Here is a 121896-nt window from a genome sequence, read left to right as displayed (position 1 = left end):
GTCCTGGTTTTTTCTCCCTTTTTGTCTGTGGTTCTGTTTTTTCCCTGGTTTTCTCTGTTCTCTGCCTGCCTCCCCTGTGTGTGCTCTCTCTCTCTCTCCCTCCGCTCCCCAGCCCAGCCAACGACCCGCACCTGCACCTCATCAGCCATCTCCTCTGCCTGCCACACCTGCCAGCAATCAGCCTCATCTCCAACCGTTCTTCTACCCCAGTTCTCCAGTCAACCCCTGCTTGATTGTCGTTGCTCCCAACCTGGTGCCAACCTCTCAAACTCAGGTTTAAATAATCTTTGTTTTCCAGCCCCCAGTTATTTCTCGCACTAACCCTGTCTTTCTGTCTGTTTCCCTCCCAGGTTCACTCACCCTCGTCCTCCGTTCTGTCGGCTGGGCTCATCCTCCGGTCCTCTCCTCTTCAGACTTCCCCCACGGCATCCTCCCAGTTCTCCCTTGCCTCCTCCCTTCCTCGGCCCCAGTGTCCCCCGGCTCTCTGGTTTCAGTACTCGGTTCCCCGTGCCTGTGTTTCCCTGGCTTCCACCTCTCCCTCCAATCTGGTCCGTCAACCCCTTTTTCCCTCAATAAACCTCCTTTCTTCTGAGCGTTGCATTTGGGTCCTCTCTGCCCCCACACCACCCCACCCATAACACATGGCTGTAGATTCCTAGTCTTGCAAACACAGATATCTGGTCCTTCTGAAATATGACTTGTATCAGCAACAAGATAATAAACAAAAGGATAACCAGACTGTTTCAACAGTTAAGCTTTTAGTAGACCAGAATCAACAAGCCAAAATTAGTTAGTAACTTACTTACCATAACAGCAGTTGTGAGATGTAGGCTACGCGGATCTCCCCATTGAATATGTAATGGTTGGTGGATGGTTTCACCACAAATACCTGCATCGATCACAGTTTGAGACACAAATCTCGGCTTTGCTGCCCAGCTGCAGTCTTTATCCGAGCTTCATGCTTTCACAGAGGTCAGGTCAGTTCAAACTGACAATCTCTAGGACTATAAATTAATTACATGCACATTTTCAAAACCCTGCTCTCTCTAGTTTCCCTGTTTTGTTTTCTGTTAGTGTGTCATCTGGGAGGCCAGGAACTGACAGTGGTTCTCTTATCCTCAGTTGTTACTGTTGGATAATTTAGTTGCTACCAAGTGTCGTGACCTTTTAGGATTAAATATGTGTTCTGTCTGCACAACAGGGAAATGTGAGATATTAGCAATAGGTTAGGATTTGAGGTGATGGAAGCACAAAGACGCTAACACAATCCTGTCCCTTCTAGGCTTGATAAACAGCTTTGACAAATTTTGCAACTCCCTCGCATGCCACCAACTCTGCTCCATTAACAATTTCCAAAATGAGGGTGACAGACATTGAGTGACAGAGAAAAGAAAAGATGGGAGGCACAAGATGAGCAAGAACAGAGGAAGAGTACTTTTGTTACCTGTGAAACCCACGTTTTTGTGATTAGATGGCGACGCAGAGAAGCAACAGTGCTGCTGGCAAAAAGAAGGCATTATGGGTTATTTTCCCATCTTGCTCAATCTACTCCTGGCTCTGTCTGAACCCCACTGCGGCAGTCGGTCTATTACAGCAGCCACATTTGATGCAGCCAACAAAAGAATGTAATTGCACTCCCATGCCCGTGCTTGCCTTGCCGTTGCCGCCGCCGCCGCTCATTACAGCATACGGCAGATACTGTATGACACCACACTTGAAGGTGTAATGTCACCTGGGAAAAACTTTCATCAGGAGTCACCTTGTTGTATGAATGTTTCATTACCACAGTAAAAGGACAAGATATTCAGTTTTCACAATGACAGCAGGCACAGCAGTAACTCAGTCACAGAATTTTAAAAAAACAAATTCATTGTGAATAAAATGAAAAGCATGTTTTCTTTTATCCCACTCTTTTAGTGGTTGGATTTATGAAAAGATAAATTTTTACATCTAACTAGCAAAACTGCTGTATTATCCTGCCATGTTATTCTGCAGAATGTATACTGTTTATTGTGTACTTCTTATAGTCAGTAGTGTGCTATAAACAAAGAAATTAATATTAAATATAACATGAAAAACACAAGTGCAAAGGTGATTAGGTAATTTCATTAGAAATAATATCAAATCCCCAAAACACAAGTATTCATAGGTGTTGAGGTCATCCGGACCTATAAATACTTGTGTAAATAATTTGAATTTAATAAAAATAGAGATGTAATTGTGCAGCTTCTCCTCTGCCTACAAAAACATGATCCCTTTGGAGTATATAAGGTCGAGAATTGACGCTGTCACTTGCTGGTTTACATCCCTTTATTAAAAGGACAAGAATCAATTGCAAGGTGTCGTTAACTTCAGCTCTGAAATGATGTTCTGAACTCTGAGCTCCCTGGCACAGCTTAATAATGAATAGTTCATCAAAAAGGTAGACAATAAAGTCTACCCACACTTGTCCTTTATGATTAATTTAAGCTATTGCCATCAAGAATGCATTTTAGATTGCCTATATACTATATGTGATACAAATAAGAAGAGATTTGGATTTATTCTTGAGACCTTAAAACTTAAGACAGCGGAAGTAAAATTGAGTGTCTGTTCATTTTGTGTATAATTGGATAAATGCACTTTATGCTTTTTCGTGGTGCCAACACTGTTTGCCAGTTTAGGCCACAGCAATTAAAGTCTTTCAGTTTTCTTTTTTCATTTCTTTTCTACTTTGTATTTTTGTATTTTTAGATGAGTGAATGTTTTGTGTGTTTCTGTGTTTGCAAACCCACTTGCCTCGAATTGCCCCTTGAGGAACAAAGAAAGTATTTTGAATACAAACAAATTAGTTTGTTGAAATTTTCTGGTTGACTTAATGCAGGGAGGGAACATTCAGAATAATGAGATATAATTTAAAGAAAGAATGACAGTTTTATTTGACCACAAAATGTGTTTTATTTATGCCTACTTAAAATCATTCAAAATCACTTTATGGTCTTATATTGCTCTCAATGTACATACACAGAACAAACATAAACGAAAAGGACAACAAGCTCAGCAAAAACAGATACAAACTACAGAGCACATTGCACATATGCACACACAACGATAACCAAAACAAAAACATTTGTAGACAGCAAGACAATAGTGTAATGGAGCAGAGTGCAATTATATTTGTTTTATTAGGTGCATGAGGTAGGTGGATATGATATATACAGTATATCCAATACTACCAGCCACTGAATTGCCATAATGATGAATAAATAGTAAACAGGTACCTTGATAAGGTATAATATAATGCTAATACTAATAATAATAAATTGTATTTATACATGCTTGTAGAAGCAGTAGAGGTTGATAAGCTTATGAGCAAGGATAAGCAACATAATATCGCAAACTCTTACATATTTCCAATTAATCACCGCATCATTTCTTTGTTTTGTGTACGCAATTTGTGAAATGCATACAGAAATTAATAAGGAATAAGTCAGCATGTCTTCCAAACCTCAGGCATGATAAAGCATTAAAGTCTTTCAGGGTGATGCAATGCTTGGGATGGTAAGAAAATGACACTTTCTGTGTGCAGAATAACAGGAATCTCAGTACATGGATTAAGCTCAGCGTCAGTTCAAATCAGTTTGCTAATCATTGCTAGGATACGTCTGAAATGTACGTGTGCAACGAGTTGCGATCAGCTCCCAACTACTTTTTGCTCCTTGTTGTGAACAAGGAGGCATAAAGGTATGAAGGCGACGTGGCTTGCAAAGTAATCACACATTCATCATCTAGAAGCTCAAACTTCCTCCTTGCTCAGACAAAATATCACCCAGACACATCCTGTCTGGAAAGCTAGTTCTCTCCATATACTATAACCAAGTGTTAGTAAACAACTACTGCAAACAGATGGTTATGTTTTGTCAGAACAGAGAATCTCAACAATTTGAATTTGTAGCACAAATGAAAACTCACCAGCTGAAGATGCAGTGTGGAAGGAAGACTGAAGGAAGGACTGGAGATGGAGTTTGATGGGAGAACGTAATATCATTTAGAATATATTCAGAATATTGTTTAAAGATGATGAACATTAATACTGAGCTTTCTGGAGGTGTCACAAGCCCAGCGGTGTGAAGGAAGAAGGGACATCAATGCACCATAAAGGAGATTATCAGAAATCTGCATTGCTTTGGGAAAATGTCAACTTCTCCTTAGCTAAGAAACATAGCTGTGTTTTTTTAGTTGATCAAGCGGGTTTTTAAGTATTTCATTTAGCTTAAGGGGGAACTCCACCCATTTTAAACATCAAAGTATGTTTATAGGTCTTGGGGAGTGCTACTGCATAGAAAAAAAGTTGTATTAAGCCTTTTGTGGCTCCAGAGGACGCTGTGCGAATTCTGATAAATTACCTCTTGTATATATCCCTGAAATGTTGAGATAGATACAGGTTGACAGCTATATGTGCATGCTGGGATGGACCATACTCAACCCTTTTTGTCCAGTTTTCTTTTGAAATCTACACTCAATCAAGAATAAAGCTTAAATCAGATTCCTGCTTTTGCGTATTGACTTATTGACTACATGTTGCTGTATTTTCTCTGCTCAGGTGGAGGACTCGTGGCTGCATATAGAAGCACTTTCTGTATGCTTCAGAAGTGCATGTACTGCTCTCTAATATGTCAGAAATTGACTGCTCTCACAAAAGTCGACCATTTGCCCCACAGCCTGGTCGGACTGAATAGGGAACTCTCCATTTGGAGCACTTTACTTTCCTTTCATGTGACTTTTAAGCTATTTCATTTGAAGCTGCTGCAAGTCTGTCAGCAATGTTTGAGTGCATGTCTGCTTTACCTGGTCATGCTGGAAAACGAGATTGCTGATTTCACCTGGGCAGCCATGTTGAAACACCTTAATAGTTAAAAATGATAAATAATTTTACACAGTATAGTTCATATGACATTTGTTTGGAGGTTAGTGTCCACATTATGCCTTGTCTCTGTAACACTTCATACCTACTGCTTCATACATACCACCTTTTATTGCAAAGATTTTTTAAAAGAATTGTGTCAAAACAATTTCTCTCTGTATTGGAAAATAACAAAATATTTAAAAAGTTTCAATCTGGATTCAGGAAGTACCACAGCCCTGAGACTGCCCTGCTTAAAGTTACCAATGACCTTTTAAAATGACCTTTTAATGTCTGCTGATGAAGGCATGTGCTCAGTCCTCGTACTCCTGGACCTTAGCGCTGCTTTTGACACCATTGATCACAACATCATGTTAGACAGACTGAGGCACTTGGTGGGGATCTCTGGTACTGCCCTAGAATTTCTTGTTATATTTCTGACCTTTTAGTCCCATACGCACCAGCACGTACCTTGAGATCCTCGGGCAGAGGTCTGTTGTCTGTTCCAGAGTCTCGACTGAAAACTAAAGGGGACAAAGCGTTTGCTGTCAGGGCCCCGAGGCTCTGGAACAGCCTGCCCGATACAGTCAGTGAACTCTTTTAAGTCCCTTCTTAAAATAACTTTTATAGGAGAGCCTTTCCAGATTTTATTTGACTTTATTTCCATTTCTGTTTTATTTTATTTATTCTATTCTATATATATTTTATATTTATTTTAAATGTGTATTTCAGTCTCTTAAGTGTTTTCTTGCTTTTATCATGTATTTGTGTCACATTCTGCCTGTCAGCTATATTTAAGTTTAGCACTCTGTGAGTTTTGGTCAGTTAGGTATCTGTTATATAGTCTGTTGGGTTTTGGTTTTCAATCCTGTCTGTCTGTGGTCTTGTATCCAGTCTTCTTGGTGTATGTTTGCCTTTAGATTTGGTCCTGTCTGTTTATATCTTGTGGAGTTGGTCTATGTTGTTCTGTCTTCTGCTAGTTCTGTGTGGTTGTTCTGGTCCGATCTGTTCTGTAGTTCTTGTTCAGTTCTGTTCCTGTCTCATGTATTATTTTCTGTACCATCATACTGGAGTTCATGTCTTAGTGTTTACTTCTGGTCTGTGTACTTGTTTTTACTTGAGTTCTGTTTAATCCCAGTTTCAGTCTGTTTTCCCTGTTGGTTGTGGTTATTGGTGATCTGTTTGCTTCTGTCTGTATTAGTTTGTCATTTATATATGTTTAGTGTCCAGTAGCGTGTGTTGTCTGTTTCCACCCAGTAATCTGCCTGCCTGCCAGTCTCTCTGTTTTCCCCTGCTGTCTCTCTGCCTGCCTGTCTCGTTAGTCCTGATACCTGTCACCTGTGTTGCTCCCGCCCTGCTTGTTAGTCCCTGTGTATAAATGTTTGGTGTTTCTACTCATTCCCTGTCTGGTCATTGTAGTGTGTATACGCTCTGTTTTGTGTTGTAGGAAGAGTGTTCTGCCTTTTTCTGTGCTGTTGATTTTGGGTGTTGCCAGTCCCTGCACTTTGTAAGCCTTGTTTTGCCTTTTCCATGATTAAAGTCCCTGAACAGTATCTCCGCTCCTGAGTCTTGCATTTGGGATCTCACCTGTTTTGCGCTCACCCTCAACCCTGACAATTTGTTTGTATGTGTTTTATTGTTTTTACACTTGTTAAAGCACTTTGTAACTTGTTTTTGAAAAGTGCTCTACAAATAAAGGTTATTATTGTTATTATTGAAAAGCAGACCGAGTTGATGACAAGGGCCTACATAGATGTAGGGGGGGATTAATGACATAAACAACAAATGGACTGGAAAACCAGCATCTGTTATTAAAGTGATCCTTTTAGCCAAGCACAATGGTTGGATGATTGGATAAAGGCTTTCTCTATAGGATGACCCTCAGAAAAGGTGTGACTGCCAGGATATTGATGTGAATGTCTGGGCACTCTGACCGGTCCTTTGTGTTGCAAAGAAAGAAGACATTATGTACGCTCACTGGTAAACTCTTCATATCACATTATAGTGTTGCATTGCTAGATCCTCAGACAAATTTATTTGGTCTGGTTATATATTTAATACATTTTTAAATGCACCTTATTAGTGAAGTTTAGCATTGGATAATGAATATTGAAGCTCTTTATTCTTTGCCACTGTTTTTGTATTTCAAAAAGATTGCTCCAAAATGAAATGCATGTATGTGATCGAACCTACAATGGTAGGAAATGAAAAAATATATAAATAAATAAAAATAGAAACCTTAGTAAAGGAATAACACTTACACGTTTTGGATATTTCTTGTAGGCCTTATTGTGAAATCTGATTAGGCTCTTGGTTTTTTGTTTAGTATAGATACAAAAATGACTTCAGTCACCAGTAGCCTGCACTTCCAGCGTATCATGGGAAGTTGTTGACAACATGTTGAGGATGATCCAACAACATGCAACGACAGAGTAAGGTAAAACTAAGATGCGCTTTAAAAAACAAAAAACAAAAAAAAACATAGGCCTACGTGAATTCATGGAGAGATTTCAAAATATTAAAACTCAACAGCCTACAAAGATACAGAAAATATGTAGCCCCTAAGAAAAACAGCGACTTTTGAATGAATTTTACATGATCCACAAACATACAAACACATACTTTAAAGTTGGGTAGTCATGCGTTATTACAAGAATGAGTTTATCAGTTTAATTTTGCTTTAAATGCCTAGACAGTGTCGACACAAAACAGCAGTGCAGACGCGTGCTGGTTTTTGCAGAATGCGACAAGCGTGTACAGCCTCCAAGGTGGGTTTGAGTTTGAACTAATACAGACTGGAGCTCGTCTGCCTTCGCTGACTTGGCACCAGCGGAGCGCAGACAGAACTAACAAGTTGCGCATCGCTGCCTTGACAGGAACATCGAGGAAAGCGGTTGCAATTCACTTTCAATGGCATTTGCTGCAGGGCTGAAAAAAGGCGACGTCTTGCCTTTTTTAATTGACTATCATAAAAGAAGTAGAAGAGGCTGTTGACTTATGGCGAGTGTGAGAGAAGACCAAACCTGAGGTAAGGAGCTCTGAGAATGTGGCACATTTTTCATTCTAAGATGATATTTGATTGATTTTTGATAAAAGTAGCGGTCAGATTTATGCTCCAAAAATAATTCTTGGAAATGTAAATGTAAGCTATTATCGCTGTTTTAGTCATTGTTGAGACATCGATTGAGCTGTCAAAAAGAGTTCCAAAATTAAAGGTGGGCCGACGTCCGCGGAGTTACCTTCTTAAGTGTAATAAGCCTACACGTGTGCATTCAGTCTACATCAGATTAACAACTAAAAATGCTACACTTTCTGAAATGGTTCGTCCATGTCCTGTCTGACCCAGATGTTTGTTATATGTTCATCTGTCATATGTTTTAACAACGTGTAATTTGCAAGATGATACTAAACAATCGTGCAACAACTCTGTCATTGCCATCAATGCATAAACCTTTTTCACATTGTTAAGACGCCTCCCTCACCCTGATCCCCTTTAAAATCAGTCCCAATTGATCCAAATATTGTTCTACGACGTCTTTATGGACGTCCATAAAACCTCTACAACTCTATAAAAACGATGTATCCTTTGAACCTGGAACAAAATTAATATTGGAATCATGAAACAAAAACATTAATACTGACTTTTGGACAATACATTTTATTTTTAATACAAACTTGCCAACAACAGCAACAACTATGAACACAGTACCAAAATATAAATTAAATAAATCCTGACCAGTGTTGAACATGCTTTCTCAAATATATAAAGTTCACATTGTTTTTTACAAACTCCTTTTATTCCAACCACACCAAGCTCTTCCTGGAGTGTGTTTTAGGGGTTCTTCAATGACTGCATCTATGTCATGCTCTGTAGCACTGGAGCTACACCTCTTCAACACATGGAGAGAAAATAAACATCTTAATACAGAACAAAAGTGAAAAATGAAAAAATAAATAAATAAATAAAATATCAGAAAAACTGTTGATGACGCATTTGCCTGCAAGCCAACATTTGCCAAATTGAAATCCATGTTAAGCTGCAGCTCTGGCATGTTCATCAAAAAGAGAAATGCAGTTTAAAAACTTGTGACATTATACGAGTGTAAAGTCTATGGGGCCAGCGGGAGAAACATTACTGCAGACTTTCAGTGGGCGCATAGCCCCGGAAGTAAACCTGGAAGCTAGAAACTGTTTTGGCATATGCTTCAGGTGTGCAATTCTTATTGGACTGAATAGGCACCTTTTGGGTGTGATATCCATGGGTCTAATTACTGGATGTGGAAACAACACTTGGCCTTCCACCTCATGACAATATTCTGGTTCTTGGAGTCCCACCAGAACCATTTTTTTCCCAAGGACACAACGTCAATGTTTGCTGGGGTGCTATGTTACAAGGGAAGTTTACTTATAGTCACACCCAAAACAGCATGTAAGCTGAATGGTAAAATGTTGTATTATAATGTTAATGTTATGTCATCAGTTCCGGGAAAATATAAATATTTGTATAATTTCAAGTAAATCTCTCAAGCCATATTTTTGCCTCTGTTGTTTCATTCCATGCAAACCATCTACCGTTTATCCTCTCCTTCAGATTTCCTTCTACTATGTCAGCCAATGGGAGTTCAGAGACAGGTTGCAGGTCAGAGGTCAGACCAAGCAACAACACCTGCAGCCAGAAGGACCTTTCGATCACCGCCTCCGTCATCTCCATGACAGTGGGCATCTTCTCCAACAGCATCGCCCTTTTCATCCTCGTCAAATCCTACAACAGCATCCGGATCAAGTCCAAGGCGTCCTTCCTGCTGTTTGCCAGCAGCCTGGTGGTCACAGACCTGCTGGGTCACCTCATCAATGGCTCCCTGGTGCTTTTTGTCTACAGCTCCCACAAGACATGGGAGAAGTTTGACCCTCACCGCATCATGTGCAACGTCTTCGGGGCGTGCATGGTGTTCTTTGGCCTGAGCCCTTTGCTCCTGGGGAGTGTCATGGCGGTGGAGCGCTGCATTGGAATCACCCGGCCTATCTTCCACTCCACAGCATTGGCTTCCCACCACATGAAAAGGCTGCTGGGACTCACATGGCTGCTGGCCGCTATGGTGGCTGTGCTGCCGGTGCTGCTGTGGAGGCCCTACAGGGTGCAGAGCTCCAGAAGTTGGTGCTTCTTCCATATGGAGGGCCCCAGAGACTGGCTGGATGTGCTCCTGCCTCTCCTTTTCTCTATGCTTGGGCTGCTGGCCCTACTGCTCTCCATTGTGTGCAATACTCTGACAAGCTGTGTTCTCCTACAGGCCAGACTGCGCCGCAAGCATCACTGCAGAAGCACGTCTTACCACATAGAGATGATCTGCCAGCTGCTGGCTATCATGTTAGTGTCCTGTGTGTGCTGGGGCCCATTACTGGTAAGAATTTCTCCTCAGTTGAACTTTACAGTTAGCAGGTCGACACTGCAGGAGAGGTGTTTAGTGTCAGCTAAAAGTCTCCCATTCCCTGCTACATGAAGCCCTGAGAATGAGTTGGAAGTCCTCGTTAATCAAGGTTTATAATAAATGACTGATTGATTAGTTTTAATGTGTTAGTAATCATCAATCTATCCTCACATTCACATTCCCACATACCATAGTTCTTCTGATCTTCAGACCACATCTGCTTTTTACCAGTGTGTCTGTCATGGATTTGGAACATTGGTAAGTACAAAGTGATTCTCAGAGACTCCGAAACCAAAACTAGGTTTATTATTCAAAGTGTTTTATGAAAATAGAAGTCCAGAAAAGTTTTTAAGATTTTCATACTACTGTTTTTCATTTTCAGTCTGTCCATCCCGATTACTGTTTACGTCACACCGTTTACTGTATGACCTTTGCTCTAAACTCCTAAAAATAAACTGCAGTGTGTCCCGACACACACCCCTGTCCTTCAAAATATCCACCTGCTCCTGCACCTACTGCTGCTCCAAAAGTACACTGGGATCTACACAATCAGCTCAGTTAAACTCTTCATCCACTGCAGTCACAGGGCAAAACACTGATCATATATTTTTTATGGTACTCTTAACTGTAAAGGTGTGCTGAGATTTTCTTTGGGTTATTTTAAAACAGTGCTGTTTGTTTGATGACCAATTTGCACCAAACATGATATAGCACGTATAGAGGGGCTTGAGAAACACTTGACTATAAAAAAAAAAATCAGGATTGGCCGCTGTGAGTGAACTTTGCAATGGGTGTGTGACATAGAACATACTTTGTCATAATGGAAGTCCAATGAAAACAAATCTCGGTGTGTTGTTGAAACAACAGGATTGAGTGAGATAGAAGTTCTATTTTAAAACAGGCAGAAGCTGAGGCTCAGGGTTGTTGAGTAGGTACAGATTTTCACACTTTTTGATAATTTTATTCTGACTGTAACAGTGGATTGTAGCAAAAATCAACTAGGCTTTTTTTCAGTTTAGTCAGTAACTAGTAATTTATGAGTTTCTGAGTACAATCTTGCAAATGCTCGTGTAGTGAATCAATGTATTTGTGGAAGATAAATGAGTGTGCCACTCAGGAGAAGGCACCCAGTGATAGACGCCATCGCTCAACGTAATTGCAGCTTTACAGACTCTTTTGTGTAACACTGAATATAAATTATTATTCAAGTAAAGCATCTTACAAAAAGAAGCGAGTGCAATGGAATTTTCCCCCAAACTGCCATCACATGCCTCCTCTTCATAGACAATTTTAACTGAACCAGTTGTTTTTGTGGCTTCTGTAAGTTTTTCTGTCACTTTCCATTATTTTATGACCACTTCACCAGATCCGTGTCATCGTCCTGAGCACCAGCACCAAAGGCGAGCCTGCGTCCTTCAGTCTCCTGATGGTGGTACGCATGGCCACGTGGAACCAGATCCTGGACCCCTGGGTCTACATCCTACTGAGAAAGGCTGTTCTGAGGAAAATCTTCATGTTGTTCCACAGCTTCTGCGGCCCAAAGTCTCACAGTCAACACGCCTGGCAGAGCAGTACGCTCCGCAGCTCTGTCGAGACCAGTAGCTCAGGTGCTGGCATGTCTGACTGCCACTGCCTCGGTAGATTACCTCTGCCAGACACTGTAATCAAATACATCACCTGAACCCTGGTCACTGTGTTTTGATCTGAGACCATCTGTAATTAAAACAGGAAGAAGTTGTGAAGCTTTGGAGAACTTTGTTAATGTACCCATCACAATTATTTGGAATCTTACATAAACTAACATTATAAAGTTGGTTTCATGCTCTCTTTGGAGTCGTAAAATGATCATCATGAATTGGCAGTATTGTGGTCTATTGTATTGTGCAGGATTAACTTTTTGTTCTCAACGTTCAGCTTTTTTATGAAACTTATAACCACACTTACTGTATGTTGGTTCTGTCATTCCTTTTACTGCACCCTGTCTTTTGGAAAAAATTCTGTCTGTGTTCTTCATGCTGCTGAAATTTCCATATGGCACCTCCGTCCTGCACACTTAACCTCATGTAAGGATCTTTACTGAATGTGTCTGAATTTGTCTGAATTTCATTTATTTTGTTATTGCTGGTACTGGCAGTAGCCCTGACACGTGAATGGTCAGGTGATGTGAATTCATGGTTATCTCATCAATCAACTAATACAGGCTAACTGTGAGGTCTCATCATTGCTCTGGATTACAATGTGAACAGATTAACAGGTTAATGTAGTTTATGTAGGTTGAGCAGAACTCAAATTTCTACAGCAGAATGTGCAAAATGATGTAAGATAACTGAGCTCATCAACAGTTTTGATCCAGTCTACAGAAAGATTGAAGCATAATATACAAAGCAATGTTTAAATAATTGTAGCATGCAGATAACAGAACCACCACATCTGCTTATAAGCATCTAGCTCAGTACATACTGCTGTCTTTCCATAGAAGAGCATGCTCCATTGTTTCCAGACATTTTTATACAACCATGACAGAATGAAATAAGACACAACAGGGCCTGTCAGTCAGTCAGTGTGCTTGTGGTTAATTATTGTTCTGCAGAAGTGTGTTTATAGCATATCTGTCCCTCATGAAACCTTTTTAATTTCTATCTTCTGTGTAATAAAGGTGATAATGGAAAAACAAATCCAAAACATAACAGAGCAAATCTCTTTAAAATGTTCCATTCTAATGGGTCAGGTTATTGTGTGTTAGGAGGGTTTTTTTCTCAAAAGCATCTTTTGTCTTAATGGAGTCAATTATATTAATTATAATAAATCATGGTGAGGTGGAGTATAATAGGTAGACACAGAAATGTGAAAAAATATTAAATATTAAAATATAGTGAATAAGAATCATTACTTAACAATACAAATGTAAAGTCTGTTTTTACAAAAATTTTTTGTGGGTTTTAAAATCTAAGGTAATTTAATAGCTTTTTAAAATGCATTCATTGTTGTCATTTCAGAGGCACACGTCTGACACTCTTATTTATAGAGGAATAAAATGCAGACATTTCTTTGGACTTTTAATTACTTTCCCCCATTTTAACATGAAACTATTAACGTATTACAGACGTCTACACAGGGTAAATGTCTGACGCTCGAAGGGGAGCTCTTGGGTGCGGCGGAGTAGCGTTTGTTAGTGTAATCTATAAAGTGTCCTGTAGGGGGCAGCCGGACGCCCAAATCCCATCAGCTGGTCGGAAACGACGACGAAGAAAAATCCGTGTGGTTTGTGACGTAATCCCTTCCTCATAACCTCCATCTTTCAGTAGCGCATGCCTCTGTGGATATTTGAGCAGGTTTGGGATGATACATGTTGATTTGTTTGTGTGATGTGCGGTGTTTGTGGTCGGAGCAGAGCTGCCGGACTGAGCGGAGCAGTGTTCAGTCTGCAGGCCCCGTGCTGTGTTTCCATCTCTGCAGCTGCTACTAACCACACACAGCAGACTGTCTGCTGACAAGTTGGAGCTAGTCTCAGTTATTATTGCATCAGCGGGATCCAATGTGTCTCGTTGACGTCTTTTTTATTGGTGCGCCTTGTTGGTAAAACACGCCTTACCCGTTTCTGTGTTCGTAATCAGCTACATCTTCGGAAACTGGACTCTTTCTGTCTCCAGCTCATGTTGTTGTTCCTGCTAATGTTGCAGCACAATAGTCGACAGGGAAAGCAAGCGGCATGCTAGTGTTTAGCTAGTTGCACATAAACGTTCATTTGTTTTCAATATTATCTACAATTTGCTCATATTGAAGGTGACAACATGAATCAAGAAAAATTGGCAAAACTTCAAGCCCAGGTCCGGATAGGAGGAAAGGTAAGCCGACACCCAGGAAGTGATCTGTTGTTTTGATTGGAGATGTGCAAGGTTAGAGTGAGAGAGAGAGAGAGAGAGAGAGAGGGAGACTTAACATGCTCCTTTTCATTATGTCAAATAAACTGCTAAACCTACAATACATGCATAAAAAGTGGTATTTTACTTAAACTTTGCTTTTTATTTACAAGTCGGGTTTTACAGTGTTAATATTTCCCAAAACATTTTTTTTAGACTAAACAGTAATTCAAGAAAATAATCAGGTGGCTAATGTGCTGCACAAATTATTATTGCTGACTTTCAGATTTATTAAAAGGAATGAAGGGCCCAGCAGTGTAACACAAAATGAAAATAGCTGAAGGATTTAACAAAAGATAGTTGTTGACAAAAACAGGAGATGTCAGCTCACTTTGAAGACTTAAGTAGATCTCGACCATTGACTCTGACAGGTCACCTTGTCGATGATGCGATGCAAAAAAGCGAAAGATATGTTTAAGGTAGTTTTGAAACTGCAACACTATCGTATAGTTTGTCGACCAGACACCATGGACAAGTTTACTTTTTGAACTGCAAAATGTCCCGATCAGTACACATCTTGGTCTCAACTCTTTAAGAAACAGGTGTGAGGGATCTTTATTAACACTGAATTATGTTTAGACATAACCCTCAAATGTCTGCATCCAGATCAGCTTTAAAACTGTTATAAAAATGTTTTGATGTTTGATTCATATGTGTATTGATTTGACCATTATATGAACTACTGTAATACAACAAATTGTTATGTTTTTTTTTTACAGCAATGCTTTCAGTCTTGTATTTCATAGCTAGCTTCAAGTCGCTGTCATTTAGGAGTCATATGTGTATTTTGGTTGCAGGGATCTGCACGCAGGAAGAAGAAGGTTGTACACAGAACTGCCACAGCTGATGACAAAAAGCTTCAGAGTTCACTAAAGAAGTTGGCTGTCAACAATATTGCTGGAATTGAGGAGGTAAATTTGACTGGATCTTCTGATTGAGGAAACCCTGAATGTTATCTCGCCTTCACATTAATGTGATTGTGTTAATCTGGTTGGATAATCTTCTTACACATACTTTTGCTTAGAGTAGCATTTCACCATAACTGTAAAAACTGAGTGGTCTTTGTTTCTCAGGTGAACATGATCAAGGATGATGGGACTGTGATCCACTTCAACAACCCCAAAGTTCAGGCCTCTCTGTCCGCCAACACCTTCGCCATCACGGGCCACGCTGAGACCAAGCAGCTGACAGAGATGCTGCCCGGCATCCTCAGTCAGCTGGGAGCAGACAGCCTCAGCAGCCTGCGCAAACTGGCAGAACAGTTCCCTCGGCAAGGTGGGTGCGCCTGGACCTCTTACACCTGTGACAGGTCACAGTTTTTATATTTTGCCTTTAGTTAAGGTCAGTCTGTTCCTGTGAAGGATAAAGCATCTGAACTGACAACACAGTTTTATTACAATTTTGTTCCATGGAAAGATACGTTCTTTTGATACCATGTGATGGAATAATTTGGGCTGAAGCCATTTATGTGTAAAAACATTTAATCCAAGTCCTTTTTTTGAAGGAGAAGATAGGAGCAGGTGTTGCGGGTAATGAAACATTGGGCTTTAAACGTGTAGCAACGAGCCAGTGACCTACGATTAGTTATTGTGGTGCCTCAGATAACATGGAATCCCTCCTCTGTTGCTTTTCCCAAAGTCTCTCCCTTTTTCCATGACAGTGTTTTTCTTATTTTGTATTCTTATTTTATTTTTATTTTTTTTTAATTGAGGGTCTAATGATAGAATGTGTTTTATGTTGGATGTTATGTAAAATCCAATGAGTCGAATTTGTGATTTCAGGCTTCAGAAATAAATGACTTGACTATGGGTTGTTTTATTGTATTTTACCGTAAGCTTAGGAAAAGCTGTAATTGATGGTCACTGACTAATAGAGAGGCGAAGTTTAGCATCAGTGTGTGAGTATGTTACAGATGAAGAGTTTATGCTTCATTAGGGACAATATTTTCTTTGTACATGAAAAGATCGGGCTGGTGATATTGTGTATGTTTTTTGCTGCCAAGAAATCCCATGAAAAGACCATAACTAGCATTGTGTTTCTCAATACTTTCCCAGCCTCTCAGTGTTTCTCAAACACAACGCATTCATTCTTACTGAAGAACTGTATAGTAAATGTTTGTCACATAAGGTCACAATTATATAGTTACATTTTTTACATTATAATGTCCTAAAACAGCTGGGCACTGTAGTTTTTAGCCAACTTTACTCAGACAGAAGTAAGGAGTGTATTTCCTGGGGACTATTTTCACCGCTCAAGTGAGTATTTACAGCAGCAGGATGTGTATGTGGGATTGACTTAAACTACAAGGCCCATGTTCATGACAATGAAGCAGCATGGCACTCAGTGTAAATGTGCTTTTAATATTTTTTCACAACTTTAGAGCTCTGTGACACAGCGGAGTAAGCTTAAATGAGGTTTTGACCACACTGAAAACATTTGTTAGTTTTGGTTTTGCTCTTTTTTTGGTGGCATTTGTTGACAAGAAGCATATAGAATTTCACCATCACTTAACCTTTATGAAAATATTACACATTTGGTTACGATCATTTAATAGCTCAAGCTATAATATGTGTTTTTCGTTTGTGCATGTCATCCTAGCTCTCGACAGCAAGGCTCCTAAAGCAGAGGACATTGAGGAAGAGGATGATGACGTTCCAGGTATGAACCATTAGATGTATAAACGTCACAGTTAAATGTTTTACTTACTTACTCTCTCTTACTCTAAAATGTACAAAATCCTATAAGTGATATTCTCTCTACTGCAATCCTTGAAAACAATAAGAATATCACATTATTTTATAAATTGATCACACAGAGATTAGTGGAGTGCTGCAGAACTGTTTTCTTACTGTGTAATAATTCACAATGTGGTGTTCTGCAGATCTGGTGGAGAACTTCGATGAAGCATCAAAGAACGAGGCAAACTGACGCACATGAAGTTCTTGTACACACGGATTGGACTGCTGTGAAGCGAGAAACCTTCGCCGGTGTTTTTAGTCTAGTCATCCAGATACATCAGACACTATCCCCTACAAACCAGAGACTTTTCTATTTTATGATGGCCCATGGATGTCCGAGTCAGACTGGCTTGTGCACTTATAAAAATAAAAACTCCCTTCTGTTAAACCCCTTCACCACTTTGTCAGTCATGGTCAGGATTACAGTGGTCATTAAAGCTAGTCTTAAGACTTTTTGTTTATGAAACAAAATAAAGGTGATTAACATTTTTTAGATGGTGCTGTGGTCATTGCCAAGATTTTGTAAATATTGCTGCTTCTCATCCAAACTGAACCTGTAGTTCTGCATGGAAGTGATCTGCTTATTAAATGATGCTGACTTTCTGAAACCTGTGATATTTCCTACAGTGTGACAGTCTGTGCGTGCAGGCAGGCTTTTCCTATCTGGCATCACATCTCTGTTGTGTTGGCCTTTCCGCTGTCCTGCCGGCTGTGTAGACGGCAAACTGGGGAGGGACATTTCTGCACACCTCTTGAGTTTCTTCAAAGAGCTGCAGAGAGACACAGGGGAGGAGGGAGATCACAGAGAGGGGGGTAGAGAGGCGAAATCATCCCATCCTCCGCTTGTGAGCAAGGCACTGCTGCTGGAATATACGTTTCCCTTTGCACTCCGATGTAAAAGGATAAAATGCTGAAGTTCTTCTCTGCGCGGGATGATGAGAATGAAAGCCTTTTGGGAGCAATAACTGAGGGTAAGACGTGCGTTGATTGCGATGGGGTGGGGATGCTTTACTGCCCATTCATTGCATTTGCGTTACAGGGTGATGATAATGCGCGTATGTGTATGTCACAGGAAACTGCTGATAAAGCATTTCGCAGCGCGCATAGTCCGCATCATCTGAAACGCGTGTGTGTGCGGGTGTATGCGGTGCGCACATTCCCGTGTAAAGACAGTACATACACGCGCTGTCCTGCAGACTCCTCAGATGCCTCAGTAAACAGCACCTCAGACGGTGAAGGGTCCTGCTTGATTTAATGTAACGGGATGCGGGGTGAGTGTCGCATTGCCGCCGGCCTCGGTGCCTGCGAGCGGATTAAACATTTGCACGTGTGTTGAGTGCGTCACTGTCCCGGGAAGCGATTGCTCCACTCAGCCGGATCGGTGTCGCCCCGCCGCTGTTTTTCTTCACCCTGTAGCCCGCAGCAGGAGCGACACGGCCCGCCTTTCTGGCTTCTGTGAAGGGGCTGCAATGCAGTTTAACCTGTAGAATTATTTCACCTATTTCTTTTTTGTTTTTATTTTTTTTTTACAGACGGCACTAGATCATTTCCATCAAATATTCTTTTGCATGTTTGCGCCACACCACATAGCCTGTAGGTGTGCAGCAAAATAGTATAAACTGAACAGCCTACGATCACTGGGTGTTACAGTTCAATGAAACATACTAACTCAATTTGGAATGGTAAGTTTACAGTAATGGTTATTACGTGACAACAACCATATGTTTGAGAGGTGCTGAAACAATAACTGGCTGTAATCAGACGTAATTGTATGTAGAATCTCATGTTGAGACTGAGTCATGTAAGAAGCAAATGCCTCATCTATGTTTACAGTGAAACGCACACATTTAGCCTACAGGAGGCTCAGTTTAACATGATGTGCACATTCAAGTGATCATAGGAAAAACTTGGATCCAAAACAATAAATACAAAGAAGCCATCTATGTGGGCACCCAGAATGAGATGCTATATGAGCTAATAAAACAAACAAACTGTTGGTTTTATGTCAACATTTTTTAAATTCTCAATTCTCTTTTCTTAACCATTCTGCTCTGATCAGCTCAGACACACCTCAAGGGCAACTGAGTGCTAACGCTGCCTGTAGTGATGATTGAAAGCTATAAGGGATGCTTAGGGTCATGAAATAAATGATAACATCCTGCCAAATGACCACTTTGCACATGTGAACACAGCTTTTCCACCTGGTCATCATTAATGAGCGTGTGTGTGTGCGTGCGTGCGTGCGTGCGTGCGTGTGTGCGTGCGTGTGTGCATGCTTGACAGAAAAAGGGATAGAGACATGTGACAGTGTTGATGATATCATCATGCTCCCCCTCAAAACAGATGAAGGAGACAGTCAGTCTCTTCAGGACACCAAGCACCACTGGCTGAACAGACCCTGCCTGTTGGTGCTCAAAGATGGGGATGTGTCAAAACCAGGACTGGGATGCGGCCAAATACGAGCAGAATCTCCGTCCAAGACCTCCTCAGACGCGACCGTCAGGAGCAGCTTTGGGCCATGTGAGCAGATGCCATCTGAACATCCTGCCAACGCTGCTTCACCCTCCCAGCTGGAGGAAGGCAGCTGCACTGTGACTGCCATCTCCACATGGGGTGACAGTTGTTTTGGAGAATCTTCCAGCTCCTTGGTGCTGAGCCCCGCTGAGGCTGCGTGGCCAGAAGAGGAGGATGAGTCAGCGGAGGAGAAGAAAGCCGTCCCTTCAAAGGAAGACTCTGTAATTGAGGAGAAGGAGCTGGAGGAGAGCAGGCTCGAGCAGCAAGAGCAGTCCTGCAGCTCAGAGGCGGCTGCAGCACCCTCTACTCTCTCACATGAGGAGACATGCGGCAAGGGGTTCAGAAAGCTCGAGGGCCGGTTTAAGATGGTCAGGTCGAGTGGAGAAGATGAGACAGACAGCAGCAAGGCCCAGGCAGCCAGTGGGGAGGGAGCGATGGGCGACTCTGCAGCTTCCCCAGTGGATCCTGATAATGACTCCCAGCTGAGCCCTGTTGGTATTCTGTCTAAGGATCGAGGCACTGTCCTCGGTGAGGTAGCTCCAGTGTGGGTCCCTGATGCTCAGGCGCAGGTCTGCATGAAGTGTGGGGTCAAGTTTACGTTTACTAAGAGGAGGCACCACTGCCGTGCTTGCGGGAAGGTGAGCACAAATGTAAAGCTTGAATATTGTCAGCATAAAAAATATGATTTAATTAGATGTTCTAATTGACTTGAAAACAAGTGTGAAATGAATGTGCGTGTCTGTCCTTCTGTGGTGTGTGCATGTGTGTATCAGGTTTTTTGTGGACTCTGCTCCAATCTGAAATTCAGACTCACGCATCTGGATGGTAAGGAGGGACGAGTTTGTGTTTCCTGTCATTCAACGCTCATCCAAAGTGAGCACAGATTTTTCTTTTTCTTTTTGTTAAAGCTCAAAGTTTTGAATGAAAATTGGCATAACTAATTCTTACTTCTTCTCCTCAGGGACGCCTCCAAGGGGAAAAAGGAGGGTGTGGTTTGCAGATGAGATCCTCAATAAGCAGTCAGCGTCTGCGCCGACCACACCAGTCAGAGGGCCTACATTCTCACCGCTGATGAAACGAGCGCTGGGCGGGCTGGTTAAAAGTCCTGTGGGTTCACCACAGATCAGGAGAGCCTTGCGGCCACATGGGACGAATATCAATGTAGGACCACCCAAAACATACCACAGAAGATATTTGTTGTGCTATGATTTTGAGGAGAATGAAGTCAGATTGTTTGTACAGCATAGATTGGGCAGAAAAGTGGGCCCACTCCTCTGCCTCCCTCTTCCTCTAGGAGGCCTGTGGTCCTTATGGCTGGGGTACCACAGCTTTAGTGAGCAACTCTGCCAACCTCATACCCCTTGTGGGCCTGCCACCCATCCTCACCTCCACGGGAGTCAAAGGAGGTAAGACAGATTCCTTTCTAATTTGGAGGTGAAGGTCAAAGATTTAGCAAAAGGACTTTGTAGATTATTTGTTTTGTATTTTCCTGACCTTGAAATGTGCTTCGGCTGGCGCAGTGTGCATGGTGCAAGAAAGGAGATGGGAAGAGAGGCACAAAGAGTTCCATCCAGATCAGGCAGCACAAAGCGAGGTGCAAGGATGGTCTCTGATGCTGAGGAGTTGACCATTTGGTGATGACAGAAGGAAGAAAACTGAAGTCTCAAAATGCAGCAGCAGTTACCGAAGAATATTGAACAACCTGTATATTATAAAAGTGTTTCTTCACAGGTACCTGATAACATTATGCACACCAGGCTGGTGCAAAAGAATCCCACAAATGTATATGCTTCTGTCCACATCACATGGGTGGGTTGTAACTTCCTCCCAGATTTATATTCAACATCATCCAACTATGACTTACAAAGTAGAGCCTGTGCCAGGAAGAGAATCAGCTCAAATAAAATAAGCAGAACATCCACCCCTCAGTCACAGTGCCACTGAGCAAGGTAAAGCCAGGCAGCTGCCAGGTGTGCATGTTTTAATGTTTTGATTCCTCCCACTTAAAAGTCATCACTACTCCCCGGTGCTTCTACTGTAAATAATAATGTCGACCCTGTCTTGCATGGTTGAAAAGGGGCGTTTAAAAATAATAGCATTAATAAAAGCTACCTACCCGTACATATTTTTTTAAGGGCCAGGCTTAGACAATTGGTCATTAATCCTTACACAGCTATGAGTTCATTTTCAAACGCGGACCATTAAGTTCTTTTATTTAGTTACAGTGAATAAAAGTGCAAAGTCAGAAGAATACTTTGTGATTTGTGAGTGTCTCACTGTGTTTTCAGATTACACCGTGGAGGAGCAGCCCTCTGAGATGTTGCTTATCCAGGAGTTAGAGAGTGGCAGGCCCAAGCCCCTGGTGTTTGTCCTCAACGCCAACCTGCTTGCTATGGTCAAGCTGGTCAACTGTGCGTTTCCTTTTTCTTTCTATTGTGCATGTTAAAATGCATGGAGAACAGTTTGGCAACATATTGTACACAGATACAATCAAGTATAGTTCGATAAGTAAATTCATGCTGCATTATTATAAAAGCATTACTTTTATACTTTTTATAGCTCATACATCCACATATTCTACACTGTACTAACTTTATTTTGGAAATCCTATTCTCCAACTGAATTTAATTTCCTTTATTAGTCTACTACTGCTAACATATCTTCTCTGTAAATAACTTGTCCTGTTTTCTCCTTTGAGAACACTGGACAAGACTTCCAGATGGCCACCCATAGTTATGCATGAATTAGACAGAATACTGCTAGGTATTGGTCTACATAGATTTTTTGATACAGCCAATTAAATCTTACATAAAGCAGCAAAGTGATTATTTTAAGCCTCCCTTCTTACCAAACTTAGAAAAATGAACACACAGGCTACTGTAGGCTATCTGCAGATACTGGTGTGGTCCTTATTCTTCAATATCACTACCAACAAACTGTCTGCTCATGACATGTCAGCCACACTGCAAGTTTGTTTACTTTGTCTTTTGTTCCGTGTTTTCGATCTCTTTTCTTCCTTTTAATAATAAAAACTTGTAACCATACATTGACATTGTTTTTGACCACAACCAGGAATGACTAAATCGATTTCATGTGGTCTTGAAAAACGGACCCTGTAGAGCCCTGAGATTGTGCCTTGATTGTGTGACAGATGTTAACAGAAAGTGCTGGTGCGTAACGACAAAGGGAATGCATGCTGTGGGCCAGGTGGAGGTGGTGGTGCTGCTGCAGTGCCTGCCTGAAGAGAAAAGCTTCCCCAAAGACATTTTCAGTCACTTCATCCAGCTGTACAGGGACACCCTCACAGGTCAGAGCCACTCACACCTAAATTCGGTTACCTGCAGTCATTTTTAACTAGTTAAATTTTTGTCCCTCTCTCAGTGTTTTCTTTCCTGCTATTTAACTACACGTTCTTCTCTGTATTTCTATAGGAAAGGTTGTGAAACACCTGTCGCTGTCCTTGTTCGGCAGTACTTTCCTGGGCACTGAGGATCATGCGGGCTTCTTGTACATTCGTTCCACTCTCCAGTCCCTTCAAGGTCTACCTCTGCCAAACCAGCCCTACCTCTTTGGCCTGCTGGTCCACAGAGCAGAGGTGGCCTGGGCCAAAGCCTTTCCCTTGCGTCTCATGCTGCGACTGGGGGCCGAATACAGATGTGAGCCAGGCCCTCATATGAAATGTTGCATCTATCCTGCCACATGTTTCCTTTTCATTTACTGATTTTGTGTTTTGTTCCAGTTTACCCGTGCCCTCTGTACAGCGTGCGCTTTAGGAAGCCCTTGTTTGGGGAAATAGGCCACACCATAATGAGACTGCTAGTAGTGAGTATGGCGTTTTGTTTGGTGCTGTTACAAAACCAGATGTCCAATCAAACAGGAAGTTTTGTGTAACTTTTACCAAATGTCCCATAGTTGATATTGACCTTTTCCTCCCATGCTGTTTTAGGACTTTAGGAATTACCGCTACAGCCTACCAATGGTGCCAGGGCTCACTGTGGATCTAGAGGCTCAGAGAACCTGCATAAAGATACCAACCACTGGGTATAATGAAGTAAGACTAAGCCTTTAAATGCCTCGCGGAGTCAATGTTAATCTTTATGCATGTCCCATCAATCGTCATCCTTCCCTCTCTGCTCACTTGTCTCATGTTAGCTAATGACGGCTCTGAATAAGTCCAATGAGCATGTGCTGGCCATTGGGGCGTGCTTCAATGAGACGGCAGACTCCCACCTCATCTGTGTGCAAGGAGATGATGGCCAGTACCAGACGCAAGCCATCAGTATCCACAATCAGCCACGCAAAGGTGGGCCATAAAAGCAGAGGTGTGGACTCGAGTCACAAATATGATGACTTTAGACTTAGCTTGACAAAATCAAAAAAGACTTGCAACTTGACTTTCACTTATATACCAGTGTCTTGCGTCTTCACTTGGACTTGAGTGTTTTGACTCTCCCCAAGCCCAAAATTAAATTATGATATTAAAAACCACTGTTTGCAGTGCACTTACATTTCATTTAATTCATGAAGTGATATGACATTTGTTTTGTGAAACTGTGCCACGACCCTATTTCTGAACAGGTTAACGCTTTTTTTCAATTAAGTTTTTTTTATTTTTAACTCTTGTTAAAAATAGGAAAAGGTATTTCATTTGAGCACATTATGACATGTTAGGACTCTAAACTGAGTTTAGGACTTGAGATTTGACTCAGACTTGCCTGTCCCGACTTGGGACTTGAGTGCCAAGACTTGAGACTTACTTGTAACTTGTAAAACAGTGACTCGGTCCCACCGCTGCATAACACTGTGAGGGACATATCAGATGGAGATCTCAGAGTCTGGGCTTAATGTTGTAACGTAACATAATCAAGTAGTTGTTGAGGACATTTGGTGCAATCAGAAATTTGGATTGCAACAAGTGGGTAGTGCTGATTGACTGATAAAATAGTTTATCTGTTGTTCAGGGAAACTTTGACAGCTACTTGATTCAATTGGTGCACTCAGATCTGTATGAGAGCTATATTCAGTGTGATATTTAATATGTATAATTTCATTTTAAATAAGTTAATAAACCCATGAAATTTTATTGTAAATCTCAATGTTCCCAAAGATTAAATATTTGATTCTGTAGTACTAGGAATAACAAATGTACAAATGTTAGTGATAACTTTCCATTTAATGGAAACGTGCAGCGATACAATATTAAACATTTCACTCAATTACATTTGACATGGATTTAATTGTATTGGTAGGAGCAGCTACAGAATGTAGATTGAATATTGTTTAATGGCATTTAACTTTGAAACTGCCCAAAGGGGAATTTAAAGAAGCAAAGCAGTAAGGGCTCAAGTGGCCCACTGGACCAAAGAAGTTTTCCATTACATAACACTAGATGGCACCACATGATAAACCATACACTAAAAAGACTGATTGTAACAGGACTGAAGCCACAGAGTTTATCTTTAATGGTGTTTTTTCTTTCTTTTTCTTGCAGTAACTGGATCATGCTTTTTTATATTCAGTAGTGCACTGAAATCGTCTGCAGGATACCTCGCCAAGTCCAGCATCGTAGAAGGTAGGATGTTGACTCACAGAGGGGTCAGGTTCACTTTGATTTTTACCTACTCTTCTTGCAGGAAATCCAGTCTTTGCGCTTACATAGGTTTTAAGTAGTGCATTTAACACCCCTGCTTCAAAACCGGTTTATTCAGAATGTGCTGATCTTTGTATGTGTGTGTCTGTGTACATTTAAACAGACTGTTTGTCTAGGCTTGTGTGCATGTTGACGCATGTGAGTGTGTGTGTGTGTGTGTCTCCCGTTGGCGTCTGTTTGTGTGTTTCTCCTGTATCGCTGTCCCCTCTCCCCAGATGGGTTAATGGTGCAGATCACTGTGGAAACCATGGCGGAGCTTCGCCGGTCGCTACGGGAGATGAAAGACTACACCGTCACCTGTGGACGGCTTGACCAATCAGACAGCCAGGAGCTTGTTTGTGTACAATGGGTGGAGGAGAAATGCACTATGAATAAGGGGTGAGTGTGTTTGAAGATCATGTGGCAGCCTCAGAAAGAAGCTTTTGTGCTCGAAGAGAACAACATATCATGCTTAAAAATATAGTAGATAGACAAAATGCAAAATGTGTAGGGAGGGGTTATCAAGTCTCTCCAAGGCAGTGGTGTGCAGATCTGTATGCAGGCTTTAAAACCAAACAACCAAACACTTTACCAACTGAATTTTAGTTTCTAGTCTGTGTTGTAAATTACTGGTACATGTAATGTGTGTTTGTGTCCCCCAGAGTTATAAGCCCCATCGATGGGAAATCCATGGAGTCCATCAGCAGTCTGAAAATGTTCCAGAAGTCAGAATACAAAGAAAATGGGAAGATTATCCGCTGGACAGAGGTGCATATGATGTTTTATACAGTCTATGATGGTGATCAGCTTAAAAATATCAACATAAGTCCATCTGAAACGGTCTCCTTTCTTTACATGTATGTATGTGTTTTGTGCAGGTGTTCTTCCTGCAGAGGGGGGATCATGCCAAAGGAGGAGTGAGTGACTCTGCTGAACACAACCGGTTAACGGAGCGGATCGCCCGGACGTTTTGCTTGGCACTGTGTCCACACCTCAAACTGTTGAAAGAGGACGGGATGGCCAAACTGGGGCTGCGAGTCGCTTTTGACTCTCAAGAGGTCAGAAAGGATGTTTGGTATCAGCGAGCCAAATCACAACATCATATTGTTAGTGATACGCCAGGCTGCAGTAGGCCTTGTAAGCATCAGATGTCATGCATCTGCCTCCCATAAGAAGTTTGCTTAATGAATACTGCCCTACAAAGCCATAATGCAATAACTACATGCTTGTTCAGAATTTAAAAACAGACATGAAAATGATTATGCTATAGAAAGTTCTGTAAAAACAGCATAAAACATTTGCTGTAATAACAAAAAAGAGCACATTAACTGCACATTGGCTGTGATCTAGTGAGGTTAAGTTACCTCTAAATTACATATTCAAATGTATAATATGGTAAAGTAATTTATTATAATGATTTCAACATGGAAATGATTAGCAGACAGACACATAGCAAAACAGAGGGACAGTTTATACATATATACAACGGACTGCAAATAATCAAAATTAACTTTATATTGTTAAACAAACTAGGTGAAATGCACGGGATAGCTAAAAGAGAACATTTTGTTTGTTGATTGGAGGTTCAAGGCTCAGATTTATTGCTGTTATACAATAAAGGACTGCACAATGAAATGCAGCTGTAGCCCCCTCTATGCTACATACACAGAAAAACTGACTAATGACTTAATATTCAACTATTTTAAATTAGAACATAATTAAAAAATAAAATAAGCAATAAAATAGAACTAAATAAAATATACAACAGTTTAAGTAAAAGAATAAATAAAACAAATGACATTATATTTACAATCAAGATCCACAGTCACATTAATACATATGCATATAAATACTTTAAAAAAATGTTTCATTAAGAAACACTTTAGGTTTTATATAGGTCTATGGAAATAACGTTTTAGGTAATTTCAATTATTCAAATTATTTTCAATAAATCTTTGTCACCAGAGGGCAATGCTGGTAATCACAGAAGATAAAATAACCACCTGAGGCGCCTGAAGAAGGTGGACTATAGTTCATGTTCAGTCAGTAATTACCTTAGGGATGAAGGAGCCTTGAGCTCTGGAGCTCCTGAGCCTAGGGACCCTATACCTCCACTTAAAGGGCAGACGTTCAAACTTCTGTTACAGGGGGTGGGAGGGGTTGGCCAAGATGAAGGTGGCCTTCCTGACTAGTTGTCTGTTGTACAGAGCGGGGAGACCCCTGTAATCTTAGAGCAAGTGTTCACCACTCTCTGTAGCTTTGTCTTACTCCTCTTCTTAAGATTCCCAAGCCAGCAGATCAGGACTAAAGTTAAAATTCAATCAGTAAAGGATCTATAAAAGTCGGTTTTGACCACATTAAAAGAAAGAATCATTGAAAAATAATCTGGGATCTTTTCACAGTAAAATTCATATTGGTCTCACTTTGGTGAGCTGAACATATAACATATGACTTGCGTAATGCATAGTTGTAAAGTTTATAACACAAGCTCCTGGGTGTGACTATTTTAAAACTAATTAGTGGTTTGTTTTGTAATTTCAGGTGGGATATGTGGCCGGGAGCAATGGGCAGCCCCTCCCAGCTCAGTACCTCAACACCCTGGACAGCACGCTGATCCCCGTCATTCACAGCAGGGGGCGCAAGAGAGACGATGAGCCTATAGTGATGGAGCTCATCTTTTACATCCTGGAGAACATCACTTAGAGTGCACATACCCCACCGTTTCATCTTTTTAACCCCGACCACAACTCTTTCTCCGGCACTTCTCATCAGTGCTGCCATCGGTTTCAGGGCAATAGAAGCATTCAAAGGGCAAACCAGACCACATCCAAGGTCTGCATCCATCGCATCCACTCACGAGTAGAGAGAAGTGGTTTGACTCTTAGTGGTTTACTGATCTCACCCTGCCCTGCAGCAGACAATCTGGGTACGCATGAAACCTAGGATGGACCATCAGATCAGGGTGCAGCACTGCACTGTACAGTAATAGCAACTTCATAGCTTGATATCATTCATGTCACAGTCTTCAATGCAAAATCCTATCTGAAGAATAACCTTTAAAGTGGGAGCTGAATTTAGGCCCACAAACTTAAAGCAGAGAGAAAAAGAGTGAAGTCTTCGAGGTACTGTATGTAGTAGATCTTTAGCAATTTGATGCAGACTGAATGAATGCCTAAAGAATGTTTTCATACTGGATGTATTTTAATGCTCATGAAATGTAATGTCAGCCTGGAAATAAACTTGCAACAATGACTGAGTTACTATCCGTTCATCCAGGAGCCTCTTCTCAAAACTCAAGTACAATTTTATGTCCTCGTACTTTTATGCCCTTTACTTGAGTATTTAGATTACACTTCACTACATTTTAGAGGGAAGTATTGTACTTCTCCACTAAGTTTTGTTTAACAACTATAAATACATCCCTCTTTGCAGATTAAGATTTTGCACACAAAACATACACTCAGTATATTGCAGACGATTACAGCACCGCTGCAAACTACAACCTCTGTAACAAAAATAGTTAAAGTAATACTTCTGACAGTGTTGTTGAAATGATATTGTTGTGAGCCAGGTTCAGGTATGAAGAAGTTTCAGATACTGATGAAGACTTAACATAGCATGGCCGAGGAGACACAGTGCCAGCATACAACATGTGAACACGTCAAATGCCAACACCAAATCTGAAGGAGAACATCTTGTGGTCCCTTTTATGTTTCTGTCTTCCCCCTAGTGCCTGTAGGTTTCTCTATTAGTTCACCTTCACCTAGAACAACTATCTATCTGATGATTTGATTCCAATGCTTCGTCATATTGGAATCTCTCCCTATCCAAGAGTTGTACTCTAATCTGTGGAGCCAGTTAGTTCTTGTAAACATTGTTGTATGGTTCAACCTTGTAAGATTCCCAGAGAACACTGATATCTGCCAGCCCGACGTCTGAGCTACTGTCTCTAACTAATCAGTCTATTGTTGTCTTCCGGACGAGGACAAGTACGTGTGAGAAATACCTAAAGCTATAATGTCAAACACTTATGGGGTCAGCTACATTACTCTAAGCTAGACCTGTCTTACCTTTCCCTGTTACATCAATTAAGACACCTAAGAAATATTCTCAACAAGTGTCAGTCAAAGCTAAACATTATCTTTGTAAAGGAGTAATTTATTGCTGAACTGTTGTATTGGACTGCATTAGATTTTACTGGGGTACCTGATAAAGTGGCCAGGGAGTATATGATTAGTGTTATGAAATTTTATGTCATTGTTGATTTGTCCCGATAAGGCAAAACAATATATTAGTGTGGTGTGTATTAACATACAGTACAAGTGACTTTCTCTTCTCAGATTGTTGAATGTAAATGAATGAATGCATGCATAAAACAATCCAGGATTTTTTAGATATTAGCAATAATTTTATTGTAATTGAACCCACAGGTTGGGATCACTGGTAAAAACTAAACTACCGAAGTAGTTCAATTTAGTTCTGCCTCGACCAGCAACATTAATAAAATGCTGTTTACATGTTAGTCAATCAGTAATAACTGTTAACAGGGCATCTGACAGGGCTGCATGATAAATCCTTTTACGGTCAATATGTACAGTACATTTAGCTGATAATACTTCTGTTTTTAAGAGTTGAATGCAGGAGTTGTACTTGTAGAGTTAGTATTAGACTGCTGGAAGTACTTTTACTTGTGGATATAAATACTTCTGCCCTTGGTTAAAACTCATTTTGAATACAATCATTTCCTGCTCACAAGATCAGTTTCATAAAGCAACTTTAAAGAAGGGCTAATTTACAGCTGTGACCAAAGGAGTGGTCGCCATTTTATCTACTGGATGAGTGCTTTATTTATCTTGTACCCATTTGCAGACTGAATGGAACTAAAAAAACAAACCATCTTCACTGAGTTTTAATGAAAATATGATCCCATTTCTGACCCTGATGAACCAGCTGGTGGTCGAGTCGTGTGGGTGTAGATCCGGTCTGCATGATGCTTTCTCTCTGTCTCTTACCATGACACAAAGCAGAATGGGGCTTTTGTTTACCTCCTACTTGCTCCACATACTTGGGATGGCCAAGACAAGAGGCACAAGCAAGCAATGCACAATGTCAGTCTTCCCCCAAAGACCTGAAAACTATGACTGAAACCCTTTACAGCAAACGCCTATTTTGCTAGAGAAAACTGACACAAAATGTACAAGATAATTTAAATTGAATTTATTGGCATTTAAATTTTAAATACATAATGTATAACAAAATTTTGTCTAAAGCATACCAATACAATTAGTTGTTTTTTTTGGTGTTGTAAAACTATTTACAAAAAGTATTTTCAAGTTTGATAGAAACTGTACAGTCATCTGTCCACAGGGGGTCAGGAGGACATGGGGGTCAGATAAGTAGCAAAGGCAAGCGGGGTGGTGGGATACTGAACAAGGAGGTTGTTTGAACGTCAGTGAAGATAACATTTAGGTCATAACATCTTCTCTTCATACATTGTGTTCCATAAATGGATTTCCAACTCAAAGAAACGAACGAACAAACCAACAAAATGTGCAACCCCTACTGTGGAAATCATTGACCACGTCGTTTCCCCATGTTTTGCATAAAAAAATAAAAACAGGAAAAGAAACACAGCCAAAATTATCTTTGGAATCCGCAGTAGTTCTGGGTTGTACTTCTTTGGCGTTTCCTTCTAGAGATACTAGGCCTTCTTCATCTTGCCCACGTGAGAGCTGCCGTTTTCGTGGGGAGCAGAGCCGTTGCTGGCCCCGTGCTTGATGCTGTTGCCGTTTTCGTGGTGTTTGCCGTTGGTGTAGACAGCCGTGCCGTTCTGACACTGCTTAATGTCCTGTTTCGGCAACCGCTTACCCTTCACGTATGCCTGGACCCAGAAGTTGGAGAAGAGCACGAAGAAGAAGGTTCCATACATCCAGATGAGGTGAACGATCATAGGGAACTGGTAGTCGCAGCTGTCCATGAAGTAATACTGGGTAGCATGGAGAGATACCAGGACAAACTGGGTCTGTTGGGAAGAAGTCAAGGGTCAACTAAGCACTTGCTATAAATAAATGTTGAGGAATTTGTCTTGGTGCCTTTGGAGCAGAGGCATTAACTTGTGTACTAGTGTAGTTGACGCTTTTATCCAAAGCAACTTACAATTGCTATACATGTCAGAGGTCGCAAGTCTCTGGAGCAATTAGGTCAGTGTCTTGCTCAGGGACACAATGGTGGATGGGTCACAGTGGGGGATTTAACCCGGGTCTCTCACACCAAAGGCATGTGTCTTATCCATTGTGCCACCACCACCACCACCACCACCCCTTTAAGCTTTTCATGCTGTTTTAGAGATAATCCCTGAAGTGGCAAAATTATCATTAATAATAAAATGAACGTGAAGGAATTTAGGGGTACGATGACACAGGTTTCCCCAGGTCATGATAGGGTCAATTGCTGAGCTAAAGTAAGCAAAAGTGACAGCCAGGGACTCCAAAACAGTAGGTCATACTCTGTCTCCTCTCTGCCTGCTTGTCGACTGACTGACGCTGCTACCTTGTTAATGATGAACCATTATCCGTTTATTAGGTAACCCAAGGTCGAGATTATCTTTTATTTTGTTTTATTACAGACAGACAGGCTCTATGTGTCTTACATGTGGATTTAATGACATGCAACGTGTCTTGATTTGAACCAATATCCAACTGAATCTTTCCATGTGTATAGAGGGGTGAGAAATAGCGTTATTTGGACAATTAATGAAGCTCTGTAGTTCTAGGTAGGATAAATATCCCCCAGACAGGAAGTTTTCATCAGATTTGGTGTTGCTATTTGATTTGTTCACATGCGGGCACTGTATCTCCTCTGCCGGGCTCCATAAACATTTCTATGCAAGTCTTTATCAGTTTCCAAAACTTCTTCATCACACCTGAACCTGGCTCTTTTTATTTTCTTAACAACAAACACAGAAAAATACATACGGTGTACGTACCAGCTGAATGGCAGTCATGTATTTTTTCCACCACAAAAACTTCTGGAAGCGTGGTCCAGCAGCAGCAAGGCCGTAGTAGAAATACATGATGACGTGGACGGAAGAATTCACCATGGCATGGAAAGATCCCATTCCACCTGGGGGAATATCATAAATAACATTAGGCCGGCTCAGACCAGGGGCCTGAACTACGAAGCAGGATTTGATATTAGTTATATTATGAGTAGGGCTTGGGCGATTCATTGACGTTAACGATTATGTAAATAGTCGACTCGCATTACGTGCATCGAAGTGTCGCTGCATCGCTGCATCCGGTGTTAGTGGGATTCCCGGACAAGCTCCAGCTACAAGACCTCGCCTTCGACCGAAGTTTGGGAGTATTTTAGACAGATACTCAACAATGTGATGCTCCATGAGCTCTCTGTGAATTGGAAATAGCTTCGCTGCAGCATAACTCCTGCCCACGAATACGTGAAGCAGCATGAACACATGAAGTGAAAGCAACCCGGAGCACTTTGTCTAGATGGCAGCACCGCAAATCCTGTGTCTTCACACAAGAATGGCACATTATCAGCATGAGGACACGTAGTCCAATAAAATGTATTTATACACAAATGTAATTATTGTCAGATCTACTTTCATAATCTAATGATTGGGTAGTGATATTATAAGCCTGTTAACTTACACATTCACACCGTCTGCAATTGGCAAATGCAGCTGTGGTGCTTTTAGCCTGGATTGTGGCTTTAACTCCTTACCATTTGTCTATTATATTTTGGTCTTCGTTTTATGAAATATGCCGCTCTGCTGCCAGTGGACTTGTCCATGTTTGCGATTGATCGTCTGCTGCAAACACCGCCCCTTTCATGTGAACACGCTCATGGTTGGAATGGGAAACCCTGGCTTGACTTACTGAGGTGATAACCAGCGCCGTGTGACCGCTAAACGCAAAGATGGTTGTTAGGGTTAGTGAAGCGAGATAACAAAAAGATATCCTGGGTATGCTGAACTTGCTTCATAGTATAGGCCCCCATGTAACCAAAGAACCTTTTTCAGTACTTTACAATGGCCTGCACAATGTTTCTTGAATAACTTTTTAATGAGGCAAAAGCAGAAACCAAATGGAGGTCAGTGTTGCTGATTGTACAGGTCAAGACTGGTTTGCAGGATGAAGTTATCACACTATATCCCCCACCTGCTACTGTTCCTCCATTAATCATTTTCAAACTCTTCGACAAGTCAAAACTGTAGTTAGTTAATGTGTAGTAAAGTTAATGTGTAATCACCAGGAGCATAGGCAATTCCCCACCACCATGTCCAGGGCATGAAAGAGTGGTGGAAGATGTGTAGGAAGGTGATCTGGCCGTGCTTTTTCCTCAAAACGAAGAAGACCTGAAGAAAAGAGGATGTTGATAAGTTATAGCCGAGCTATGGTGACCAAAAATGAAGCCCCAAGGCAATCGGGTGAAATGGACTGAACTTACGGTGTCAATGAGCTCAATAATCTTGGAGAACCAGAACAGCCAGGCCACTCGCACCATCTGGGGAGAAGCAAAGACTTGAGTTAACGGGAAGTGCACAGCCACCTTAATAATCATTTTACTTCATATTAATCAAGAATTGTACACGACTGAGCGGTTAGAGGGAACGTACTCGTAGTGCTTCAGGACTGTCAGAGGTATCAACTGGATCACATCGCCAGGTATACGTTGTGGTCCACCCAGACATCAAGAACTAAATAATATAATAAACAATATTTAAATTTGCAGTCATAGCTAATTACAAATTAGCGATGATGACAGAAATGACATAGATTAAGCCATGTCCACTGGAGACTTTAAATAACAGTGTTTTACCTCATAAACGATGAATATTGACAATGCCACTAGCATGAAGTTGTAGACTATCATGGCTTCCTTTAGCTGGAATGGCTTGCGATTGGCCATTATGCGAGGTCCAAGGTACAGTACAAAGAACAGGTAGCACAGCAATATTGTGGACATGGGAACAGGACCCTGCATCAGTGGATACTCCTTCAGCCGTGGATCTGATTTGGGGGGGGGGGGGGGGGGGGGACTACATTAAACAATTAACCAAATATATAGTTATCTTTTTGTATTTACTCAGGTAAATCACCTACCGAGTCCCGCCAAGAGGTAGTCATAGATATCCATGGCATGTGAGCCAATCTCCTGAATCCCTTGAAGCATGTTTGCCATCTTGTATTGTTGTGTCCCAATTATCTGCACAAAAACAACAAAGCTCATTGTTAGTTTTATCTTGACACAGCCAAACACAGTAGCAATCCTTCCATCACTCCCATGATAGTAACTCAAAGAGGGAAATATCACTCAGTTCAAGACAATATTTTGGCCAGTTTTATGTCAAAAGACAATGGATGTGTAAAAGTAGCTAAAATGTACCAGTTTTTCAAGAATTGGTTACATAAATACAGGATCACATGTCTTACTCATTGCGTGGGTCTTCCTGTGGATGACCCGTGACCAACAAATGCCTTCAAGGGGCATTTTGTAATATTTCCTGATTGAGAGGGGCTGAAATGCTGTTACTAGGACAGAGAAGCTCATCACACACTAAACAAACACTCCCAACAAAAAATCCCTGGATGCTTTGACCCAGCACCAACGACTCATCAGACATGGCCTGATATCAGAGAGGAGGTGCTACAGGGAAGTGGGAAGGCATCCCTCATCCCACACTAAGCACGGCCCTCTACTGGCGTTTGTTAGCAGGAGTCAGGTCAGTAGTTGAGACACACAGTTGAGAAAAACTGCTCTCCTAAAATGAACCCAACTGGAATAAAACATACATTTAACATACATAAAAATAACTGTGGAAAAAAGGGAAGGTTCTGGGTCACTGAACACAAAGTGCAGAACCCGGACCTCGATATCAAAGTTCCTTAAACCAACAACTGCTCCTTCTTGTTGTGCGACTACCACATGTATTAGAAAACTGCCTCTGCAAACTGAATCCATCATTTCAACTACAGCTATGGTGAGAAGTGTTTTGCCATTGTAAAGTGTCATGACATGCAGCATGCACACAGGAATGTTGCTATGCTTTTCAGACCTGCGTATTTTTCTGTTGACAAAGGCTTACCATATCAAGTGTAAACTGTGAAGCATATTCACAAAGTAGAGGACATGCAGGGTGTGGTCTCCTCACAACACACTGGACCCAGAGGGAGTCATTGTTTGATGTACAATCTACAATGCTCAACCTTTTCACTGCTTAAGGGCTAAAGAACAGCACTCCTTAAGCCAATATAATTAAAATCGAATAATTTCATGCTGCTCAGGAAAACTGCAAGAGGGAACACAGTGACACAAGACATTTAATGTGTAAACTTCAGCTAAGCATTTTGCCAACAATAAGCTGGGTCAAAGTTTAAGGATGTCAACTTTTTTTCGGTATCAGTTTTTTATAACACTGTTATCACAGGATGTGAAGCAGGAAATTCAATTTTCAGGATATTTTCAGTGGTATTTTAGTCTCTCATGGACTCATTGAGTACTTTCAGTGAGTTAATGAATGTAAAACACATTACAAACTAACTCACACTGAATGAAATTGATTCTGAACAGCACAGGTCTACAATGAAAATTGATTATCTCTCGCAAACTGGACACTCCTCTGCCTTTTGTAGATGCCCTCTACAGTCTGCACAGTATTTTACTGGTTGATCTTCTTGTAAAGCTTCCAGGTGATTAAGTCCAGCATTCAAGACCAATTTGTGACAGCTGCACTTGCACTGCAGTATTGACTAACTTCTTTCCCTTGACATGGTGAAAACTTTAACTTGAGTTTTGGCGTCTTGCAAGCCTCAGTGTTATCATCAGAAGTGCAAATGATGGCGTTGTACAACACATCAGATATGACATTTCAGAAAACTCTTACACAAAAAGCTGTGGTTGTTTTTGAACCCACGATGAGGCATTTCGTTGGGCGCCTCACATTTCAACAAGAGTATCATCATGTCTGCGCTGCAGAGTCTGTCTTGTTCTGAGGAAAAATGCTGAACAGTTAAATTGACCAGATGGTCATCTGGTCAGGTTAGTGGTAATGTCTAGGTTATTTAATGTAGTGACCATGTCACATTGCTTAAATTTGAATTCAGAATTTTGTTTCCAGTATAAACTTAAAGGAGTTTTTCAAGCCAGAATTCTCAGTTACGTTGATAATGCATTTTAATTACAATAGTTTAGTGTAGTTTTAGTGTATACATGAGTTGAGATTTAGTTTGTATGCCAACTTAAATCAAACTGTTGTGATTATTCAGAAACCCTATAAAAAATAATGTAGGATTTGCTTTTTGAATACAAGTTCTAAATCTCCCAAGTTCAAACTACTGTATGAACAGGCAACATGTGAGAGTCAGACTTGTGTTTATTTAGGGAATACAGACCAATAAGAAAACTGATTGGGTGAGTCAGGGGGATAGTCTTATGATCAGCACTGACACCACTAACAACAGTTACTGTAACTTGCTGCTCTGACATTTTTGTACCATTTGTTGCATCTACTAATCAATGAACTCAACCATAGTGACTCCACCTAGATTTGGACAAGGGGCCATATTACAGAAACCTCCTAACCTGCAGATCCTATCCTAACTGCTTGGTAACCATGGAAATAAGGGTTAGGAACTGTTAATGATAAGGCCATTACAGATTAACAGTTAACAGAGATGAGAAAATAGTCATCGGTTACTAGGTAATAGAGCCTGACCGATATATTGGCCGGCCGATATTATCGGCCGATATGAGCCAATTGCATTTAATCGGCATCTGCCGTGTATAACGGCAGATATATGACTATTAAAAAAGAAACCTAGAGTCAGATCCTTCACTCATGTCATGGGTGTTGCATAGTTTGCCCACCAGAGGGTGACCAGCTGCAGCTCCCCTGTTAATTACACTGCCTCACCACAAAAACCACAGAAAAAAAAAGAAAAAAAATAAAGCTGACCGGAGTTTACAGGAGCTTACACGCAGCATTTAGAAACAGGCAGAGGGCTGTGTTAGCGGTGAGTTGGTCTTTTGTCAAGTTAATTACATGACTTTAATAATTATAATAAAACAGATCCAGTCACCCCTCCCGTTTTTCACTGCTGTCTCCCGGCTTCCTACCAGCTCACAGCAGTTTAATGTTTAACGGTAGCTGGATGTTGGAAGCTGCTGACAGACGTAACTGTAGATTTATTTCAAACAGTGTGGCAGTTCTAGTGAACGGTCCACATTTGTCCCTAGTTCATCACTTTCAAATATTCTCTAAAATCACGTAACGTTACAGTAGCTAACGCTGCCCGTTGCTAAATTAGCCACATGCTAATGCCGGGTTTATCAGTGGAGGAGCGCCGAGGTCGTAATGGGACGCAAAACTATAGTTTTTGACGTATTCTAAATATATCTATGAGCCGCCTGTCTGCAGTTAGTCAGCGTGTCTGAAATGATTAAACCACAGAACAAGAAAATAACACGGCTTCCTGTAGCTCCTCTTTTTGTGACGTTGTAGATGTCAAACGCTGTAGTCAGAGCCGTAACGGCTCTGGTTGTAGTTATAACATTAGTTAAATGAAATCTGGAAGTTGCAGGTCCTCGTAGACATTCCTGGATGCATTCAACAGCAGCTCACTGTATCCGAGAGGGCATGATTTATACTAACGGTGGTTAAATAGTTTCACGTAGCTTTGGTTAGAATTAAAGACTGCTGGTAAAGGGATGAACTAGATGTGAATGTGCTACATTGAAATTATGGCAGATTATGTGTAAAGTGAAATACACATGCTTATTCTCTCTCACTCTCTCTCTCTCTGTGTTTACAGATGGGCTGAAAAGTTGCACCTTCCTGTAGCAAATATTTATTGATGTGCAAATGTTTATATGTTCACTTTTTGAGACTGTAATCTATTTTATTAACTTAATCCATTTAGGAAAAGGTTTTAAAGCCCACATACATACCAGCTTTCAATAGCGGCCTGTTCTAAGTGTAGTTTATACAGTAAAGGGGCCTACTATCCAAATCATACTTAAAAATCAAGATATCGGCTCATAAATTGGGTTTTTTTCACTTTAATATTGGCATCGACCCCCAAGAACCCATATTGGTCAGGCTCTACTAGGTAACAAACAGTGGATGACTGATGTTGGATTGACTATTTAGGATTTCCTAACATGAGATAAGATGTGATTCCTAAAGTAAGTTAGGATTTGCTTCTGTAATACCAAAGAGGGAAAAATCCTGTCTCTTCCTGTCTTAGTTTAAGACTTAACATAGGAATTTTCTATAACACAGCCCCTGGAGTATAAACTGTTGTCAGCTGACCTCAACTGTTCAACGGCATTCAGCAATACCAGTAATTTCACAAGAGGACAGGAACTTCCTCATAACTGTGTGAGGGCTCCAAAAAGTTTCTCCTATATTGAAGCAATTTAGCTGTAGACATATGGCCACCTAGTCTACCTTTCTGTGCCCTCTCAAGAGAACTGTTCATAACTGTCCAGTCCATTCTTGTGACTAAACCAAAACCTTTATTTTTAATAGAGCTACAAAAAAAAAAAAAAAAAACAGTTACTCTATGCCCCGACGCAACCGCTCAAATTACAAGGAAACTTTGACAAGGAGGTGGCTGGTTTACATCTACCAAGAAGATATAGCACAGTGGAAAGGGAGGGGGAACATTTCCTGTGAGAGCCATGTCAATGAATCATAGGTATGGAAAAAGGGATCTCACGCTCACGAGGTAGGAGTTAATGATGAACAAACTGGAGCTGAGATGAAAAAAAAGATTTTATAGGAGCAGACAAGAACCCATTAGTCAAACACACCGTAAAGTATCCATTACTTTAAACAGAACAGAGATCCCCATAATAAGAGAAACCTTTCCTGTTGGTAAAAGAAAAGCTACAACAAAACCAAAACCCTTCAGCTGCTCAACATGTGGGCAGACTCCACACTCAAGGTAGTTCACCTTCTACATAATATTGAGCAACTTACCTTGTCGAGTCTAGAATTTTCCCCCTTTAAATCATCAAAAGACAACGTGGATTCCTCTTTCACACTACGGCAAAACTTCTCTGTAAACTATAAGTGCAGGCAGGCGGGCAGGCTGGGGTAGCAGCAAAGAGAGAAAACAGCAGAGCAGGGAGAGGAAACACAGAGAGCGACAGAGAGATAGATGGGGTAAGGGAATGAGAAAGTAAACTGACAAAGTGTGACTGGTACAGCAGTCGTCCAAATCCCCACCCTCCCTGACTCACACAGTAGATGAATAAGTAGCTCACAGAAGGAGAGGGAGGGAAAGAGGCTGAGCCTGAGAGAGAGAGAGAGAGAGAGAGCACTGTGTGCAAGCGAGCGGCCAAGAGAGAGTACAACTGGGGTGAGAGTCAGATGGCCCCTATTTAAACCCAAGGCACAAAACACCAAGAAATAAAAATGCAGCTTGCTACTTTGTGACTGCCGCCCTTACTTCGACAAGTCTGAGTCCCCGTCTGGCTTTTACTCTCCTGGTCACACCCTCCACCCACTGAGACACACATACAGAGAAACACGACACGACTCTGGAGTCGCCCTGTAAGTTTTCACTATGGGGTGGGCTGATAATATTATTCAAGGGCAGCGGGCGAGAAATCAGTGGAGACTCTGTTATCATGAAGGGGGCCATTGTTACGCCTTCATTGGCTCTCTACCCGGCCACCACCCATTAAGCAGAACTGGCATTCATTTCTGTCCCTGTGTTGAGAGACAATGTCATCGCTAAAACGCCTGAAACAAGACAGGAGTAGTTGTGTTTCTACTTGTGAGGTAGACTCTCCTTTGCTTTGGCAGACTAATTTCATGCCATTTATTTTATTTTTGTCTACGTAAGCTAGTGTACTATTTCCACTTACAATGCTGCTTAATATTTAGCACAGAACATTCTTGCTTCGTATAGTTCCAATTTTTAGCACACATGTCCAGTTTACTGGCAGCTACAAGGATCACAACCCATCATAGCCTACCAGAACAAAATCTAATACATTCAAGCTCGGAGGCACCATAAACAGTCATAAACCCTCGATGTTTACTTAGGGTTGAAGAGTAAAGCTAATGGCAGATAATGAGTGCTGCACAGCGAAGACATGAGTCCTACATTAATGCTTAGAAATCTTCAGTGTGTTGTGTTATGACGTTAAACCCTTATTAGGAAATAACTTACTCTGATCTCACTGCCACGCCCAGCCGTTCCATGGAGGAACAAAACCTTATAATTATAGTAATTGTTAAGTTTTCTGCTTACGGATTGGTAGCAGGTAAATGGCCACTCCAGGTAGGAATGCGCGGGGAACCCCAAAGGTTCATTCATAATTTATTCAGATGGGTCAATTATGGCTGGACGATTAGGTCAAAAATGTTATCACGTTAAAAATTTTCATATCAAATCGATAATTATCACGATAAATGTCAAATTGTCATTTCTTTCAAGTTTAAAGGCTTATTTTTGCTTCTGTTGAGGAACAGAGATGGTTAATTGTGGTTTTGAAATTATTCTTTATGGTCAAAACATGACAAACACATGATGCCAAACAGTGGAGTAGTTAGCAAATCTGAGGTAGAAAATCCAAAACAATTATGATAAAAAAATTTTTTAACAAATATGCATGAGTAATATTAAGCAAAATCTTTTTTCAGTCCCTTTTCCTCAACAAAATACATAACTTAATAGAAAAATGAAGTCCTAATTTGTTTGTGACTCAAATTAATTAAATCAACACAACACATTAATTAATATTTGATTGTTATTGAGGAAAATTATATTGCACTAATTATCAACATTGTTTTATTGCCACTAATGCAGAAGTAAAATAGCCTTGTAAAGCCACATCATTCTCAAAATTTATCTATGGAAGGCTTTTGAATAAAATGTCGTAATTTTTTTACATCACCCTAGCATGTATTCTAGCCGACAATGCTGTTTGTCTAACATGCAATCTGCCTACTTCAACAAGTCTTGATGTCGCCATGCATGACAGTCCCAAACAGTCCCAAACAGAGACTGATGCATTTATCTCTTTTATTAGTCCTGTAATGTTATCCCTACCACTCACAGTTGCCAACCAGTAGTTCCTTTTTGAGTGCGTAGTGAGTGTGTGGTTGAAAGAGCAGGTATTCACTACATCAGCTCAGATCACAGGTTTTACCTTACTATCTTCCTAATTGGTTGAAGAAAACCCTCTCATTCCTCCTCAAGCCTCTGGTGAGTTATCTCCGTCTGTGACAAACATTCATTAATACAGACTAAAGATAATAAAACTGGACGTTGAGCATGATTTTGTTTTTGTTTTTTTTAAATGACCTTGGCAGTTATTTTGATAAAACAGTAACTGTGTGATTTCATAATTGTAATAATGTCACTCGTCTTTCTTAGTCTCCTCATGGTTCTGCCACGTTAACCGCTATCGCTGGAGGTGGGTGAGAAAGTAATTTTGGAATGAATCAGACATTGCAAGTAATGGGCAAAACGCCAAAACATACCGATTGTTTCTCTGCCTTATTTTTTAGATCTGTTCAAGATCTGTGGATGCAGCTGTTGAGGTAGTCTACGGTTTGCTGTCAACTAATGATGCTTGTTCATGTCTGTGAAGGTTCTCAGTCATCCAGGTCATTGTTATCCAAAGAAGGTTAAAGTCAAGGGCAACTGGACATGGTTGAAGATATTAGAAGATGTTTTGTCCCTCATCCGAGAGACTTCTTCACTGAAATAACTAGTAGAGAAACTCAGCTATTTAACCTCTGTGGGGTCGTTGGCCAAGATCATCGATACCGCTGGTTCATTAGTGCTCCTGGCTGTTGTAATGACAGTCGTTAGAAACACAAGTCTGAACGACCATCATTGACATCTTCACCTAAGGCCAAGAGGTAAGTGTTACCTCTATTTTGTCACTGTAAGCCTTCTTTGATGTTGCCCTGTATCTGATTGGGCTGGTTTTACCTGTCACTCTGTCCCTGGGGGGAGTGGTGGCAGCGCTCTAGTGCATTTAAGCCCCTCCTCCAAATACCTGGTAAGAAAATGAAATCATAGTTTTCTGCTATAGTTGTTGACAGTTATTTCAAGTATGACAGTCATCCTGCACTGTTAAACAAACACCCCTTTTCAACTCGCAAAATAAGCAACGCGGCAAAGTGAAGAGAGAAGGATTAAGAAAAGCCAATTATGGTGGTTTACAAAAGAGCTCCCTGACTGCTCATATGGTCAACTTCTGAATTGATAATCATTAAAACTGCCCTACAGACACAAGCATCAGTCACGTAAGAAAAAATGTATAGTTAAAGCCACACATGGTAACCCTACTTTAGTAAAAGTGTGGTCCAAGTGTTTTCACCAAAGTAAAACCAAAACCCAAAGCAAACTAGTCCCACTTCCATCCACTGTGTGAAGTGAAAAGTAGTCAAAGTAGTAAGCAAGAAATACTTAATGCTTTAGGAGTGGTGTAAAGTATTATTAGCAGGTTATAAATAGTTTAAAACGTTTTTGTTTTTAAAACGTTTTTGTTTTTAAAACACACACACACATACTTTAGAAGCAAAAGTCAGGAAAATTCCAGAGACTAGACATGCCGTGTAGATACACCTTGTCTCCAGGCACAGTGCCAATCAAAATACATCTGCCCATTTTAGAATATAAATTCATTACACTAAGTACTGTGTGACTTCATATCTAAAACCTCATCTTGAAATGTGTAAGAGCTACATCACATCAACTGATGTCTACTGGATGTGGATTTGAAGTGTGTTTGACACTCAACTGCCAAAGCCTGATTCTGAACTTCTGATTATCTTGGTAAACTTGTTGACTAGGAAAGTGTAATGAGCACAAGTCTCCCAGATTATTTCCTCCAACGTATCACACACTGAAAAACATGAATCATTCGGTTCTGAAAAGCCAGGTCTTACAGTAGAGGCATTACCTTCAGAGGTTAACGCAAAAATGCCTGTGAAAAGTTGTCGGGGTTTCAAGTTATTAGTGGTTCAGCTCAGAACTAGCAACATTCTGGACAGCAGATGTTTTTTGTCAGGTTATATTTACCAACCACAGCGAATCTTTATTACAGCCTCTTCTTACCTTTTAAACAAGTCAGCAGAAAATCTTGAATGACTGCAACGTCAAACTGAAAATTGAGTGAATGCCAAGTTGAAGCAGATTGTATCAGTAAAGTGAAAACTCAGTCTCACATGGCAAAAACAATAACACACATCCAATCAAACCAGCAGGATGACAAACTCACTCGCAATAAAACAAGGCCTTCAATCAGTGAACCCGTCCTGGCCTTCAGGGACAGCACACCTGATGCCAAGGTCATCTCAGTCAAGATACGTCTGACATAATAGTCTCAAGATAACAACAGAGATGAAAAAGAGCTGTATTCAAAACCAAGCAGGTCTCATTCCACACTGGCTACAACTCAAATCTAATCTACATGTTTTGTAGATGCATTTTGCATATTTCAATGTCTTTTTTTGTTTTTTTAGCAATTTTATTCACAATATATAGTGTCTCAAATGTATCACAGTTCTTCAGTAACAAATTTGAGGAATCCCTGTCAAAACATTTGTTGTGTTGATAGTCTCAGCCTCAAAAATACAAATTAAAAGTTGCAGCTGAAGCCTTGTTGCCATTAAATATCTGGATATCTTTTGGATGAGCCGTGACTGCACATTATCCTCATAGATTTGAATGTGCAAATTGGTTTCCAGTCATGTATGGCAGATTTGTGGTAAGATAAAAATGAATACCGGTGACTTAATGATTAACAAATTGAGCACAATGCATGCGCTTTAAAAATCACATATAAGAAAAAAAATTTAGTTTTAAGAAAAACAAATGTTGACAACCAAATACTAAAGTCGTAGTATGCCAGCTGTTATAAGGCACAGGAATGTTGCTGGGCTTGCTTTCATGTTTATACCATCTCCAGATTTTTGTGTTTAGGGGAGGGTGTGTGTGTGTGTGGGTGTATGTGTGTGGGTGTGCGTGGGGTGTGAGGGGGTGCAGTGTCACGCCTACCTGCAAGTATTCATACATAGCAAGGCTGACCGTTCAACACTGGACTCATTCTTTTCAAGCCCCTCCCCTCCCTCCGGTCTCTGTTCCCCCTGCAGGTCTCACCCACCAGCGACTCATATTTCTGTAACATTCCACAGACAATAGAGCATCGTCCTTATGAATGAACTCAAGCTGATACGGATCGTGGAGAAACAACTGCAGCTCAGGAGGTGGAGGAAACATAAGGGAAAGTGAATTAGCATGGTGGCATCCTTCAGTCTGTGTCCACACACTGAGACATAATGAGAGGCTCTGAATAAATGATCCCACCTGAGTTATAAGCTAAATTGATACAACTGGTTAGGTGTGAGTCTTTTCAAAATGGATGATATTTTTGAAATTAGAAAGTGTTTAAAACAAGTTTTATTTGTTAAATAACATTTCAAAGTGTTTAAATTCATTTTTTTTTTAAACTTCACAGCCCCAAAACGTCAGGTGGCGCAACCAAATACACACACACACACACACACACACTTTATTATAAGTTATTGTTTTGGCAAGTACCTTAAGAGTGTCCAAAAAGTGTCAGGCCTAAAAAATTATTTTGTGCTTGTGTTTGGTATAACAATTTTCTAAAATGATTGCATTCTAGTGGCCAGTTATTTAGTATCCAATTTTACATTTATTGATGGAAAAATAATTCTTCAACACAGTATCTATGATCATCATTGTTTTCAACCATTTGTTCACTTTAACCTATTTTTTTTTTTTTTTTTTTTTTATCAGTTTAAATGAATATTTTAGCTGGTTGCAACACCTGACAATTCAGTTGTGCCGAATATGCTGAATAATTGCCTTTTATTTCAAATACAAAAAAAGTGCTTTAGTCTCTAAGCTCATTAAAAAGCTTAGAGACTGTAGAACATTTTTAATTCAAAACTAATTTTGATTAAAATTGAGCTTTTTGGACTGTAAGTTCTGCCATCAGTTGATGTGATATGAAATCATTTTCAGAGTAAATGCATCACTGAGATCTGAGAACATGGAGACATCGCCACAATAAAGTCAAACAGGTCAAAGAACGTGATTGTTCAGACAAGCGATAAACCAAAAGCTTAGCCAGATGATCTAAGATCTTAGTACTGTATGTTAAAGCTGAACCAGGAAGCCATTGTGTAAACTGTGATCATATCTAAAACAGACACTTTGAGTAGGAATGTTACGGTTCCCCTTTGTTGACTCTTGGCTAACCTGAGGCTTTTTGAAAGAAACCTTCATGATCATTTGACCGCTCGAGATTCAGCTGCACTCAGAGTCATCGATGAACTAGGATAGTACAATGTTTGAAGAGCCAACTGAAATGATAGCCAAACCTACAAAAAACAGAGCCAAACAGCCTACGGCAAAGCAACCTTTGGTGAATTAGGGGGCAAGACTGTGCATAAATGTTCAAGTTCTGACTGGAGCCCTGTGTAAAGAATCCTGCCAGTAATATGAGAGGAATTTTCAACTAAACCCACGAGTACACCCTTAATTAGCTGGGCTTTACATAGGAGGGTCCCGTTTTAAAACAAGCTATCACTTGAATCACCCCCTTTCTCTCCAAAAACACAACATTTGAATGGTGAGAAGATGTGTAAACGCTTTGTTGCTATTATGGTTTAAAGATGGCCCACGGGTCAAATTCTAATACAGTTAATTGTTTGTAATTACTACAAGAAAGTACCATTCACCATAATATTACTTCAACAGACTATGCTACTCCTTACCTGTCACTCTGTCACTGGGGGGAGTGGTGGCAGCGCTCTAGTGCATTTAAGCCCCTCCTCCAAATACCAAAACACACCTGGTAAGAAAATGAAATCATAGTTTCCTGCTATAGTTGTTGACAGTTATTTCAAGTATGACAGTCATCCTGCACTGTACAGCTGATTTGTGTGAAAAGGCCCTCCCCAATCCCCACTCAAGGCCTGTGTAGGTGTCTCGTGGGAGAGCATGCTAAAACTCAAACTAAACACTTCCTTCACACTTGACCAATGTCAAACATCAGACAGGGAACACAACAGTCAGTTGAACCAATGACTCCTGAGCAGCTGAATCATTTTACAATTTTAATAATGGTGTTACAATCTGACCAAAAAACGATAATGCAGCAGTTCAAAACAACTTGTCTGAAAATCAACCTTACTTTCCGGGTAATCTCTTGGGTAATTCGTACTGAACCGGCGCATATTTAAAATATTATGCTTATTTCAGAAGCACTTACTTATATTGCACTAGACAAGATACTGTATGAAAATAATTTCACCAAATTAAATGCTGAATGTCAGGGTATGGCAGTTTCGCCACCAAGCCACACAAAATAATTAAACCAACTCGGAAGCGCCAACAACTGTAGCTCATCAAACAGCCACCAGAGGCTGGGTCTTTATAGATCATTTTCCCCCGTCATGACAACTGTGCGGAGGGGGAATTTTTATATAACTTAACTTATTTAAATTATATTAACAGTTTTAGTTATGCATAATTAAGTGCATGGCCGATGTGAGTGACAGGTGGCTAGTCGTTACATGGTTCAGCAACACAGGCTTCATTCGGCCTGCCTCAGCTCCACATCTTTGCCCATTTTTGGATTAGCTAGAGTCAGGCAATGGCAACATGGTGATGACTGGAGCTGCCCACATTAAGCTTCACAACAGCTCTTCATGTTTTATGCAATCTATGTTGTCCACACAAAGGAAGAAACACATCAACTTTGAAAACATGAATTACAAACAGTCTCATAAAACATCAGCAAGGGAGTACTTTGTTCAGAGAGAGCTGGACTTGAAAGTTCAAAATGTTTAAACAGTAACCTCTCGCTGTAATTTGGAGCGTACAGCCTGTTAAGTAGTCGGTGAACTTAAAGCAGCTTCTGCCCGTTAATGTGGGGGAGTATTCATGCATTAATCTACATAAATACTGAGATCAGAGATGCTCTAACATTTTGACTGACTGACTTAAATTTTTTAATTATTTATTAACCTTAAAAAAGAGAACATGGGCACCAAGTCTACTGACAACAGTTGCAAAGTAAACAGCAATAAACGGTTTTACAGTTTGCCAGATGCTTGCATCATAGGTGAGGTTCGAGATGACGGCGGCTGACTTTTGCCAACTTGATAGTCTAACATGCAGGTGATGGCGCCGTCAAGTCGGATACATTCTGCCTGCGTGAGCTTACTGTAAGCTGAGATCAATGACTGCACCAAGTTGGAACCACACTTTTGCCCTTGGTGCAGCCGGGGAAAAGCAACTGCGGCCGCCGGACTCGGCGCCTGCAGCTGCCTTGCTCCCGCGAGGTTTTAATGTTATGTGACATAGTGACGTTTCGCAGCACCCGCGAAAGTCGGACACAATTTCTAACCAGCATGCTTTATTTTAAGTCCAGCATGCATCACGTTAAGTCAGCGCTGCGCAGCGCCGCATGAAGTCAAACACACCTAATGTCAACCTGGGGAACACTGAAAAAGACTTTGTAGGAGGTCAGGATCATAAACAGTTAAAACATAAACATAAAAGTTATCAAAGAGTCTATCTCGCTTTGTGCTTCAGTATTATAACACCATGCTACGTAGACTTAGGTGGTAAGGGAAAAGTGCATGAATAACATTTTGCTCCACTTAGCAAAAACTTTACTACAGCTGCTCAGTGACCAACAGAAGACTTGCGGTCAACTATATGAAGTGTCGACGGCCGCATAAACACACCCAGCTCAGCCTGCAAAGGTTTTCTTGAGAAAACACTAGTTTAAGAAGAGCCCACGTCATTTCCACTGGCTGAAGCTTATACCTTTATAAATCAGCTCTGCTCTTGCCTTAAATGCAAGTCCTTCAAAGAGGGTGGTGACGTTGGAAGCTGATTTACTGATAAGAACACACAATGCTAACAAAGCATTAACAGTCACACTGCTGCTGTAGTTAGTGTTTACATTACTATCTGAAATACACCTGGGCTGGTTGACCTTGAAGCCCTTGTTCTCTGTCTCACAGGGGTTAGTTACGGCTAGTGTTTACATGTCTATACAGAGTTAGTGATCCATAATGTACCATAGGAAACGGTCATCTGAGAAGAGAAGAATTAGGGCCAGCTAGCACGAGACATTCAAGAAACATGTAGAGAAGAGCTACAACATGTTTAGCATTTTCACTTTTTATGTGCATATTTTTTTGTAAATTATTCTTTGTGAAAACAGTTACTGAAGCATTGGAGAAAATCTATTTAAATGTATATTTGGCCATATACAGAATAATTTTACCAGAATGACGTGTGGTTAAGAACTTCCAATTTTAGCCTCACAGTATTCTTTCTTTACTTGACTGACTTTAACTCATGAGCAGGTAAATTTCAATGGATTCCAGCATGGTTAAACACCATGTAGTATAAGGTTACATCATCTCTGACTCAGACTAACCACACTAAAAGCAAAGAAGAGCTCGAAACAAGGCGTGACCCTTGCATGTACTGAGACCTTTCTGGCTAAAAGTGAACCGTTAGAAACAGTTACAACGTTTGGCCAGCAGGTAAGATTCACTTTTGATCCACTAGGGTGAAACTATATTTGCTATAATCCCCTAGCCTACCTGTTAGACATGCAAAAACACATCAAAGTGTCCTCTTGATCGCTCCGGTTAGGATGTTACTGTATGACAGCTAACGGTGGACTCCACAAAAAGATGACCGTCAACATTACCATTTGCCTTCAAAGTGCAGAGTGACAATAAAACCCACTTTTCAGAGCACAAGTCCGGCTGTCAATGAGCTCTTTGTCCGCAGGACAGGTGCAAATGATGTGAAGCGGGCAGATACAGCACGATAACATCAATAGCCCAAACAACTATAAGCTAATTGGTATGCAAATTAAATCTCCTAACAGACGTTTTCAAGGGACACACATTTGGGCAGAATACCGGACACGATGTCCGGGTGACTCAGGACTAAAACAAAATCTTTAATTTACAGCCAAAAGTCTGTTATTTTTAGTCTACGTCTAAGATATTGTAGTTATAAAATATTGTGGTTATAAGATATTGTAGTTATATTTCCACCTAAGTGAACATAACTTGAAGCTGGAAGCTTGAACTGGAAGCGACCCCAACACCTCCCCCTCCCCCTTCCCTCCAAAAAAAACAAATATATAATAACGCACCTGAAATTAAGTAAAACCTATTTAAGTCAACATCAGCCTGACTGTTAAGTTGTATGAAAACATAACGTGATAACAAACCTGCGGAAAGTGTCGAAGGCACGCTGGTAATGTGGTCCAAAGACGCGTGCCTCTCGAGTTAGCTCTGCTTCCTCTTCCTTTCCGCTCCAATGGTCTGACCCAACCCTTCGGTGGAGCGGTAACAAGGTGGAGTCTCTGTGAGTTGGGCGCCTAATATGGACGTAATCAACAGATTGTATCAAAGGGTCAAATTAACTAGTGAACTATATTTGCTTTATCAGAAGGCGATCGTTAGACGACACACAGCTACTGGATGTGTGGTGAGGAGGTCATCCACAGACCGCAGGGTTGTCGGTTCGATCCCCGGCTCCGCATGTCGACGAGTCCTTGGGGCAACACTGTGCACCCCAAATTGCTCCCGATGGTCAGACCAGCACTTTGTGTGGTCGGTCGTTGCCATCCGTTTGTGTGACAAACAATTCCCCTCTGATGTATAGGTATTTTAAAAATACTGCCATTTAACTACAACAAGTCAATGAATTATTTCCATTTTTAGCTACTAAACTACCAACTATCAGTTTGCAACAATCTCCCTATCCATTACATTTACAATTAAATAATAGGATCAAAGCAGACCTTAGCTAGCCACCTGCCTCCACCGTTTATTTCCTTAACAGCTTTTATCTTCCACCAGGCACACTGTAGGATAAAAGCAACATCATTTACACAACAGTTTACCTTCAGTGATTTATTCATTCAGTCTTCAAAAATACTCAGTGAATGACAGAATCTGATCCCCAGTAAAGATAGGCGGCATAGCAGCAAGATATTTTACATATAGCCTAGGCTAAAATATGTCTGCTCAGGTATGTGTCAGAAACACATTTTCACATTCAAAGAAAAGGATCTGATGCTAGTGGTGACTTAAAGTAATCCCACATTGGCAGCGAGGTAAAGTGAGGTGAATGGACACTTTAATCTTGTGGGTGACGCTGTCCTGATGGTGGCCTTCACTCATAATGATTGGAGAGAGATTATGAGAGAATGGAGCAAAGCACAATGTGTTAGCTCAGCTTTTGTGGTCATTAATCATCCACCTATAAAGTAGTAAACTGTCCACCTGCTGCTCTTAGGGTCCCTCTTCATTGTACCTGAGTGATCAGTAATCTATGACCAGTAGGTAAGTACAGATTTCAACACAGATTTCAACACAGAAATACACAATGTTGCTTTGTTAACCCAGACAAAGGTTAAATTGACAGTAAAATGCTTGGAAGGTGTCTGATTCTCTTATGTTGGTAAAATACATACCTAATAGAATTATTATTAGGATTATATAATAATATATTTTTTCCAATATCACTTTTACTTAAACTGAGAACAGATAGTAGCAAAACATATTTTACAGTTCAATATACATACATAACACCTTCCTCAAACCTACAGGTACAACAGTTTCATTAAACTTTGTGCTACCAGTAAAAGGCCTCAAAACAGCAGGCAGCGTGGTTTAGGTGAGTAGTGATGACAGAGTACTACTACTCAAAGTGATGATCAAAGGGGAAAATACTTGACTGCTTCCTCCTGTGTTGCATTTCTCTGTGATGACACTAACACTCAGATCAAAACTAGAGCACAGGGAAGCAGCAGGCCTAATCTGTCTTGTTATGCTACATGGCATTCTTTGTGATTTGCCCATCGTTTCCTGTGTATGTTGTCACTACTTTTATTTATTTATTTATTTTTGAAAATCTGAATTGCATTATATATGTATAAGACAGATACTATTTTTAACTTGACTCTTATTTTTTTTGTCTTTTTGGTTGGATTGCATGTAATGATTTACAATATATATAAAAGAAAATAGATAACCTTCCTTTCTAAGTCAATGGCTTCTACCTTTTGAATTGAGTTTGGCAAGTTAATACATGTAGAATCCTGCAACAAAACTGTAGACTTCCACTTACCCTTAGACTGTATTGATAAGCTTTTAAACAATAATCAATCATTTATACCAAAACCACCACCAACACCAACCACAACGTCCTAATATTTTATCTCCGTAGTTTCATAATGTAAATTATTTTGACACTTGAAAACGTGCTTTTTTGTATTCCAAAAGAAAATCCTCTGCTGGTCTGAAAAAAAGAGTTATCCCTTGGCCAATGACTCACTGACTAACAAATGAATATGGAAAGTGTCATGAAACATAATAACAGTCATGGTGACCCCAAGTGGATATGTTGGATTATTACAACTCTGGGCTGCTTTCTTTTGTCCAAGTTTCCATTAGAAGCACTGAATTAAATTCATATGATAACTCAACAAAATATACATGCAAATATACATGTATACCTTACAGTACATGCATATGTATACACATGCATATGCATGAAAAGTGTGTTTTTAGTAAGCTAAAAAAATGCATGATGAATACAAGAAAATATGAAAGTCTGAATAGATCTTCATCATGCAGTGAGGTCTTAGGTTATCCTCGCACGTTTGGCCCTTCATTTATGGTCAAACATATAAAGCAATAACTTTTCTATGTGTTCCCAAAAAGGGAGCCAAATGCAATGAAATAATTCTTAATCTTTCCTAACATCATACAATGCATTTGGGGGATCAGAATTAATTCTATACTGAACAACATCAAACGTCTTGTGACAAAGTTCAGGGAGGCAATAAAACCTCACCTGTATCTTTGTGTACCTGTTGCCCTGGGAAGGAAGGAGCGAGGATCCCAAAATTGGAAATCTCACCACCTCAATTCTACTACCGACTTGATTGCCACAGTCCAATCAGACACTTGTTTGCATGTTCAGACAAGGATACACACTGAAACCGGTTGTGGTGATTAATCCTGGGTAGGGCAAAACTGTCATCCTGAATCTAGTTCCAGTTGTCTGCACTGCTAGCTTTTGATGCCGTTGCACAAACTGAGAAACGGCTATCTAGCAACCAGTAAACATTAGAACCTAAAATGTGCTTTCATTTTGTAAATGAGATGTTATCTTACTCTATCTCCTGCAATTTTATCATACTAGAAAGAGCAGTTACAGCTTCCTTTTGCAGGTTGGCTGCCATTAAACAGCAGAGAAACAGACGCCCTTATCATTTTTAGTGGGACCCATTCACCTTCCAGACAAAAGAAAACAGTCAATGTAGCTATCATAAGAACACTCATCCCCAAAGGGCACCAGGAAATAGACTGTTTCAGTCAAACATGCCTTGTTTGTTAATGCTTTGAGTGCAGATTCTTTTGTCATTGTTTTGAAGTGCATTTTTTGGAGAGTAGCGCTTTCTCTATTTAAGGGTAAGCTCTGAGTTCAATGACAATATCTTAAAAAGGCCAAGAATTTAAATGATATGTTATTGAGACTTCACAAAATAAAAAGAGCGGCATGGACTGCCAAACATCCAGAAATGTTTGTGGGATCATTCTGCTCCTTCTGTCCTATATGTGGCTTAAGAGGAGGGGTTGTTTTCTCAGGACCTTTAACAGAGGGCTGGGCTTTGGTGGGACAAGTAGGCTGGCTGCTCTGCCTACAGGATAAAAAGAAGGGGAAAAAATGGAAAACAGGGAGGGTTGAGCGCGGGGGTTTGGAAAGGCCTTTTCCAGTCCTTCTACTCTTTCAATTTATAGGTCCTCCATACTCACACCCATGTACAGGCACAGGCACACACACACATAGACAACAGAGCCCAGTAGACAAAGTCAGGATGTGACATCATCTGTAGGAAGAGAAGCCAAACAACTTTTTCTCTCTCTTTACTGTGTTGTCAGTGCTGCTGAGGGACGTTGGAGCCTCTCGGTCTGTTAGTGGCCGGCAGGGAAGGAGAAGATCCAGAGGAGCTAGACGGGGGCAGAGCTGTCCTCCACAGGGAGTTTAAAGTCAAGGGGTCTGGCGCATGAATCCTCCCTGAACTTCCCACGACTTTCCACCACATTCCAGACCCTCTGCTGTAGGATTTCAGCCAGGTACAGTGCAGACAGCTTTTTCCATTCTGTAATCGCTTGTTTTTGATCACCCTCGGACTCTTCCTTTCTTTCTGCTTACTGCGACTTGCAATGCTTTCTTTCCCCCCCGCTCCTTTATGTGTCAGGTCTCGAGAGGAATTTTGTTTGTCTGCAGTTGTCAGAGGCAAAATCCCAAAACAACCATGAAAGAATGCCAGCAGTACGTGATCAGACATGCTTCAGTCTGACTGCTGTTGAGACATAATGGGAGATGTAAAGTGATCAGAATTACATTCACTATGTCCCACATATTGCCACTTTTAGTACAAACCATTACTGTCTTCAGTAACTAACAATAACATTTAATGTTTGGCTGGTGTTGTGTCTCCCTGAATCGAGTACTGAATGAAACACTGTCACTATGAGCCTTTCTCAGAAGCCCTTTTGTTTTGGACACATTCAGGGCTATCTCATGACCACGTATTCATGCTCCCCCAGTGGTGACTTTTGTGACCATGAAGGCTAGTGGAAAGAAAAAGTACCCTTCTCACATATCAAATGGTGTTGAATCATCACTGTTTCCCTCAAATTCAAACAGAACCTAGCAAAACTACAAGCTTAACAGACCTGTGAGGAGTCTACCGATTGTGGCCTTTCTGAAATGTGACACTCAGTCAACACAAACACCCGTGTCAATGCTTGGTCTATAATGTGAGCACAGATGATAATGCAGAGAAACTTCTGCTAATTTGAGTCACAGAGAAACAACCACAGAAAATGTTGAGGCCGGCAAATCAAAATGGGACACAAATGCGGATGTAGTATCATGTTGCAACCACGGTCACTTAAATGTGACTGCAGTGTCAAATCTGTGGAAGCAACATATGGTACAGTCTTCCAAAGTACTCTAACGGAAACACACAACTCAGTGTAACACAATGAAATGTGACCCTTTCAATTCTGTGATGTACTTGGAGTTTATTTATTTTAAACTGCCCCTTTATTTTCCTATACTAACCTACTCAGTTAATATTCAAATGCTAACATTTATGTTTTACTATCATAAGGTTTGTGATAATGGTGTGTATTATGTGCCAGATACAGCTATCAGGAAAAAGAAATCATCTGTCAATAATATATTAGTTGTGTTTCATATCCCAAGACTTTTTTCCCAGTCTGACTGTCCCTGACAGTCTGTGTTTTTCGTAAGATGTCATGTTTTTACAAAACTAATATAAAGTTTTGTTGCCATAGCATCCATTTTTATACCTAAATGTTCTAAGTGAGAGTCATAAAGCTGTGACTGAGCAACGCTTGCATCGAACAGTGGCCTTTTTTGGTCACAGTACTCTCAAGAATTGTTACATATTTAGTGAGTCGCAGCACGACATTCATTTTCTCAATTATGCTTGACTTTAATGGCCTGGATTTTGCCACAACCAACTGAAACTCAAACTGAAACTGTGGCTATTTCTATCTATGGGTACTATCGAAATCTTAATCTTGTGATAGGGTAATTTTGGTCACACAGAGCAGTGGAAGCAATAACGGCAGATTTGTAGCATGTACTTTGAGTCATTTTAATGATCTAGTTCTTGAAAATGTTTGAGTTGACACCTCTGATGTCATACCTTCTTTGTGGTTTTTATGCTTTTAATAAACAATCTAACAATGATATGGATGGTTTTGTAGTCATACCTTTTGATGCTTTGGTCACGTGCAAATTTCAGGCCTAATGCAGTGGATTGACAGAAAAGGAATAAGCCTGTGACTTCTCTTTTTTGTTCTGCTTCACAGAAACGTCCTGCCATTTGAAAACAGGAGCTCCCTGCAATCTGTACATGACAGACGCTGACCCCCAGTGACCTTAATTTCCGAGCCGAAACCAGCCTGGTTCCATATCTCGGGAAGGTCAAACTTTATCACTCCAAACTCCAAACAAATTATTATTCTGGAGATCTTATTTTCCCCTTATCTCAGGGGAAACGACTGAGTCAATGGCGTTGTGTCTTGGACAAGTGTTCAGCAAAGACAAAACATTCAGGCCTAGGAAGCGGTTTGAGCCAGGCACTCAGCGCTTTGAACTCTACAAGAAGGCCCAGGCCTCGCTCAAGTCTGGCTTGGACCTGAGGAAAGTGGTCCAGCTGCCGGAGGGAGAGAACATCAACGACTGGATTGCCGTTCATGTGGTGGATTTCTTTAACAGGATCAACTTGATCTATGGCACGATGAGCGAGTTCTGCACCGAGCGCACGTGTCCCATCATGTCTGGGGGGTTGAGGTACGAGTACAGATGGCAGGACGGTGACGACTACAAGAAACCCACCAAGCTGCCCGCTCTCAAGTACATGAACCTGCTGATGGACTGGATAGAGTCACTCATCAATAATGAGTATATCTTCCCCACCAGAGTAGGTGTGTGAGGAGTCTACAAATGAAGGCGTCAGACTATTATTAGTGTATAACCTCATACTTGATTGATTAGGGCCTGCACTGATGTTGTGCTTCATCAGTGCTGAAGTGTCCGCCTGGAGTGCAGTGCTGTTCCCCTTCATTAACATCTCAAATGGGATGATAAAGTTCAAGTGGAGGTTAATTAAACAATAAGGTTGACATTTAGAGGAGCTTGAAGGGGTGACTGTGGTGTTATTTTATCTCAGCACTAGGTATGAGAATCAACACTTATTAGAGGTTAGAATTTCATGCATAATGGAGGAGTGAGCTCAGGCTCAGCGGTAAGCACTGAAACCAAAATGGCAAAGTGCTTCAACCAATCAGGAGATTCTCTGCATGAATTCTGCATGGTTTTCTTCGGATAGCTTCGGTTTCCTCCTACAGTCCATAGAAATGCAGGTCAAGTGATATGAAAACTAAATTTCCCATAGGCATGAATAAGTTTTGTCTATTTGTTAGCCTGTGATAGATTGGCAATTTGTCCAGGGTAATGTCCCACATTACAGCCACTGTAGTTCAGGGCTACCTTTTGTCCAATGTGTGCACAACCCCCACAGCCCTGAGCAGGAATAAATAGGGACAGAAAATGTATGGATAGAGTAATCATAAGATGTGGAACAATGTGTCCAGCATACAAGTAGGCTACCCCTTATGTGCCACTTGGATGGGACAGCTTCAGACAAATGTTTGATCATTTTTCACTTGGTGGCTTCATAGAGATCCTGCAATTGCTGATGTTTAAGCCTTGTTTCTGTCTTCTTCTTTTTTTGGTAAAGTTTAACAATTTAACGTGTGTATTACTACCATTTGAGGTGAATTTTCTGATAGCTTTCGCACAAATTTATATGATATTGCTATTGTGGCAGAAAATATCAGGCTAATTTTTTTACCAAATCAATAATTTCTGTTTTGTCAAATAGGCTGAGCTTCTCCACAGTAACTCCAGATGTAACCCCAGGGGTACATGTACCTCTGGCTCAAAGCTCCACTGTACCTATGCTTAAAAAATTGAGTAATTCAGCTACAAAAGCCTTTTGTCGGATCGCACAAAGCATAGAGACAGTTTTTGGACTGACTAAAGCCTCATGCAACAGAAAATTGTATTTTTATACATTTTGAATAAAGGTGCAGTGGAGTATTAAGAAACAGGTCCTACCTTTCCTCTTTCATGCACACATTTATCAACCCAGTACTTGAAAAAAGGTTGCGTTTGGAATTGCTTTTTGTCAGTGAAATATATTGTCCATGCAAATCATATTTCATTAAGACACTGACTTGTACTCAAAGATTGATGCTGTTGAGGAGAAATACTATTAGCCTACATTACATCTGCTAAATGATGGTTCCAGTTATAGAAAGTGATTATATTTTTTGTCTTAGAGCTATTCAAATCACTTCTCAGGTGGAACTCTATTAAATTCTGTAACACTTTTCTCCTTTCTTCACTCTAGGCGTACCTTTCCCCAAGAACTTCCAGCAGGTGTGCAAGAAGATCCTGAGCCGTCTCTTCAGGGTCTTTGTGCATGTTTACATCCATCACTTTGACAGCATCTGCAGCATGGGCGCAGAGGCCCACATCAATACCTGCTACAAGCACTACTACTACTTCATCTCAGAGTTCAACCTTATTGATCACTCTGAGCTGGAGCCCCTGGTGAGACAGTAGTGTGACCTCAGATATGTGAGGACAGGAAGCAGCAGAAAGCGGGTCAGATGGATGTTTTGCATTGGGAGGATTGTCAGTCTCACTCTCATGTCTAGTCTAGTCTAGCAGCCATCCTGCCATCTATAACCATGTTTGTCTTTATGCCGGTGTGTTTTCCAAGCTAGTGCCCATGCAGCGCAAAGAAAAACAGCCCATCTTAAAATCTACTAAAGCCACACAGACTACATGATCACTCAGCTTTACCATGGGCATACAACGCATGAACTGTGTCCTCCCTAAGATAATGACAATATTCCATTTGACAAACCCCTTCCCCAATTTTCTATCATGAAAGAAACTCGTTAACTGCTTTATAGAAAATGGTTTGGTTTGAAGCAGCAACCCTCGTAAGAGAAGTTGCTGACTTTGTACAGTCATGTAATGAGGCAGAGTTTGTATAGTTGTTGCTTTTTCCCAACAAAGGGACCTCCATCACATATGAGCAGATGGACAATGGTGCTCCGAGCGTCAATAAAAGGCTTCAGTTATCATCATTATGAAGCCCAGGCTGTGTAATTCCTCTCCCAGAGTGAAACAGGCATTAGACATTTATGTCATCACACCGCAGAAAAGATACATCTTGTAAACAGACCCTGTTTTATTGTCCCACCTTTAGTACCCAAGGCAATTTTGTTTTGTTGTTGGAACAGCAGCTTTTCTTTCTCACGATAAGAAACAATGCTCCTCATATTGAAACAAGCATTCATCTTCTCATACAATATGAATTTGATGTGTTAAAAATGTCCTTTGCTTTTTTTTCCTACAGAAAGAGATGACAGAGAAGATATGCAATTAAACAAAACCACATGGACAAAGGAGTTTACATTTTGGCAGTATCTGAGCCCCGCGAGAAATCATCGGCTTCAAAACACTCAAAACAAAGAACAATTTTTCAAGACAAGTTGTACGAGTGGTTTTGTTGACATAACTGGGAAGGTCCACTGACTTACCAGACTTCTTCAGATGGTGGCATTGTGCCCTCCCAGAGGATTTATTTTACAGTAATTACAATAGTTGATGCCATCATTATACAAGTTTGCGTTGGTTTATAATACTACATCTCGTGTACTCGTGCTTTTTCTTTCCTCCTGTGCATGTATGTTTGTATTTGACCTTTTTATATACAGTGTTGACTCTTATTTTGTTGAATGAAAGTTTGTTTTTTATTTGATGTCAGTGCTTTTACAGTTTGAACATAAAAATGCAGCCTTAAAATGATCAGTGTTTTTGCAAATATTTTTTTTTATGTATTGCAGGTCACCTCAAAAATATGTACAAAAACATTGGGTCATGATTTTGTTTTCATTATCGAAGTCAACTCTGTATCACAGAAGTGAAAAGACACAGCTTAACAAAATGAATACTTATATATTTCTTCAAATAATATTAAATTTCTTTAAATAATAGGCTATATTTGCTTTTAAGAGCTGCCACACAGGGCAAATTTAAAACCAACACAGACAAAGACAGATGTCACCGGTGGAATGTGTAAAGGAAAAAAACATGAACTTCAAAGTAATAATGATAAAATATTGTAGTTATGTGTTGTGAGCCAAACCAAACGCCTGTGTAAATAAGGTCATCGTCATGCACAAAAAATCCCCACTACGTGGATTGGGGTGTGGCGGGGAATCAAGTAGGGTGACGTGTTAGTGGGAGCCGTGTTCTCGACCAATGGGAGAAAGAGGCATGCAATAAGGGGCGGAGCAATTCTATGTTTCCGTGATTTCCCGCCCTTACGTCACTGGCTCTCGGACTGATGGATCTCAGCTAGCAATGGATGTTTACATCAGCGGCCAGACGCTTTGACGGAGGGGATTTGGCTGGTTTGGACGCAGAGTCCAGGTTTGAAAGGGTTTTTTGCATTTATATTTCCGTTTTACCGAGACTTGACCGGTGTCTAAACACAAACTAGCGATTACACGTTAAGCGGTAGGAGAAGCTAGCTAACGTTACTGGGTTTTTACTAGCTAGCTAAGGCTAACGACAATAACATAACGGCGGATTGTACGGTCAGCAGTTAAACTCTAGCCTTTCTTATGCTCTGGTTATTTTTTTAATACATTGTTCTTGGTAAGGGCGTCTAGATTGGTGTAGCAGTAACTTAGTGCTAATGTTCAGTAACGACGTGGTTATTGTTAGCTGCAGTAACGTTAACGTTATCGTTAACGTCAGCAGTGCGTTAAGTCAAACTAAATATCTGACTAACTTCCATAACGCTAACTTAGATGATATAACGTTAGCTATACGTTAACGTCTTTAACAGCAGTTAAATACATGCACTTACCGTAGCATAACGTTATAATATACTTGACAGAAGGCTTTAAAGACTGGACTTAATCTTAACCGTGTACTGGTTTTCTGTCACTCAATAAACGCTCCAAATACTAGAGCGTGAAAGGAGGAGGTAAACGCGCTGTGTGTAATTTACACTTCACATGAGTAATGGACTGCTGTTTTTTTCCCTTTGACTTGCTTTGACTTATTATCCTGACGTCTATATTTATCTCTCTGCTGATGCAGTTTGTTACACACGGACTCAGTATTTCTGATGTACTCTCTCAGTTAGCAGATATGGTGAGGCACAGCATGGTGACGGAGCTGCAAGCCATCCAGCACTCTCTCCTGGTGAGATATGAACTGTTAATACTGGTGATTTCAAAACATTTAACTTCCTGAAACACTTTGTGTTAGATAAGACCAGGCTGCCAGGAAGTAGTCCGCAGACTGTCAAGGTTATCTACACTTCTACAAATGTAGAGGTTTCATCAGTCATTTCATGCACTATGATTGGTTGTGTAAATGCTTCTGGTAATATCCAGGGTGAGGTAAGGCCTGTCAGTGTGCTTCCTGCGTTCTCATCAGGCCACTGTTTTGGCAGGACGCCATGCCAAAGTGGATGTTTATCAGCTAGGTTGTAGTAGTAGTTATAGAACCATATAACTACAGTTATACAAATTTTATTGCTAAAGTCAGTTTTATCAACTATATGCTTAAATGTAAGCCTGCTGGGTACTGAATCTTTCGCTATTTAACACTTAGCACAAAGTGTGAGAATGATGTATTCCTTCTTGCGATTTCTCTACTATACCACCCCCTGATCCCTTTGGCTACTCTCGTACATTCCCCCATCTCTCCCGCTCCCATGTGGCCTCCTTCTCTCTGTTACAGGATAAGTCCCTGGCTGTGGGCCAAGTGGGGCAGAGCTGTGGGGGAATTCAGGAGAACGGGGTCGCTTCAGCGGACAGACAACACCTTTCCCAAGGTCCAGCAGGTACAGCAGCTCTGTTATCCGGAACAACTCTGGAGCTTCTGAAATGTACGGTGCATACAGTAACACACTGGCAAAGTCTGTGCTGTTTTAACAAATTTGCTTGTATGTGGGTTCTTCTGTGTTGCTTCAGAAATTGAAAAAAGCCAGCCAGTGAACATCCCAGATGCAGCAAAAAGAAAGAAGAAGAAAAGAACTAGAGCAACAGACAGCTCCACAGGCACTTTTGATGGTAATGATGCTGATATTATTGTGACATACTGTCATATAATAAATGTTATATTTTATTAAAATATAACACAAATGCATACTGCAGTCTCATAAGTCACATTTTCTTCAGATCTCTACAAACTGACAGAGGAGGTGCTTGGTCAGGGGGCTTATGCTAAAGTTCAAGGATGCATAAGTCTGCAGAATGGACAGGAGTTTGCTGTGAAGGTGAGTAAGAACATTTTGCAGACAACACATCACAAAAGTTAACAAAGAAATAATTTGAAGTTTAGTTTTAGGTTTAGTTAAACGAAAGATAAAACAAATTCTACATGAACTGACAGAATCATAAACTGAATAGAATAATACACAGTTCAAAGCCAGTGTGTATGTTTAATACTGTAAAATTGAAAAGTTTACATTTTCATTCAGACAATTAATAGTGTTCTGTTTTGTTTTACAAAGATCATAGAAAAGAGCGCAGGGCACAGCCGCAGCAGAGTCTTTCGAGAAGTGGAGACTCTCTACCAGTGTCAAGGCAACAGGTGAGTGCGTGTGAGAATTCTTTTTTAAAACTAACATAATACTATCACTGAAGGAAACAGATTCTAAACATTGACAAACTATCTTGATCCAGGAACATTTTGGAATTGATCCAGTTCTTTGAAGACAGCTCCTGCTTTTATTTGGTATTTGAAAAGCTGCGTGGAGGTAAACATAAATGCATAACTCAACAATCACACCATGTGCATACACTGAGCTATTTTCTACAAGAGATTGTATCTTTCTTCAGGCTCCATTCTCACACACGTGCAAAACCGAAAGCACTTTGATGAGCTGGAGGCCAGTAAGGTGGTCAGGGACATTGCCCAAGCTCTTGACTTCCTACACACTAAAGGTAAGTCAACATCCAGACAACTAGCAAAGTCTAAACAGAATATATTTTTTCTTTTCCAACATGGTGACAAACGTGCTTTTCTGCAGGCATTGCTCATAGAGACCTTAAGTTGGAGAACATCCTTTGTGAATACACCGATCGAGTAAGTGGCTTTCAAAGGACACAAAGCTTTCTTTTTACAGGTATAACACTATAAATATACCTATATATCTATACTTTTCACTCAGGTGTCCCCAGTAAAGATCTGTGATTTTGACTTGGGAAGTGGAGTGAAGCTCAGCAGTGCCTGTACGCCCATAACGACTCCAGAGCTCACCACACCGGTAGCAGTCTACTTTGAATTCATATCACAGACACACAAACAGAATCAAGCTAATGGATAACAGTTTATTGACCCTTCCTGTGTGTTTTTTTTGAAATATTGGCCCTCTCTTAGTGTGGCTCAGCAGAGTACATGGCTCCAGAAGTGGTGGAGGTGTTCACTGATGAGGCGTCCTTCTACGACAAGCGCTGTGACCTTTGGAGCCTCGGGGTCATCCTCTACATCCTGCTGAGCGGCAGCCCCCCCTTCACAGGCCACTGTGGCACAGACTGTGGCTGGGACCGAGGAGAAACCTGCAGAACCTGCCAGGTATGCTCGCCCGCTCAGCCTCTGTGCTCGCTCAGTGTCCCTCACACCTGACACTCCTGTAAGTGTTCACTTCCAAAAGTGTTTACAGCACAAAGGTGCAGTAGGCTTCCCCTGTCACCATCCACCAACAGTGTTATTTCACAATGTCACAGTCATGGTATTACTGCTTTTGCTAGCTGCAACATGTCTTGTAAAAACATACTCTTATTTCTTTCTTCCATCATTACTCTGGCTGCCTTTTTGTGCTGGGATTACTACTAGTATCACTTTGGTATCTAAGATGTAGCTAATTGACACTTGTGTCTGCAGCAGATGGTTCATATTGTTGCTGGAAAAATGGGGGAAGTAGACATGCAAGGTTAAAGAGACACAGACTGTTAAGGTGTGTTTACACTGAAGGCGAATTTAATATTCGCCTCGCTTTACTTGTGCGAGTTTGACTGCTGGACATTTTGAGAGTTCACACACACGCGATTTAAGCGAATAAACACAGCCCGTGGATACTACAGCTAAATGAGCCCAAAGTAAACCCTTTGCTGTGATTTAATTGGAATAAACTGATCAAACTGATGCCAAAATAACTACAATATGATGCTGTTTTGTTAGACATATGACTTCATGCTTTGTCAGGTCTGTCAGCAGGACGACAACTTTTAAAACGTTTGTTTTCTGAATGGAGTTCGGATCAATCAGGGCTATGCTATGCTAACCTGTTCACAGTAAAGTACAACGATAGCTAAAGTTAAAGACCCACATTTTCTGAACTCACCAGGTAGTTAAACTTACTCGCTTTCTTTTCTCCAAGGAATGTCTAGCTTTGTCCAGTTTTTTTATAAATATTAAGTAGTAGTCCAGCAGAACTCTGGTGCCATCTGACGCTAACAACAACAGTGGAACCAGATATGCACGGAAGCTAGCTGCCGAGAAGCGCAAGTGAAGATAAATCAAGTTGTAATTCCAAAAACTGAAGTAAAAAGCTAATTTAATAAAAGCAGTTAACTCTGAGCTCCTCCCGCGGGTAAACGGCGTAGTTGTCAGAGCATGATCCAGACCGTAATAAAAGTTGATGCTCTTGCCTTACCTATAAACCTATAAACAAGGAATGTTTAAAATAACTGAAGTGATCAATTAGTTCATTTTGACTATTAAATTAATTGATTTCATAATGGGTTAATCATATAAGTAATTTTTCTAAGTGCGCACACACAGCAATGATAGCTTCTCAAATGTGAATGTTTTCTGGTTTTCTTAGGGCCAGTTTATGCAAGTGGTGAACAACGTGTTGTCTGACCATGTCAGGAATCAAAAGCGTTTATACGTCAGCCCCACTGGAAAAAATGCTCACATTTTCAGTTTCTCCTGGTAGGCATTCATAGTGTTGAACTCGGTCGCTCAACACAAAACCTGCCACAAACAGTTGTGTAACAAAGGAAAAGAAGAGATCTAGAGAGAGAAGTTCAAACCCAGGTTACCCAACATCAGGTGTGTTGAACTACAAGCATTGCAGTTACATATTTAGATAGAATATCCGCTATAAATAATGTCTGCTACCTGGTCAGGCTGTGTTGCACAACAGTAATTAAAGTGCATGTGCCTCTTAGTTTGGTTGCATCTAATATAACTGTATTCTTTAAGTCATTAGTGACCAAACGCAAGTGTGTGGCTGTATAGCTTGATTTGGCTTTGACTACATCTGTAGTTCTGGACATGAATTGTTGTCACTTGAGTCCTGTTTTAATGTTTAATCTCTGGGCTCAGGAGACACTGGAGGAGCAGCGTAATTAGTGGCTGATGCCACAGTGCGTTTCATGTTAGAAAACACACACATACAGGCACTCTAATACTGGACACTGCACTCTAAGCACGGATTGTTGTTTTCAAGCCGCTACAGTTTTACAGGATGTTGTGTAATCTTCTCTCCTCAGAGTCACCTGTTCGAGAGCATCCAGCAGGGCAAGTATGAATTTCCGGACAAGGACTGGGCTCACATCACAGAGGGGGCCAAGGATCTCATATCCAAGCTGTTGGTTCGGGATGCAACTCTGCGCCTCAGTGCTGCTCAGGTCCTCAAGCACCCTTGGGTGCAGGGGGTGGGTATAATTTACATCTAGCTGAAAAGCTGTTTTGTACTTGGTACTCTTCTGTCTGATTATAAGATCACTGTAGCACTCATCCAGTGCTATTTAAACTTTACTGAAATACGTGATTTCAACTCAATTATTCATTTTTTTGTTTTTACAGAATGCTCCAGAGAGAGGTCTTCCAACTCCACATGTTCTACAGAGGTATGACAGAGGCCTGGAAAATAAAGTCTGATGTATTGATGAACTTTATATGCAACATGCATATAAAGCTGTACACATGCACAGCTGTATTATTATTATTATTATTAGTTGTAATACAGCGAGTAGAGCTTGTGTTCGGTGTGTGAGCGAACAAGAAGAGGCAGGAACATCAGTGTGCCCTGGGAAAGTGTAGATGGTACAAATGGGTAAACAACCTTTATACTGTCTGTCAAATCTTCTCTCGACTCCTCTCCTCTTCCAGGAACAGCAGCACCAAAGACCTGACCCAATTTGCAGCAGAAGCCATTGCCTTCAATCGGCAGCTATCCCAGCACGATGAGCACCAGGAGGATGTCGGAGCCATCGTGTGCTCCATGAGGCTTTCTCCTCCTTCAAACTCCAGGCTGGCCCGCAGACGGGCACAGTCCAACGCCTTGCGCACTGGGGACTTTGCACCCTCATCGGACGACCTCGCAGCCTGAAGTACCAGTACAGGTCCCCTCGCTGTGATTTCCGACTGATTTTAGCCTCCTTGTGTGGGTTTTTTTTATTTTGTTTGTTTTCACAGGGAGCCTTGTAGTTCAGCCACACAGTATATGAGGTGACTAACTTTTCTTGGTGTTAAGGCTCTTTCCCCATGGCCAGTAATCTTATCACCTTGACAGAGTTTGAGCACCAAGGGGACAGTTAATCCTGTCCCAATTCTAATTGAAAACATAGTTGAAAGTCCTGAGATTTGACCAGGAATTGTTATAAGCTGCCTCATAGTTTTTTTTGTTTGGTTTTTTTAGTCTTTTTAAACAAGAACTGTTTCGTTTGAGAGTAACTTTGGGTTTATTTTTACAAAGAGTCTGTAAATCAGAGTTTATTTATTTTTTATTATTTTTCCAGTGACCCTAGTACAGCAGAAACTGTTGTTAATGCCAGCAGTTTTATATACTCAGTACATATCATTATCAACACAGCATTATGTAGGTTCAGCACAGTTTGCCACTGTTGCTGGGGAGGGAGGGGGAGAGGGGACGAGAGAGAGACTGACAGAGAGAGACTGACAGAGAGAGACTGACAGAGACTGACTGACAGAGACTGACTGACAGAGACTGACTGACAGAGACTGACTGACAGAGACTGACTGACAGAGACTGACTGACAGAGACTGACTGACTGAGGAAATGGGCTTCCCTCTATTTTCCCCCCATTCATGTGATTCTTGTCAAGGCTATGTAGAATTTACAGAAAAGGCAGGGATGTGAATGGATGTAGAAGTTATAGTAAAGACCCCTTTTTCATCAAATTCTTTCGTATTTCTTATCATTTCTACACGAGCTGTTCACTTCAACACGAGCTACCTGTAGCACTGATGTACTTTAAAATAAGTCACTTATTTAGTTTATCTATCAAAAATAATCTGTTTGGTCCAATAATGTGAAATTGACACCTGCAGTAATATTTATCTTTTTAAGGGGCTTTAACAACTTTTTATCCTCATTAGAGTCCAGCATTACCTCAGCCTCTTTTTTTTTTGCACCACGTCTTTGCACGTTTTGTACTGTACAGATGTAACACCATCCCAAAAAAGACGTGCTTGGTTTCTTATTATCTTATTGGTTTGATATCTCAGAGTGTTTTTTGTCTAAATGATGTGAGATGTGAGAATTGCATTAGTTTTGGTTGTGTGTAGCTAATGAGACTTAAAGTGGGTTTGCGAATAGTTGACGTTACACTTTGTAGTAAGATAGAGGATTCCAAACTGGGATTGATGGCATTTATTTTTATACAAGTATTTGTATGTGGTTCAGTTTTATACCTTTTGGTTCTGTGACTGGTTCTAAATGTGCCAGTGGAAAGACTTGCTAAGTCCTAGATATTCTTGGGTCCATCAAGTTGCTGATATTTAGGCCTACTTTTGATCCTTTCTTTAAAGAAACATTTTTCACTTTTTTTTTATTGTTTCAGTCATCGATGTGTCACTATGTTTGAATGGGGTCACCAGTGGAAGTCTATCACTTCTGTTTCCCCCTAACCCTCTTAACGTTATGTGTTGCCCGCTAAACAGCATGTCCCCTGATTTCACACTGTTGCCATGGACACCTCATCCCTATAGCAACTACCGGCCTTCATAGGCTGGCAGGAATTGATGGAGATTTGCTCAGAGCAAATACACACACACACACACACACACACTAGGAAACAGCCTCTTGCTATGTTAAAGCCCTCCCACTCCCATTATGAATCATAAAACAACTTGTTTGTTTCCCCCCCATTGACTTGTAATGGCATCAAATGAGATACAGTAATTGGTGTGCAATTATGGGGTCTCATTGAAAATGTGTCAGTGCTCTTATTGGGTCCTATGCATAATGCTCTCAGTGTGGAGTATGTTTTCACTGGTTTGCTGTGTTCTCAATAAAAAGATCCTCAACATCTTCTGACAGAAGCTGTGTCCTTGTTATGATTTCTTGTAAAGCAGATAAGTACATTTGTATCCAGTATGTGAACCTTTAAGATCTGAAAAGGTCCAGATACAGTGGTGAAGAAAGTATTCAGATCCTTTACTTGTACCACGCTGTAAAATACAAGTCAACAAGCCATTATAAGTTAGAATTCTGCATTCAAAATGTTAAGTAAAACCAGAAAAATGTTACTTAAATAAAATAAGAAATGCAAAATGATCCCTATACCTACCTACATAAATGATATCTTCGCAATGCTTTGTTTTATCCAAACAAAAGTCAAAGGAGCAGCAGTAACATTCAAGACCACCCATCCTGTGTCGTTGTGTTTCCACTGACATCTCAGACTCGTATGTATCAGATGTTGATTTGTTCAGTGCACACACGCAAACCGTCATCACTTCGTCGCGCCCGATTGATTGGGCCGTTTATTTCCGAGCCCTATGGCGCCCCCCAGTGGTCCCTCTTCATTACAACATGTGGTGGGTGAGCAGCGGCGCGGCAGCAGCTCACTTCACTGTTCACCTGCCCGAGGGAGAGAGATCACCTCCAGCTCCGCGACTTCTGATGGATGGAGAGACACAAAACTGGATTCTAGGTCTGATCTAAGGTGAGGGACACTGACGAAAGCGCATAATAATGCTGCTGCGGGGTTGTTTTCAGCGTTTCTTCTCAGTCTAAACTGTCTGGCAGCTGACCATCATTAAGGATGAAGTGGTTTGGGGATTTTTGAGTCAGTGTGTAGTTATTCAATGACAGTGTTATCACTAGTGAAAACTGCACTTTTAGTGGTATTTGTCATGTGCATTAAAGGTTTTTGTGTCACTTATTCCTGTTTATGTGTGAAAACTTTCAAAAAGGAGTAACTGATTTATTAAATTAATGAAGGAAATTAATTAATTTTTCCATATTTATTTTGTGGCATTTAGGCATTTATTTTATTTCTTTCAAGTCAAATGTCACAGAAACATTTAAAGTGTTTAAAAGCTTTACAGCCTCTAAAACCATCATCCCACATTTGCTCTTCCTCTTCTTTTCTCTCGCTCTTTGAGGTGGTGAGCTCAGTGATCTGTTCTTCAGCTTCTCTGGGTCTCACAGTACTCTCCAGACAGACATGGTGCTACCTGACAAAAACTCCAGACCATCTGCTCCCAAGAAGGGGCCCAAGCGGCGCTCCCTGCAGCACCAGAGCCTGCCCTCCCCGGCCCTGTGCTGTGCCTGTGGCCTGTGCATCATGCTGGCTGGCATCAACATCACCCTGGTGGGAGCTTTTGCCTTTGGCAACTTCATTCCTACTGACAACCCCCCAATCATCATCGGGCCTCTTCTCTTATTGATAGCCCTGGCCTTCTTCACAGCCTGCTGTGTGATCAGTAGGAGGCCCCCGGCCCATGGGGCGCGCAGAGCTAAAGGAGGCGAGAAGTGGGGGCTGATGCGGATGGGGACGGCGGCGTTTGAGATGGAGACGAGTGAGCACACTCTGCAGGACACTACAGCTGTTCAGCTCAGCCCCACCAACTCCCCCAGCTCCTCTCACACCGGGGTCGACAGCAATCCGGCTGGCTGTCAGGATGGAGTCGCTGAGCTGCACATATCAGAGATGTCTGACATGGGTGTCACTGGAGATAACCCCACCATGATCTCTGACAGCAAGGAGAGCACCCCCACATAGCTGCTGCCCGCTCAGGACACTTTCTCTACATAGCTTCTACAACCTGTGCTTCATTGTTTTGCTTGTTTACAGGATGGAAATGTGTTGCGTGTTATTTGGCGTGTTACAGTGTGTTGCTGAATGTTTATTGCTCAGTCCCAGCATCACATCCCCAGAACAGAAACAGCAACAGGAGATACCTTAATCCCACTGCCTGTTTGTATACGGCTTGATGTATAAAACATCCAGTTAAGGCAGATTATCTAATAATATTAATATGCATTGATGTCCTATGGACTGTGGTTAATGGCTTGTCACCTCACAGGCTGGGATAGAAGATGATGGTGTCCAGCCAACCCCGTATGAGTCATTAAAGCTGTTCACGTGTAAGCCTGGTAAATCTCAGCCACAGTTTTTCACACACTTTGACAGAACTGTTAAGATTTTTCGTTTTTAAAAGGCATCAGCTGCAGTGAGTGAGTCAAGATCTGTGTTAAGATGGATATTCAGGAACAAATTAGTGAATCATGTTGTACCACCATTGTGATTATGTTACTGCAGGCGTCAATATATGTTTGGAGCACCTATATATTTTGTACATAAAGCTAAAATTTTGTTTTACTGTCACTAATATGGTGTGTTTCTGATTAAAAACCTCACAATAACTAACTTGGAACAAATTAATAGACCCTGTGTGGCATGCACAGAAACAAAAGGGATGAAAAAAACAATAGCACATACATGTCAGGCTACATGAGAAAGGTACACTGATTGTGGCGGTGCTTCATCTGTTATCTGAGAAAAGCCAGCAAACAGCTCCTTCCTGATGCACTGCCCATCTCTTGGCGTCTTACCCAACAGCTGCTGGCAAAGGTGAGAGCCCTGTTTACTCAACATTCTACATCTGCCGTCCACAAACACAGCAAGACACACAGTGTGATCCCCGCTCACATTGTGATCCCCACACACAGCTCCACCACTGGAAAAGATAACAGAACAGCCGCCACCTGCTGTCATTGCCGTCTATTTTGTGTGTGGATTGAGCCTTATGAATGGCTACATGCAGGCAGTGTGGTTGTCTGTAGTCATCCAGTGAGTCAGAAATTTGAAAACGAGTGATTCTATAAATAGGATGACATGTCTTGGCAACCTGAACTTGTTTATGAGGTCATGTTGCTCTGAAGGATTGCAAAGGGAAATTAATTAATTTGAGTTGCAGCCACCTCTCAACCTTAGTGATGGTGAAGCTTTGCTACTAAAATGTTACATTTGGGGGCAGGCTTTCAATAATAATATTACAGTATGCAGTTTGTGCTTCACATTGAAATACAGTAATTTGAAAAACAATTATATGAAACCTAGATGTCCAGAATACATTGAATTTTAAACAAAATATTTTTGGATATACAAACAACTGATTTGATATAATAACCAACTATTTCAAAACAGAAAAATAACCCTATCTCACCTTTGCCATTTCAACAGTAGATAGATGCAGACCTTGATGATAAAGGAGTGTTTGACGAGTCAGTCAACAGTGTATGTTTGAAATGATATTAGAATTTTGATGTTCTGTCGTGTCATCAACTTTCGCTGTCATGAAATGAATCAACTCCTTCTGTATTCATACTCAATTCATCCAAATATATTTGGATGCACAAGATTAAAACATGCAGTGAAATGCAGGGTGGCATAGGCTTCTGTTGAGGCTGTGTTAAAAGACTGGTGTGCAATTAACAAGAACAATAGTAAAAAAAATAACAATTACAAAAGAAATATAATAGAATAAAAGAAGGATAAAAATACAAAGATGAATATACAACATGTATTATATGTATTAAAATGCTAAAATGTCTGCTGGCCCTATGTGTATAGGCTGTGCAATATTTCAGTATATAAAAAATATAAAATGTCACATGGTTTACACAGTCATCCTTAACAGTCATCCTTCCATCTCTGCATAAACAGAAATCAACTTTGGCAATTACCTGAATATACCTTAAGTGATATATAAAATTTCTAATAACGTTTCAAAGGGCTTTCCAGGTGAAAAGAACACTTCCTATGCACAATAATGAAAAGGAAACTATGAAAAATGACTTTGCTGGAAAGCAGAAAAAGGGGACCTGTTACCCTGCCTGTTCCCAGTACTTAGACTGTCTATGGGACACCACACCACAGAGGGCCAGCACAACACAACCAACAGAAAAGATAACCAAAGACATTGTTGATGTGGGTTATTTCACCGTCACCAGATTATGTGTTACGGTATGAATAGCTACACACAGTTAAGTTGTTGGTAGTTATTCATTAAGTTAGATATTCTTAGTATATCAAAAGGCTGTGTATTGACTGTTACTTAATTATACCAAAACTGTAATAAAAAGAGTTATGGCAGAGCGAAAAAAAAACATGAGTGAGAAAAGTCATTGTGTGTGTACAGCAAGAGATTGTGCCACTCTTATGTTCACGTTTCCTATAAAGACACCAAAATCCGCTAAATCCATTTCACCATGTTGTACCCAACTCTCTGCTGTTCTTCATATTGATTACCACATGATTCTTCAATTATTACTGTCTACAAAACCAGTCTTTGATATTGATAAATGCATAAAATAGCTTTAATTTGCAATCTTTATCTCATTCCACTCCACTAATTAAAGTAATGACTCGCAAATTTAATAATTGTAGTGAGGATAAAGGCTCACAATCACATGAGTGTCAGCAAGAGCCGAATGATTCACAAAAGGCCAAGGCTATTACTTTTATGCAAATAGCTCCCATCCTAAAGAGGTGTTCAGTGTGCATAATGATATTATAATGATAATTCTTGGAGCTCCATCATTTGATTCAAAGGCAAAATAACCTCACAAGATTTCATCTCCATTGACAGAGCTCAAGCTACATCTAGTCTTCTGACTCCACCTTGTGGGGAGAAGACAGTAGGCCCTATTCATGCTCATGAAGAGCAAGACTACTCATAAAGGAATCATTTAAAGTAATAAAAGAGGAATAATTCATCTTGTAACCTGATGCTTCAAGAGAAAGTACATAACCAAGACAACAGGATGTCAGTTTACGAAATGTTGTTATTGTGAGACACATCCTCTTGTTTCCTCTCATATGACCATCTGACTATCAACCATGCATTAATTAAAATCTTGATGATTTATGAAGTATTATATTTAAGTTATTCTCATGTACTCCATAAAAAATACTAACAAAACAGTCTCCAGTACTGGCTTCTGCCACTAGAGTGCAGTATCGCCATTCACACAGTGTTTCCAAGCCTGGTGAAGATTGGTCGTGTTCTTGTCGAGGTAAGAATATTTAGGCCTACTGGGTTTGTTTTGATGTAGTAAGTTTTGGCTTTGATGCTATATTGAATCATGTATAATTTTAAATTAAAATTTATTCTAACATGCTAATAGTAGGCCTGCTTTCCACAAATTTCCCCCTATTATGAAATCTGTCATCCTTTGGTCCAAAAAAATATCAATCGCTCAAGAAAATACACTCAGTTTCAGTTTATTAGCTACACCAAGCTAAAACTAATGCAGTCATGCAAAAACCGCTTCTTTCATGAAAGCTATATAATTCAGTCTCTGCTGAAACTGTTGTGTTCAGAGAGGTGTTGAATCGACTTTGCCCATTTCAGAGCATGTTTGTGTTGCTGTTGAATTGTATTGCGTGATACTGAGAGATATACAGAGAGATTTTTCTAATATTTACCCTGATTGATATAAATAAGAAACAGAAGCACATCTTAAGTATTTATTGCAGGCTGCTGTAGGCATATTAGACAACTTGGTGTAGGCCAACAACAGAATCCCTCATAGAAAGTGCTGATTTAAAGTTCCCCTCCACTGAAAACTGTGTTTTGCTTATTGTTACTTCACTTGTTTTATCACAGTGTAGAGTGATGTATGTGCAGAGTTTGTCACTAAAAGGCTGATTCCAAATTAATCTGTTGAAGTGGTAAAGTTTCTTAACAATAACCTTAATTTAACCAGTTTGATGGTGGGCTGTGGGATAATTTTGTGACATCACAACTTGTCCAGAAACCAATCCTGGTTCAAAATGCAGGTTACACTCATGTGATGTGGAAACCTGAAACCTTCAGTGTACCTATACTGACAATATACTTTTCAGTGAAGTAGAAATCTAGTAGCTAAACACTGGAAATGAAAATATTTTGCATATTCATATAATCCTCGATTTTTCAATGTAAGAGAAGGAGTAGATTTAATTTTAATGTGAATTCACTTTTTTTGTGGAAAAACTACATCAGACACAAATTATTATCCAAAGCAGAGTATGTCTTAAAACATGTCTGGATCAAGTCTTAATTGGTAGATTGCAGTGAAACAAACAAAAATAAATAAATAAATAAATATGAAAAAATAAATAAATGATGTGCTATGGAATTAAATCATCACTACTGAGTTTAACACAATCTCATGAATTTTGTTCAGTTAATAAAGAAGTTAACTGCGGTATCATCAAGTTCATGTGTCTGTTAGTGACATGATTAGCTCTTTAAGGCAGTGCAAGTTATGCTTATTTCCTTTTTTGGTTGGTTGTCTCAATTCATACTTTCCCACATCCAAAGTGTGTAGGCCTTGAATGCATCCCTGCGCTTGTTCAAAGTGCCTGGCCGCACTGCGCCGCCCTTGGGCCTCCTCCTGCCTGTAGCTCCTTGCTCTGCAGAGGGACGCAGTGATCCTCCTGCGGCCCTGAACCACAGCCAGGTCGTCTCTGAACTGCTGCCCGAAAAATACATTTCCCACAGGTAATAACCTATACTACATTCCCAAATAACCACAAGATAGAACAATAGCAAGGTTACAGTGTCTTTGACCTCCTCTGTGAACATAATAATCACCAGGTGAGTGACCCGACGTGTTTCATGCACGCTGAAATTCCTGTACACAGGCCCGACAACTTGTAAGAGCCATTTGTCTTTCCCTCCCACCTCCTTTGTTGGGTAGAGCAGGCGCTTCATATCCCACCTCTTGAAATGAAGTGCCATTAATTCTATCTTTCTTTGCAGGTTGCAAAGTGTCTCTCTCAACAGCAGCCGGCTTGATCTAAGTCCTAATGACTGTTGTGAGTGCTGACTCGGCTATTGTAAAACAAATGATAACTCTGTCCTGCTGGAATAATCCTAATCTATTTCAATGGAAGGGGCCGTATTAAAATGACAAATGGTGGAGGATATTTCCATCTCATGATAAATGTGCAAATGTCCACCAAAGCTGAATCAGACAGCATATTTTAATGGCCTGATTGCTCGTTCATTTCTCGCTTCATTCTCTAGCAGCCCATGCTCCCTTCTTTTTTAATGCAGAGCTGGTCATATTTTGTCCCAGATTAGTATAGACGCCAGATGACAGTTGCCTCTGCTCAAGGTATTTAGAAGACATAATTCATTCATAGATCTAGAAGTGCTCCCATTTGTCATCCCCATTTTTTTATGCCTGCTCTCTCCGCAGTCGCTCATTCCTCTGGGTAGTGGTGTGTGTGTGTGTGTGTGTGTGTCAAGGGAGATGAGGGCCAGGGCAGTTTTCAGCTGATGTATTAGCTGGCATATGCAAGCAATGAATTATCAAGGAGGAAAAGGAGTCAATTATCCACTCCTAAAGAGGGGCCGGGCCTGCGTGGCCTAGGGGCCCCTTTCCATATTTACCAAATCATTTCACATAGAGGTACCTGGGGAGGAGACAGTGGGGAGCACACATGCACACACATGCACGAACACACACAATTGGCTTCGACCCTCTCCAGCTCAACCTTGCCCCCTCTTGTCACTTTCCTCCCTGCACATGCTCCGTGGCTGCCTCCTCGGTTAACAAGGACAGGCGGTGACGTTTTGGATCTGTATGGTAATAATCCATTTTATACACAGCAACTCCTCAAACTGATTTCAGCTGAGCTGGAATAGCCATGCCGTGACCGTCAGCCATTTTGCTGTGTCCCAATTCTCTCCCCTGACTCCCCTCGAATCAAAATGGGGCCCTGATTGACTGTGCCGCTCTGACTAATAGAGTGGATATGGTAAATGGAATACCCAGCACTTTCATTCCAAAGTCTCTTACCCCCTGTGTCCCCAGTCACTTTGCCTTGACATATTTTCAGAGATTGAGCGTTCTATCCTGTTTTTGATGAGGACAGGCTGAGACGAGATGCAGGTGGCTATGGCAGTGATGCCTCAGAGCACCCGAAAGCCGTGGACATGGGCAGCCGAGCTGACAGCGCCTCTGGTGACTGACGGGGGCTGACACTTAGGGAAATTAAGTCGTTAGACAGCATTATGAGTGAGCTGATAGCTCAGTAATGGGTTTTAAGTTTGGAATTTAACACAGAAGCCCACCGGGGATGGGTTTGATGTGCAGGCGGACAGGTGGGTTTCTGCAGAATAAAGACCGCAACTCTCACGGGCACCAGAGAGAACAGACTTGTTTGAGATGGGGGGGAGGAAACGGAGAGAACAGTAGAAAGAGGAGGGGAAAAGTTCTAAAAATTAAGCAAACCAGACGGCAACCCTCTTTAACATGAAAAAATCAAGACGAAGGTTTCAGCAGATGAGTGACTTTTGTTTTTGATCCTGCTCTTCACCGAAAGAGTTTTGCTTTCTCATGATATCCATGCAATCCAAGTGAAAAGTCATCTTCTCCATCCAAATGATTGTTTCTCCAAACTGTTTTAATCTGTTATGGCTCAATTGCAGAAGATACTGATTCCTAAAACAATGAACATTTTCACATCCTTTGTTATGTTTCGGAAGGTTTATAATTTTGCACGCTGTATGCATACAGCTTTCCAAGCTGCCTTGAGTCTTAAGAAAGGACGTCTAAATTTAGCGCATAATGATAAACTCTTAAGTTATAAGACATAGGCTAATGCGTAAGGGTGTTAAAACCAGTGGGATAGTTTAGTGGAGATTAAGGGACCTATCAAAGACTTGTGTAAAGCTCCATCAAGAGCTGTGCGGTTGTTTGGTGGGCATCTGTACATGCTTTTTAAAAAAAGGGGCAGGAGCGACTCATAGAGCTTTGGCAGCCAGTGAGTGACTGATAATGTCTCAACATTACTCCCATTACTCCTTTTGGCTGTGCTGTGAAAACGAATGGTCCACTTTACTACTGCCGTGGACCTAGTGAGTTCTGTTCAGGAGAAAGATTTAGAGGGGCTATATGGCCGTCCGGCGGAGGGCAAGACAACTCACAGGAGAGGATGAAATGGATGAGGTGGGATAGAGTGATGGCGGCAGTTTCATTCATTCTCCTTACTTAGTTTCGGGGAGATGAATCATGCTCGGCCTCTGGGAGAGGGTTATGGAGGGAAAAAGAAGGTCAGGTTTCCATGGCAGGATTTTTTAGTAGAGCAGATGAGGAGGCTTGGCAATACAAATCAAGTCAAGAAGCTTCACAATGTGTTTCGGCTCCATGTCCTGCAGGCATCTCTTTCACGACACTCTAGAGAATAAACACAGAATTCAACCTCATCAGAACAGTCCAACTGGCCAAGAAGTGATTTCTGGTTTATTAGAAGTAGACTTGTATGTGTGTGTGCGCCTCTGTTTGTGTGTGTGTGTGTGTGTGTGTGTGTGTGTATACTAGTGCCAATCTCACTCAAGTTTATTTCTAAAGTGTTAAGTATCTCTCACAAACCACTGCTGCTTTAATCAGCATCTGTTGGGGAATTCATTATGCTCAAGTGAACATAAAGCCTTTCTTCAGAGATGTGAAAAAACGCAGAAAAATAACAGCCCCTTTCACTACCAGAGGTGTGGATGATCGCTGCAGCGGGCTTAAGTGACAGGTAAATTGCAGGTTAAGTGGAGAACACAGTCTTTTAACAAGAGACTCCAGGCTCCTGCAAATCCTCCTTAGTCTTTAATCTGAATACAAAAGGCAGGGGCGGAGGGATTAAATCTGACCCCTCAATGTTCTGTTTGTTCCAGACTCCACTCGAGGGCCTGCTGTAGCCAGCAGAAGAGTCCCAGGTTTGCATTTCCATTTGTGCCATGTGGCGGCATTTAAAAACAACACCGTCCACAATGCTGCCTCTTCAGTGGCTAACTTCCCCGGGACAAAAGAAGGCCAGGAGTCACCAGCTTCTCCTATCGACTTTTATCGCACTTTAGCTCATGATTTAGTTTGTTTTCTTTTAAAAGGGACTGTTTATTAAATTGTGGAAGAAATGCCACAGCGCTGCATCATTATCATAGTTCTGCTGTGGAGGAAAAACAAATCCTTCTTTATTTAGCAGCAACGACGGTTAGAAAGAGGAGAAGGGGCCGGGGTGAGGCAGGCGGTTAGGGCTTGCCGAGAGAAAGGCGCTTTGGGTTGTCAACGTTTTAGAGGCTTAGAGTCAAACCTATCCGGGCTCAGGAGAGAGGAGTCTGGGTGTTAGGCAGGCAGAATGACTCCTGATAGAAGGAGTTTGCGGCTCAAGTCGAGAGGAATCGTCTTGGCTCCCGGATGAGGCGAGGACTAATTGATTCTCTGAAGTTTCCTGTCGCAGAGCCCGATTACAGGTATGACCGGATTAAAAAAGGAGAGGGGAAAAAAACAAGGGATCTGGAGGAGGGAAATGGTAAAAATCAAAGAGAAAAGAAGATGAGGGCTGCCATAGACGGATCTGCATCGCTTTATACGCATTGACGTGCTTGCTTTTGTGTGCGTTTTGTTTGTGTGTGTGTGTGGGTATGTTTATGTGTACGCACACTGGTGCAGCTGTGTTTGATCTCTATACTCAGTGGCAATCATCAGGTCACATTGCAAGGCCCCTTTCACCGGCATGTTGCGCAGGAGCACATTGTGTTGTAGCAGCATGCTTCCCATAATCACTCACTTCTGGTTAACACGTCTCAAAGCCAGAGGCATGTGTCTTGCTGCCCATAACAGTCCATGACAAGATTGAGTACTCAGGCATGTGGGAGCCATAGTGAGGCGGGCTCTGAGAGCGAAGCCTCCAGGAGAAAGAGAGTTAGGACGCATATCTAGACCTAAGCTGTCATGCGTGCGGCTGTAATGGCTTGTTTAGTGGCAAAGTCCAATCTAGGGCCCCAGAGAGCCATTATTCCTGGAGTATCGATCGGGCCCTACGGCCGCCACAGCTCAGGCCCCTGTCCCTGATCCTGTTCAGTAATAAGCGTACTCATGTCAAGGTGGTAATTATCATTGATCTGTAGACGCTGTGACAAGGCAGCGGTCCCTTACCGTGATTCATACCCGGCGTGGGGCTACTGGACTCGAGGCACCAAATCACCAATCTCATAGACGCATGTGGCTTCTGCTGGCACTGCCATGTTAGGTCCTGGAAACAAAGGAGTTAGGAGATGGATTTCAGTTTTTTGTGTTTGTGTCCTGGTGGCAGTTTTGAAACAAAGAGAATCTTTCTTGGCATCTTGTCCCAGAGATTTAAAATCCTAAGGAATAACTCTCTGTTCTTCTTAGTTCAACAATCTAGTGACCAGCAGAAAGTTAAATAAACTAAACTTTCTTCCTAGAGGTGTTCTCTCCATCACCTCATCAGTTGTTGCTAATGTTGTTTCCCCTCCTCTTGCTGTCCTTCCCCTGCGTCTGCCAGGATACCCCCACCTCTCCCCGGGTTATAAGCAGAGAGATCTATCACTGTTGATCTACCTGTGTGTGGTAACCTGCGGCGCAGTGACACGAGCAATGCACAGTGTGTAGGGACACAGTGTTATTGTGCATGCTTTATTACGATGTCACCATTGTAGTCCCAAAGCACATGTCAGTATACCACATTATATGTGGCTTTGTGTTGACTTTTTAATACTTCTGCAGTCAGTTTTTAACCATGCTAGCAGCATGACTCTAGGGATGGATGTCTTTGCTCCAGACTGAAATACCTTAACAACTTTTGTGGTGCAGATATTCTGGTCCTCAGGGGATTAATCCTAATGACTTTTGTGACCCCTAACTTTTACTCAGGAGTACTTTGGTGTATGATCAAATACCTACAAAAATAATGAGATTCCCATCAGACCCAGCTGTATTTCTTGTTGAGTGCTAATTAGCAAATGTTAGCATGCTGACAGACGGTGAACATGGTAAAACTTATGTTGTTATTGTGAGCATTGTGAGCATGTTAACGTTGGCATTTAGCTCGAAACACCATTGTGCAGTAAAGTCTGACAGAGCTGCTTTTTTATTCCTCTGACTTTTGCTTAAATGTGAAGCCACTCATAGCCTACAGTCTACTAAGCAAGTTATACAGAACTATAGTTCTGCAGAAACATGCAGAACTACACAGTCTATACTGTGTATCGTAGTTCTGCATTGGCTTTTAGGCACAGCTTTCACAGGCTATCTCTGATTGAATCTAATTGTACTACATGCTCATGGTAATTGGAGTGACAGAGGCAAGTGAGGCCAGGGAAACGGTGAGAGTCAGATAGGCAGCAGAGAGACAGACACACAGAGAAATAGAAAAACGGTGGGGGTTTCAAGGCAGGCAATCAGTTTTCTTTTTGTGAGCGCTGGAGCGGGACTTGTGTCACCTGCAGACCAAACCCCATTTCCTCTGATTAAGTCCTTTGAAATATTCCATTTGTCAGTGTCACGGCCCCGGCGTGTTGCCGTGGCGAGCAGCCAGCCGTGTCTGTTGACTGTGTCATTCTCCAATTTATATCAGACACTGACAACATCATCATGTCCCTAATGTCCCCTTGGCTTGTTCTTGCTCAACCCTTTGCTCACACTCTTCATTTCTCTGCCCCCCCCGCCCTCTTATGCCTCGTTCACCTATCTGCGTCGTCTATATCACAGCTACGCTGTCAGATGGTTGTCTGGATCCACTCGTGATTTCCTGTGGAGAGTAAAGCCCAAACTGTTTGCTGGAAGCAGAGGGCTGGGGACTATCACTCTATGGCCAAACCTTAAGGGAGTCCCTTCAAAGTGTTGTTTTTTTTTTTTCAATCTGTGTCTGGAGTATCAACAGCTAACATCACTCAGGCCTCAAACTCTCATGCGTGTGATCTAACCCCATTAGCAGCCAATGTCTTTTCGGGAGCAGAGCTGGCATGGTTCAGAGAGGATGGAAATTTCAATCTCCCCTCTATCATTTTCCCTATCATTACTCCATTCACAGCCATTTCTGAGTCCCGAGAGGGAGTCGAGCGGCTGAAAAGGAGGGCATCGTGCACTCTGTGCCCAACTTTAATATGAGTGGAGCAAAAAGAGAGAGGGGGTGTTTATACATTATTAGGGGTCTATTATAAAGCTGCTATCACATTCACCCTCTTCTCTCCCTCTTCGTTTCATTCCCTGACTCTCCTGACAGGTAGCGGGCGGGCTGCCTTGATGACTAGACTCAATCACCTGTGACAGTTTTGATTTGATGTCACTCTCTGGGTCGCTCTATTTGTTTGAGCAGTTAAGAGGTAATTGTGTGACATTGGCGGTGGAAGTCGTGCTTTGGCGGCGCACCCGCTGAACCGAGGGGACGAGACGAGGGAGTGTGGCAATAATAAATGAGGGCTATTTTCCCAAGCATTCCCTGCCTATCTGTGTGTGTGTGTATGTGTGTGTTTGTGTGTGTATAGCTGATGGGAGGAACAAGAAGGGGCGATGAGCCCCTCTACCCTGGGGGAATTCAACTGTGAGATGCACATTGAGGTCGCCTGCACCCACTCTTATCATCACTGGCTATGGTCTGAACAAAATTGTTTCTGTGCGTGTTCACTTTTTTATTTCTGTCAAAGATGAGTTTAGGTGTCACTCAGAGGAACTTCTGAGCCCTCAAAATGTTGACAAGTGATGCAATATTTTTCATGCTTCTTTTGAGAGTTGTTGAATTGATTTCAACAGCATGCTGAATCCTGAAGATAACTGTATACTTGTCATGAAGAGGAACATGAAACCAGCAGATTTGCACAAACAAATATATGTGTACTTGTATATTACGCTTCACATAGTGCAAATGGATTAAAAAGGTAAATGTTAAAACAGAAATAATTCTGAAATTAACAACAGTCTTTGTTCTGTTGCTGTTGTTTTTATTTAAAGCCTAATAGATAAAGTGTGATGTGTTTCCGCTACTCACAAGTGGAAAAAAAATCATTTGTTATTGCAGGTTTAAGAGTGACTCTGGGATTGTCTTGTAGAGTTCTCCATCCATCGTCAATCGCTTATCCTGTGTAGAGGGTTGCGGGGAGGGGGCTGGAGCCAATCCCAGCTGACATCGGGCGCAAGGCGGGGGAACACCCTGGACAGGTCGCCAGTCGCAGGGCCACACATAGACGAACAACCACTCACTCTCACACTCACACAATTTAGGGTCACCAATCAACCTAGTCCGCATGTCTTTGGATGATGGGAGGAAGCCGGAGCACCCGGAGAGAACCCACGCAGACACGGGGAGAACACGCAAACTCCACACAGAAAGGCCGGGGAAACCGGCAACCTTCTTGCAGTGAGGCGACAGTGCTAACCACTGCACCACCGTGCCACCCCCTTGTAGAGTTCTATCACAATCTACAAATATGTATTTTTACATTTGTGATGTGTAAAATCATATCCACAAAAATACAGAGTGACTACACACAAAACAGTTTTTGCACATTTGCAGATTTCTTTCTGTCAATTTGTGGGTCATGTTACATTTGTAACTTCCTTTTTACACATTTGTGGAATTTTGTCCAATGTGTACTGCGGAGATCTGTAAAAAGAAATATACACAAATATCTCACTACCCAAAACATGTATTTTTACATGTGTGTAAAATAATATCCACAAAAATACAGTGCAGTTTGTAAATATGTACAATTTACTCTGTTCACACATATTTTAATTTCACATACAAAGTGTTATTTATGCATTTGTGGATCTATTTTTGCACACAAAACAGTTTTTGCACATTTCCTGTGAATTTGCAAGTTATGTTACATTTGTGACTTCCTTTTTAAACATTTGTGGAATTTTGTCCACTCTGTACTACAGAGATCTGTAAACAGAGATCTGTAAATGTGAGAGCAGTTTATTAGCTACACCAGCAGGTGGCGGTAGCAACATTGCCTCTCATGAGTTTTAAGAATATTCATTGCAGTACCCAGGGTCATCTGTAGGAGACAACAAATTCTGCTTCTGCTGGACCACTAGACTCAACTCAGTCTAAATTTTTCTGTACAATTTACAGGCGCACACCATATTTTTAGAAACCCAAAAGAAAATCTGATAACAATTGTGACTATTGTACACCCACATTGGCAGTCCTTTCTGTATTCAGTGAGACTTCAACTCTTCCTGGCTTTGAGCGCCAGAGATAATCTAGAATCCTCCTTTTCTTATGTAGAAGAAGCAGAAAGGAATCATGGTGGAAGTTTGCAAATCTGTGAGCTCCAGCTTTACCCCCCCTCCCTCTTTGCCCTTTCCCTCTTTCTCTCAGAGTCCATTCCCTTACAACAGGGACATGGTATAGGAGGTCATTTTAAGGAGTTAACCTGGTCCAAAAATGTGTTTTCTGCTCTGACCGCTGTGCAGCACTGGGATGGTCTTTGCCATTTAAGGTGCCAGCAAAAAGGCTTTCTTACTCTGCGCACGTTGAGCTCATCCATTTGTTTGTTATCTCAATCCAGGATTTGGAGAGATACAAAGCTGATTAAACAACAAAAGCATATGGGAAGATAAAGAACACTTAGGTAATGGGTTTAGCCTGCCTGTTTAGCACGCCAAATTCATCCCCTTTTCTCTCGACTCCAAATGCATTTGTTATTCTTCCCTCAGTCTTGATCCAGATGGGAGAAAAGGAACAAGAAAGGGAGTTAAAACAACAAAAAAAGAGTGAGAAGGAGAAGATGAAGAAGAGGCTTTTGGTGACAATCCTGTGAGAGCGTCTGCAGAGTCTGGGAAACCAGCAGTAGGGAAGGAAGCAGTAATGGTTTACTGTTGCCATCGGACGGCTGCTTGTAATGCATTTCTGTGCTCTGGCCTTAATTATGCTGTTCTCACAGCTCATCAATATGAAATAATATAGTGCTAAAGCATCTTGTAAGCATTAATCCCAGCACATTTTGAAATGCCTGTTTGTTTGTTCATTAATGAGGTGCAAGGGAGTGACATACAGTTGGTGGACAAAATAACAGGAACACCCAACAGTGTAATGCAATCTAATATAGTAGACCTGCAATGAATTCTATTTGCATGGAGTTTAAAATGTTCAAGTTTTGTGGTGAGTGAGGCTGAGGTGTTGATTCAGTGTTAATACATTTTTTAATCTTTTATTTGGTGTTCTTCTAATGGATCCCACAATATTGGCAGGTGTGTTATATTGTATGAAAATAATTTTACTGTGGGAATTTCAGCACAGTAAATTTGATAGATAGAAACCACTGGAGTTGATTTAGATAGAAGAGTGTATCTCTCTTATATTAATTTTATTTGTTAATGGTTGGAATATTTGCCTATTATAAAAAGTACCCATCCTTCATGTGTTCTTTGGGTGGCGTGTAAATACAATACAGAATCATTAAAGCCAGCCTTACTCTCCCCTGGTGAACCTGGCTAAAAGCAATCTCAGAGCTTAGCAGTCACTCTGATAATAACAACTCACAGAGGTCAGTGAGCAATGAGGAGGGCTTGGGGAAAACATATTTACGCTCCTCCTGCTGCTTCCCCCTCATGGAAAGAAGCCATGAGAAAGGTGCTTACTTAGACGAGATAAAGAGCAAGATGAGAGGCAGCGGACTTGGATTAGGGAAGGGAGACGATCACGGCCAGAAAAGGCAGGGAAAAGAGGGGGTGGGGGGGTGGAGGACAGCGAGGCCGGGAGACGGTGTCTGGGTTGGTTGGATATGGGGGGAATATTAATCTGGGTTTAGTGTGAGCAGGACCCCACAAACGGCTCAAGCAAACAGAGCTTAGACGAGGCCAAGCCTCGGAGAAAGTCCTAAATCTTCACATTAGCTCCCCGCGTTTCTTCTGCTGAACCCGTAAGCTCTTTTTCTAAAGGACAGCACAAACAAACCACAACCCCCCAATAGTACCTCTTGCCAGTCCTACACTTCCTCTCTCACAAGCAGACACACACTCTCAAAATCAAGACGGCTTTGAGAATCGAGATTGCAGGAAATTTATAAATCCAGGGCCTGAGTGGATAGGGAGAGATTAGATGGGTCCCCCTCTTAAAGGGACAGGATGCCTCACAATTGTGTTGCTCATTCTCCGGTGTGCCCTACTTCTGTGTCAGCGAAGAAAGAGGGAGCAAGGAGAAACACTTTGAGGGTCTGAAGAGCTGGTGTCATGATAACCTTGGCAATCCTTGGAAAAACCTTAACTGAATGTTGTGTGTTTAAAGAAAGTTTTTTATTGGTTGGTCTTCAATTCCTGGAAGTTTCCAAGATTCACCCCATTCAGAGGTACATCCATGTAATAAAAGGTTTATTGTTTTTATTGCATTCTTTCTGGAGATGCCAGTAAATCTCAATAAATCACTTAATTACAGAAGAAATGAAAATCTTTTGGACAGTATTCCCTGTTTAAAAAGCATCTCCTAAATTACATTTCTTCTTTACCATTAGTAAACAAAACCAAACTGATCATCAGTCGAATATAAATTGAATGGATGAAAATCAGCGGGACGTGTTTGAGAAGGAAGGATGTGGAGGTGGAAAAGAGTAATACATCTCAACAGCCTAAAGACGGTATCAGACTGTCCCGTTGGTGGGGAAGGGGGCCGCTGAGGGAGAGAGGGAGCGAATTGCTGAACCTCATCCCATCACCCGCAGCTTCCTGGCGGGGAGGGAACCAGGAAAAAGTGCCTTCTCACTGAGTTTCATTAACCTGACCACATGTGCCAAAAGCCCCGGTATTAGAGCTAATCAAACTGACACTGACACACATGCTGCAGTCTTCTGGGTCACCTGGGAAGCTCATCCAGAGGCCTGCTGCTTCTAATGTTGAACGTGCACATGTAAAGTATGCATATGTTTGCTCATGTGCTGTCACACGCATACACACTCACTCGCCAGCTGACATACTCATTCCAACGTTCCTCTGCAGCTTTAACTACATGAAATATCATTTATGGCGTTCCAATTAACTGTGGAAGACCGTTTGATGTGAAGGGAGTGTGTCCGGTGCTGACAGCCTCATGGCTAAATGTTACGATTGCGTGAATGTGATTTAAACATCAAATGGAACCTTGAAGGGCCTTTTATTATATATTATAGACCTTATTTAAAGTCACAGTTCAAATCATTAGAGTCAAGTGAAAATTTTAAACTTCCCCCCACATGACAAAAAATATGTAAAATTATTATTTTTTGCATTGACAGAGTGTGGCTAATTGTGTCCTTTTGGTTCGCCAATGCCCTATGTGGGTTTTTTAAAACAGTTTTTAAACAAAAAGTACATTTTATAAAGTAGGTCCCAAAAAAAATAGATCTATAAAAATCCACCTTAAAACCTTAACAGGAAAAATAAAACTTTATAATACACCATACTTTATTACAGAATATAACTTAATATAATATAACTTTACTTAAGTAAATTTGTATTAAAATAATATTTGAACAACTGATTATTGGAAAAAGGTATTTTTGAGAAAACAATTGCACTGTAAATAAAACAAAGAATGTAAACTTTTACAGGATGCCTTCATTATGATAACACCTAAACACCTTCCAAATTCTGTTAATATATCATCATGTACTTCACATATTTTTACTCAGTACTCTAATATTGTATATTCTAAATGAATTTTAGAAATTGCCACTGTGCCCAAATGACAAAACCTGCAAAAACATTTGATCTTACTTGGTCCTCCAATGTAAAGATGTAAAACAACAACAACAACAACAACAACAAAACCCCCCCCGGTAATGTCAAAACTGGCTGCCCAGCCATATATTTTTTTGGCAAGCATACAGAAACTAGAATTACTGCATGATTAGCCTAATACTCTACATACAGGAAAAGTAGCAGTTTAAACTTGACAGTTAGTAAAAATCCATTTCTGTGGACAAGAATTACTAATGGAAAGGAGTAAAATGGGGTTTTAGATATGTACAGTAGGAGGACTGGTTGTATTTAAGCCCCCTGCAAAGTCTCCCACTGGCAGCATTATCCGGCCTATGCACCTGTCAGACAACAGAACATGATGAAAAATGTACCTTCATCACAAAGAGCCTAGCAAATATTAGACAATCTTTAAAACATTAGAGACAGGACGGCGCCATCCCTCCACCTGCTGGCATTTATTCACAGGAATCATAGAAAATTACACTCTCAAGTTGCTGTGTTTTAGACGTATTTAAGACTTTTTGAATATGCACTCAGATATGCATGCAGTCTGACAGGTTGCTCCGCAGGCTTCAGATGAGACCCCTGGGGCGCTGCAGAGAGTAACCAGGTGTCCACTGAGGCGCCCACTCAGTAGAACAACCTTCATCAAGGCAACGCCCTCAACAGATCAATCTTCCTGTGACACTTCATTTAGACTGCATTAATGTGGAATTAGGGCCCATTACGGCTATTGGCAGGACCTGACAGTCCCGCAGCACAGTGATCCTCGCTTCCCAGGAGAGACCACTGCTGAATAGAGCAGATAAGGCTTTTTCAGCCCTGCTACAAAGCTGAAGAAGTCATTAGATTTTTTTTTTTTGCCTCTCATTCAACCGTGTCATCAGTATTGCTAATCAAATAAAGGAATGTGTAAGGGTTTTTTCCTCTCTGCTTTTGCGCTCCAGCCCTTTTTGATTCAAAGGAACAAATCAAAGCTTTTTGAAGGGTAGATTTCAACTCTATTCACGGTTAGAAATTGAAATACTTATAAGTCTGCCTGAATGGCCACTTAATGATCTAATATTAGAAGTGTAATAGACACCTGGGTGCTTTTGACCTAATCCAAACCCACTGATTGACACTATTCAGACCATTTTACAAAAGTCACATCCACCAGAAAAGACAGTTTCTCGTGTCTATAAGTACATTTTATTTAGTCTCTGTTTGTGTGTTTATACTGATTTACAAGATCACAGAAGTGTTGTGTGTTTGAGCATCACGTCTTTCCACATGCACGTTAAACAGCCATCCGTTACATGTGGAGCCCAATTTAAACTCTGAGAATGAGACTTGTATACAGACACACTGTATCTCCCTTACACACTCACAAGCACATATGCATGGTCATGCTCACAAAACCCCTGAGACATACTTTCAAATGACATTAAATGATAGCATATACAGACAAACAAAAAGCTGAGTCCTCTCAGGTGAAATCAACTATTTCCATAATTTACTGGGGGGATTCTTTCTGCTAGCGCCCAAAGCAGTGAATCTGATTTGACATCAACATTTGAGGTGGTAACCAGGGTAAGGGTGGAGCCGGTCATAGGGTGGGAGTCAGGTCATCCTCCCTGTGTTCCTCACCCCCACCTCTTATGTGTCACCCCGCCCCCCGCCCTCTACTGTCTCAGTGGAGTTCATGGCGAGGCCCCCCTCATGCATCCCTTACTGACCAGGCGGCTGAGAGGCACACAGATACCCCCTTAAGGAGCTTTGCTCTCTGGAGGAAACTTAATCTCCTTTTTTAACGCCATCCCAAGGCTCCTCGCAGGCCCTGAATAGAGCGGGGGAGGAGCCAGCTCTAGAGTATCTTCGAGCCCACATGGCAGCCCAGCCCAAATCTGAATATCTGAGCCACGGCGGAGCTGAGAAGCTCCAACGCCAGCACAGGAATTAGCCCTCCGACAGGCCACGCTAAATCCCCCGCCTCCTCCCCTCCGCCCCACTTGCTCCTTCCTCCTGTACACTCCTGCAGCGACTCCCCCAATTCACCCACTGCCACACGTGTTTGATGAGCTGTGACAGACATACACAGAAAAAATAGAAACTGATAGAGGGGAATTTTATGCTCATCTTCATGAAACAGATACCTCTGTTCACTTGAAAAGATTACTGGGCTGCCAATGTATTTGTTGGAACCTTTAAAGGAATAGTCTGACATTTTTGGGAATGCTCTTGGCGAAAGGGACTTGAGTTACTCTCTTGCAGAGAGTTTGCTGAGAAGATTGTCACCACTCGTATATCTGTCAAATGAAGATAGAGACAGGAGACTGTTTTCTTAGCAAAGCATAAAGACTGAAAGCATGGGGGAACAGCTAGCCTCCAAGGGTAAAAAAAAATCAGCCTCCCTGCAACTCTAAAAGCTCACTAAAGGACATGCAACCAGTGGAGACTCATTACGTATGAAATAGTTCATAACCTGTCGTTTTTAACCAAACGAGGCATAACTTGTTAATTAGTGAGTTACCTTTGGACGGAGCTAGGCTAGCTGTGGCAAAAACAATTTGACTCCAGTTTCAGACGGATATGAGAGTCGTCTCAATCTTTTCATCAAACGTTTGGCAAGAAAGCATATAAGCATTTTTCCAAGAATGTAAAGCTTTAAAGTCATAAAGAATTTATGAATTTCTCTATAACTCTGTCTGTAAACAAAATTGGTTTATGTTAACAAATGACCCATCAGACCTTTCTAAGTGGTCGTAAGTGTCAAGCTGAGGAAATATTTCCGATAAAATGTGTCAGTATTTTATCACCTTGCCAGGTCTGGCTGTGAAGACACGCAAATGACAACCTGCTTCAAACACCAAACTCTCCCACTTTCTCTCTCCCCCTGTCTGCCTCTCTCCCCCTGTTGACCAAAGGGCAGGGGTAAATATTAACCCTGACAGACTTGTGTGAAAATCTCTGAGCCATTTTATTTGGAAGGAGGTGTGACAGATTACCGAAGAAGGGCGGATTCCTCAGTGGCAAGAGGTAGCGGCTCTCTTTACCCAAACACTTTGGGACCCGTGCTCTGACATGCTCCTTTAGCACCCTGTCAGGAGACTATTCCCAAAGCAAACACAGCCAAGGCTTTCTCTCCACAAGGCGGGCCCTCATAAAGTCCCTGAAAAGGACTTAGAGTGCTGAGGAGCCACAAGAAAACAAGATGTGGGGAAACCAAACAGACCTCACAAAGCCCTGGACATGGTGTCTTTAGTCATCTTAACAGGAGTATGGTGTTCACTTAGGGGAGTAAAAGGAAAGGCAAATTTCAGCTCCATTTTATCTCAGCAGGTCCAAACACAGACCAGTGCTGTATTTCATGCTGAAAAGTGTCCAAGTGATACCAACAGAGAATAGAGAGAAAATCTGTGACCAGCCTGTTAAACCAGTTTTCTCTCTGATCTACTATATTTATTTAAAATGTGTTTATTCTCTCTGATTCTTACTCTGGTCGGAGTGGGAAAGAAAGTTGAAGGTCACAGCTTTCAGGGTGTTTGGGTCATATTAATTCTTTTAACTTGAAAACAAAGATAACGCTTATTGCACTTTATGTGATGGGAATGCTTATTCTGGCTGTAAGCACGGACTTGAGAACAGCTTGGTGATCCAGACTTGGACCCAGCAGAGTCATTTATGGTCGTGGTGTGAGATTCTGTCACAGCCACGATAATACAATCCACACACTAGCTTAAGAGAGACAGGAAGTATATGAGGAATTTAAAAGCTGGACAGCTGTTGGACCATAAAGATTATACATGCTTCTTTTATCACAAGTGTATTTAATTTCATGAGATTTATCAGGATGAGTGCAATTTGAACTGCTTTCTCTTCCTCATTTTAGTATTTTAGTCTGATTTAGGACATGATGCTCTGTTACTAGAACAACGAACAGATTAAATAGCTGCCTTTCAATTGGACTAAACAGTGTTTTTGTCCAAGGTGTAGGGTCAGCTGAACCCACTTCTGTGGCTCCTGGCCATCAGTGACAGACCTCTTGAGTCTGTGTCAACAACTAAGAATTGGCATCACACACTAAAGCTGTCAACATAAACAATGTTCACCAGCTAGTTGCTAATAGGGCTGGCAAAAAAATTAACGGACAATTATTTTCTACTGATACTTTTAGAAGGTCGAGTCACTGCACTTGGACGTACAGCCTCCAGGAAATAGCTATATGCTCAGATAGTCAAGCCAACTTTTGGTGCGTGTTAATAATTGCAATTTGATTTAAATACTTTTATCATCTCCAAGTCCTTTCTTAATTCTACCGCTGCCGTGACACAACAAATAAATGAGTTGTGTGTGTTTGTTTATTTACTGTAAATATGATACACAGAATTTATCTTTGCGCGGCAAAGTGATCTGCGTTATGTAGCCTACAGCTTCATATTTGGAGAAGATGATGAAGAATATTGGTTTACTTGAACTAGAAACCCGCATATCATATTAGGGTGTCCTGCACTTGTGTGGCCTAAAACATGTGCAACACCAAATACTTAAAATACTCAGTATATTTAGAGGTCAGGAACGAGTACACATGATACTACAACTTCACACCACTAGTTGCTAAATCTGTCTGGTGTTTGGTGCTGGTGTATCAGAGCTTTTTCAATGAAAACAGCTGTCTGCCATGGTGAGAGTTCACCAAAACAGTAAAGTTGTGGGCCTATACCTTTACAGTGGGTTGAAAGAGGCTGAAACGTTCCACAGAGCTGGGGGGAACTAAAGAGTCAGGTGATAATTCTCTGTGTGTTCATCACTATGCGCACCTCCTTTCACTCATTGTCATTTTATCCATTCTATATAAAAATAATGATTACAAGCGCTTTAATGTACGGCAACACAAATTGATGCAGGGAAGATCTGTGGAGAGAAACAGCCGTTTTATTAGGCCAGCCCCAACATTTGACCAAAGACGGTACAATTCTTAGATATATTGATCGTGATATTCATCTAAGGAGTAGTGTAATGAATCTCTGACTCCTGGCTCTTGCAGCCATGTCAGACTTAAACATAACTCCTCCAGACTTGTTTAACACTTGGCCAGAGACCCACAGAAACAGAGCACACGTGTCTTTGTGTGTGTGTGTGTGTGTGTGTGTGTGTGTGTGTGTGTGTGTGTGTTTCCCTGAATACAAGTCATTTCCCCTCAGTTAGTCCTGCGTGAGCTTCGGCCTGTGAATGCACAGAGGGACAAACCTCTATTACCTCTGGAGCAAAAACTGGGTCAAACAGTTGAACCAAGAATTAATTTACAGGTGGTGGTATCGAGTCTTACACATATTCACCAGGTTGTATAGGCAGGGTGGTGATGAAGGGCGTGAGCGCAAGTGTGGGAAAATGGAAACTGATTCTTAATTTAAAAATGGACCCTAATGAGTGGATTCCTCTTGGGGAAAGAGGAATCGCGGTTTGCTTCAATTGAAAAAGTGAGCCAACTGGATCATCCATTTATTCATCATCTGTGGAATCGTCTTAATTGGAATTCAATTTAGCTGTGTGTGTGTGTGTGTGTGTGTGTGTGTGTGTGTGTGTGTGTGTGTGTGTGCTAATGTGACAGAGTGTATGTGCATGTACAATCACAGAGCATGTTGGACCCTCTTTTAAATTTGCTGTGCCTGATGGGCTCTGAAATACATTTCTCTTGAGCCCCGAGCAGACTTAGATACACTTGTCACATAATCAAATGTGAAATACAAAGTACTGTATGGTGAAAGGGCCAGGACTTTATTCCAGGGGAAATAATTTACTTTTTTTCCTCCCCCCTCTCCAGCCGGTTGCTTTCATGTCATTTAGATGAGTGGTTAATAAGGCAGAGCGTTAAGAGGATTATGATGTGGTTGGGCCGTGGTGGTGGTGGTGGTGGTGGACAGGGGGGAAGGAGGAGTCAGAGCATCTAAGGCAGCGAGATGTTGGCGGGGTGGGGGTTACATAGTCGGCTGGTACAATACTGGGCAGAAGGAGATCTTCCTCCTCACTGTCAAGATTCATTTAGTCAGAACTAAGCACTCCAATAGGCCTGAGCTCTCCAATAGGCCATATCTTCTTCCTGTTCTTTCGGGCTGGGGGGATTTTCTTTAAAGACTCTCTATCTCCCTCTCTGCGTTAATGAAGACCCTCAAAGTGGTCCAATGGTTTGAGTTGCAGGTATTGGTAAGCCAATGAGGAGGCGAGAGCCTGAGTCCTGAATGGGGTTTGGGGTTCCGTTTGGAAAAGGGGTAAGATGGGGAATCAGGAAGCTTCATATTTTAGCCCTGGCCTGTGAAGATTTTAAGGTCCTGTGTGCTGGGAATCCAAAGATAGAGCTTAAGAAAAAAGGCTTTTGAAGAACTTACACTTTTTGGCAGTTCAGAGTGGTTTCACTTGAGTGGAAAGGAAGATATTTGGGTAAAGTCTCTCACAGGTAGAGCGGACTTCACCTGGGAATCATCCTCTCGATGTGTTCTTAGAGGAACTCTGAGAATGGACAGGACATGACACAGTATTTCTGAGGAAGTAAATGTAACGAGAGCCACCTCTTTACCGAGGAGTCTTAACAACACAGAAACAGATTTCCACCACTGCTGCTCCGCTGCCATTGGCTAGTGTCCTCCCTTGCCTTCTCAGGCAAGGCACTTTACGAGAGCCCATTTTAAGAAATCTCCATGGATCAGCCCCTGCTCGCTCCACCGAGAAGACACAACCCCCCCCCCCCCCCCCACCATTCCCAAGCCCCCCCCCCCAACGCAACCTCCCACCCCACCCTGTGACTCACAGCGCCTGGCACCAGGCTTCTTAAATGCATCTTTAATTCAGCAACTTTGAAGTGGCACTCCGGCAAATGCACTCAATCAATTATAAATGAAATAATCTCCTTATAATATTAGAGATTTTTAAAGTCTAAGAAATACTGGGAGATTAGGGAGCCCAAATCAGTTTTAGCGGTATCTAAAGTGACAGCAGGAGAATCATTGGAAGGAGCGGGTAGAAACTTAAAATGATTATGTAGATCTGTGTCACTGCCGAATGTTTCTGCAAATCCCTGCTGGATCTACCGCAACGGAGGAAACAGATTATTCCTGGCCTTCTTTAAAGGGTTGGAGTTCTTAAGTGGCTTTTTAAAAGGAAACATTTATATATATTTACACATATATTTACTGCTACTCTGCTACTCTCTCCACAGCTACTCGTGAAGCTCTTCGCCGCCATCTTTTACCCTCTGGGTCAGCCGGCGTTGTCACATGTACATGAGCTTCTCTGTTGTACAAAGGATAAAGCTGTTGTTAAAGTTTCAGCTTATAGCAACTCTCATAACTAATTCATCAAAGCTAAGGAGGGCTGTAGATATGGTGTCATTACACACATTTTTGCCTGATGGTGTTTTTGTATCTTGTGATTTAATAAGTTAGGCTGGGGTGAACTGCTATTCTTGTTGACTGTCAGATTGTCTGTTTTCATGCTGTATACATCTGCAACATTTAGTGGAGATCCAAAAGTAAAGTTTGGATATCAAATGTAATGCTTTTAATCAAATTGTATGTTATTATTCACCTTTAATGTATTTATTTTGTGTCATGTTGCACAAATATAATAAAAAAAAGTTTACATTCAGATTGTGTTGGTGCCACACATGACCACTCTGCCGAGCTGTACAAACCTTGTGTTTAGTTCTACCTACTTTTTGCTGCGGCTGCTGGTGTTTATCCCCTCCTGCCATTACTCACAGTGGTAGAAATTATGACCCAGTGCACATTTCTATCACGCTGGGGTTCATTCATCTTTGATTACACCTTTCAGATAATATAAATTAGGCCTATCCCACACTGTTAACTTGATGGATTACAGGGACCAATGTGAAACACACTGATCAATATCATGGATTAGTTTATGTGTTCCAAGGCTATGCGAATCTGTGAGGGCAAGTCTGCTCAGAGCTATTAAAGAACTCTGCCACATTTTAACTTTGCAACTCCTTTCCACTGAGCTGTACACAAAAAATCCTCCTCAATGCAATGCAAATATAAAGGAAAAATTAAAGGCTGCCCTTTTGTTAATAATCTCCTCCTTGTGTCTCTTCCTCAAATTTCCTAGTGGATCTCTTACACTATCAAACCAGGAAAATTACACACTCAGATTTCAGTGCTCCCAAATATGTTTTCATGTTACACCCACTATACAACATTTTGAACATTTCAGATATGCAACATATGTAACAATGTTGGCTTCTTCTATCAGTTAAAGCTGTACTGATCAAGTATATTTATAATAACAAAGAAGTAAATGAGTATGTGTAATGTGAGAGGGTCCCCTCGTGGTGATGACTTTATACAGAATTATCACCTGACTCTGCAGTTCCCCTCTGCTAAACAGTGTGTTTTAGTGCTTTTAGCTCATTGTTTTGGTTTTATGACCTCCGGCTTTTTCAGTTTCGCTTGTGTTGCTCCGTGTCTGCTGGATGTGCACGTAGGAAACTGATTGCTAGCACAGTTTACAAAGGGGCTAAAGCTTGTTAATAATGCTTTCAAGTAATGTCTTTTTGTGTCATGTGTTCTTTCAGCGTCTCATAATGACATTTGCGCAGACATGGGAGGACTGTTACAGAAAGAGCCACGATGCTTGATTGATATTTGGCAACTGATACGCAAGATGGATCAGTGCTGCCAGTTGCTTAAGAATGGTGGTGAGTTGGAAAATGACATGAAGGAGGAAATATGTTTTTCTGTTCTCCCAATGACTGCATCAGAATTGGATTTTAATGATTATTTTGCAGTTGAAGGGAAGCTCACAGATAACCTTATAAGTGTTTTCATCAATTATTTATGACGAAGCATTAGTTTGAGGGTCTCTTTTCTATTTGCTCACATGCTGTGTGTGAAACATTTTAGAGAGTGAGTATAAGATGTGGAAAGGTAAGCTGATGCTTGCAGAGGTATGCAGCACTGGTTCTTCAAACAGACCTGCTGACAATTTGACAGGAGGCGTGTTTGACCATTCCTTTTAACAGAAAGGGTTGAACGTGCAGAAAACAGCCAATTCGAGGGAATTTCGTTACATTTTATAAAGAGGAAGAAGAGGTTTTGGGAAAAGCAAGCAAAACGATTATCAGAGTATCAGGAGGCATTTATCAAGCTTAATGAAAGTGCTCCATATGGAGAGGGGTGCAGGTCAAATGAATAAGCTTTTAAAAATCAATCTCCCCAATTACTGTCTGTCTCACTTGCGAGTGAGTCACGCTTGACTCGGCACACAATCAAAAGGGGCAGATGCAGGGAGAAGCTGAGGAGGGCGAACGGTGACAACTTCATGTTTAGGTAATTATCACCACTTCTGGCATGAACTGAGGGGCCTCTTAACTGCCTCATTGTTGTTGTTAAACAGTTTGCTCTGTTGATTGATGATGAAAAGGGAACATGCACCCACACCTCTCCTGGGACTGTGACATAATGTGTTGTGCATCCCCTGTGACCCTGCCAGCTGGGCAGGCTAAACACAACACACACACGGACGAGATTGTATGGACTACCACAGGGGGCTGACTATCAATACATTATTCATATCCATCTGACGGGACACACTGCGAGGCGAGGCACACCCTCACACCCACCCACGCACACACAAACACACACACGTATATTCAAATTCAGCCACTTTATCATATCAGTGGCAGGGCTGGGAAGTCATACATCCCGGTATATGCTCTGGTCTTTTCCTGCACTGTCATCAAATTCCCCCGGCTCTCCCCAGTGTGTTACCTCCTCATTCATATTCATGTAGAGTCAGATCTCTGCCAAAGGGCTCTTCTGCAGGGTGGGTGGATGGTGGTGGGGGGTGCAAGGAAAACACACTCAAAACACACACACACACATAAACCATCTCACCATGACGCATACTGTACTAATTTCTTATCAAGAAGAAAAATTTGACAGATGTGTGTGATTTTGAGGAGCAGTAATTAAAAAAAAGAGCTCTTTTTAATGTAAACACATATTTGTTTGGAGAGAGGGAAAGAAAACATTAAGCAATTAACCATTTCATATCCTGCAGAATTAGGCTCACATAGTCTTTTCCTCCTGTTTTTTGTTATTTCTCGCCACGTTCCAGCTCAGTGGACAGCAAATTAGCGCTTATTAGGAACAGATGCAAATACATACAGATATGCATCGGCACTGTATGTCTTTAACAGGCTCTCGCTGGCCCCCCTGCTGCTGCTATGTGCTGGAGGGATTATCTAATGAGAAGACAGCAGCTCTCACTCCCGGGTCCCTCCAGCCAGCCGCCGTCTGACAGGCAGGACAGCCCTGAGTCTTTACATGGCCAGTTGGGCCCAGCAAGACTCCTTTTTATTCTTAAGGCCTCCCTGTCTCTGAAGGCAGTGTTCATTTGTGGGTGGTTTTTCTTTCCATTTCAGGATTAAGAATAATATAAATGTTACTTTAGCCAGCCAAACTGCTCACCTGAACTACTTCTTGTACCACAACATTGTGTTCTTCATTCGTCCCTGATTGGTGGGATCTGTGTGAGCAGGTATCCAGGTTAAGTGGCCAACCACAGCGTCCCTGCAGAGAGCTTGATGACTTCAGGCTGGCTCATGCAGTCATTTCTTAAGTACTTATTTCCACATAGGCTTGCATTCTCTGCGGAGGCTTCCACCACGCTGTAATTAGAGCCAAATGGCTGGGAGCAGGCCTGCTGATCTGCAGGTATGACCCAATAAAATATGAAATCAACTTTGCTGCCCATTGTTGTCACAGGATAATTAAGGGAAGTGTAATTCGTAATTTGAGGTTGTTATTTTGAGTTTCAAAAAATGGCACACTTATTCTGCATAATACATCTTCCTGCAACAAACAATTCAGCATAAGAATATGATAGGATTCTTTAATATTAATCAACATTTAATGTACTGTATCAAGTTCCATTTTAAGATGACTTAATAAAATGTAAAAAGCTATGTTAAGATCAAGCTGACAGCAACACATGTTAAGGAATACTACATATTGGGAAATTTGTTTATTCGCTTTCTTTATTGAATTAGCTGAGAAGATTGATGCCACTTGTACTAAATATGAATCTACAGCTTGGAGGTGATTAGCTTAGCCTATAGCATTAGGAGAGAAGGCAGGGGAAACAGCTAGTCGGGCTCTGTCAGAAGGAAACAATAATAGCTTTTCAGCATCTGAAATGATGGAATTTCCAGTTGAAATTTGTGCACAATACCTAACGTGATCAACAAGTTACATAAATACACGCTACTCATTAATTGGTCTCCCGTCTAGCTACATCAACATCTACAAAATGTAGTAAATGTTGCACATTTTTTGTATTTACTTATTATTTTAGTTAAATGCAGGAATATACTTTAAATTGCCTTTTATGCTGTCATTGTTGTGTGACGTCAGACTGTTTCTTCATGAAGTCAGGGTAGGTGGATTTGCCCTGAGTTTACAAGTAGGAAGTCCGATTTTAAGTCCGATTTTAAGTGGCGTTCCATTGAACTCTTTTTAGTAGAAAGTTTGAAAATTTTGAGTTCAGAGTTGTCAGGAGTGCTGCATTAAGCTCACTAATTAACACATTACATAATTTAATTCATACAAAAATGAATAAAATTGAGTTGTGGTTTTACGGGTGCTTATGTGCAGTCATTTCCAAGAGTCCATGTTTCCCAAAAAGATTTTCACCATTAAAGATGCAAAAAAAATCAGTTTTCTCCATCTTTTTTGTTTTTGTTTTTACATTTGAAATTATTATGAGTCAAATTATTTCTCATCCATTAGTCACACAACTCGGACCACTGGCCATTCTTGCCAAATTGTTTCTGGCTCCTGTTAAAAGGGTTGTGTTGGGGTTATGTCCCTTTATGCAGTGGCCAGTCTGTGGGTTAATGCTGGATGTGGCTCTATCCTGAAGGCAAGGCAAAGCCTGTTTAAAAATGCTTTTTGCAGAACAAGACATAAACCCAGATTATGAAACAATAATAAATCAACCTCTTATGCTCATTTCATAAAACACTGAATATGGAGCTTACGGGGGAAGAGCTTGCCTTAACAGGTCCTGTAAGCTGTGCTCTTTCTGAGATGCAGACCCACAACTTATGAGTGAAAAGGTGATAAGGGATACATTTAGCTGTCAGTAAGAATCAGTGGTGTTTCTGTGCATGTTTATTCTGCATGTGTACAACCATTTGCAGATGCCGTTGTGATTGAATTCATTGCTACTCATTTATCAGATATTAGGCAGAAAAAGCAACACTTTCAGAGGTGTTTGAAGCTTCAGTTCATTTCCTTTATTCTGATGAGAGACTAGCGCAACTCGACAGTGACTTAAGCTCAACAGATGAGCCTCAATTCTCTAAATGTTTGAATCTGGATGACCCACAGATGCTTTAAAGTAGATTTAACAACAATAGCCAGATGTTGGATGTTGGAGGTAGCTAGTGTAGGGGGGAGCGGATATCACACCGGCTGAGTCTTTTCCCCGCCATATTAATCGAGAAAAGACTTTTTTTAAGTGCTTCCAAATCAGATAAAACAGACAGAGAAAATCAACTTCTCCATGTAAGTGTGTGCTGCTTTGTGAGGCTGATATGGACCAGAGAGGATTACTCCTGGATGGGAGGCTGGCTTTGGAAGGACTATGAAGATGGGAATATAGACTTTATAGGATCATGACAATCAAATAGTGGATGGAAGCCATTCATGTGTGCCATGCAAAGATTCTTAAAGGGGAATAGCGAGAATTTTCACAGTTTAATACTTTTTAAACTTCTTATACATTCCTTAGACTCTTGTTACTTTAGTGTGTTTTAGTAAACATTTCACATTGGTATCTGTCAACTTTACTGTTTAGCTATCTGTGTAATCCAAAGCACAATCAATTGCCAAAAAACTAAACTGTGACTGCAGCCGTGTACGTTTCTATTTAGAAGTCTGTGCTACGGTGGGCTATTCAGCTTATTTGGCTTTCTAAGTTCAAATGAACATTTATGCTGTAAATGCAAGTTTCCATATCAAGGTAAGCTTAGTTTAGCCTGGGAACAGGAGGAAAAAGCTAAAACAAGATATGACATGTTAATCAGTGGACTTTAGAGGTGCTTTGTTACCTTTTGACGGAGTCAGACTAGCTGTTTCTGTTTCCAGCTGTTGTGCTAAGTTAAGTTAAGCAGCTGCTGGCTGTTGCCAAAAGAAGTAGTAGATTGTATTTACAGTACTAACACAAGGTACAGTAAGTATGAGAGAATCCAAAATTGTATTTTTTATTGGATACAACTTAGATCATCAAAGTCATTTGAATTCAAATCCATTGTTACAGCCACAGAGTCTCATAGTTTGTGTATTGTTTTATTTCTGCACACACAAAGCAACATTAAAAGACTTACAACCATTAACAAAGGAAAGAAAACTAGTGTCAGCCTATCTGTGTGATGAGTCTACTGTAAGTTACAGCCCCAGTCCCTGGATGATAGTTAATTACCCTGGATAAATCCATTGGCAATTTGTCAGGCTGTTCCAGTATGCCCCCCACTGAAACCCAACCATCTTCTTCCTCGTTCTAAGCTCATGTAATGAATCACTAATCACTCGGTCCCTGACGAGCATCCCCAGCCTATTATCTCTTAATTACCCCATTCAGGGGGCATCAACACAAGCCAGTAGGGGGCGTGCTGTCAAACAAATGTCAAATAAATAATGATTCTAATAAAATCAGTTTGTGCTTCATGATGTACATCAGATTTCAAAAGCACTGAACTTTGTTGTGTGTGGATGAGGACAGTGTATTTACTGCAAGGTGGTGAATTATGTATGTCACCATGTTTCTGTGCGTACACCTGAGAGGGTGAGTGAGACACCGAAAGCCCCTAGGCTGTGGTGGTTTATATACATAGAGCCAGAACGAACTGGCTTGTTCTCAATCTTTGCTCGGCTCTCTGACCGGCCGGCTTCAAATGGTCCTCTTGTGGAGCATTTGTACTGTGGCAGAAAATGGAGCCTCTAACTCAGAGTCATTTGCCGATGCGACACTTGGGACTCGAAGCGAGTTGCCACTGAGCAAAGATAGAAATTGGAATTGGCAGCAGACATGAAATGGGGTCAGGGGATTTGTCCCTGAAACACATACACCACATACATACACACACGTGAAGGTCCTCTAATTTACAAGGGGGTCTGTTCAAACAATAGAGTCACATATTTACTGTATTTTACAGAGTCTCAGAAACAGATTTAGAATAATTTGTAGCTGTCATTTAGTGTCTTCTGAAGAATTCCCACAAATGATATTAAATGATTTCTTGCTGACTTGCGTCTTCTTGAAAGTTAATGTGGTTTGGACCCAGGTTGGGGTCACCCAGTTGGTGTGATGGATCCAATTGTCTAAGCAGTGTGTGAGGTGAGAAAGAGAAATTCCCATACTCCCTTTTCCCTGTCTGAGAAAAGAGCAAAGAATGGGTTCAAGATCACACAGTTCTCGCTTGTTTACATCAACCGAGTAAACCAAAAGCAATTTTTTTATAGCGTCCAAAACTGACAGGTGCCCCCTGCCAAGTCCTCCTAATAGTTAAGGTTTTTGAATTTAATCTCACTAATTTCGACATATCCCTCTAAGGATCTTAAAGCTTAACTTTAGAAAAGAAAAAAGACCCTGTACGGTCCTTTTTGGAATCCTGGTGTCCGTTTTTTGTCAATCCTTTAGTGAAAGCCTGTCAAAAATGGTTAGCTTCTCCAGTGAAACTACTTCTTTGCATCTTAGCTCCCGGTCTTGCCCTGTGTCTGCACAATTTCTTTCTATCCTCTTGTTTCTCTCCTTTTGTTTAGATAAAGCGAGGGATTAGGAAAGATTTGCCCCCATAAAGTAGTGGTTTGATGGGCTTTTATCCCACCATGTTGCTAAAGCTGTGTAGCCCCTGGATTAGGCCCTGACAATAGGAACCCTTGTGCTGGGCCGCAGCCTGAGGGGCACAACCAAAGACCGGCTCTGAAAAAGAGGGAGGAAACAAACCTGCCAACCTCGATATGTCAAGTCTGCCAGAGAAACCGTTCAGAGGAGCGGCCCTGGCTGCAGCATGGTGTGCTGTGTCTACAGGATCATACAAGGACAAACAATAGTGAAAGTGAACAACTTGTGGTCAGCCTAACAGAGAATTGCTGTGTCTCTGTTCCAATTAGTATATTCTTTCAACACCAATTTCTACCAAAGTGCTTAATATGAAAAATGCATTTTTAAAGGGGAAAACAATTGTAGAAAACTAAGTCTGTTTACAGGTCTTGGGAAGTGCTACTGCACATGTTAAAAAACAGTCATATGTGCATTTTATGGCTGCGAAGGGAGCTGTGTGAAGTCTGCTAAATGTCCTCAAGTCATGTCACTTGAGGCAAGGTCAGTTGGGGTTGAAAACTCCAAAAAAAATCTGGGGGTATGGCGTTGGAAGTTAGAAGTAAGGTTACTGGACCTCCGTAGACCACTGCTCCTCTCTGCTTGAGTCTAGCAGCTCCAGGTTACATTGGCCACTACCAGCACTACACAGAGTCTCTGACCAAACTGTGAGCTGTCAAGCTGCATTATGGGTAGCGTAGGTCCCAGATTGACACAGAAGTGAGTCCAGCAATGTTATAGGAGTGTGATGCATATATATATATATATTACCAATTAACTGAAAGCCGTGCAATGTTACAGGGGTCACGGATGTACAGACAATTTTTACCTGACTTAGCATTTCCCCGCTACTGTACTACAGAGTGTTTTAGCATTTTTCAGCTGATTGTTTTGGTTTCCCAGCCTGCAACTTAACTGTTCTGGTTCACTCTCACTGTTCTCATTGCTGTTGTTTTCAGCATCAGCGGGCAGCTGTTTTCTGCAAAAAAGCCAAACTGCAGACAGACAAAGTTAGTGACTAGCTGGTGAAAACACTGGGGCATTTAGCTAAAGATTTTCCTAACAAGTTAAGATTAAGATCAACTTTATTGTCCCCTGAGGGAAATTTGTCTTGGGCAGTTGGTGGAAACCAAACCAGTGCAAAGAGGAGAGCAATATTAGACTATTATTTGTCGGGTGGCAAGAAACACAACTCCAAATGAATGCTAATGCTGCTTAAAGTCTGCTTGATGTGTAAATTGGCAATTGTTTTCTAACATGTTCAACATGTTACAACACAACTTTGCAGTGGAACTCCATAACGTAGAAGCCTGATGTCTGTGTTGTCACAGTAACAGTAAATAGGCTTTAGCCTTTTTCTTTAGTTAAAGAGAATGTTGTCTTGCAATACTTGTGACTTTGGTGTTTTTAATAGATGATTTATATAGATTTAAAAGATGTCAACCTATAAATCAGAGACTGAGAGTAGTGTACAATTAGATGTGTTTAAGAGTCTGTGTGATCTTATCTTATAACGGACTTCTGAAAAAAAACAAGAGGCTGTGGAGCTACAGATGTGTCCATTTAAATCAGGTACCACAACATATAACACATATAAGGAAAGTCTTAAAGGTAAATGTCCGGCTAATACACAGCCAGAGGACTGCTAATGGCAAGTTTGCTTTGTTACTCCAGTCACACAAGTCCCAAGGAAGCAGTCAATTCTAAACCATACATCAAAATGATTAATTTCACCCAAATGAGCACAAGCTAACCTTGACTAAGAGCATGTGTGGGACAGAGCAGCTGGATTGGAAGCTAATATATTCATGAAGTTAAAGAAAACGTAATGATAAAAGTTAATGGGCTCTGAAGGCTGAAGGCATCAACTTTCTCCTCGATTTGATGTAAAATGCTACTTGGAAATATAGGGAGCCATTTGAGGGGTAAAATTACAAACGTTCATGCGTTATAAACCTGATTAAAAACTGAACATGATTTATAAATCGCTGCAGCTTCCTCGGCTGAGCTTCGATTCAGGCTGCCAAAGTCCTGATGCAGGGATAAAGTTTTGATATTCAGAAAGCAGGCGGGAGGATGATTGAGAGCAAAGACGATAACTCAGATCTGAGGAGAGGCTTTAACATGATAAAGCTTGAATGCAGCCAGGGTGAAGAGAACAATGAGTGCACCAATGAAATCCACAGAAATCTGAGATGAATTTGGGGTTTAGAAAGTTAGCCTGGAGAGAGCAGTGCTGAGATCCTGAAGGTGATCATGATGAGAAGCAGTGTGAAAATGGTAAATAAAGAGATGGGTAAACTGCAGGCTGCATTCAGGATCATCATCATGATTAGGCCTCAAAACCACCAATATTGTTCTGCCAAATAACAGATCTGAAACTATGGTTTGTGTCTTTTACAGTCAGAAGAACTGTGCAGCAATTAGTTGATTAATCAATTAACAGAAAATTAATAGGAAACAACATTTATAATCGATTTTTTGTTTAAGTAATTTTCAAGCAAAAATACCAAAGTTTGCTGGTTGCAGCTCATCCAGTGTGAGGATTTGCTGCTTTTCTCTGTTTTATATAATTATCTTTGGGTTTTGGACTGTTGGACAAAACAAGATATTTGTTGGAATCACCAGGAGCTCTGGGACATTTTGGTACATTTATTTTCAATATTTTCTTTTTAGGGACATGAAATGGACCAAACCATTAATCGCAAAAATAACAGGCAAATAAATCGATTATGAAAATAGGTGTTGTTTGCAGTTGTTGTCAGAACATTTATACAACTCACTTACAGGTCTTGGGAAGTGCTACAAAAGGTCTATTGAAATCTAAATGGGTTTAAAAACCTAAAATACATGCTTAAAAATGTAATAATTTTTCCTAATTGTTTCCCTTACCTTAGAATATATAATAAAACAAATGCCTAGATTTAGAAAGTCACTCTGGAGTGTATATGGATAACATAACATAAAAAATTAGGCATCACAACTCCAAAGTAAACAATTCAGAAAACTGTAGATTTATGACTTTTGATTATTATTATTAGTCCATAGGTCTTCACCAGTCTGAGACTTCATTAAGATTTTGTTCTGATTAAATGTACAAAAGTTGACCACATTCTAAAAATGAAAAAGCTGTATAAACACTGAGGCAGCGTGAGTTTGCTGTCTGCTCCAACCCTGCAGGGTCAGGAGGGGCTGGTGCTCCACTGGCCTAATATCACTCTAATAGCAGGCCCCCTTGACACTTGCATGAAAGCCCTCAACCGTGCTGGACATTAGCCCGCATTAAGGTCCTTAAAAAAGCTGATTTGAGGAAGAGCAGCTGGGAGGAATTCCTTCTCGCTTTAATTGCTTTAGAAACGGTCCCCACAAAGAGACACTGGGCAGATTTACCTCCAGTTTAAGTTCTTATTTCCATCAGTTCACAAGTTAATCCGATTTTTTTTCTCCTCTATGCTCAAATGCTCTGCAGCTATACTGACAATAAAAGCAGAAGACATAAGGTCGGAATAAAAAAATAAAAAAACAACATTAGAAAAATATATCGTTGTATCCCATCCATTTACGCACTGATATCCACTTGTTGCTTTAAAACGCACAGTAAACTCATTCACTCAGTTCTGTTTTTTCATATTTTGGATTTTCCCAGCTGTATATAAGAAACTCAATTAAAACTGAAAATAAAGGTGAGCACAATACTTGAACAGTATAAGGTGAATTTTGGGCAAACACGTTTAAGAGTCTAACATTTTCTTCTCATGCAGGCTGTTGTCAGGAGTCCTGCAAATGAATGTGGCCAAAGAAATGGAGTAGCCCATTGGGGTTTAACACCACAACTTCCAGCCCACCTTCCTCTTTCTCTCTCACTCTTTAGGAGAAAATTCGGCAAAATATGCAAGCTTTACATTAAAAGGCTACTTTTCGCTGCCCTTAATTCCAGCCTAAACGGTTTTTCTTCGGGAGAAGAAATCTTTTCTAAAAACCTTGAAGAAGAGAGGGGCATTATTGTTTTAATCCTCTTACCAGCAGTCATTTTAAGACATTTTTTTGGAGGGTGAAATGGCGTCTTGTCTACCCAATCCTAACCTAAATCCCTCGGGGCCGGGAAGCTGCTGGAGGCAGCAGTGTAGCCCAGCCTGCATCTCTCCATCTCAGCTGCATTCCCACCAAAAATGCAGTCACATCGAGGCAGGAGGGAAATAAAATTAAAGCAAGGAATTAACCTTGCACAAGTCACTGCAAGAGAGTAGGCTAGTATAGGCCATTACTTACTATTTGCATATCATTTAATTAAGACCTGTGTTATAGGCATTTTTGGCTGAATTCAAGCATTTAATGAGTTGGGTTTCCTTTTAAAACGCTCCTATTTGCTTAAAGACATTGAAGATCTGCTAAAGTAAATATGTAGTTAGAGGATATAATTAGTTTTCTGATTTGTTATGGTTGCTAAAAGCCATCTAAAAAGTTGCCTATTGGCCAACAACAAATGGCCATTTGAGAATATTTTGAGAGTTGGAAAAACAATTAAAAACTACTGTGGTTAAAAGAAGGAATCAGTAGCAAGGCCTTTTCGTAAAAAATATTTTTCCAAAAAATATTTATGAAAAAAAAAAAGACAAGAAAAAACATAAATGCACTTTGAACTTGGCTTTAGCTCCTATTGAGTAACACATTTTAGATTCACCCTCATTTTTTAAAATTATATCACATAAATATGAATAAGGGCAAGGCTGTTATAGGTTAACTGGGATATTTGGAATACCTTAAATAATTATTTGGAATACCTTAAAATACATGTTGTCATGTTGAGATTTATTTAAAAAGTTTATATGCTATTTATAGGTGGAGCTTCTCCTTTAGCGTCAGTCTGCATCCTCAAAACGAAATAGAAACCCGATTATCCGAAAATAAAAACAGTGAGCTTAATAATAATAATAGAATAGAATACTAATTCTCATTTTTTAAAGAAAAATCCCTTCAAAAAAATAAGACAACACAAAAATGTAGCCTATTTTATTTCGTCCAAAACAACAACAACGCCAGCACAAAAGTCGGCACCTCACATGCAGAAAAATGAAATGAGGACTGCTGTGAAGGAGGAAGGCGGAGGGGCTGTGGTGGTGGTGATGGAGGAGGAAAGCGACGTGATTGGCACAGAGAAGGAGCGTCTGAGCGCCCCGGTGACCCCACCCGCAGCGCTTTAAAGGCCAATAGATGGCAGCTCAGCATCCTCCCACATCCACAGAGCGGCGAGCCGGAGGACGGAGCGGAGCGACCGGGACCTTCTCAGGATGTCACAAGTGAATGAAAATAACTAATGAAATGAAAACATGAACAACCGCCTGCGGATTTTAGAGAAGGAGATCTGAAAGGAAAATATTCGGGCTGCTTAGTGGAGATATTTCACTTCAGATACGCAGAGAGAAGAGAGGTAAGAAGTTTGCTGGGACGAAGTTGGACCACTGCAATGATCGTATTCCTGTTGTCTTATTTTAAAACCGTAAAATTTGCTTTAAGGGTCTTTTTAACGTGACATTGTTTTGTTTGTTAAAGTGGAGTTTTGTTGCCTTTCACACTCCACGAAGTCTTCGGCAAAATGTGTTTCAAAAGTGCAGTTCGTCGACCATCCGAGGTCCCCAATAACACCAGTGATACAGCAGCCTAACATCGGGAGTGTCTTTTACTCACGTTAATCGATTAAAAGTGTTCAATGTTATCAGTAAATTACACGGAGTTTTGTGACAAATGAAGATTATTATTTAGATATATTTGAGCGTTTTTTAGAAAGGTGTCAAGGAAATTCTTTCTGTTTAACATTAGGCTACAAGTTGTTAATTGACTTTAGGTTAATTATCCCCATTCATCTCCTGCTTGATTTTCAGTGCTGCTGAATTGACGCCCTGCACACAGAGCTCCGGCCCCAAGGCAATCTTTAGTGCTGTAGCCTATAACTTATAAATCCACGGCAATTAGTATAATTACGCTTAAATCAGAGCCCGAGGCTGTGTGACATTGTCCTGAAAGAAGAGCGTTATGTTGAATTTTTAAGCTGCAGATAAAAAAAAATCGAACAGATTACACGAATACAGACTGATTTACTAAAATAATGCAATGAAATAGTCGCTAGGAAAATTTTTTTTCTGCATTGGTCACTCCACACACAGTAACACACGCACGCACACACACGCTGGCCCATCTTTCACATGTCGGCTTGATGATAAATTAATAGCCTCGTGTAGTTGGAACCTATTTGCACCCACATTAGAGGGGAGCCCAACTGGGGATCTTGTGCACATTTCACTGAAGACCTGTCACACATCTCCGTCAGCCTCCAGCCACCGGAAACTGACTTGGGACCCGCCACAGATTGAAATAAACGCCCCCCCCCCACTCGAGTCAAACTCTCAGGGAGCAAAGTAAATACGTTGTGGCACCTGCTGTCAGTCCAGCCTGCGGAGCTTCAGCGGCGTTTCAGCGCCACAGAGCGCACAAAATAAATATTTTCAATTAAAAACTCTTCAGACTGAAAATGTAATCGTAGATGGTGAAATAAGACAGCAAAATGGTCAGAATAAATTTAAATGGGCCTATTTTGTTTTGTGTGGACGGTAAGATGTAGCCTATGTTTTTTTTTGTTTTTTTTTACCAGCCTGACCAATCGTTGATCAATTTGCTTAATAGCCTAGTAGTAGTAGTAATAATAATAATAATAATAATAATAATAATAATAAATGATACAGGTATCGGACACTTAATTAATTTTCACACCATATCTGTGTACCACTATGTCCAAATTAGACAATTATCAGACTATTGTTTTCAGCACGGATTTAATGCTTACTGTGAGCATGTTAATTGACCAAATGTGCACAATAGTGTAGCCCACTTTTTAACTGTTGTAGTAGGCAGATGCTACATTTTATTTGAGTGAGTAAAATGCAAAATATAGGCTACATTGTATTTTTCAATGCTGAACGGAACTGACAAAATATTTGGATAAGCTACATTTTCTGCACCACTGTTCATCTTGCGCTGTGGATAGAAAAAACAAACATTGTACTTCCTGAAAGCTTTGATCAAATGGTAAATACAAAGGCTAATTCAAGTTTCAAATAAATATAGCCTATATTTTATTTTTCTGAACGGTGTAAGTGCCGCTGATGGTGGCAAATCCTTCGTGGGAAAAAACGCTCTTTCCTAAAATAAAATCCGTTTCATTATGCTTAAAAACAAACCCTGTCTGCAAAATTCTGAATCTCTTTTGAAACTATTAGAATTACCCTAACTCTTATTTTTGATTCAATAAGGGAATAGTTTTTCCTTTGGAGCGCAATCTTTAATGTGTGTAGTTCACCTGTTGCCATTTCAGTTAGTCAGGCTACAGCAAACATCATAAAAGCATTGAAGATTGCGCATTTTAATAACGCTATAACTAGAAAAGATTATTTTTTTTTAGTAAAGAGGTCTGACTCTCACTGCTGCTTGTCGCCCTCTCTGCAGACTGCTCGCCGGCCATGCAGCACTACGGGGTGAACGGCTACTCTCTGCACGCCATGAATTCACTGAGCGCCATGTACAACCTTCACCAGCAGGCGGCGCAACAGGCCCAGCACGCACCTGACTACAGGCCCTCCGTGCATGCCCTCACTCTGGCAGAGAGACTGGCTGGTAAGAATCAGTTTCTCATTTTGTTGCTCAGTGTTTGATCCAATGATCCAATGTCTTTCACCTCTTCCATTTTTTTACAAGCAACGACTGAACATTTTAACTGTGTGTTAGCACCCGTTCAATGTGTACTGATCTCTGGGTGCTTGAATGTCCTTTGACCCGTCCTTCAATTAAACTGTGTCGTGTTTCTTGTTTCTCAACGGCTGCACATTTCAAGACATTATCCTAGAGGCCCGGTATGGCTCCCAGCACCGAAAGCAGCGGCGCAGTCGGACAGCCTTCACCGCCCAGCAGCTGGAGGCCCTGGAGAAAACTTTCCAGAAGACCCACTACCCTGATGTGGTGATGCGTGAACGTCTGGCCATGTGCACCAACCTGCCTGAGGCACGCGTTCAGGTAAAAAAACCCTCAGAATGCATTTATCCTGTGTAGGCCTACCGTTTGCCTGTTGCACTGCTCGGCTTAAAGGCTAAGAGATGAACTTAAGGAAATCTTAAATCGTTAAAAGGTTAAATGGATAGGCAAAATGTAAAGACAAGGCGATCATATGCTGTGCTTTAAAGTTGTCCACTTAGTTTTAGTCCTTGACTCAAGCACTGATCTGTCCATCCATCTATCTGCCAGGTCTGGTTCAAGAATCGCCGGGCCAAGTTTCGCAAGAAGCAACGCAGCCTGCAGAAGGAGCAGCTCCAGAAACAGAAAGAGGTGTCCGGAGCTGCAGAGGGCTCCACAGAGGACTCCAAGACGGACCTCAACAGCAACACCAACACCCTGGTTCCTGAGGCTCGCACCCCTCCCCCTCCCTCCTCCTCTTCGTCCTGTCACTCAGAGACAGAGAGGCTGGCAGCCGCACAGCCCCAGCCTGGAGAGATGAGCGTGGAAGTCAACGTCACCTCCCCCGAGCCATCGGACAGCGAGTCAGCAGCAGAAGATAATGCTGACAGAGAGGAGGATGAAATGAGAGGGGAGGCAAGGGGGAAGCTGAGGGAGGAAACGCAGGGGGAGGGGGGAGTACAACAGGCGAGCAGCTCCCCATCCTGCAAACGGCTGAGCCCCACATCAGGTAAAAACATCGCTGTCTGATAAATGGAGCTGCTTTTCCTTTTATATTCCCTGATTATATGTCACATTTATGAATCTGAACATAGTCGTGTACAAGATACTTTACTGAAATGGCATCTAAATACTAAACAAAAATGAATCTCCTCCTCTCTTCCTGTCTCTCAGACTCTCCTCTGTGCTCCCCCAACTTGCCATCCTCCAGCAGCACGACCAGCGGTTTGGCGCAAAGCAACTCCTACGCTTCGTCTCCTCTCAGCCTCTTCCGGCTGCAGGAGCAGTTTCGGCAGCACATGGCCGCCACCAACAACCTAGTGCACTACCCGTCCTTTGACATGAGCACACCATCCTCTCTGCCCTATCTGGGCATGAACGTCAACATGCCGTCCCCGCTGGGTTCGCTGCCCTGCCAGTCGTACTACCAGACCCTGTCTCAGGCCCAGCAGGTATGGAACAGCCCGCTGCTGCAGGCGCCACCGGGCAGCCTCCCTGCAAGCCTCAACAGCAAGACCACCAGCATTGAGAACCTCCGTCTGAGAGCCAAGCAACATGCAGCCTCGCTGGGACTGGACACACTCCCCAACTGAGGCTACTCAGTCTACGTGTTTGCCCTCTAGTCAGGGCCATACCTGAATTATGGGCCCTGTCCACAGGAGGTGACTCTGGGCCCCCCTTCACGTTCCTCTTGACCTCTTACCGCTGTCAGCCATTATCTGTATCCAGGAAGCTCAAACACATCTCCAAAACCTCATTAGAAATACCCCAGATTTTGGCCGCTACCATTATTTCAGTCCTCTCTTCAAAATCTGTCAAAACTTCAAATTTGTGCTTGTTTCATGTCATTTAACTGAGCAACTGGTGAGAATATTTGCAGTTTTCTAGATTTCAAACCCAATTTCAAAACCAAAGCAGTATGACAAACAGTAGAAATAACATATTTTTAGGCACACATGATGACCACAAAAAGCAGGAACTTTAGGCGCCTTTCCTCAGTTTAGGTCCTCTGGTTGTCGACCTCTTCACCTGTCGTCACATGACCATGCAGCTCACTGCTGGGAGCACACCAGAACATGAAGAACATCTTTTAGACTGAATAGAAAACAAGATTATAAAAAAGCCCACCTGGACTGCACTTGTGACTGAACAGTACTTTTTGCCTGTGGATTTCTGCTTGACTCCTGGTCAACAACACAAGCCAACTCTACTAATGCTGGCTGCTCACTGTGATTTCAGCCTCCTCCGTGAAGTCGGGGCAGGAAGTCTTGAACTGCAGAGCTGTCTGTCTCATCCCAGGACAGATCTAAGATATTAAAATATTCTATAAAATCAACCACTGAACGTGAACTATGCATGCATGCACCCTTCTGAAGCATGGCTTACAGCAAGACACAGAATGAAGTCACATCAGATCTGATATCTGAAGCAAAGCTCAGATCACTCAATATAATCCGCAAGCCAACTGTATTTGGTGTACAGTAGATAACAAATGACTCTCCTTGTTTAAAGTTACAGCACTCAGCTCAGCGTGCAAGAATCCATTGAGCGTTGTAAATATCCCTGGGTTCGCCCCCATCTGCCTGGCTAAAGAGAAACTCCATGTCTCCTTTTGTATGAAGGATTTGAGAGGAAACGTTCAGTTTATTTTTCACTTGTGGCTTTAAGCAAAGGACCTAATGATAAGGGGAGAATCTGTTGAGGCACAGTGACAAATAAATATGAACCCAGCTGATATATATTTTGTTCACTTGGTTACCGGAGTGAACTCTTTTTCTGAGCTTCAGCAAAAAGATGCACAAGCCCATTCATTATGTATTATATCACTGTAGATTCAAGACATGTATTTCTTAATTGTTTAAAATGTGAGTAATTTATCTGTTTAATGCAAGGGAATAAATCACACAAATAAGAATGACTCATGTACTCAGTGTTGTTGGTTTGAATATGAAAATATTTGCTTGCACTGACTCCCACTGCCTCATTTTGACATTTTCCAGAGGAAAGGAAGGATCTTTAATCTAAAATAAATCACTCAAGAAATCATCCCTGAAAAACAAAACCTGTAACTAAAAACACAAGAAAAGAACAAACATGACGCAACCTTTCTTGTATGAAATTAGATATGTGGGGTTGAATGAGGAAATAAAAACCGATGTGTGAATGTCATAAAATATTTTTTGTAATGGCAGGTTTTCTTTAATGTCCAGATCGTGAACCAGGAATAATTCCATAGCAGGACATCCAAACAGTATGCACACAACCATGCACTCACACAGACAACAGCACTGAAAATCAAAAAAAATGAAACCCAAAAACATTTTCTCCAAGTCTCTCTAGGGAGAGAGAGAGAGAGAGAGAGAGAGAGAGGAAGTTGGTAACAAGAGAGGGATTAGTTTAGGGTGTGCCGAATCCAACTCCTCTCTGGCTGGCTGACAGCGCTGAGAGGGACGGACAGAAAACTGAATCTTAATAAACAGTTCTGATTTCCCCACTCATCACCTTCAACCCTTTATGGTAAAAAAAAATAAGTTCGGTTAATATGTTCCACTGAAGACACCTTGAAGAACCGTAAATAATTTAGACACAGGAGGTCCGCCATCCTCAATGGTGAGGTTTACACACCACATAGGGGAGAACCTGCCACTTCACACAGTGCAGAATAACTAATCCTAAATGAAATGACTGAAGCACAGTGTCAGGCTCTAAAGAGTCTCCAATCCACCACCCACCCACCTACTCTTCACTCTCTCTCCCTCTTTCTCTCCGCTCCCCTCTCCTCCCCCACCCTGTCAGCCGAGGTTCGGCTGCACCGAAACAGAATGCTTTGCAATAAGAAGATTACCTTTGGTTGGGATATCGATGGATTAAGTAAGAATAGAATGAGATAAAATGGGACTGAAAGGGTTCCTGGAGTCAGCAAAGTTCAGACACCTGTTTTTTCCTGGTCTTTTCCCGCTTCCTCGCTCCATGACCGTAAAGATTATATCACTGTCTAACTAGGGAGAGGGAGGTGAGAGGGGTGGGTGGTTTAGGATGGAGCAGGTTACAGAGCATAAAAATAATTTGGGGGACAACTCTTACGAATACCCTTGGGCTTTTTTCAGGCATTCTCTTTAAATTCGGGGTCAATTTGTCATCGATATCTGGGTTTTGTGGGTTTGAAAAAATCATTTGGGTGTAAATTAATGGGAGTAGTGTGTTTGTGTGTGTGTGAGAGAGAGAGTGTGTGTGAGTGTGTCTATGGCAGCTAAGCCGCTGAAGGTTTCCAGGAGCTCTTTGATGTGTATCTGGGCAATGCGCTATTAGAGGGATTTTCTTAGTTGACAGCTCAGAGAATGTGTGGAGGAATTGCGATGCCAGCGGGCTAAAAGAATGCTGGAAACGGGATTAGGATCATATTCTGGCAGCTCCTGTCACTTCATCAATGGGCTAAGGTTTCCTCAGTGACAGCCCTCCTTCTCTGCCCGGCTAAAACCTTTAGTGGGACCATAAAAGGGGTGAGAGAGGGGAAAAAACAATGATTGAATGGTGTGCGATGATTTCTGTGCTGGGTTTGCTCTGAGGGCTTTGTGATGTGAGGTCTGGGGGGGACGGCGCTGATTTGGAGGGAGGGGTAGGTCGTAGGGATGAGAAAAGGGGGGCTTTTTGGGGGTGGGGTAGGGGGTATATGTGGTCTTTCTTGGAAGTTTTACATCCAAATCCCCATGGCAGAGCATGTGAAGGGGTTTTACACTGATTCAAGCGGACAGGGACAGCAGCTTGGTGTCCCCCAGGGGACGACAGCAACAGAACCAGCAGCAGGTGGGGAGGGAGAAAGCTGTTTCCTGAATCTTCAGAATCTAGTTTATCTGTATTGAGACCTGAGTATAGAGATCTGTAAAAAACAAAAACAAATAGATTTTGTTAAGTATTGTCTTTTTAGCCACAACCTGTTAGAGCTTATTCATGTGTCATGTGACCTGCATTGTTGTCTGAAAGCTTTTAAACAAAACAAATCAATGAGCCAGACCATTGCAGGGTATCCCACATACACTATCCAGGCCTGCTGTCGTAAATACTCACTAAAGAACAAAATGTGTATTCACCTGTCATTATCTACTCCTGTTAAGAACATTTACTGAAAACTTCAGTGCCCAAGAAAATTATTTGAGTCTTTATTTGAAATTTAAAGTATATGTTATTGACTGTTTTTTAAAGATTTATGTCTTAGAAGAAATGCTTTTTATTTAAAACAAAATAAATACTAAATGCAATTTAGCAATGCAATAAGAGTCTTCTTTAATAACCATCTGTATGGTCAAGCAGACCTGATCTTTGGGGCTAAAAATTTGTATTTAATTTTCTTTCTATAGCCGTACCACTTTGGATCAGCCGCTTTTAACATATCACTCTCCATGTTCATGTGAGTCATTTATGCTCTAAGCTGAATAATTTGAGAAGATTTGAGGTTTACCTTCTGTAGTTGGGCCTGAGGTTGTGTTGCAGAATAGTTCTTGACTGGGCTTAGAGGGTGGTCTCTGCCATGCATCTTGGACCAGCTTTCTCCATGCTGCCACTGAAAACCCCTTCCCCCAAGAGTGTAACTCCACACTTTGCTCACCCATGTGAAACAATACTTTCACAATACCACAGGAGTTTGATTGTTGCCGACAAGTTATATAATGCCAGGAATTACAGACTAGCATGCAAATGCTAAATCCTCCTCTCTTTCTCCTGAGAAGTGGATGAGACGGACTATATCTGCAGGCTTCACTCTGGCTCCCCAGCTTTGTGCTACAGAGACGCTCTTCTTTCTCCCTCTGACTTGGGTGATAATCCTGACACGCACTGTCTGCATTTTTTACTGTACGTGTTTAAGCGCATTTGCAGAGCATTTATCTCTCCAATGTAAACCAATTTGGCTGTAAGGGCCTTGGGCCAAGCAAGGCGCTGGAGGGAAGAAAGGAAAACTCAAACCCAGCAGATGTGCAGAGAAGGGAGGATGGGAGAGCTGGCGAGGATGCACCGGTTGATGAACAACTGAATGCAGCAAAAAAGGGAAAGCGGAACCATGTGGGAGAAAAAGAGAGTGTCCCTTGTCCGAAGGGTAAGCTTTTGAAACTTGGGATAGGGGCCTTTAAAGCCGATAGAACGTGGATCACTGAATTGTTGAGTCACAGAATCTGAGAAAATCATACAGAGCTCCAAGTTAATCCTGTCATAGTGAAATCGGTGGGCATACTTTGGGGATCCCAGCCCCTTCTGAAGAATTTGGAGCCTGCTGTATTGACAGAGCTGCTGTTTGATACCGCCTATACACCTGTATCAGCTGTCTGTTAATCTGCCTTCCCCTCCTCCCACTAGTCCTCCACAGCACGTCGCCTCTGCTGGTAGTAATGGCTGATGAAATGGACCAAAGACCTAAAAGCTGCCAATCTTGCTGCTTCTTGATGTCTCCTGTAAGTGGCTCTGGTTGCACGCTGAACTTGTCACTTTGATCATCTGAAAGGCAGTAGCCCTGCTGTGTCAAACATTAGTACCTGCAATTCTGTGGAGCCATAAAGACTATGGGCTCCTTGGTCCCTGAAATGGGACATTAAGACAGAATCATCCTAGTTTAGTTGGGGCGATATCAAGGTGTTTTATTTGCAGGCACACAGACAGGGTCTGAATGTGTTTGGATGGCTTTTAAAGTACCTGATCTTATAGTCTAAGGTTCCTGTAAATGAGGTGTTTGCTGCTCTTATCAATGAGACGTTACATGAGAAGTGCACCTCGGCCTGCCAGGGCTGTTGGGCTCTGCTGTATGATTACAACAGGCTGAGCTTTGGCCAGATGCCCTCTACAACTAACTTTTCAAACAGCCTTGAGTACTGTCTCACTTTCTGATGATCTAATCTAGCATCATGACATTTAGAACGTTTTCTTACGGATACGGATTAACTGATAAATCCAAAGAAGGTTAAAATCAAGTTGTTTGCCAAGATCATCGATACCACATTGATAACCTTCTTTGGATTACTATGACCTGGATGACTGAGGACCTTCACAAACATTAACCAACAAAGTTTTCAATCACATAACATCAGTCAGTAGTTGATAAAGTGTTCTTAAATTACGCAGCATGGCTCTCTTTGCTGGTTTATTTTGGGGCTTATCATATACAGACCTGTAGCTAAAAGTTGTAAAAGGCTGTATAATTGGGTGTTGATTATAAGTGGGATCAACAATATGCTTTCACATGAAAAAGGAACCAATTGATTTTATCCTGAAATCGCTAATGTAACTTTAAACACTTCAGTTCACTTTAGCACTGTCATGAATCACGAAGAGCTTGATGTGACTATAACAAATATGGAGACCTTTCGTTTGTAATTTAAACAACTTTTCAAAACTTGAATGACAACTGAATGTCACGACAGCTGTCAAAGCAGCGGTCAGTTCAATGGGTTTGAAACATTAATACCTGGAGCATAAGTATAACATAATACCAAAGTTGTATTTTTGATCTTTCATGAACACATGCACCATTCACACACCCCGAAATATAAATTACACTTATACAAATCAGTGAATTAGCCCTTATCAATATGTAGCTATGGCTAACAGTCCCATTGTCTTGAATGTCTTCTTCCTGTTGTTTAAAAGTTGTTGTTTTTTTTCCAGGAAACATATTGATTGGAAGAGTGCGGTTGTTACTAAGAGACATTAACGATGGTACTGTTCTATTCAAGTGTCCCAGGAAGCCATGACAGTGTGACAGTGAGCCAGCATAAACAACACCAGGACACTGAATTTTTATTATTTATACTTGCTTTTTCTACTGTGATGTGTCAACGTGTCTGCTGTGAAAAAGGCCTATAAAAAATCCAAAAAACGTATTACAAAATGGGATAGTGAGTTTTCATTTCACCATTTTACCATCCATAAATTATTTAAGAGTGAGAAGAGATGTCATATTCACTTATATTTCACATTATGAGTTGACTTTCGGCCCTGCGATGGACTGGCGACCTGTCCAGGGTGTTCCCCACCTTGCGCCCGATGTCAGCTGGGATTGGCTCCAGCCCCCCGCGACCCTGTACGCAGGATAAGCGGTTGACGATGGATGGATGGAGTTGACTTTCTGCCATTTTTTCCATTTATCGGGGAGTTCACATCAATCCACATTTGTTCAAATGTACATGCTTTGTATTCGCTGTATTTTTACTCTTTTTTTACTTTATTCTGACACAAAAGTGAAGTGTTTTATGCTAGTATTGAGTATTGTTTAAATAAAATAAGATAATGTTAGGATTAAATGGAGTTTAAATAGTAATAATTTTTCTTTTAAATGTGGGTATTTTGTTTACACTGCTATATTTTGCAAGCTGATACATTTTTCATTTAAAGTGCTACAGAATATAAACTTTTAAATTGATTTTAACATATAATATAATACACATGACTGCTAAATTGTAAATGGCAAATGTATTTATTGGGTCAATTTTTCAGGTTCACTTTGTGCATGTGTGTGCGTATTTGTCATTGCTTCTGTCTCAGATCCTGAGGGATTTATGAACAATGTCAAGTTCCCTCTGAAGACCTGAGTCTCTTCACTGGCTCTTAAAGCTTAATGCTCCCTGACTGAGTGGCACAGCGAGAGCCACACACACTCTCTCTATGTGCCACAGATAATGCTAAGAACAACCTCTCAATTCCAGCTCTCCTCCTTGCCTAATGTGCCCTCCTTCCTCTACCGTGCGCACACGGCCATTTCCATTCAAAGAGTCGGCGGTGCAAACATTGGCAATTGTAATGGAAAACACCAACATTGTCCCTAATGGTTTCCCATCCCAGGAGAGTTTTAAAACATATGTAAATTTATGTAAACCCAACAGAAACACATATTTACAATAGCACAGGGTAATCACAATATGACGACATGGTGCGCTGGCCTTGTAGATGGAGGCGCCATGTGTCATTAGTCTCCTTTATCTCTTTTCGGTTTCCTGTTATGGCATCAGTGCAACAATCACTCACAATAAGAATGAAAATGATCTGTGTTCTCATCTGTGGCACAGTGATGGAGAGGGAGAGGTGGAGGATGAAGAAGGTAAAAAAGAGGTTTTGCGACCTTATGGCTGCCGGGTGCCTTGAAGTTGCACCACACTTTATAAACTCAGTTCATTAAATATTCAACAACAAAAACAGATTTACTGCACAGGTTTTAAAGGCTGGAAATATCAAATCAAAAGTGGCAATTCACAAAAAGGAATCACGACCCAGACGAGCAGAGGAAGGGACAGAGGATCTTGTATGTAAAGGGTGCATTATTGTTGACTTGTACCAGTCCAACATCTGAAAACAAGTTTCAACATTTCTATGGTTGAAACAAATAACAGTAGTTACAAGGTACTCTGTAAGAAAGAAGTTACTTTCCTTTATTCATCATATCCCAGAAAGCGGTCAGGTCTTGTAAAGAGACAAACATGATTAAGGACACACTATTATTTTCCATGATTAGTATAAATCAGGGCGGCACAGAAAGAAGGTTGTGGGTTCAAACCCCGGTTGCCCTGGCTTTTCTGTGTGAAGTTTGCATGTTCTCCCTGTGTCTGTATGGGTTCCTCCCATGGGACCTAGGTTGATTGGTGATCCTAAATTGTCCTTGGGTGTGAGCATGAGTGGTTGTTTGTCTATGTGTGGACCTGCAATGGACTGGCAACCTGTCCAGGGTGTACTCTGCCTTTAGCCTGATATCAGCTGGGATTGGCTCCAGCCCCCCGCGACCCTGTATGCAGGATAAGCGGTTGATGATGAATGGATAATTATAAATAATAGTTATCAACGTTTTGCACATGTGGTCTTTGCGTAATGGTGACGTACATTACATTTTTTCTTAAGCGTGTAGTATATTATGGGAAATCTTAAACAATGTCAGGAATGGCAAAACAGACTTGGCTTGTCACATCTACTAATGTCCAAACAGGATGCTGAATTTTGAAAAAAGACAACAAGATCATATAATCATGCCTGTCAGTGTCACTTAGACTTCATTTTAAAGCAAAATGTTTAATTAAGGGAACATATGAGATGAAATTTTAAATCATGAGGTTTGTCCATGAATTAATCAAAACACAAGTGAACAAATACAAAAAATAAGTTAATGAAACCACAAATATTACCTTTGATAGTTTATTAGTTATTTATTTAATCCTTATTATGAACCTAACATCCAAAGAGCAGAAAATGCCTGAGTTCAACCTGAAAAGTGAAACTCAAAATATTGAAGATTTTCAAATGACCTATTAATTGTTTTAACTTTCACCCATTTGATTGTGTTTTAATGTGGTAACAGCTGCTGAGTTTTGTGCAGTTATTGTTACTTGAAGGAGCACTTTCATCATCAGTGATTCACAGCAAATATAAACTGAAGCTCCTGCCATTTGCAGCTTCACCTGTGGTTCACCTTGTTCAACTTCCTCCATGAAGCACAGGCAGCGCTCATTGTGTCACGGCAAGGGGACACACTGCACCACCAAGGGCAGACCCTCACCTCCAGACACAGCCTGAACACAAACACAAGATCCAGTCAGTCAAAAGACGTGTGACAAACTGCAGGACCACCACAGTCTTCTGCCTCCACCTACTGATCAACTGCGGAACTACTGTTTTAGTTTGAGTCACTAAATAATGCATAATATTAAAGTTTAGGTTGAGACACAGGAGCATATACTGAACAAAATTATAAATGAAACACTTTTGTTTTTGCCCCCATTCATCATGAACCCACAGATCTAAGACTACACAAAAGGCCTATTTCTCTCAAATATTGTTGTTCACAGATCTGTCAAAATCTGTGTTAGTGAGCACTTCTCCTTTGCAGAGATAATCCATCCACCTCACAGGTGTGGCATATGAAGATGCTGATCAGACAGCATGGGTATTGCACAGGTGTGCCTTTCTTTCTGTAGTTTGTTCGTTGTTGACTATGGTTAAAAAAAATGACAGCAAAATACAGAAGGGGGTGCCCGCAGTTATGTAGATATAAATGGCTCATTTTAAGGTAAAAAAAACATAATGGTTTATTATGCAACGTCTTTATATACCACTGAAAACATAGTTATGGATATTATATTGAATTTCTGTCAACAGATCCTCAGAAATATTATACACTGAGGATTTCTTAGGATTCTAACACCTGCTTAACAGCACTAAACAAGTACAGTTAGTCAGGTCTTTGGTCATAAACTGAAGTAGTGGACAAATTAAGAAATTAAGTAAAGTTGAGGGAAACATACATTTGGTGTGTACGAAATTTCATGGCAATCCTTCTACTAGTTGTCAAGACATTTCAGTCTAAAGTACAAATGTAAACTTCGTGGTGGTGTCAAAGGAAAGGTCAGAGCACCAAAGTCAGTAGGATTCATCCTAGGCTTAGGCAGTATCACGATATTACAATATACCAGAGTATTTAGAAATTCCAACAGTGTGACTTTGAATACCATCGAAAATACAGGCGCTCCTCTTACTATTAAAGTGTTATTGAGCTGATGTATTGTAATGTAGGCCCTCAACATAGTTAGGCGACGCTCCGTGAATCTGCTTGGCATCATCTTTAACGTGACAATGGGATAACCCTCCTCACTTTTTCAGTAGTTTAACATAAACACGGGAGCTTTAGCTGCAGCTTTTATCTGCTGACAAACTGTAACCTACACTGTATATTTACTGCTAAACTTCACTGGTCACCCTTTCCTGTTCTCCGCTGCATTTACCTGCAGCTTACGCTCTTTCGCTCAATAACATTCACTATACACAGAAAAAACATATCAAATGTAGCCCACACAATGTAACATTCATGTAAATCGAATTATGTTTATCACATAAGGCTTGCTTCCTGTTGCCAGAAGGTGGTGCTAAGACTATGACTCAGTAGTGGCACGTCACATATGGGGCCGACTGGACAATGTACAGTCCAGTTATAACAGCTTCCTGTTTCATAGTGAAACATGAAAATCGTCTATCTTGCCATTACCTGTGCTTTCCTCCTGCGCAGGTTAACCAGAAAATTGTTTCCTCTTACATTTATTATTATTATTGTTTATGCCATATATAGACTGTTTTTTTTTATACCTTAACCTTTCCTTCTCTTGTACTCCTTATGTTAGTCCGTCCACATTTACTAGGGTTTAGGTCAGAGCTGTGAGATTGTTTAGTGTTTTCCCCCTCTTGTTGTTCGTCTCCTCTCCTTGAATGTTTATTCAAGGCCGGGAGAGGATCTCTGTTCCCCAAAACACAGGAACCTACACTGTGTAAACGATAATGCAACCCTTTGCTCTGGGCCAGACGCCCGAAGCTGCCCTAGGCGGCAGGTCTCTGGACCAGCTGTATATGTGTTATAGTACTTCTCAACTTCCTGTTGAGTTTAGGACAGGGCATCAGGATGCTGAAAATGTTACATGGACCTAAACATTTTTGCACATCCAGGTGAAATGATGAGGGCAACTTCATTGAAATTTTGAAATTTATTAGGGGGCGCCCGTACCACACCAAAGCCTGACCCTTTTCAGATAATAAGTAACTGTCACCAGCTCTGTAGCAAAATACAGTATATTTACTTTCACAAAGGTCACGCTCAACAGCCTTACTCTAGACACCAGACTGAACATTATGTTCTGTTTATATAGGCTACTACAAATGTAGTTTCACTTCTGTCCCATGTGTGCAGCATTTCCTGCAGTTTAAATTTTTTTTTCTGAAAATGGTGGAAGGAGGGGTGAGCAGCCATTGGAAGTGTGGCATTATCTGAAGGCACAAACAACATACTGATGAGTGCTGACCAAACAGCAACCTCTGGGTCTGAAAAGTGAAGACAATGGGGAAATGCATTAAACAAAAGAAGCGCTGAATGCACAGTCGGTTAGTAACCTGATAGTTTAGTAAACATGTTTGGCTCAGCATTGGCCATTAACATTAGTTTGCTTCTTGCTTTAACTACGACCTACAAGAGGTTAACTCCCGACTGTCGTTTGTTATGAAAAGATGAATGAACGTTTGTTTACTTGCCAAACTTGTGGTGGTCGATTAGTGTAATCATTCACGTCCCGCTGGCTGCCATCATGTCAACTGCTGTAAAAAGGTTACAGGTTTATTGTTTTTCATGCAACATTACAGTTTTATTTAGTTAATGCTGCACAGCTTTGAGAGTCTGAGGGATGTGTTGACTTACAGTAGTTTATAAGCTGTCATTAGTTGTACACGCATTGCACATTAGGCTACATGGTTATACTCTGTAAGTGAAAAACAAGTTACAGTTACAGAATTCCTTATAGCAATGCAGTGTTATAAGGTACTTGGATGGAACGCAGCAGGTGATACAGCACTTGATACTTGACTTGGACTCTAGCTGAGAGACTTGTAAGCATCTCTGGTGACAATACATTCTAGTAAGAGTAGCAATAAATACTAGTAAGAGCTAATTGCACATATGGCATAAATGGAGTAAATACCTAGGGAAAGTAGTAAGAGTTAACAAAATTGTGCAATCAATACAAGAGAATTGTAAGGGGAAAGAAGAAGAAGAGCACAGGAACTGCATGTTAGAGGTTAGGGGTTAGGAGGTGTTATAAGAGAGAAAGTGTTCTCAGAAGAGATGTGTTTGCAGGGGTTAAGTTAGAGAGGGACGCCCCTGCCCTGA

At 41.2% G+C, this 121896-nt stretch overlaps 8 protein-coding genes across 10 annotated transcripts; 7 read left to right on the top strand and 1 right to left on the bottom strand.

Annotated features, from left to right (window-relative positions):
• The first annotated feature begins 7660 nt into the window (after positions 1-7660).
• ptgfr (prostaglandin F receptor (FP)) lies at positions 7661-12995 on the top strand. The gene is made up of 3 exons (XM_038716085.1): positions 7661-7910; positions 9474-10281; positions 11675-12995. Exons 2-3 carry the CDS (start codon positions 9487-9489, stop codon positions 11987-11989), a joined length of 1110 nt encoding a protein of 369 aa, XP_038572013.1. The 5' UTR covers positions 7661-7910; positions 9474-9486; the 3' UTR covers positions 11990-12995.
• A 517-nt stretch (positions 12996-13512) lies between these two features.
• btf3l4 (basic transcription factor 3-like 4) lies at positions 13513-17455 on the top strand. Its single transcript, XM_038716084.1, has 6 exons — positions 13513-13640; positions 14092-14153; positions 15026-15139; positions 15302-15503; positions 16827-16886; positions 17110-17455. Exons 2-6 carry the CDS (start codon positions 14100-14102, stop codon positions 17154-17156), a joined length of 477 nt encoding a protein of 158 aa, XP_038572012.1. The 5' UTR covers positions 13513-13640; positions 14092-14099; the 3' UTR covers positions 17157-17455.
• A 118-nt stretch (positions 17456-17573) lies between these two features.
• Positions 17574-28361, top strand: zfyve9b (zinc finger, FYVE domain containing 9b). The gene is made up of 16 exons (XM_038716078.1): positions 17574-17937; positions 19310-20118; positions 20254-20353; positions 20442-20641; positions 20775-20886; positions 21769-21891; positions 22632-22787; positions 22912-23136; positions 23220-23302; positions 23427-23531; positions 23633-23783; positions 24972-25052; positions 25346-25508; positions 25772-25877; positions 25988-26167; positions 27651-28361. Exons 1-16 carry the CDS (start codon positions 17874-17876, stop codon positions 27810-27812), a joined length of 2820 nt encoding a protein of 939 aa, XP_038572006.1. The 5' UTR covers positions 17574-17873; the 3' UTR covers positions 27813-28361.
• Positions 28362-30304: 1943 nt separating this feature from the next.
• elovl1b (ELOVL fatty acid elongase 1b) lies at positions 30305-49560 on the bottom strand. 3 transcript variants are annotated; one of them, XM_038716081.1, is made up of 8 exons: positions 49407-49560; positions 34235-34337; positions 33951-34141; positions 33748-33828; positions 33579-33635; positions 33381-33486; positions 32095-32231; positions 30305-31131 (listed from the first exon to the last, which is right to left on the bottom strand). In XM_038716081.1, exons 2-8 carry the CDS (start codon positions 34311-34313, stop codon positions 30811-30813), a joined length of 972 nt encoding a protein of 323 aa, XP_038572009.1. In that variant the 5' UTR covers positions 34314-34337; positions 49407-49560; the 3' UTR covers positions 30305-30810. The 3 variants fall into 3 exon arrangements, with proteins under 3 accessions (XP_038572009.1, XP_038572008.1, XP_038572010.1); XM_038716080.1 differs by lacking the exon at positions 49407-49560 and adding an exon at positions 44162-44194; XM_038716082.1 differs by lacking the exon at positions 49407-49560 and adding an exon at positions 39115-39345.
• Positions 49561-52940: 3380 nt separating this feature from the next.
• mob3c (MOB kinase activator 3C) lies at positions 52941-58684 on the top strand. Its single transcript, XM_038716083.1, has 4 exons — positions 52941-53328; positions 55105-55722; positions 57213-57415; positions 58233-58684. The coding sequence occupies exons 2-4, from the start codon at positions 55305-55307 to the stop codon at positions 58260-58262; spliced, it is 651 nt and encodes a 216-aa protein (XP_038572011.1). The 5' UTR covers positions 52941-53328; positions 55105-55304; the 3' UTR covers positions 58263-58684.
• A 501-nt stretch (positions 58685-59185) lies between these two features.
• mknk1 (MAPK interacting serine/threonine kinase 1) lies at positions 59186-67198 on the top strand. Its single transcript, XM_038716079.1, has 14 exons — positions 59186-59311; positions 60032-60094; positions 60638-60740; positions 60871-60969; positions 61078-61175; positions 61413-61492; positions 61585-61658; positions 61741-61845; positions 61932-61987; positions 62073-62168; positions 62282-62476; positions 64402-64566; positions 64718-64761; positions 65024-67198. Exons 2-14 carry the CDS (start codon positions 60041-60043, stop codon positions 65241-65243), a joined length of 1389 nt encoding a protein of 462 aa, XP_038572007.1. The 5' UTR covers positions 59186-59311; positions 60032-60040; the 3' UTR covers positions 65244-67198.
• A 1077-nt stretch (positions 67199-68275) lies between these two features.
• Positions 68276-69525, top strand: LOC119901397 (transmembrane protein 275-like). The gene has a single exon (XM_038717015.1). It carries the CDS (start codon positions 68329-68331, stop codon positions 68884-68886), a length of 558 nt encoding a protein of 185 aa, XP_038572943.1. The 5' UTR covers positions 68276-68328; the 3' UTR covers positions 68887-69525.
• A 36229-nt stretch (positions 69526-105754) lies between these two features.
• On the top strand, positions 105755-111371 carry LOC119900819 (diencephalon/mesencephalon homeobox protein 1-B-like). Its single transcript, XM_038716077.1, has 5 exons — positions 105755-105942; positions 108012-108179; positions 108397-108575; positions 108804-109242; positions 109407-111371. The coding sequence occupies exons 2-5, from the start codon at positions 108026-108028 to the stop codon at positions 109823-109825; spliced, it is 1191 nt and encodes a 396-aa protein (XP_038572005.1). The 5' UTR covers positions 105755-105942; positions 108012-108025; the 3' UTR covers positions 109826-111371.
• The last annotated feature ends 10525 nt before the right edge of the window (positions 111372-121896 follow it).

Source organism: Micropterus salmoides, unplaced genomic scaffold (assembly GCF_014851395.1).
Source record: "Micropterus salmoides isolate LMB-PRFRI ecotype aquatic unplaced genomic scaffold, ASM1485139v1 Ms_hic_scaffold_13, whole genome shotgun sequence".
Taxonomy (NCBI): Eukaryota; Metazoa; Chordata; class Actinopteri; order Centrarchiformes; family Centrarchidae; genus Micropterus; species Micropterus salmoides.
The sequence above is the reverse complement of the archived record's forward strand: the minus strand, read 5'-3'. Positions and strand labels throughout refer to the sequence as shown.

Bases quoted from the DNA above. Each gene is read 5' to 3' on its own strand.
- elovl1b (XM_038716080.1), bottom strand. The intron at 33,829-33,950 runs GTAAAACACTGT...TATATTATTTAG, and splicing joins CAATATTCATCGTTTATGAG to TTCTTGATGTCTGGGTGGAC. The intron at 31,132-32,094 runs GTACGTACACCG...TCTTCCCAACAG, and splicing joins ACATGACTGCCATTCAGCTG to ACCCAGTTTGTCCTGGTATC.
- LOC119901397 (XM_038717015.1), top strand. From the start codon at position 68,329: ATGGTGCTACCTGACAAAAACTCCAGACCATCTGCTCCCAAGAAGGGG.
- ptgfr (XM_038716085.1), top strand. From the start codon at position 9,487: ATGTCAGCCAATGGGAGTTCAGAGACAGGTTGCAGGTCAGAGGTCAGA. The intron at 10,282-11,674 runs GTAAGAATTTCT...CCACTTCACCAG, and splicing joins TGTGCTGGGGCCCATTACTG to ATCCGTGTCATCGTCCTGAG.
- mknk1 (XM_038716079.1), top strand. From the start codon at position 60,041: ATGGTGAGGCACAGCATGGTGACGGAGCTGCAAGCCATCCAGCACTCT. The intron at 61,846-61,931 runs GTAAGTCAACAT...GCTTTTCTGCAG, and splicing joins TGACTTCCTACACACTAAAG to GCATTGCTCATAGAGACCTT. The intron at 62,169-62,281 runs GTAGCAGTCTAC...GCCCTCTCTTAG, and splicing joins CTCCAGAGCTCACCACACCG to TGTGGCTCAGCAGAGTACAT.
- btf3l4 (XM_038716084.1), top strand. From the start codon at position 14,100: ATGAATCAAGAAAAATTGGCAAAACTTCAAGCCCAGGTCCGGATAGGA. The intron at 15,504-16,826 runs GTGGGTGCGCCT...ATGTCATCCTAG, and splicing joins AGAACAGTTCCCTCGGCAAG to CTCTCGACAGCAAGGCTCCT. The intron at 16,887-17,109 runs GTATGAACCATT...GGTGTTCTGCAG, and splicing joins AGAGGATGATGACGTTCCAG to ATCTGGTGGAGAACTTCGAT.
- mob3c (XM_038716083.1), top strand. From the start codon at position 55,305: ATGGCGTTGTGTCTTGGACAAGTGTTCAGCAAAGACAAAACATTCAGG. The intron at 55,723-57,212 runs GTGTGTGAGGAG...TCTTCACTCTAG, and splicing joins TATCTTCCCCACCAGAGTAG to GCGTACCTTTCCCCAAGAAC. The intron at 57,416-58,232 runs GTGAGACAGTAG...TTTTTCCTACAG, and splicing joins ACTCTGAGCTGGAGCCCCTG to AAAGAGATGACAGAGAAGAT.
- LOC119900819 (XM_038716077.1), top strand. From the start codon at position 108,026: ATGCAGCACTACGGGGTGAACGGCTACTCTCTGCACGCCATGAATTCA. The intron at 108,576-108,803 runs GTAAAAAAACCC...TCTATCTGCCAG, and splicing joins TGCCTGAGGCACGCGTTCAG to GTCTGGTTCAAGAATCGCCG. The intron at 109,243-109,406 runs GTAAAAACATCG...CCTGTCTCTCAG, and splicing joins ACGGCTGAGCCCCACATCAG to ACTCTCCTCTGTGCTCCCCC.
- zfyve9b (XM_038716078.1), top strand. From the start codon at position 17,874: ATGCTGAAGTTCTTCTCTGCGCGGGATGATGAGAATGAAAGCCTTTTG. The intron at 25,053-25,345 runs GTAGGATGTTGA...CCCTCTCCCCAG, and splicing joins CAAGTCCAGCATCGTAGAAG to ATGGGTTAATGGTGCAGATC. The intron at 25,878-25,987 runs GTGCATATGATG...TGTTTTGTGCAG, and splicing joins AGATTATCCGCTGGACAGAG to GTGTTCTTCCTGCAGAGGGG.